We start from the raw sequence: 144,179 nt of genomic DNA on the forward strand, positions 1-144,179 counted from the left end.
AGAGGGAAATATTGTTTTATTACACTACATATATACGTATAGCTTTACAGCTATTAGTTGCTACTTTCAATTTAAAATGTTCATCCAAAACATACTGTATGATCATCCTAGAAAATATGACACAAATATGATATATAACCTCCCAACAGTTTATAAAACAGTGCTTTGCGTCAACTAGCTGTAACATTATCATGCATCATATATATGAATGCATCATTGATAATAATCCAATAATATAATATATAAGATAAGATAAGATAAGATGAACCTTTGTTTATCCCCGGGGGGAAATTCAGGTGTCAACGCAGCAAAGGGCAGATACAGAGGTACAGGTGTACAAAAAGATTATAAAACAATAAATAGAAATACAGAATATACATAGTGAATGAACATAGTGAATGGACATGGCGTGTACTGTCCGTCAATAAAAAAATGTAGTGTACAATAAATAGATCTAATATGTGCAGTATCATGCATCATATATATGAATGCATCATTGATAATAATCCAATAATATAATATATATCACATTATATAACACTCTGAAAAATAGGCCAATTCTGTCTAAAGAGCACTTTAATAAAATTAATATACTTTGTGTTTTTTATTATTTTATTATTTATATATTTTTTATTTATATATTTTTTATTATTTATATATTTTGTGTTTTTTTTATATATATATATTTTTAAATATATTTAAATATATATTTTTTTATTTATGTAAATATTCCACATTAAATGCTTCTTCCACCACTACAGCCTGGACCAAGTGACAGCATCATCTGCACACTTCAACCTAACTATATGTTCTGCCATTCATGGGAAAACCCCAGAGTAGGGTGGGACCCTAGTTTTACAAACACACTGAACAGCCAATCAGCGCTCGAATACGAAACCGACTGACCAATCATCTACCAAGATCGTGCGTGACGTCATACATTAAGTTTGGTGAGGTCGTCTTCTCCTGTAAATAATATATATATATCTCATAGCTGTAGCGTGTATTTATTATTATTTCACGTATCTCCCCACATGGAGAGCAGGTTTATCTAAATGCTGAGGAGCTGGCAGTCCTCTGCTGTCGCTCAGCTCAGCTAGTTTAACTTTAACGTGATAACTTAGCTGGTTTTTGGATGTTAGCATTAGCTAGCCCAGTGAGCTAATCAGAGGTTATTACGAGGAGCTTGTTTCCAGAGGCCTGGATCTAATAACTGGAGATGGATATTTGACATGGCAGTCGTCTGTAGCTTCTAAGTGAACTGACGGGTATCAAAGGTAAGGTTGTTATTGAACCTACATTACTATAATGGTGTTGTTTAGCTGAGCTAAGCTAGCTACTTCCCTCTCTTAAAGGGCCTCTATGACTGACAGCTTTTTGCCTGGTGATGGTTGTCAAGGAAAAATGTCCATTGATAAATGTTCCTGATGTTGCTGTCAGTGATGGTGACACTGGAATAAACAACATCTGTAATCTAACTTTGTAGTTGTCAGCTCAATGAACTAAATACATGTCAAACCACACACAGGTCAGGGCTAGCTCACATCAGGTTTACTTTCATTTTTGCTACCTGATGTTGAGCCCTGTAGAGGCCATACCAATAGTGCTTTAATGTTTATTTACATTTATTTGGATACAATCAGGGAATGACATTAGCAACCTGCCACCTGCCATATAACAGGGTAAATGTTGGCTTCTTAATATAAGGGAAAACCTGTCTGCCATGGTTGGCAGGTGACCTGAAATTTTCCCCTGCCAACCATGGCAGACAGGTTTTTCCCTATATTAAGAGCAATTCCTAAATTAAATATATTATAACACTTCATCTTACAGGTCCTGCAAATTTCATGGTAATTAGGTGATAATTAGCAAGTTAACCTATTTGAAATTTCTTTGGAATTACCACCCCAATATTAACCTAAAATGTATTGAAAATGACTTTGCTATAAACATTATTTGATCATTATATTCCACTATTTCTCAATAATTAATTTAATACATTTGTCAAGAAAAATGTACATGATGTTGCGGTCAGTGATGCAGACACTGGAATAAACAACAACTGTAATCTAACTTTGTGGTTGTCACCTCAATGAACTAAATAAATAAATGTCAAACCACACACAGGTCAGTGCTAGCTCATAGTCAGGTTTACTTTCATTTTTGCTATCTGTGTTGAGCCCTGAATGTAGAGGCCATAACAATATTGCTTTAATGTTTATTTACATTTATTTGGATACAATCAGGGAATGAAATTAGCACCTGCCACCTGCCAAATAACAGGGTAAATGTTGGCTGTGGCAGGTGAAAATTTCAGGTCACCTGCCACCAGGCTTTACTTATATTAAGAAATACTATTTTTAAAAAGCAATTCCTAAATTAAATATATTATAACACTTCATCTTACAGGTCTACAAATTTCATGGTAATTATTAGGTGATAATTAGCAAGTTAACCTATTTGAAATTTCTTTGGAATTACTACTCCAATATTAACCTCAACATTTATTGAAAATTACTTTGTTATAAACAGTGGTTTGACATTTATTTAGCCTGTTCATTGAGGTGCCAACCACAAAGTTAGATTACGGTTTTGTTTATTTCAGTGTTGGCATCACTGACAGCAATATCATGACTCCTTTTCCATAAACATTTTTCCTTGACAACCATCACCAGGCAAAAGCTGTCCTGGAAATGTATTCAATTAATTATTGAGAAATAGTGGAATATAATGATCAAATAATGTTTATAACAAATTAATTTTTTTAATACATTTTAAGGTAAATATTGGGGTAATTTGGCAGTAATTGCAAAGAAATTTCAAATATGTTACTTGCTAATTATCTGCTAATTACCATGAAATTTGCGGACCTGTAAAATGAGGCGTTACCAAATATAGTCATGGATTAAGGTTACATGATATATTCCATAATTCTACGGTCTGGTACCACTGACTCAGTGTTTACACTTTTAAAGCGTTCAACTTAGATTTCAGAAGTGGCAGACAAACAAAAATGAGTGGCTGGTAGAAATGTTCAGTGACCTGCCACAGCGGCAGGTGAGGAAAAAAGGTTAATTTCAGACCCTGGACACAACAATATAATAATAACCAAGTTAGTAATGCTGTCATGCTTGAAACAAATCACGGATGTATAGTGTGCTCTTGACTATGTTGGGTGGTTGATCATTATATCAGAGGTGTCATCAGGGGAAATCCAGTTGTCTGGTATCTGAGTCTTTGCTCTGGCTGTCAGAATAAGTCAACTGTCTGCTCACCGTCTATTTTTAGATTATTCAAATCAGTAGATATGACTAATGTCACACGAGGTCCTGCTAAAAAACAAGGGGTACTGCACAGGGATGACTAGGCAGTAGAGAGGGAGAGTAAACAGCCGAGAGTACCATCATGAGCTAACACAACAAACCACAGCCTGGATCAGATATCTGTTAATTATAGAGCAGTGTAGAGCAGTCATCAGCTAATTAAGATGTAAAGTTACCTTGCAGATATATATCTTTACTGAGGTCACCATTCATCATTATTCAGAACATATTTCCCCTCACCTTAATACAATTAAGTCACTGTCACCAAATGTTCGATCACTGTTAGTTTGTTATTTACAACTGATTAATGAATGAGTTGTTTATGCCAAAGTCTGTGGAATATTGTATTTTAATAAGGGCTGTCAATCGATTAAAAATATTGAATCGCGATTGTCCATGATTAAATTTTTTATCTGTTTAAAATTTACCTTAAAAAGAGATTTCTCAAGTATTTAATACTCTTTTTTTAAATTAATGCAAATACGCTTGATTTATGCAAATGTATGTATATATTTATTATTGGAAATCAATTAACAACACAAAACAATGACAAATATTGTCCAGAAACCCTCACAGGTACTGCATTTAGCATAAAAAAATATATGTTCAAGTCATAACAGGGCAAACTCAAGCCCAACAGGCAACAACAGCTGTCAGTTTGTCAGTGTGTTGACTTGACTATGACTTGCCCCAAACTGTATGTGATTATCATAAAGTGGGTATGTCTGTAAAGGGGAGACTCGTGGGTACCCATAGAACCCATTTTCATTCACATATCTTGAGGTCAGAGGTCAAGGGACCCCTTTGAAAATGGCCATGCCAGTTTTTCCTTGCCAAAATTTAGCTTAAATTTCTAGCATTATTTACCCTCTTTCGCGACAAGCTAATATGACATGGTTGGTATCAATGGAATCCTTAGTTTTTTTGTTTCATTTGATACCAGTATCTTTACTCTAGCCTTAAGCTTTAGCTGAGCCCGCTACAACCTCTGAAAAAGTGTTATAAAATCATGTTATTATCACGTCAACTTTGACAGCCCTAATTTAAATTGATCAAATAAAGTAATTAAAACAAGCTGTCACTCATAATTTTAATTGTATGTGTCTTGTTGTCCTTGATTTTTTTTTTTTTTAAGTGGTCATTTGTTATTTCTTCCTACAGACCACAGGTCAAGCTTGCCTTGATGTTGGACCTCATGCAGCCATGAGCTCTGCCCTATGGAGCCAGGAGAAGCCCAGTGGGGGCTTCAGGGAGGACTGGCGCTTCTACATGGTCATAAAGGAGTGTACGGTGGAGAAGCCTCCCCAGAAGACCCTGAGGATCCCCCGTGGCAGCCTCGGTCAGGCCTGCCAGGAGCGCAACAGCCTGGGCCGAACGCTGCCCCCGTGCAAGGGCAAAAAAAGTCTCCGCATCCTGGACCAGACCAATGTGGTGCTGAGCCTGGACGAGCGGGACGTCCTGGAGCTGGATGAGAAGCTGGCTGAGCTGCTGTTCCCCATCACCAACTGTGAGGAGCGGTACGCCCTGCTCTGCAACAAGTCGCGGCTAGAGCGCGTCCGTGATATTGACTGTGGTTCGAAGGTGCGTGTCCAGCTGCGTTCAGGGGATGAACCGCTGCCTGGTGTGGTCCGATTCAAGGGCTCGCTGCTCCCTGACAGAGCCCTCTCTGGAATCTGGTTTGGAGTGGAGCTGCTGGTGAGAACTTGTGTGTCTTTTGTTTCTCTTGAGGGTGAGGTGTTTATTTTGAGTTGATCATTGTGCCAGAGAGCTCTACTACCGTAGAAATATTAATTTCAGTGTTAGAGACATTTTTTAAGTTGCACAGTACAACTGAGACAAAAGTTCAAAGCTGTCAAAAATGAACATGTGTCCTTACTATTCACCTTTAAACCAATTTAAACAGTGCAAATTTCTTTCAGTCTTACCTGCTACAAAAGAAGCAGCCAGTAACTGGTTCCTGTGAGCATTCTGAAACCAGGTGGTTTTGTTTGACTCAAGTAACATTTTATAAATTATGTCTAATGCTTAAAGCTGCATCAGACCCGTAGTTCAGCAAATGAAAACCCACACTCCTTTGCTGTCTTTATTTATTAGGAGAAGTCCAACTATTTCCGCTACCCATGGCCTCATTAGTGAAAGTGCTCAAGGCAATTGCAATGCAATGAAGTGTTTGTACTCTTGTTCCTCATAAATAAGATGGACAGTAGTATGCGATTTTGTGAGCAACGCTGTTCATTTGCTGGGGTGTGAGTCTGCTATTTTAAGCTCAATGGACTTTATTATCTACATACATAACAGAAGGGAAAAAATGCAAAGAGCACAGCTAGATTTATTCATCCAGATAGTGCACACAATAAGTGTCTTTCATGTGCGCCTTGTCAGCTTGCACTTGTATGGCAACTCGTATCACATTTGGAGATAACAAAATGGACCCCTGAAACAAATCATATTTTGTGCTGACTGTTGCAGAGCTATTTTGGGGACTGTTTATACAGAGCACAAGGCAGAATGAAAAGCAAAATATTCACACTTGTGTGACATTTGCTATGAGAATGTCACAGCTCGGCACCTTTTGCATATCATCATATTTGTTTTGACTCCCTGAAAATGCAGGATGAAATGATGTACATGTTGGACTTTCAGACTTAGTTGTTAGTTGCAAATCTACATTTTTTTGTCAATTTCTTCTCTTTCTTAAGCTTTAAAGATGGAGACTGATTACAAATGTGTTTTAGAATAGACTAAAAAAAAAGCAGCAGTCTTTTGACTGACACGAGGTTGAGCAGATAATGATAACATTTTACTTTTTGTTACTATTCCTTTAATCTCAACACTAAATCTGATTATTTCATGTCACGCCATTCATCCTGCACTGTATGTATAGAAAGTAGCAAAATACAAAGGGTTGCTTATTGCAGCACAAAGTAGTTTTTATTCAACTGAGTCCAGCTGGCGTCTGCTTGAGTGGGCTGATGGAGCTCAAACATTCAGACTGCAGCTCAGGCCATCAGAGTTTGCACATATGCTTCAGATCCAATTCTGATTTTATGACACTACCAAATAGAGATGACTGTAATTCACATCTAAAGCCTGCATGTGATAAAAGAAGCACAACACAGTATGTTACAGTATGCTTTGTGAGAACATCCAGTATCTGTGCTACAGCTTTTTGAATGCATTTATCATCTCAGTAAGTCAAGTCATATTCCTGCTGCAGTAATCGATCATATGCTCTCACAGCTCTATGATGTTGACTTCCCCTCACTGAAGAATGCTGAGCAAGCAGCCTTGCTACCTGCCCTACTTTTTATGACAATAAGTTGCTCATCCCTCTTGCTCCTGTTCTGTCTCACCCTCTACGCTTGTCTCATCATCCTTCCTTTGCTTCCGTCTCCCAGGAGGAGGGCCGGGGCCAGGGCTTCACGGAGGGCTCCTACCAGGGCCGCCAGCTTTTCCGCTGTGAGGATGAATGCGGCGTGTTCGTGGCTCTGGACAAACTTGAACTCTGGGAGGATGATGATGACGAAGCCTTGGGCGAGCTGGAGGTGGACGACGGCAATCTGGTGGAAGTGGACCAGGACTTCCCTCCTCTGGAGATCAACTCCAGGGTCCTGGTGCAGACCAGGGACGGGCCAGAGAGAGGCACCATCATTTTTTGTGACCTGCTACCGGGCAATGAGAGCCTGGGTTACTATGTGGGAGTTGACATGGTAAGTAAGGCTCTCTCTAAATAGTTATTGTATCCACAGCTGTGTGTCCAAAAATAATCAACAGGTTACTTGATGAAGAAAATAATAGACAAATGCACAAAATCTAAGACTCCTGTTGTTGTCAGTTAAAGGAAATAAAAGAAAATGAAGTTCTAAAGCATTTTTTCTCCCTGACAATATGACTTGTTTCCCTCAAAGGAAAAGTTCAACATTTTGGGGAAAACGCTTATTCGCTTTCCTGCTGAGAGTTAGACAAGAAGATTGATACCACTTTTCATGTTTGTATGCAAAATATGAAGCTATGGCCAGCAGCCGGCTTATTTATCTTAATACAAAGACTATCTTGTTTGTTTAATCCGTGTTAAAATGACAAATTGTTGTTTTACCGGGGTTATGTTTCGCACTATTTCCCGGTAGGAATCAGTTACTTCGTGGAGTCTGCGTTGCTTGTCTAGCAACTTGTCCCGACCAAGAAATAGTCCGGCACATAAACCCTCGTAAAATGATTTGTTATTTCCACTTAGGTTTTTGATACGTGCGGATTTGGGGTTAGCGAGGTAACTTCAGGTTCAACCCTGGGTTTTCAGTTCTACGATGGTGGTTCACTTCTTAACGGGGTAGATCACCGTGGTAACTTATGCTGCACACCTAACCTGCTCCGGTGCAGGTTTTGTTTGAAATAAGAGGTCAACTCTTATGAAAACACCGCCTACTGACCAATCAGATCGGTGCACGGATTGTAAAATAATATGAAACCAAGACGAAGAAGTTAAAGTCACAATCCAGGCTAAAAGCAACACAGTTTAAACTTACAAATGCAGAAAGCACAGCTGGCAAGAAATCGCTGAAGGTGTGAAACCAACTTGGAAGCAAATGAAAAAATTAATAAATAGCCTACGTCAGAGTCGTGTGTTTACAGTCACGCAGACTGTATGCATTGCCTTGAGTTACTTTGCTACCGGTACATTTATGTATGCTGTAGGTGATTATAAGACATGAAAGTAAGCCTGCTTTTCGCTTTGAATTATGTTCTTATATTTATTTTTTATTTGCTCCCAAGTCTGTTTCATACCGCCGGAGTCGGGGACGCAGCTGAAAGAAGGATAAAAGTGTTGTACATGCCACAGTTTCCCTAAAGGGAATAATGAAGTATCTCCCAGTCTGCCATTCTGTTCTATAAGCAGCATATTAATTATACACAAAGTAATTATAGTGAGATCTCCTTAAACCAGACAGCGAGAATATACCCTGGGTATGTTGAACTCGCTTCGTAGTACAGGCCTCTGGTCACAGTGTCACATTGAGGTAGCTGTCTATAATGAAGTGAGATGATGTTTCATTCAATCATGACTTAGGATGCTCTGCCATCTTCGTTGTAGTTGAACTGTCCTCGCCTCAGTAGTGGTGCAGAAAGTTACACATGTCAGCTTTAAATTATCAGTCAGTCAAGTGATGAGAGTTAATGTCTTCTGTCATGTGTGCCTGTGTTGTTGTTTTTGTTTTTTTTAATGACAGTGTGTCTGTATGTTGAGGGAACATGTCTTGTTGCCTTGTAGCTGGTATCTATGACTACTGTTGTCAGGCGGGAGAGGTATTGTAGTCATAGAGAGATTGAAACACATAACTGAGGCATTTGACTGCTGATCGTTAGCAGCAGCACCAACAGCAGCAGCAGCAGCAGCAGCCCACTCAGTGCATCTGAGCCACCCACACAAAGGCAAGGCAGTCACGCGGGGAGTGAGGTAAAGACTTAGTGCTGTATGACCCAACAGCATGGCAAGGGGCCAGCAGGCAGCTGAGGAGAGCCCACTGCTCTGCCTCACTCTGCGTCCAGCCTCGCCCTGCCTTCTCTAGCTAGTGGCACTGGCCTCACGCTTGTCTTACATTATCCCGCCGGAGCAGAGTCCTGGATCCCAAACCAAAGAAGAAGAATGGCGTGGTTGTGCTTGCAGAGGAAGTAGTGCTTTCAGCAGGTGGAATGATTTGAGGAGGAAGAGCTGTTGTTTTGGTGGAGAAGATGAGATGAGCAGTTTGGATCATAACAATACAGAGGATCAAGCTTAAGCATCATTTTTAGAGCGATAAGACAAAAGCCATCATCAAGAATCGCGATTGATTTATTCATCAAGAAGAAGCACGTGTGGCACCTGATCAGTTTTACAGAGATGAAGAAGAACGCTTGGCAGGGTTATAAGGTTCTTATGTCTCCAACTCTTGCAGGACAATCCTATCGGGGACTGGGATGGTGTGTTTGATGGGAAGTTGCTGTGTAGTTTTGCCAGTTTGGAGCACACTCGACTCGTCCCCATCTGTGACGTAATGCCAGGTGAGTCACCCAGTATTTGTTCCTGTGTTTGGACCATGTGCATGTCATGAAACCTCAACGTTTTCTGAACACATTCAGCCGTCCCTCTCTTGGACCAGCTCTGAGCTGCCTCCGAGCGTTCTGAGTTTGTGTTTTGCTTGCAGCGGGAACAGAGAGCCTTTTGTGTTGATGTCTCACTTGTTTTTGAAAGTCAAGTGAGATACTCAGGCTCTTTGTTCCCCACATTGGCATATTGATTTGTTTATGTGCGCTACTGACGCCTCTCTGACTATTCAGACTCGCATCTAGGAAATCTTTAAGATTCTTTATTTTGCACATTCGTCGTTTCGCTTTGAAACACTTCTGCACTCTCTAGACAGGCTACTTAAAGCAAAACAGAATTTGTTAATCATTTGTTCCGAATTTGTCATGATTGTTATACTAGACAGTGAAAATCATCCTTTGTCACTGTCAGCCTGTCTGCAAACTTGAGAGGCAAGAAAACTCATGGTCAAAGTTATGGTCAATACATACAAAACATCTTTAGTCTAGAACATTTTGTAAGCAACACATCTGCTGTCATTGGCTAAATGTTGAAGGCCAGGTTAGTGTCATACAAGAAAGCTAAGGTTGGTAATCTTCTTCTTCAAAAACATGTTTTGTTATATTTGTTGGAATTCTCTTTACATCCTGACAGCAATCAATAAATCAAATAGTGTACTGTATAATACTGTAGCAGGACTGTAATAAACCCGTCCAATCATTTCAATCGGCACAAATGGAATGATTGGACTGGGCTGCCTTCCTGTCAACCTGTCTACTTACCTACCTGTCTACCTGCGCGCACTCTGCCCGTGCACTAATTGTCTCCGCAGTCTTCCACAAGCTGCTAGCTTGACAGCTGTGAGTACTAACAATAGCCATGTTCGCCATTCACGTTCATAATGATCATTTTGGGGGAGTGGCTTTAGAGGGAAGCCTGAAGCGACGGACTGTCAGTTTTGCCGACTTGGCGACTTTCTTTCATTGGAAAAGAGTTGAATGGTAAATGGTAAATGGACTTGCATTTATATAGCACTTTTTCTACTCCTCCGACCACTCAATGGCAACATTGGGCTGGTTTGGATCATTTTTAAAATCTAGCGTACTCTTGCCAGTATCTTAAGATTACAACCAATGCGTTAAAAGTATGTTTTATATAGCTAAGGAAGCTAAAATAGAATCTTAAAAGCTGTTATTGGATATTTAAATGTGTTTAAATATCCAATAACATATTGGACTGTATCAAACTTGTGTTTATCAAACTGCAGTGACAAATTGAAAACCATCAAGGGAAATGGTAGAGGGTCAATGTGAACTTACATACATGGCAAGTAGGCTGTGGTAGACATTTGTTGAATGGTAGTTTGACGTAGGCTGATAGGGGTGTTGTGCCTCTAATGTGAATGTATTTCTGGGCTGTACAGAATATTCCATGCAGGACCAAAGGCTGCAAAAGCACAGTTTTGCCCCCAGAGGCACCAACAGTGACAAGTCGTCCTCTGGCCAAAGCAAACCAAAGAGCAAAGGTACTGCACCGCTGTTACGATACAAACCTAACTGATGTATCAACCACTTAGTGTGATGACAACTCTCAAAGGGGCATTCCATCAAAACAAATTTAGATTTGTGGTTTCTAATGATCCCTCTGAGGCTAATTCCTGATAGAGGAAGTCTTTCGTTTGTTTTAGAGAACTCTTACACTGAAACAAACTGGTCAAACTTGAACTATTGTAGGCAAGCAAAGCTAAGAATAGCAACAGTTTTGGCGGAAAGTCCCTTTAAAAAGATATTAATACAGCAGCTGCATTGATTTGATGTGAATGGAATGTGTTACTACCTGATTGCTTTTGTTTTCTCTTTTTGTGTTTCTGTTACGGAGACAACTGACGACAGTCGCTGATTAATTGACCTTTTTTTTTCTATGATTTTCTACCCTTTTATTTCTCACTTGGTCAAAACAGGGGACAAAACAATCTCACACACGCATACACAGACACATTTTGCTTATCTCTGTGTGTTTTTGTTCATGTACTTGTGTTATTTACAGGATTAGGTCATCAGTGTGGCAGTAGAAGCAAGTCTGAATTTTACTATACTTTAAATGGCAGCACTGTTGATCCCCCCGCCCAGTCCAAATCCAAAAGCACATGGTACATTGATGAAGGTAAAACACGGGTACTCATGGGATGTCAACCATCTTACCGGCAAGCTCCTGTTTACAACAAGCTACATCCTAATCCCTTTCAATAAGGCACACTTTTTATCGGGGCTGTATAGTTTTATTTTACTAACATTGGTATTCCCGTTGGGCCACCCCTGTACTAAAATACATATATATATATTCTGGTACTGTGGGTTGCTCTAAATACAAATATCATACAAAAGTAGCATTCAATAGTGTGTAGATAATTTTAACAATTGGTAAAGTTGTGTATGGAAGCATATTTCTCCCACCTGCTAAAAACATGTGGCATATAATAATATCACATATATCAATATAATTTATATTAATACTCGTGCTGTATTGTATTTCTAATCTAGTATATGGTATAATTATGAGGAACAGTATCTCATAATCTTAACATACTTTAGTGTCATATGAGATATCCACTGCATATTATTTGTCCAGTGGTTGAATTAGGAAGTGAGCTTTCAGCAGCAACTAAACAGCTGTGGTGCTGAAACAGGCGGCGGTAGTCAGCCGTCTTCACCACGCTGGCTAATATAAGAAATACCACCGACACAGCTGATCTGATCCGTGAACAGAAATAGTTTTCCAGTACACGTAGCTTACAGAAGAGGTACGTTTTAGATGTATACGGGAGAATATTTCTACCATCTTAAACATAGACTATAGATGTGGTTGATATGAAACTCACGACATATGCAAAGTAGGAGATTTGTGTGCTTTGGCTGTCTGCTTCTCACGGTGTGTAATACAAAATAAATTAAAATCTGAGGGGTTGCACATTGATACGCATCTCGCAGAGTTGTTGCGTAGTGACACATTTGTTGTTATTCTATAAGACGGATGACTAAAATACTTCAGAGTGTCAGAGTAGATCTGCCTGAAGTATCTCAGGATTGTGACATTGCACCTCCATAGTATTAAGAAACCTTAAGTCATAATAAATCAGGAAAAAATGATCTAACTTTTTTAACACGTGGGAGAAATGGAGTTCCATACAAAATATATTTACTGTATGTATATGTAGGTTATGTATTGTAATTGCTGTATTCTGGAATAAAATAAAGTGTATGCCCAAAATACAGTTTACAGAAAAACAACAATGAGTAGTTTGTTGCAGTAGCTTGCTATAAAGTCCTTTCCACTAGTCTTGTCCTTCATCACCATTATGATATCCCACCTGCATGGAGTAATTGGTGTCGCCCCTAAGGCTTTTAATAATGCTCAGTGCTGCAAATTACTTCTTAACTGGCTGTTGTCTTTAAGATTAACATTTCTGTGTAATACTATTTGCAGGCCAAAGCGTTAGTAAAAGCCTTTATTGCTTGTGTCAGGACTGAGTCATTCAGTGTCACTGTTGTGGTATTTTCATTTTCGGAAGTTTGATTTTTTTTCACATTGAAATGTCACATTGCTCATGTCATCACCAATACGTGTCAGTTGTGAAGAATCTGAGAGTTTTATAAAAATGAAATGTCTCCTGTAGTCAAGATGGTGGAGGCTGATTATCACTGAGTGTATATAAATGTACACAGGATTCTGGATATTAACTTTATTCTGTTTATGGTCACATTCTGGATTCTGATTCATGTACTAATCATGAATAAATTCATAACCTTAAATTTTCAATACAAATCAACCAAAAAATAACAGGATGCACAAGAGGTTATGTACTTCAGTATCATTGCAAATAATGTGCAAGCTCTGAAATTTAGATGATTGATTGTGAATGATTGTGGTGTTGCCTCCTCCCAAAGCAAAACAGAGTACTTGAGTGCCTGTAAAAGTATTTAACGCAGAAAGTAAGAGAGGTCTGTCATAAATGGCTGATGTGCTGATTTCACAACTGCTTACTCATCCTCTGAATGTGTAATCATTTTCATCTTCCTCAGGGTCACTTTCCACAATTTGGGGTTATTTTTCTTTGTGATCGTGGTGCTTTCATGTCTGTCAACGTAGTCATCAGACTGGACTACAAACTCCTGTGGTTCTCTTAAGTGGTGGAATATGGGATGTACAAGCTCAAAGACGAATGCCACTTTTTTCAAGAATTCATGTTATCCGTCATGACAGTTCTGTTTATACTTAGGATCTTGCATCACTCTTTCTGAAAGTTCAAATTCAGAGAGTAAACTACGACATTGTGATGCCAGTGGTTTACAAAATCAGCTGCTACTGGGAGACGATAAATGTTGTGATGACTTTCTTGCTGCCATGAGATGCTGGATTGCTAACAATCATGAATCACAATATAAAGATGTATCTGTGATGGATGTTTTAATTAACATCTGTGTTAAAACATTCCACAACTATCACATAATGTAGATGAGGTTGTTGTGTAGCATCTGTTCGAGGTGACAGTTCTAGTAAAGAGCTACCGAACTGTAACCAACATCTGTAATTTCACATATGGATTTCAGAGAACAGCAGAGAGCTAGAATCTGGTTACATTGTGATGACTACCAGGACATCATTTCAGTGAGCTCTCACTTCTGCAAACTGTGATGTGTAAAGTTCTAGTTACCTGCTTTTACATCTTCAAGGACTTGAAATAATAATAAAAAAAATGGTCAAAAAGCTGTTATTTTTAGAGCAGTGGCAGATATTGACTCCCAGCGACATCACAAAATTCTCTAGTTTTTAGCTTTTGTAAAGAGTGTGCATATATTGTCTCAACTGTCATGGTAGGTACACAAGAAATTCTTCTTTTGTGAATTCTTAGATAGAGTGGCACTCCCCTTCACAAACACATAGTTTTGAAAGGTGTGATTTGTGCACAACCTGCCTTTACTAAATTATCAAAGAAGGCTGACATCTCTGAAAATGTCAATTTGATACTGCACATAAATTGAATGAAGTCTTCATTTAGGCATGTACTCTTAAAAGCAAAGTGAAGCACATTTCAGAACACCATCACATGGGAAGAGGAGTCTGCACACCAGATGTCATGTCTCAACAAAGGGCATTTTCACTCTTAAAAACTCAAAAACTTGGGTCTGGACAGTGGCTTGTTCCTTCAGGAATTAAGGAGGTTCATCATCAACAGTTTTTATACAAAAGAATCTCTCCGAGCTGTGGATTAATTCTTTCAGCACTATACACTCAAGTGTACCTGTCTGTGCTGCACCTGATTCGACTGTTATCAGGCCATTAAATGGGTGTTATCGGTCGCTATAAGCGCCATAGATGTGGGTCAGTATGGGGCCTACTACACCTACTACGTTGTAACAGTGAAAGTGAAACTTAAAAGCAACATTTTCTAACATGTAAAACTGAAGGAAACGTTACGTTTTGAACACAAACAAAAAGGTTTCTTTAGATTTAGGAAACAAAACTATAACTTCTTTAGGTTTAGGCAACAAAAACACTTCATGTTGCTCATGTTCATGAAAAACATCACGTTTTGGATTAAAATAACTACGTTTCTAAAGTGAAAATTAAACTTAAGGCTTGTGAACACAAAGACAACTACACAACAACTCTGGTCTCCTACAGTTGCTAGAGTTGGCTATTGTGTTCTTTTATACCTTCTTTCAGTGCTCTACCATTTGAATAGATGATAAAACCTACTACTGGGTGTATAGGCCCCTATTAACCCACATCTATGGGGCTTATAGCAACCGATAATGCCTATTTGATAGCCTGACAACAGGGGGATATACCCTCATATTGACTAAAAAACTATCTATTTGACCCAAGTTTGAAAATGTCCTAAGATGCTGAGATTGCTTAGGTAGAAATAAAAGATGAAAGAGCTTCACTCTTACATTTTATGAAAACTATGATCTGTCTCTATTTGAATTTAGTAGCTCTTTAAAGCCAAATGCATCCAGTTGCCAGTGTGCAGGTTCTTTTCTTCCTTCAGTTATTAAACCGTGACTCAGCACCATCTGAAAGTCTTGTTTTTGCTGACCTCCGGTGGTTGAGTTCTCTTATTGTCAGTAAAATAGAGATTTTCAGCTTGGTGTGAAGTTACTCTTTAAAGACTGACATCTCTACAGTAGTGAAGACAGACTGATATGATATGGTGTGTTTTTACTATAAAAATGGACACTGAGTTTTGGTTTCTGGTTTCTCTCCTGCAGTTGGGGAGGACCCCGCCAAGTCACTTACTGACACGCCCCCTGACTTCAACCAGTCCTCCCCGCCCTCCAGAGCCCCGCCCCCCGCCTCGTTGTCCAGTGACAACAAGTTCCACTCTCTGCCCTTCAGCCTGAACCGGAAGACCGGGCCCATTGACAGCATGAGCCATGGGCCTCTCTCCCTCTCTGTCCAGTCGGTGATGGGAGAGCAGCCCGAGCCCACGTCGCCCGCTGCCCCTCCCTCACCGCGGCCTTCGACCCCTCCCCGGGGACAGCCAGGTCTGGAGGTGGGCTCTCTGGTGGAGGTGAAGGAGAACCCCCCTCTGTGTGGTGTTATCCGCTGGGTGGGCCTTCCTCCTGGCTTGCTGGAGCCTTTGGCTGGGCTAGAGCTGGTGAGGCAACACAGCAATGTAAACTTGGATGTTTGATTTAGTTTTCTATACATTTTGTGTAGAGTGATTATTTCCTGTTGTTGCCATTTTCAACATTAGATACATATTGACAAGTTACATAAACACATTTCTGGAGCTCTTAATCAGGTAGGAACATGAAGTGCCACTCAGATCAGCTGATTATCATCTGATCTGATCTATCTTATTAGCAACATTCACCACTCTAGCCTTGATTTATATGTGGTGAAGTTAAAGCTATTTATGTCAGTAACCGCTGCTGTTGTTGGTTGCTGTTCACTGGCCAGTGATTGCAAAGCATTGCAACCTGACATGCAACACCCACCACACTAGCCTTCCCTCAGTTTCTACTGCTCAAAGCTTGCTGTTGGTAACTGCTGGTGCTACTACTAACCCTGATTGACTGATGACTGGGGTTGCAAAGGGTGGGAAAATTTCTGGTAAATTTCTGGAATATGTCCAATCTCAGGAATTTGGGGAATTTTTGAACATTTTTCACAATTTCAATTCATTTAATTGAATTGTAACCATTCACTACATTCAGCTGCATCCTACTCCCATCACATGTGCAGCCCACCCCCTTAAATTCCTGTTAATTCCCATTAAAATAAATGGAAAGTTTCCACCTTGAATATTCCCAGAAGTTTGCAACCCTACTGATGACCACAAAAATATCAAACATATCAGTTTCTTGCTTAACTTGAGCTTGTTTTGATCAACCACATATTTGTTGCATCTCCTTGGTTGATGAGCTGGCTAGGAAATTAGTGGACTTATATGGCAGTATGTTGCTCCCAGTAACATGTCATAACTGGTCAGGTAAAAACTAATTTATCACCACATTGCTTGATTCATTTATAGAACATTTTGTTAAGGAAATAGTTTGACAGTTTGGGAAATATACTCTTTCGCTTTCTAGCAGAGAGTTAACTGAAAATATCAATATAATATAATCAATATATACACCAGATCAGGTGTTGCGGCGAATCGCCGCAGGGTTGTGCGGCGGTGTGGGAGAGTCACTTTAATGGTCCATAACAATTAACATCTTTTGTTCCCTCATGGCAGAGTTGTACAGCTCTGGATTGCCGGTTACGTGATTGGCCACCGCAGCATGACATTGGGTTGCTTTTCCAAAAGTTGATTCTGTTTCTCAGCACCCCCTGCGGCTGCCGCAGCCGCAGCCGCAAACACACTAAAAAATGACCCAAATTAATGGGAAGAGTTGCGTTTTCGCCGCATCGCTTAATCTGGTGTGAATGCAGCCTAAGGCTACAGCCAGCAGCTGGGTAGCTTAGCTTAGCATAGAGACTGGAAACAGGGAAACTGCTAGCCTGGCTGTATTCAAAGGTAACTAAATCAGCCTGCTAGCACTTCTAAAGCTCACTAAATAAAACTTTATATCTCATTTGTGTAATCCATACAAAAACCACAGTGTAAAAATGACAAAAAACGGTTTTACGTGGGGGTTTGTGCCGGACTATTTCTTGGCCAGTAAAGACAATATGCAGCATATTCAACACTAAACAGCCAATCACTGTTGACAAAATTAGTAAACAAAGTCAGTTACAAAATATCTGAAGAGGCAGTTCCAAGTACGACATAAGGCATTTAGAAAAGGACAAAATAAATGAAAGCCCATTCTTTTTTACTGCACATTCATGGAGTACCTGACAGTAATTGATCGGATTACGTGATCTTGACCTTCTCTTCTAGGAGGAAGAGTGCCCTGGTTGCACTGACGGCACCTTCAAAGGTACGCGGTACTTCACCTGCCCACCCAAAAAAGCCCTGTTTGTTAAGCTCAAGTGCTGCCGGCCTGACTCCCGTTTCCCGTCCCTGCATCACTCTTCTAACCCCATAGAGCGATGCAACTCCATCGGTGAGTCAGTAGCAGGAATTGGGATGATTAAAGGCACCAAATTGACTGTTATCTCCAAAAGCTTTGTGTTCACACTTGTACTGTCTCTTTTTATGCAGCATTTGGGGGGTATCTAAGCGAGGTAGTACACGAGAACACGCCTCCCCGCACAGAGAATGATGGTCTGGATGTCATGGTGGGAAAAAAGAAAGGCATCCAGGGCCACTACAACTCCTGCTACCTGGATTCAACCCTCTTCTGGTCAGTACTCTTTTAGTCTAACAGTAAATGCTCTATCAGCTACAGTGTATGTCATGATATACTAACGTCTGGACGGTCAGTCATATTGATCGACTATATGGTGATTCCTCAGCCTGCAGTGCTGTGTTTGCCCAGAGGCAGAAGCTTGTTAGTAAACTGTTTTGACTTTGCCCACTGGCTCTAACAGGAGGGTGTATTCCTGCTGTGAGCAGGCCGGTGGATAGTAGTACATCTGTTGTTTCTGCCAACACTGCCAAAGGGAACATTGAATAAAGCAGTCAACCCAAACTTCTTCCCCAAACTACAGGAGATCCCACACTCTGAAGATGCTTCGACCAGTTTGGAGTTTTGAATTTTAGCTTTTAACTTGACCATAAATAATAAAAAAACCCACTTCCAAATAAAAATAGAAAGTATGTTTAATCAACTACACAATAAATACAAATGTAATCGAACAAACAGCATAATTTAAAGTTTCACAACATTAATATTTTTGGATGATCTGTTTTTTAATGTCAGCCAAAGATCATGGTAAATCATCATTTATCTTCTATAGATTAGACAAAAGAAACATGAATATTAATAATTATTTTAATCCCTTGGTTGTATATTCTGCTCTGCAGTCTTTTCTCCTTCAGCTCTGTACTGGACACGGTTCTGCTGAGACCACGCTCAAAGACCGACGTGGAGTATTACAGGGAGACCCAAGAGCTGCTACGCACAGAGATAGTCAACCCCCTGCGCATGTAAGTCAGAGTGTTTTTTTGCATACATACTCATGACTCATGACTCATGACTCATAACTCACATTGTAGGTTTTGACTCAGTGTTCTCATCACCTGTTATAATGGTAATGGTAAATGGTATAATTCTTACTGGAAGCTAAAAGCCGTTCAAGACTAGAATGCTAAAGTTTCTCCCAGACTTTTAAATAAGAGCTTGTACATGATTTAAATTCAGATGAATAAAACAAAACACATCAGGAATATTATAGGTGCCATTATTTACTCCATCATCAAACCCTGAATGTAACATCTGATGCAAAATTTCTCTAGCAGAGCTAATGTCACTAAACCAAATGTGACTATTTAGCCAGTTTGTAAATTACTCGTTCTTTGTCCTGCAGACACGGGTATGTTTGTGCCACTAAAGTGATGAAGCTAAGGAGGATCCTGGAGAAAGTAGAAGCTGCATCTGGGTTTACGTCTGAAGAAAAAGGTAGGAGAATGAGACGGCTAAATAGTGCTCCTGGGATGACGCATTTTTGTAGGCCAACCTGGAAGTTAGCATTGCCCTGGGTTCCCTCGACAAAAAGCCAATGGGATTCTTCCATTGGGTTTTGGATTATTGTGAAAAATAAGTTCTGTGGCGAACACACGTTTATGATACTTACACAATTTGTTCAGCAAGATAATGAACACCACTATTATGATTTTTGAAGCGTAAATGCAATCGCCAGAAGTAAAAAGCTCACATTAGGCTATAAACCAACTACATCACAGTTGCATGAGCGTGAGTATAAACAACGAGGCTGTAAAGGTTGACGTGTCGGCGTGATGACGTTTAGTACTGTAGTCTCATTTAACCACTTGTTAGCTACCGCCTTTTTAAAGACACATAAAGGCTTCAAGATTCATGAGTGGGGTATTTATTGACGTATTTTATATTGTAACTAAACGTTAAGTTCTCTTAAGCTTGTGTTAAACACAGACCTTATTTCAGGCTTCTAACTAAAACCCCATTGACTACCAGACGAGGGAACTGGAAGTGCTAAAATGCTAATTAATTTTTGGGTTTAAGGACTCATTCCTGCAGCACTCTGTTGTTTATTGTTCTTTGAACAATATATCATACTTTTTCATTGTGCTCATTGTCACGAGTTTGACCTGTATCATGATGATTGTTTCAACTTCTTTGTACTAGTGTTGAGAATCAGTTGAATAAGCTGCTATACTGATTAAATAAAATAACTTTTTGAGGATAAAACCAACTCTTTAGAAACTGTGATAATGTATAATATGATGCTGCAAGTCACAAGAAACACAATGAATCAGCTATTTTAAGATAGCCTACACATTCATGCAATCGACTATACAGTTTTCACAATGTCTGCATTGGATTGCAACATTTACACAGGAACATTACCTCACATCTCATTCAAGCACATCTTGTACCACTGCAGATCCTGAGGAGTTCCTCAATATCCTTTTCCATCACATACTGAGGGTGGACCCGTTGCTCAAGCTAAGGTAAGGGCCTGTTGCCTTTTGAAAAAATGCAAAACCTCTTTGGCTACTTCTAGTGGGTAAAGGCACAAAAGAGATATCTGTAAGCACAATGTTGAATTTTTACAGAGCAAGAGACGTGGATGAAATAGTTTAGTGATGCAGTTATTACTTTTCACACACAAACTATGTGTATGACATGGCCTAATGCTGCCTACCAGATGCTGCAAATACAGTTCCAAACACATCACTGCTGCTAAACCACAGAACTAAACCAGACCTTGTTTAATTCTGCAGTATGTAGATTTGCACAGTCACACAAAGTTTCACTTCTGCTGCAGCAATCACGCTGGAGATTGAATGGCAGACAGTGTGGGCAAAGTGGTTTAACTGTAGGAGTCTCGTTATGAAAACTCCCTTTATTGTCATGTTTAATGACCTTTGCAGTTCAGATGAGCAGTTTTCGGTCTACTGTACGATAGGGTTAGTAGTATTTCCATAGTAATTCTTTGATACCAAAGCCGAGCAGTGACAGACTCAAAGAGCTGTAAAGCCACGTCATATAACAGGAGTAATCTGAAACATGTACCAGGCTTAGAAATCAGTGCTTCAGCAGTGTTAAATCTGTCTTTACAGTTTATCAGGGACAGGATACAGATGGTACAGAAAATGTGTTTATCATATCTCAAGCAGTTAAATGTCAAGTTAAACTGCCTGTTTTGATCATCAGGTAGTTTGATTTGACATTTAGCTGCTTTCAAAGAAGAAATACAAATTCCCAATTGTCGCAGTAAACTACAAGTTATTATTTTTAAGTCTTGAAAGTCTATTCAATTTTAGAAAATCCATCAAGTTATTTATAAATATACTTTTTGAAAAATAGTGTAGATCCTTACCTAACAGGTTTAATCAATATCTGCTACGTAAGGTACTCTTTGGTATGAAATTGTTATAACTACATACAGATCAGCCTGAAGTGTTAAAGTTTTTAGAAAAGAATTACAAAATCTTGATTTTGTGTATCAGTGAGATAAATATCACTTGTGGGTGCTACAGGAAGTGCTTTTAATGTCTGCAGAGATTACAGTTAGCTTGTCCCCTGAGAAAGGAGGATGTAAATAAAACTTGTTTTCCAGGTCAGCAGGACAGAAGGTCCAGGACTGTTACTTTTACCAGATCTTCATGGACAAGAAGGACAAGGTGGGAGTTCCCACCATCCAGCAGCTCCTGGAGTGGTCCTTCATCAACAGCGACCTGAAGTTTGCAGAGGTGAATTTCATTTGGTTTTGAACTTTTTTTAAAAACCAGATTAGCTTGAGTTGAGTAGAAAGATTGTTGTCTGATTAATGTTAGTTTAGTACCGTCATTCCCAGCTCCTAGATTACCACATCACATGGGTATTTAGATCAAACTGAGCATACACAGTGCTACCCAAAATTTAGACCCCACCCAAATTCTTTTTTTTACAATTTGTTGCGCTACAAAATTACATCATGGTGATGAAATTATTAAAAATGTTTATACCTGATGTTTAAGCAGACAACTGACCTGAGAATGTAAATGGTGTTTGAGGTGTTGGATAGATTCAAATTCAGAAAAAAATAGCACAATGTATAATGTACTATTCACTTCTGGATGGCTTTGGGGTCTAAGTCTTTTTAAACAAAAGATAAATAAATAGTACATCCCTTAATTCATCTGAAGATACAGAGGTACTTTAAGCGTCTCCAGTCTGTGACAAAGAAACGGCTCCCCCCTGTGTTAACAGTTTGTAATTAAAAATAAAATACATTTGTAGTTTTTATCAGGGTACATACAGTAGGTGTATTAGTTCAGTTCTCTTCATCTTTATTGTCCCTTGAGGGGAAATTTTGTTTATAGTAGACAGAGCAAAAAGACAAAGGCAACATACAAGAGGACATGGGACAACAATCACAACAGTTACAGCAAACAACCAAGTAAAAAAAGATGTATCTGTTCGTTAAAAGTGTCAAACCGTTGTGAAGGTAGCCATAATAAAGTGCTACTGAGCAGTGCAGTCACGTCAAGTTTCAATGCAAATTAAATACATTTATTGCACTTGGAACAAAGGAAAGTTATTGTTCCCTTTCTAAATCATAGTTCATTAAATCGGACTCATCTTTTGGTTGTTTCCAATGTTGATGAGGAGAACTAAATGCTTTCCTTAAGAAAGAAATAGTTCATATGTGATGTCGTAATGTCACCTGTCGTGGCCTATGAGAGTAGCGAGAATGCTGTTGAGTGGAAAAGGTTTCACACAGCTCGTCTTTTTCCATGTCCTGTCTTCATGCCAGCCTGCCAGTGGTACTGACCACACAGCTCCAGAAATGAGGGGCTACATTACATGACTGTGTGTCCTAAACTAACAGCAATCCTAAAAATGACACTTCCTACAGCAGATCAAAAGCAGCTTCCAGTAGACAATTAATTCAAACAAGAAACTTAGAACATAGATCACACATATTACAGTCACATGTTTAATTACCCTAGATAAAATAACATCTCTATTCACTTTTACAGGCTTAATAGTTAAGGTCTGTAATGTGTTAGATATCAAGTACATTGTGTAGACTCTATTCTGGTTTCAGTTCCTGTCTGCACTGAGCTTTGCAGATCTTTGTTGATGACCACATACGTTTTCTCTTTCTCTGTTTTTCCTGACCCCCAGGCTCCCTCCTGCCTTATCATCCAGATGCCCCGCTTTGGCAAGGACTTCAAAATGTTCAACAAGATTTTCCCCTCGCTAGAGTTAGACATCACAGACCTTCTTGAAGACAGTGAGTTGTAGCTAATAATTTTTTCCAGTGTGTCAGTGTGATGTGTTCTTCTTGCCGATCGATGGCGTTTCAGAGCTGTGTGGCATTTGGTAATGAAATCCCGCTGAGTTGTCACTGCTACTCAGCTGAGATGAAGGAACCTTTTTTTTTTTTTTTCTTGTTTCCGAACCTGCTAAAGAACTTTTGTGCAGCGTGTCAGCCAGAATAAATGTATGTGTTTTTATTCTCCAGCTCCGAGGGAATGTCGGATCTGTGGAGGCCTGGCGCTCTACGAGTGTCGAGACTGTTATGAGGACGGGGATATCACGGCTGGCAAGATTAAACAGTTCTGTGAAAAGTGCAATACACAGGTACAACAACAGAGGGCATTATTGCAGCACTGTTCAACAAGAACTAAGTTGTAAAGTGTGGGTCAGGATCGTCCATTTGGTGGCGCCAAATCCAAAGGAATCACGCTGTCTCAGTGCAGAAGTTATGTTGCAGAAGAGTGGCTTCTACAGTAGATTGTAACACATGGTCCGTTCATTTCACTTGCCAACACTTACTGAAATACTGTAGGATTTATATCTAAATTGCCCATCTGGCATTATGAATCCTCAAATCAAAGCTTTTATTTCTGTGATCCTTAATCCATATGTTATATGAAGCATAATAAATCTGTTTTTATTCAACTTGAATAGTCCTCAGTAACAAACAGTCTGTGTGTAACTGCTTGTACTGATGTAGGTTCACCTCCACCCGAGGAGGAAAGCCCATCGGCACGGCAAACTGTCTGTCCCCAAGGAGCTGCAAGACGGTACGGGACGGCAGGGCAGTTTCCCCCGCCAGAGGATGGAGCTGTTCGCCGTGCTGTGCATCGAAACCAGTCACTACGTGGCCTTCGTCAAGTACGGCAACGCAGATTCCGCCTGGCTCTTCTTCGACAGCATGGCCGACCGTGACGGTAGGTGTCACGGCCTTTCGATGCTGCGCTTGTTATGACATCAAACTGATCCTTGAAATGAGATCTGGGATATGTACGGGAAATTGTTTTTGTAACACTGGTGGGAGGATTTCACTGTGTCCAGTGACACAGATGGTATTATAGGGCCTCAGAAACCCAGTGAAGGAGACACTAATCTAATTAATCACTACACAGAAAACATTCATGCCCTCGTGCAATTACTGTTTACATTTTTAACCAAAGTTATGGGTTGCCGTATTGTATTGCATTGTAGGACTTTGAGATATTTATTCTTCCTGTGATATCAGACATGACTGCCACAGCACCTCTAATAAGTGCCCTTGTACATTTAGCTCCAATCAGACTCGGGTAAAATTGCAAATAGGGCTGCTAATATAGATTTGTTTCATTTTAAGTTAATTTGTACATTTTTTTACAATTAATAGATTAATTGTTTGATCGGTGAAATGTCAGAAAATAAACATGACAAAGTTTTTCTGTCATGTTAAGACAGAGAAAAGGGCAAATACTCACTTTTGGAACTACTGGAGGTAGAATTTGGCATTTTTGCATAGAAAATGAAATTAGTCGATTATCAAAATTGTTGCTTATAAATTTATTTGTGGACCGACAAAATGATTAATCGGCTAATAGTTTTACTTCTGATTGCTGTTTTATTTTATTATGGCCAAAGCATTTAAGTGCTTACTTATCATATAAAACAACATAATAAATGCTGGAAAGAAGTTTAATTTAAAAAAAAAAAAAGTACTTAGTTCTTTCATATCTGCCACTGGCAACTTCTGGGTCATTGTTTGATTTGACCGGATGCATTAAATCCTAGACATCTAGTACCGTGGTTCCCAAACTTTTTCACATCAAGGACCCTTAAACTTACACAAATTAGACCGCGGAAGCCCATTTGATAAGATTTTGTCCCAGGGTCCCCCATCTGATAGGAATTTTGCTTTTAGATGTTTTATTACAGAATGTGTATGAAACCCATGACCAAAATAGTCATACATTCTGTCATCGTGCTACTTATAGATGAAAATATAGTGAAAATGAATTATTCCCCTTTTTGCTGGGGATCCCTTATTACACCTTCAAGGACCCCTGGAGGTCCCCGGACCCCACTTTGGGAACCACTGATCTAGTATTCCAAACACTAAGAATATAATGTGACAATGGCTTTGCTGTTACAAACGATCATATCTTTTCTAAACATGGTGCATGTGGCTTTTGCAGGAGGGCAGAATGGTTTCAACATCCCCCAGGTGTCTCCCTGTCCGGAGGTGGAGACCTACCTGAAAATGACCCCAGAGGAGCTGCACACCCTGGACCCCAAAAGCATCCAGGGCCAGGCCCGACGCCTGCTGTGCGACGCCTACATGTGCATGTACCAGAGCCCGACCATGAGCCTGTACAAGTAGAATCCTCTCCCTCAACCCCCCTCCACCCTTGCCCCTCAGCCACACCACCTCCCCCCTCCCCAAGGGCAGGAGATTCCCAGAAAGACCAAAAATGAAAAACAAACTAAAAAGAAGAAAGGCTGCCTGCCAGCAGGGGTGCTGTCCGGAGTTAACCCTCTCCACCCCACCTCTCCTCGATGCCTGCCTATCTCCGGAGGTTGGAGAGATGGAGGAGAAGGGGAGAAGCCTATTTGCACTGTGCATTAGTTGAAGTGTTGTGTTCTTCATGTAGTCCTATGTAGCTTCCCTGTGTCTCACAGCTGAGCGTTGATGGTGGATGATGAAGCAATGGTAGGCCTTATGAAGATTCACTCCCTGTTCAAGGAGGACGTGGGGAGAAGATGGGCGGGAGGCCACGCTCGCGTCGCCGCGGCTGACAAAACATGTGCAGCAAAAACAAGATGAGCTAGTGGGAGGAACCTCGGCCACCTCATTTACCTTAAGAAAAGAGGAGTCCTGCTATTCTTAATCACTGTAAAAGACGGGAGCTTTCCATAACGCCACATTAAGGAAGCAATGCAGTGCGCAAATCCTCATCCAACCCGTGTGTACTGTTCTAAAAACTCGTGTAAAATCTCTTCGTAGCATAGATTTCTCCAGGTAGTAACATCAACAGTATAGACGTCAACCTACTGTGCAGTCGCATTAAGACCAGAGCATTCTGCTCTCTGTGAACCGGTTTTCGTATTTCCCCCCATCACGCCGTGTAAATGTCTTTACAGTACATGTTTTGCAGAAACAGATGTAGCCATTGTAAAAGTCTCACGTTTTACTGCATACTTGCTCCACCAATGCTGCACTTTTGCTCCATCCCCAAGTGGACCTATCAGGAAACATTTAGGTTTTTGCTCTTTTTTTTTTTCCTTCCATTGGAAGTCACAGTGAGTGCTAATTTGTTGGTTGGGAGACATCAGAGTTTTGTGTTACGGAATACAAATGTGCTTCTCCTCTGTAGCTGTAAAGAGCGCTCTGCATTGCTAATGCAGAGTAGATGCCAGATAAATGCATGAAGGGAGACTTGTACAATGGCTCCTGTTGTAAAGCTGGTCGGTGGAGCACTCTCTGCATTCGTAGGGTCAATGAGGTGAAATACTGGAAAAGTCTGGGTGTTTTCTTTAAAGTAAGATGTGAAGACTTTCACATGCAGTGTTTTTTTTTTTAAGTCTCTGACTTATTGTGTTGATGACTAAGTCTAAATTATATTTTATGTTTACGAAGCCTTTTCTCTGCCCGCCATGGCAGGTGTTGACTCTCGCTGCCTTCCATGAAGATGTGACATGTAATGTTTCCAGCCATGCACCAGATAACAAAACAATTGTGATCAAATATTATTTATTATATTCTAATCATATTACAAACTTATATGTCGTCCCTTTTTAAGAAAATGAAACAGGGTTGATGATACTGGTTTGGGTACTCTTTGTCCTCTTTCACAGTATATTGAAGTGAGTTATCGTAGTTTACGCCGTCTCTTAGCAACTACTGAATGTTAATAGTGACACGTTGAACAGTGTAGAGTTAACAAAGGATGGGTGATGAATGAGGCGCAAGGCTGGTAACCTTGGGGCACCATATATATGTATTTAAAGACAAACATTTTAAAAATTCCATTGTATTCCAATTTTAAAGAGTACTTAAAGCATACCAGTCATACCATGGATTGAGATATAAACTAGTTGCTTTTTATACAGTATATCACACAAAATTGGATGAAATCGAGAAACTGCACATGTTGGCATCAGCATTATATATATATTTTCCTAAATCACAACTTAATCATGGATTTAGTTGTGAGTATGAAATAAGGGCGTTTTTATAAATTAGGTTCCAGCTGACAACTTCCATTAAGCTCTGTGGTCGTTTCCACTGACTGTCCCAGGGATCCTGACAGGGGACCTTCCTGTGTGAACTCTTTCTGCACTGCTGAAGCTTGTCACTGACTGGAGCCTTGTTCTCTATGAGAGAAGTCTCACAACAGAGGATGGGATTTTGATTTTTGTTTTTTTTCTGTTGCATCTGTACAGTATAGACATATGTAACGGGTGGAAAATTAATGTCAGTGATGTTCCTGTAAATGTTAACAAAATAAAGCCCATTTTGAAGGGTACGCGGCATGTTCTGTGTGGTGTGATGACGCATTTTGTGTGGCCGGTGTAGGTGAGCATCAAGGATTGAGGGTAAGTCTCTTTGCAGATGCTTTGGGTTGGGGGTAGGAGGGGAGTTTTCAAGGAGATTGCCGTTTCCTTGTCTCAAATGTTTAATGGCATAATATGCAGAAATTTTTCTAAAAACAATGTATATACCTCTCAATCACTTCCGACCAACTAAAAGTGTGGTGGTGCCTGTATTTTCTCTTTTCTTTTTATTTAGCGGTGTTCGGAATGTTTCTGGGCTTCGGCAATTACATTTTATTTGTCTGATTCACTGCTTTGTTCTCATTAACGCCGCTCCCTCTCTTCATTCACTCTATAGCTCGCTGAACCATCGCTGCTCTCTCTCTCTCTCTTCCTTGTTGAGCTGAGGAGGAGAGGCCAACTTTGAATGCCGTGTGTTTACAAATAGCAACCGACAACTATCACAAATTATACCTTTAATCACAAAAAAAAATTTTTGAGAGAAATTGAGAAATGTATTTTACATACACAGTACTGAGACACTAGTGAGGATGGAAAGCCACCATGGAGAGTAGGTAACTTACAGTAGAAACTGATTATTTTTGTGTGATGCTATAATGCTCAATCTACATGCAATGTATTACTTTTACATTAACTTACTATTTCCCTTCAGCAAGAATGGTAACTGAGGGATACAATCAGCAGCACATAAAAGGAAAGACTCCTCCAATTAGAAATGAATGGGGGCATTCACTAACATTTCCCTTTTTTAAAGGTGCAGTGTGTGGGAACTGGCGGGATCTAATGTTGAGGTTGCAGATTGCAACCAACTAAAGCTTCTCCAGTGAGCCAAGGGTGTAGGAGAACAACGGTGGCCAACGAGAGAACGCAAATGGCCCCATTTAGAGCCAGTGTTTGGTTTGTACGTTCCGGGCTACTGGAGAAACATGGTGGCACATGAAAACACAACAATTCTTATTTTCAGGTGGTTATACACTTAAGAAAACATACTTATTAATATTATGTTTTATTTCTGCCAATAGATCCTCCTAAATGTTACACACTGTCCCTTTAAATATTAATTTAACACCAGCTAAACGTGGTGTAGAGCTGAACTCCAGGGTGTGTCAGTACATCGTGACATCACTTGTTATGTGAGGTCAGAGGTGACACAGACTTTAAACATTCAACCTGAGATTTCAGCATTTTATTAAGTTAAATTTAAAAACATTCTACACCTACGCATACATCTAGCGAACTATATACTATGAGACAATACAAATAGCTGTTTTCACATACTAAGCCAGCTTTGGCCTTTAAATGCTTTTTAGTGAATTGGGAAATTTTGAACTTTATGTTAATGTACAGTTTTTGCCATGCTGTTATTACTGTAAATGCATTGTGTGGGCCTACAGTATAGACAGGGAGTTGTAGCTGCTTCACTGACACTGAATTGCTCACAATGGTGGCTACTGAAAGACACTTGTTATTGAGCTATTTTTGCTCAAGTTTATATACAGAATGCTTTTTTTCTGGATTCTGTTATTGGTGCAGCTAAAACAGGGTGCTTTAAACTTACCTTTAAACTGTAAGAAGCAGCAATGCATACAGAAACAGTCTTTCTGTGATGTCAAATGTTCTGTATATGGCCATGAGTTTATGTTGGTAGCTTATGGTTGGTGGTTAGTTTAGCACAAACCTGTCAAGTATCATGTCTTACTGCGAGACTCGCATTTTAGTGTCTTTACTGGCCTTGAATTGAAAATCTCACACATTATTACACAATTAGGGAAAATAAAAACTGCTGTAATCTTAGTTTGGTGATAATATGACAACACTTAATGGAGTTATATGACTGGCCATGTAAGCGCTCTACTGGGAGCAGCATGAGGAAGCAGTGGCTGTACGTTTTCAATGAGATGTCCCCTTGATTGCTTATTATCATTATTATTAATTTTATTATTCATACGATTTATTATAATATTATTAATTCTTCCAGGGAGTTTGTGGAGGCTATAGCAGTAAATCCTTGTAAATCCTGGCTTTTTGGTGTATTTGTACGTGTAAGACGTGTGTGTTATCCACTCCAACAAAGATCCGATCCTTTGCTGATAGGATTAACATGATCAAGCCCAATTTAGGCTTCTGACACGGTGATCATCCACCGACTTGTAAACATACAACAACAATAAGATCACAGCTTGTCATGTTTGCGGGAAGATGAGAAAGATTACAATAAGTATAGTCTGTTTTGACCACTTGGTTGGCTTTAGTCTTCTATCTGGCCTATATGTTCAGATTAAGTCTACATTCAGTGACCCAATTCCCCAGACAATCTCTGACAAAACGATACCCCGAGATAAATCGGCATGTATTATACATGCATCTCCCCCACTGGAACCCTATTCCACACCTTACCTCGTTTATTTTTTAGTCAAACTTGAAACCAGCTTAGCAAGCTGACTTCAGAAGTGCCAGATAAGTATTTGTCAACAGAACAGCTGGCACACAATGCCCTCTTGTAGCTTTATGCCACAGCATATGCCAGCCGCTCGTAGCGTGTGGTAATTTAGCCGGGGCTGGTTCTACAGGAACAGATGGGCTCAAGTATTGTTATTCTCGCTCCAGCTCAGGGCCCCTGGGGGGAATCACTAAATAAAATCAAAGCAGATGGACCTCTCTGGGCTAGGCTGTGTTTATGATAAACAGCCAGCACAACCAGTGTCCATCTAACACCTTAACCCCACCCTCCCAACAAACTAGCAGGATTACAGTAGTTTAACCTCACCTGCACTGCGGGCTGCAGCTCTCCGTTCACCCAAACATTAGGCAAACCCAAACAAACAGAAGACAGGGAGTACATTAACCTATGCTGTGGAGAATTTCCAATAATTGCTATCCACCACAACAAGTCCTTTTTACCCCCTTGACCTTAAACTGGAAAATTCTCTCAAAACAGATATACTTCTCCGTCAGACTTCCCTGTTCTTTCCCACTAACAGAGGACTGTTTTGTTCTTTTATAACCTTGTCAAGATTTCATTGCTGTGGTTCTCACATCCATGCCATACACACAGGCCTTGGTTGCAGTATGGTCATAGTAAACACCGTCCCATAGGGTAATATGGTGTTCCCCCCTGTTGTGACACAGTACATGAGAATGCAGGACAGTTCTCACTTAGCACCGAACTCCAAATCGACTTTCATTCCCATGGGAAAAGACAGCAATAAACAAAGGAATCCTATCAGTGCAGGAGGAAGGTAAATGTCTAAGGCCATTAAGACAACAGGAAAGCAGTGATTTCCAGCACTAAAGATGAAAAAGAATGGAGGGTGAACGGTTTTAAACCAATCAGTCCTAACTCAATATACCACTTAGGTGTTGTTTTAACTCCATCATGATAACCAGTTTTATTTACTGTCTTCAAAGGTCAGTTTCTGATGAAGTCAAAGTAGTGTAATCAACCTAAATGTTTATAGCCATAAGTATTAACTCAGCAGTTACTCAGTCACTGAGCTATCTTAAAATCTTTGTTTTTAGTTTTTCTTCAGGCTTCACGAGACAGTTGTTTTTCATCATTACCCAGATCGGTTTTCTTTCCGTGGACACATGCCCCTCCAAAATTACACTCAGCCAGACATTTAGCCGATCTATCTACTCAATTCATCAGTAGAGAGACACAAGTGCCTCTGGCTTGAATGTTGTCAGGACACAAAATCAGCATTTCTATCACTTGTCATTGTTGTCTCTTACTTTTCCAAATCAGTGAGTGCAGGCATCTAAAACAGCATTTACACAATATACCATTGTGTTTTAAATAAATTCATATTTAATCAACTAATAATAATTTTCAATAGTACACAATATTCATATATTAGTTACAGTAAGACGATTCCATTCTTTCATATTATCCTGAAAATGTAGAGAAATTAATCTAAATTAGTTTTTTTTTAAATAATAATAAATATAAAATAATATATAATAATATAAAGAAATAATAAAATTCCAAATTTGGATTCTTCCAGATGTCTCTGGCTGCTGTTAAGTGAATAAAAAGTTGTTGACGTTTTTGTTTCACCGGTAGGTATCAATGCTACTAAACTGCATTGTAATCTTTACATTTGTACTCATCTAAGTAACACATCAGTCCTTCTCCCGCATTTTCAGAAAGGACCCTGGTCGCTTGGATGAAGAATTAATTGCCTCTAAAGCAACAGCTACCAGATGTTGTTGCTCCTAACAGCCAGGTGTGGATAAATTGCATATGCAGAATGTGTGTAAAATATTTAAAGTCGTATCTTTCACTTAAGGTGTGAAGTGTTTTTATTGCCCATCACTGCTTTGAGTATGGCGAGAGGAAAGGCCGGCGGCCCCCCTGGGCCTGCCGCGCTGGAGCTCAGCACCTGTGGTGTTAAGACTGCGGATGGAGAGGCTGACAGTGAGACTTGGCGTGGCAGTGTGTCGTTGTGGGGGTGGGGGGTCCATCCACCTGTTCGCCCTCTAATTCTCTCCTGGCTGCCACCTTTAACACTGCATTATTTACAGGTGCTCTCTGGATGGAGACACAAGCTGCTGTCTGCTTTAAATATGGATGGTTGTGTGTGTGTATGTGTGTGTGTGTGTGCAGGTTGTTCTCCCATCCACACTGAGACATTTTCCACCAACAAAAACTCTAAAGTGGATAAATTTCAAACTGCTGAGTTTGTGTGTTTGAGGGAGCTGCAGACCACCCCCCTCACTAAGATGGAAAAAGACACACACACACGTGAATTGACTGTGTTAAGTTCAAGAAAACGGACTAATACAGGAAGTTCAGGTTTATATGTTGTGCTTTTATTTTGGGGAACTCCTCTAGGAACTCTCTCTTTGAGGCCTTCTTCCGGGGGAAGTGTTTTCAGGGAGCACACCTGAAACTTCAGTCACAGGTCTCCAGCTGATTTCAATTAGCTTGTTAGGCTGAACCAAGTGCCAGGAAAGAGAGAGGGGAGTGGGGTAGAGGTGTTTGTTTGTTTGTTTGTTAAGTTGGCTTTTGTTTGATATTTCTTCCATTTATCATGCATATTATTTAATTTGTAATATGTAATATTCATTTGTATGTTTTATATGTAAATATTAAGGTTATATTGTACGCTAAGTTAAATTGATTGTAGGAGTGGGTATATGCCTTTCATTGTTGGTATGGACCACAGGTATATATGTCAGGTTGGAGAAGCAGTGTTGGGTGTGTGAAAGAGGGAGAATCAGGTTGAGTGTCACCTTAATCCTGGAATCAGCTACATGTGTTTCCCAGTTTTGTTGTCCATCTGTCTGCTAACCACTGGTGAGAGTTTTGTGATTTTTTTGTAACTTGTCTGTAGTCACAAGTAAAAAAGTGAGCTCTGGAAAAATCCTGGCTGGTCTGTTGCTGCTCACTTTTCCACCACGCTCGCTGTACGCCTCAATCCTCCTGTTTTTTTTCGTCCGGGTTGTAAAGGTCCACCACCTCCAAACCTTACAGCGTGGTTGTGTCAACAGAACATTGAATTAAACATGGTTGATGTATTTCCAAGCAGCAGTTTCTAATGTATCTATGATCACTTGTTTTGTGATTCAGTATTGCCAATCACACAGAACAGGTGTGACGGACAGGGTCCACAAGTGCATAGCAACATATTTCATTACTGTATATGCTCTTCAGAACAATTTCATAAAATGTAGCTTTTGTAGTGGATGACATGGTAGCTTTTATAGGAGTTATAATCAATGTTTTTATAATAAAAATGTATCAAATAACAATGTGAAAGGTGTCGCTCCTAGTGATGAACCTACAGAGAATTATCACCTGAGTCTGCAGCTCTTCTCAGCTTTATGTAGCTTTGTCAGCTCCTAGATTTAGCAGTCCGACCCACAACTTTAGTGTTTTGGTTCATTCTCACCACTCTCATAGCATAATTTTCAGCTGCAGGAGGCAGCTTTTTTCAGCTAAAAACCTCTAAAACCCCACTGTTCACTACCTGCTCAGCACCAAACCGCAAACAGACACAGTTAAAGACTAGCTGGTGATACAGTTAGAGACTATAACTGGTGAACATAGTGGAGCAATTAGCAGCTAAAGAGACAGATATTTCCCTCAGCAGTTGGTAGAGAACCAAAAACGGAGGTAGAAGAGAGAGAATACTGGACTTGTATTTGTCAGGTGGACACAACTTGTTTCCGCTGCCCTCAATGCGCCAAAAGCATATTTAAATAAATTACACTTTAGTTCTATTGGCATGTCATTGCTGTCCAGTGAAATGAGTTATGGGTTGAATAAATTCTCAAACTTCTTCTTGAGCTATATAAACCCTTTAAAAGGCATTGGATGAAAAAAATGCATTATCACAAAGCTGAAAACAGACTAACTTAAAAGTTTTGGAGATCGATTGTTTTCACAGGACACTGACGATGTGTTTGTGTCTGCTGTGCTATCTGCAGGTTGTACACTGCACATGAGGAACAGCGGGAAGTGGATCTGTGACCATCTACCAGTGGGACCGTCAGCCACTCTGATGACCTCAGTGCTGTAAGACTCTTGAACCCTGAGTTAACTTCCAGTACTTACTATACATACTGTAATTTCCACTATATTTAAAGTAAAATTATGCACAGAAATACCAGATATAATCATTACAGTATGTGCTATTATGAGGACAACACATATAGAGACTGGCCTTAGTGGAAATGATACTATCATCCGCTGTAATGAGTACAAAATGACTGTGTATGGCTAAGTTAAGTATGTCCTGTTCAATGACCTTTTATAATCTCCTCACAATTTCCTCTCACAAACTTACCGCAATGGTCAGATTAAAGACAGATATGTTCAAAGAGACTTGCAGTTATCTGAAGCACATAATCATGTGAGTAATTAAATGATTAGTCTGAGGGGAACTTATTATTCTGAATTTTGTTTTTAGTTTACTTTTTAAAACGGAATACATTCACTCTTTATAGATAGAAAAGCAGATGGAACATGAGTTTGCAAAAACTCACACATTAGGCTTTTAGTTTGTCAGCCTGGGAACATTATTTATTAAAGGTGCAGTGTGTAACATCTGGTGGCATCTAGCGGTGAGGTTGCAGATTGCAACCAGCTGAAACTTTTCCCATGTGCCAAAGCGTGTAGGAGAACTACTGTGGCCGACTCGTAAACGTGAAAACGCGAACGGCCCTATCTAGATTCAATGTTTGGTTTGTCTGTTTTGGGCTACTGTAGAAACATGGCAGCTTGCTCCGTGAAGAAAACCTGCACAGTATTTAAGTGATAATGCACAGCGAGCTGGTTTTGGATTGCTCTGAAGAGGTTCATTTCACAAAAATGACCCGCTAGCTGTACATTGTCTTGCTTATTACACAGATACTTGCATAAGAAATCAATAATTTGACACAAAAATGGTTCGCCAAAATCCGACATCAGAACTGCGCCCATAGCAACGGTCTGTTATACATAGCAACGGTCTGCTATAAAAAAATAACATACCGTAGAAAGCCGTGATTGACCAATCAGATTCGAGTATTCAACAAAGCCGTGTAATAAGTAGATATCAACGGCTCATTCTAAGGGAACGAAAACACAACGATTCTTATTTTCAGGTGATTATACACTAATGAAAACATACTTAATAATATTATATTCAATTTCTGTCTATATAATAATCCTACACACTGTTCCTTTAACATTATATTGTATTAATATCATAAACTTGAATGTATGTAATTTGTCATTAAATACAATGGTTAAACATTTTAAAACATATCTGGAAATTAGTTAATAAAAACAAATTAAAGAAAACCTATTCCTATATGACCATGTCATTACATAACTGAATATATTTACCAGGAGTACCACTTGGTGCAGAATCTCTCTCTTCATAAATGACTCTCCGCTGCCTGCTGGATGGGCGAGGTGCACCCTGTACAGATAAATGCATAAACACTCCTTGTACCCAAACAAAGGCATCAAGCAGGCATTTCATTAGACCATTGTGTGATATGGCAGGCCGCTGCTGTGAATGTATTTATTAGTTTGCGATACATGCCTTTTCCTGTTGTTCCCGGGGCAGTGGATAATGCTGGTTTTGTTCACGGCACAGTGTGAACGGCGCCTCGGTTGCCAGCTGTCAGGGCTGATACCGTCTCATTTGGATTCCCAGCCTGCTTGCTGAATGGCTAATTAGATTTGCCATTTTCAATCCACTGATTGCTATACATAGCAGGACAAAGGAGCTGACAGCATGTAGCATTCAAATCCGACTGTAACAATTAATAACTATGGTAATTAACATGTGTGTTGTGCACCATTGATTATGACATTACCTGCAGAATGGATGGCCTGGCTCCTGCCATTTCATTAAGGAGCACAGATATAGACTGTTATTAATAAACTGCTCTCTGCAGCTGAGAGGGGGGTTATTAATTACACAAACTAGCGGGTGCATAGGGTAATCGAGTTAAAGCGGTTTCGTTCACAATAATTGATCTAATTTTTACTGACCATTCCTGTTGGATCGTGTCACACGGCCCCGTGTGAAGAGAAATCACCTCATTAACAAAAGTTTAATCCTAATCATAGTTCTTGGTGTGCCTGGCTTTAAGGTCATATCTGAATGTCAGAACCATTCGAAATTGATTGGTGGTAAATTGAATCAATGTCATGTTTAGAGAAAACAATAACAACTAATGGATGGGGCAAGCCAACCCCAAAACAAATAGGTTTATTGGGAGGTGCGGGAAGGTGTGCATGTGAATGTGTGTGTTTACGTGTGTGTGCAGAGGGAGGTCGGGCTTAGTCTGACACTTTCATAATTCATTATGTCCATAGTAAGAGAAATGTCAGGATCTGGGCAATTAGCAGCAGCTGCAGGGACTTGTTGGATAGTGGTGGAGGAGGAGGAGGTGTGTGTGTGGGGGGGGTTGCTTACTGGAGAATAGACAGAGACGGAGCAGAAACAACTACAGTGATACTGACCGAACTCTGGCAATGAATGGAGAACTTACAGTTTTACTTTTTTTAGTTTTACAGTTAAACAACAGTGATACCTCTATTTCAAAAATGGTGTAAACAATAAGAGTACTGCGTGACACCCCAGTTGCATAGTGACAGCAGTGCATGAGACAGGTGATCTGGAAAAAAAACACATGTGCCTCTGTGTCCTCCGGTGCTCCTGGTGGCATCTTTTCACAGACCGGAGGAAAACAACCAATCAGAGCCGAGCTGGAGCCTTGCCGTCTCTGAGCAGCTGTCAATCACTCGCAAACTGCGATCAAACGTTCAAACTAGGCAGCGCTGATCAAATATGAATCAATATTCTGTTACTGTAATGCCTATTTCTCACCTCAAATGTTCAAAAAGTAAAATGAAAAAGTTTGTGACCCCGGCAGCCATGTTGATATAAGTTGAGGAAATACCAAGCACTGCCCACCAGCCAGAGCAAACTTTTTCCTTTCACAGCTAAACAGTACACTACAAGATGTTTCTGAAAACATTTGAGGCGAGAAATAGGCATTACAACAACAGAATATTAATTGATATTTGATCAGCGCTGCCTAGTTTGATCGGAGTTCGTGATTGACTGCTGCCTCCGTTGAATGAACAGCCAATAGGAGGCCAAAGTCTGCCGTCACGGGCTAGATTTTTTGCCCAGTGATGCCAAAATCATTCTGCCTACTGAAGCTTTAATACAGAGGATGATATGTTTCCATTGTATGTGTATCGTACAAGGCACGTATTCATAAAGAAGCCGAATGCAGATGTCAACAGAATGATTTACTTATTGCACAATGGTAGCTCCATAAGCCATCATACAGTAAATCTACAGAGCTCTGTGACAGGCAGAAACATTCACCAACAGTTTACAGCAAGATTATAAAAAAAGCTAAGTTTCTGAAACACCTGTCAGAGCTATGCATGTGACATTTCTCTAATTGACTTTGACCCAACTCAAGTAGCAGATTTGACATTTGGCATCAGTTGTGGTCGACTAGGCCACAACACAACCCAGAAGTCCCTTTTCCTTTAGTTGGCTTTTCTCTTTCAGGTGACGGGCAAGCTGCCAGCAGAAACAAATCCTCTTGATCCGTACAAAGCTGCAAAACATGAAGGGAAATGGTCAGTCTCAGTTTTTTTTCTGATAGGCCCACAGTGTAGTTTATAATAAAACCTGCATCTTCCAAACCCGCAACACATCGCCTCTACCTTTTCGCATGTCACACATCCGATTTTTATTTCCCCTCCACCTGGCAAAACAGCAGCCATTTTCATCATCCGGAGCGTGTGAAATTTCACACTCATTTTTCACAACACATCTTTTGATATGCACTGCTTCTTTTTTTTTTTTTTTTTCTTCCTCTCCCCTCCCGCATATGAAATCCTTCCATTCTTGGCTGCTAAAAGATGCAGCCAATCATCTCCAAGCGATGGCAGTTACAATTTTCTGTGAACAATTTGGTCCCTTAAGAGGAAAATTGCTTTCAATATAAGCTCCCTTTGACAGACAACAACAATAAAAAGATACAACTGTAATGCCGTTGCCTCTGTCAGCACTTGGCTGGGACAGCTTCAGCAGGAACGTATGACTGGGGGATGAGGTGCTTACAAGTCAGCCTTGTAATATCAGCATCTGTGTGAGACAGTCCTGGCAAATGAATCCCACTTTGAACATAACAGCTTGGCATCACATGAAAATTACTGCCATGAGCAGTAGTTGTCAGATATGCTCTTGCCATTGTGATGGTGAATTGTCATTTATTATATGTTGTGCCTGCCTCTGTCAGCTCCTGTTGACTGCGTGTATTGATTTGCAAGAGCCGAGGGGTGCAGAGGTCACTTTGATCAACACTCTGCGACACGCGGGAATCACGCCAAGCTGACATTCCATTACCTGAGACAAAAAGGGCTCAAAACAAAGAATATGTTAAGGAACGCTGGACTTCAATATACAGCAATATGACTATAATTAACAGAGAAATGGATGGCGTATGTTGAAATGGCTAGAGGCTGTTTGCTCCCGGAAGGCTATTGTGCACTGGAGACAAGTGCGCTGTCTCCTTGATATTACATGCTTGACCTTTTGGGTCTACCACTCTCTTAGTGGCCTTGTTGTATTTCCTGAGCTTCTTCAAATCAAAATATGGTGCTTTAAAATCACAAAGGCAGACAAAGCAAGGCAACGATTGGACCCATATTGGTACAAACTAAAAACACTGTTTTCATTTAGGCTACTTGTAAATATTTCGACAGTCAGAAACTCTGGTTTGTGCCGTAGTTGTTGGCTTCCCCGTAGCACCACAGTGTACAAGGTGAATGACAAATGGAGGGGAAAGTCCAAATAATAAAGAGTTACATAGTGAGTTACAGTATATGTATCATAGTCTAAAGCCAAGCAATATCTATTCATCAGTAAAAAACAATTTCTCTACACAGAAAGGTTTTTGTCTGACCTCTGATTGGGTGGTCCTGATACTATTGCAGTGTGATTGTTGCTGCAACACTGCAGATTTTCACTTTCCTTAGTTTGAATGTGTCCAAGATCAATTATATAGTACATTTAAGAACCTATGTTATTTCTCAAATGCACAGGGAAGACAAAACACGCATCATTTTTGTTACTCCTGAATAGTTTTCAATTCAATATGAAATGAATTATTAATTCAATTCGACACATAATAAATAAAATGTCCCTAAAAGAAATAAGATAAATCCTTTACTGACATGTTACTCTAAAATTATGTATATGTTGTACAGATAATGTCCCATTTATATTGCGAAACGCTGGCATTTTTTAGGACCCCCCAACATTTTTTTAGAAAACCCCCCCAGAATGAACCATTGTTTTTACTTGAGCTATAGATTTTCAGGTTTCTAAACATTAAGAACAAAATTCATAACCCTTAAGTCCTCAATAAAGCCATTCAAACCCTATTATACTATCTAGAAATGCATGTGTGTTCATCTCAAATCCCCCCCAAAAGGCGTGTGCTACTGATCTGACAGCAGCAATATGCCTTTATTTATTAACAAGCTGTTGGCAATAATTAGGAGCATGACTGTGAGCGTAGGTGTTTACTTTGACTGCATTGTTGCAGATGAAACGCGTGTCTCAGTGCTGTGCTTTGAGCAAGAGCCTGGTTGACTGGCGTTATTGCGTGGGCCAGCCCTGCTGCTGTCTGTCGTTCCTGTCAAAGTCATGAGAGGATCACTTTATCATCGTTTGTCTGCCGTGTCTGACGCTATTGAGTAGGAGGGAGCCCTTAGGGAAATGGGGGCAGGCTGCTGTATTTGCTGTATGCTCCGTTTTTACTTAGTTGCTAGCTTGGCTTTATCAGGATTGTTGTTCCAGCCTGTCAAATTGCTTGGTAAGGTTTCTCCGAAAAACCAGCAGCCTGGCCTCATGTGGTATTAGTCAGTATGATGGCTTGTCAAGGCTGCTCTGTAAGGCCTGGCTGCGTTTACACACAATCAGAAAACAGGATCATAGAGCACTTTGATTGGCCAACGATGCAGTGCAACTGTGTGTATGATTTCTATTGGTTTACACTAGGGCTGTCAATTGATTAAAATATTTAATCACGATTGTCCATATTTAATCATGTTAATCGCAAACTAACTTCGTAGCGTTATTTAGCCTCCTTCGCGGCTAGCTTTAAAACTGATCCCGCTACAACCTAAAAATTACAAGTTGCGTTAATACGTTAAAGAAATCAGTGGCGTTAAAACAAATTTACATTAACACGTTACTATCACGTTAACTTTAACAGCCCAAATCTATATATACTGTATATTATTATATATTTTTTTTACAGAAAATAATATTATTACCATATTTTAATCTTTGCAGTCTCAACAGAATGACCCAAAACTGACTCAGATATTTCCTTGCTAAGCCAGCCATGATGAGAGAAGCTCAGTGCATACGGTACGAGCAGATGGACAAACACAACTTGAATCCATCTCAGTTTCTAAAGCTCTGTAACAAGGCCCATCACCAGCAGATGATATTAGCAGTGCCCACCATATGAAAACATGACACTACATTGGGAGCTCATTAGAGCAACATTATGATGCCGAGAAGCAAATTACATGGGCTATGAGCCTGAGCACAGGAAATCACAGTATTATTCCAACGCATTACACTCAAGTGAAACTGATGTAGCTTCCTGTGAAAGTGAATAGCCATGCTGTGGCCCAGTGGAGTGAGGTTAATGAGTTCTGACTGGTATTAACATTAACAGACCGTGTCGGCTGAAACAGACCAGTTTGCATGACTCAGATAAACTTCAGCTTGTTTATGAAAGATTATCATGAGTGGCTCAGTAGGTATTATGAACTAAATAGGCAGTGCCAGTCTCGGTTAGACGATATGGATGATTCAGTGTCCGTTAACACATGTGCCACTGCCAGTAAGCCAATATGCCAGCTGGCTCCGCAGATTCGTTACAATCATCCATCAGAAAGACCATATCTACAACTTTATTTCCTAGTATATTTCCAAAGCAAGCAAGAAAAATAAGTTATCCTCTAGGATACCAGCATAATCGTTGGATATGGATGCATCTAGGTGGGATAAAGGGAATTAGCATGTAAGAAACAACTGCTTTGTCTGTAAATACAGATATAAAAAAGGCCCCAGGGCATGTGTGCACCTAATATGATAAAGCTTAGTGATACAGAGTCCTCAGCCTCTCCACAGTTATCATCAGTAAGTTTGAGCAGAGAGGCGTCTGCATACATCCATCTCGCCAAAGACACCGCATGTATTACACACTGCTCCGGGGCAATCCACAATGCAAAATTGATTAATATTTGCTTTCAAAATGACACGGCTTGATGCATGGGGGCTCTCCACATGTAAATGAACACTTTAAAGGAGATGAATAGCCTCAAAGGAGGATTGTAAAGTTCAAGCAGCAGATTTGCATATTTATATTACGAGTTACTGATAATAAGCAGGGCGGGAAGAAGTAAATGCAATCCGTTTGTCAATGTACAATTCCTACATTACAAAACTAGGTCTTATTAGCTGCTGTGAACTGATATGTTCAATTACTTGCCGTGATAGCTGTGCTGAAGATGTATTGTACTGCGTTTTGACTTTATAATACAATTTAGATAAAGACAGAGACATGAGACAATTGATGATTCATTTAGCCATACCGAACATGGCGAAAAAAAACTAAAACATCTCAGCAACATTATGTTATTTCGCACTAAAGATGTCTATAAAAACACAAATTCACAATCTACCAATATTTAGAAAATAATCATAGAGTGTTTTAACCTATTTCTTTGTTGTGTGCTGGTAGACAACTTGCAAAATCTGTTCAACCTGACCTGCTATGACAGTATTTATGTTAAAAGGGTTTTCTCTGCAGTCATCACTTTCTTTTGGAGAGCCACAGCATGCCTTCAGCATGGATTTCCTGTTCCTGAGGACAGATACAAAGACTGGACACCACCATAGAGACAAACTCTCATTATGTTTTGTGAGAGGAAAAAACAGGAAGCTTGTGGTGTCCAGTGGTGTTCAGGATGATGTCACTTTTCTCCCTTCAGCAACGCATTATGCCAGTGTTTCCAGTGCTCTGTTGTCTCTGCTGTTGCTTCATTGCGCTGTGACAGAGAGAGATGTGGGTTGCAGCCAAGAACGTTACTGGTTTTAAATGTCAGTTGGATTGGTTAAGATTCAGACAACTAATATTAATCAAAATGAATGGCTGTGAACTGCGGTATGTCTACTTTGTTTCACGACATATTATACTATGACTTATTATGACATACTATAAAGTGACTTTCTCAAGGATGAACTGATTTGTTTTTGGTAGTCAAAGGTCAAAGGTCAAGGTTACTGTGACCTCACGTCTGTCCCATTCTCGTGAACGCAATATCTCATAAACACCTTGAGGGAATTTCTTAAAATCTGGCACAAACATCCACTTGGTGTCAAGGACGAACTGATTAGATTTTGGTGCTCAAAAGTGAAAGGTCAAGATCACTGTGACCTCACAAAACATGTTTTGGCCACAACTCAAGAATTCATGTGCTAATTATGACAACCACGACATCGTAATTTTAGATAATTACTTTTTTCCACATACTATGACTTTTTGTTTTTATAACATTTTAATGACACTGTTACGGCTGCATGTGTTTTCTGTGCTGCTGTCCCTTTTACCCTCTCCAGTAGCTCTGTGCTGCATTTGCTCAGTGAGGTTGGGAAGAAAGTGCTTAAAAGCTCCTGTGCCAGCAGCAGAAGGAAGAGGCTTCTGGTGTGAGGACTGCTGGTTTTGCTGCCTCTTAGCTTAGGACTTGATATTGTCTTTTTCATATTTCCTTGTTAATAAATCCTATGGATATGAGAGTCTTAAAGGTGTCTTCTGTGTTTGGTTTGGGTCAGAGGTAGAGTGTTGTTCGCCTCAATAGGTCTGCCCAAGAGAGGGGTGTAACACTATTTTACAACATTTTTATGACATACTGTACTATGACTTTTTACGATTTTTTTTTTTTAGATACAATGCTAAGACTTTTTAGACATACTACACTATGACTTTTATTTTTAGCTTTTTTCAACATAGGCTCACTATACTATGATGACTTATTTTTTTTACTTACTGTACTGAATTTTTAGACGTATTTCGTATTTTAGGACTATTTAGGGACTACAGTGCATCAAAATAGTTATAGTAAAGTATGTCGAAAAAAAGTCATAGTATAGTATGTCGAACAAAGTAATAAAAAAGTCATAGTATAGTATGTCGAAAAAGTGATAGAAACGTAATAGTTAAAGTATGTCGAAAAAAGTGATAAAAGTCATAGTATAGTGTATTGAAAAAAGTCATAGTATGGTATGTCAAAAAAAGTCATAGTATAGTATGTCGCAAAAAAAGTGATAAAAAAATCATAGCATAGTATGTCGGAAACAGTGAAAAAAAGGTCATAGCATAGTATGCTGAAAAAAGTCATAGTATAGTATGCCAAAAACAGTAAAAAAAAGTCATAGTATAGTATTTCGAAAAAAGTGTTAAAAAATCATAGTATATTATGTCGAAAAAAGTGATAAAAAGTAATAGTACAGTATGTCGAAAAAGTCATAGTATAGTATAGCAAAAACTGTGATAAAGTGTCGAAAAAAGTCATAATATAGTATATTGAAAAAAAACGATAAAAAAATCATAGTATTGTATGTCAAAAAAAGTGATATAAAAGTCATAGTACTGTATGTCATAAAACTTCATAGTATAGTATGTCAAAAAAGTAATAAAAAAGTAATAGTATAGTATGTAAAAAATGTCATAGTATAGTATGTTGAAAAAAGTCATAGTATGTCAAAAAAAGTGAAAGTCATAGTAGAGTATGTCAAAAAAAGTGATAAAAAAATCATAGTATAGTGTGTCCAAAAAAGTAAAACAGTCTTAGTATCGCTAAGACTTTTTACGACGTACTACACAATGATTTTTATTTTTACATTTTTTGGTAACATTTTTAGACATACTATACTTTGACTTTTTTTGTTGAAAATGTTCAACTTACTATTCTATGACTTTTTTTCATGACATGTTCAACACACTATACTATGACTTTTTTTGGTGAAATTTTTTGACATGCTATACAATGATTTTTTTTTCATTACATCTTTCAACATAGTATACTATGACTTTGTTCGAATAGTATATTATGACTTTTTAATGACTTTTTTTGCGAACTACACTACGAATTTTTTGTCACTTTTTTCAAAATACTATACTATGACTTTTTTATGACTTTTTTCAACATACTATACTATGACTTTTTTCGACATACTTAACTATGACTTTTTTTCACATACTATACAAATACTTTTTTTCACATACTATAGTATGACGTTTTTCGACATACCATAGTATGGCGTTTTTCTATATACCATAGTATGTTTTTCGACATACCATAGTATGACTTTTTTCGACATGCTATAGTATGACTTTTTTATCACTTTTTTTCACATACTATACAAATACTTTTTTTGACATACTATAGTATGATTTCTTTTCAACAGACTATACTGACTTTTTTTTTTACTTTTTTTCGACATACTATACTATGACTTTTTTATCACTTTTTTTGACATACTATACTATGACTTTTTTTTCGACATGCTATACCATGACTTTTTTATAAATTTTTTTCGACATACTATACTATCATTTTTTGTCACTTTTTTTGACATACTATAATATGACGTTTTCTGACATACTATACTATGACAATTTTCGACATACTATACTATGACATTTTTTGACATACTATACTATGACTTTTTTGTCAACAGACAATCTTATGACTTTTTTTCAACATACTATAGAATGACTTTTTATCACTTTTATCGACATACTATACTATGACTTTTTTATCACTTTTTTGACATACTATACTATGACTTTTTCCAACTTGCTATACTATGACTTTTTTATCACTTTTTTGACATACTATACTATGACTTTTTCCAACTTGCTATACTAAGACTTTTTTATAACTTTTTTCGACATACTATAGTATGACTTTTTTTGACATGCTATACTATGACTTTTTTATAACTTTTTTTCGACATAATATACTATGACTTTTAAAAAAAAAAATTGACATAATATACTAGACTTTTTTATCACTCTTTTTGACATACTATACTATGACTTTTTTTTGAACAGACTATACTATGACTTTTTTTTAACAGACTATGACTTTTTTTTCCCCTTTTTCGATATACTATACTATGACTTTTTTTTTTTATCTTTTTTTACTTTACATACTATACTATGATTTTTTTACGACATGCTATACTATGACTTTTTTTTTTAACAGACTATACTATGACTTCTTTTTTAACAGACTATACTATGACTTCTTTTTTCACAGACTATACCATGACTTCTTTTTTAACAGACTATACCATGACTTTTTTTTCACTTTTTCGACATACCATTGTATGACTTTTTTCAACATGCTATACTATGACTTTTTTACTATGAAAATTTCCAAGTATAGTATGTCAAAAAAAGTATTTGTATAGTATGTTAAAAAGTGATTAAAAAAGTGATATTTAAGTATGTCAAAAAAGTGATTGTAAAGTATGTTGAAAACCGTCATAGTATAGTATGTCGAAAAAAGTGAAAAAAAAGTCATACTATAGCATGTCGAAAAAAGTGATTAAAAAGTCATAGTATGTCAAAAAAAAGTGATTAAAAAGTCATAGTATAGTATGTTGAAAAAAATGATAAAAAAATCATAGTATATTAGGTCCAAAAAAGTGATAGTATAGAATGTCGGAAAAAGTGAAAAAGTCATAGTATAGTAAGTCGAAAAAAAATCGAAAAAAGTCATAGTAGATTATGTCGAAAAATTCAAAAAAGTCATAATATAGTTTGTCAAAAAAAAAGTCATATAAAAGAAATATTATAGTATGTCAAAAAAAATTATTGTATAGTATGTTGAAAAAAGTCCTTAAAAACGTCATAGTATAGTATGGCAAAAAAAGGCAAAAGTCACACGATAATAAGTCGATTGAAAGTCTTAAAAAAGTAGGGTATGTAGAAAAAAAGTCATAAAAGTAATATAGTATGTTTAAAAAAGTCATAGTATAGTATGTTGACAAACATATAAAAAGTCATAGTATAGTATGTTGACAAACATATAAAAAGTCATAGTATAGTATGTCGAAAACACTCATTGTATGCATGTACAGTAGATGAATGTGTTGGCAGCTAATCCCCATGTTCATAACAAGTTCACAATCAACTTTTAATAGAAATACAAAACACCTGTTAGTTACTCAGAGCTTAGTGGTCCTTTATGCAGATATTAAGTACTACAGTAGCTGGTATCAGATACCAGATAGACTTCAATAGCTGGTGTGTTATGAGGAATAGAAGAGAACATATGTTGCATGAAGCCATTGGATGAGAAAGATGATACCTGCCACAACAAAACACAATATATGAGTAATCTAATATGTGCCATATGTTGACCATACATATAGGACCTCCTCTCTTTGCTGAAGTGAAAAATGAAATCAAATATCACAAACGAGGAGAGGCCATTAAATTAAGATGATAGAGACTAACCGTAGTGTAATACACACCATCCTTTGAATGGGACATTTTTGTGTTTGGCTGACACTCAATATCTCAAGTTGTTTCCCCTCCCCTCTCTTTTTCATCAGGTGAATTGCCTCTATTGAGCTCTTTAACAAGTCATTATAGTGTGGTGCTTGGAAAGGGCCTAGCCAGGACTCCAGGTGTTAAAACACACTTGGCTCAGCTATCAGGCCAGACCAGCAGGAGAGTCAGCCAGCCAGACTGCTCCTTCCCACCTCCTCCACTTCTTCACGCTGTTAGAGGGAACTCCATGTCTACTTGCTGCCTCATAGAGACACTAATTCACCCGCATTCACACATACTCTGCACACATTCATGTACAAAATGACACGCATTTGATTTACTTTACTATACCATCAAGTGTGGATATTAATTTAGCACATCAATTCCCTAAACACTAACCATCTCTACCACATGCCTACTCTTAATATTAACCCTAAACACTAAAAACTAAACCAGCACATTAGAAAAGTGAGGAAGTCCTGAAGTAAAAATACAAAAAGACACAAACATACGTCCATAAGTGGGAGGCCAACACTTGTTGGAAGTGCTTATTACGATATCAAACATGTTTCTACTAAAACACTCAGCAGGCATTTAGTCAAGTGCTCCACTGTGCAATACATCCACTCTCATTATCTAATGAGTATGTTAGTTTTGCTAATGAATTGGACATAAAAATCATCTGGAGACAGATGCAGATTTAATTTAATTTGGTGTAATTGCTGTGACTGTTAGAGAACGAAACATTTTGTTGGTGTATTTATGAAGCTGATGTTGGTAAGGACAGGCAAGCGGTTGAGACCTTGTGCTACGGCCGAGCCATAAATCTCCATCATTTTAACAAGAAGAGACAGGAACCAATTTGTGAGATTTATGTTTTTTTTTTCTCTCTAATATGAATCAAGAACAGACATATCTGTGAAGCAATGATGATAACATTAAATCTAATCAGAGTGGAAAATGAATTTTAACTGGCTTGTCGTTACAATTTAAGTCTCATAAGGCGCTACCCTTTCTGTCACGTTAATTCAATTCCCGATCACGATGATCTCCACAGAACGCAGAAACTTCTGAACCACAAAAGGGGGGCTTTAAGGGCAAGCAGTGCATGTTTGAGGGGGAGAGACATGTCCTGTAATTGAATAATAAACAATGTCTAAATTGCATTATAGTCATCCGGAGTAATTGGATTAGAGGAAAAATGCAAGTAAACCACATAATAATAACATATAAAGAAATGGATTGAGAGCAGTATGCTGGTCATTGATGGGACAGGAAGGGTCTGTGCTGGGCGCTGCAGTAGCTCTCTGAATGTGCCACTTTGGGCCTGCATGTCTACAATAGAGGTTTCATAGTCTGCCGAATGAGCATGGACAGGCTCGCTCACACTTTAACTGTGAGCAAAAACATACAAAATGAAATGTCAACTTCAGGTTCTGCATGCGAAAGACTTCCTTCACAGCCTCTGACTCCAGTTTAAACTAATATTATTAGAGCAGAATCCTTAATATATTTATTATGGTGAGAAAGTAGCATGAGGAAATGATATTACAGATGAAAGAATCTGACCTCGTTATTTGAATACATCTCTCATTTCCTAAAGAAAAACCACAAAGCCATAAAACAATGTTAATGTATTGAGGTGGAAGAAAATGTTAAGTGCTAAATCCAATCATTACACTTGGGAAGTTCATATAAATGTGGTGGAAATAAATCAATGAGGGAATGCACCAACTTAGATTTCAGCAAACCTATTCAATTACTGTGAGGATATTTTCACACCTTCTGCAGCAGAGTCGACATTATCGCCATGCCACCTTCAGACCAGGTGGAAACTCTAATATGCCTGAGTACATAGCAGTAGTAACACAAATCTTTTGCTTCATAGATATGAGGATATTGGATATTCAAGGACCTCCATCATTAAGTTTAAAAGCTGATAAAGGTTATATTTCAGAGCTTTATTTCGCTCATCGGGACCTCTATGTGCACTCATTACATATTAGGGTCGTCAAAGTTAACGCTATAATAATGCTTTTCTGTATTAACACAATGTTTTAGGTGGTAGCGGGCTCAGTTTAAAAGCTAGAGTGATGATACTGGCATCATATGAAACTAGAAAACCTAAGGAATTGATTGGTCTCAACCATGTCATACTAGCTTGTCGCGAAGGAGCTTAAATAACGCTCCAAACTTACGCTAAATTTTGGTGAAGAAAAACTGGCATGGCCATTTTCAAAGGGGTCCCTTGACCTCTGACCTCATGATATGTGAATGAAAATGGGTTGTATGATTACCCACAAGTCTCCCCTTTACAGACATGCCCACTTTATGATAATCACATGCAGTTTTGGGACAAGTCATAGTCAAGTCAGCACACTGACACACTGACAGCTGTTGTTGCCTGTTGTACTTGAGTTTGTCATGTTATGATTTGAGCATATTGTTTATGCTAAATGCAGTACCTGTGAGGGTTTCTGGACAATATTTTTCATTGTTTTGTGTTTTAAATGATTTTCAATAATAATTATACATACATTTGCATAAAGCAAGCATATTTGCCCACTCGCATGTTGATAAGAGTATTAAAAATTGACAAATCTCCCTTTAAGGTACATTTGAACAGATAAAAAATGTGAGATTAATTTGCGATTAATTTAATTAATAATTTGCGTATTTAACTATCGACAATAATGCGATTGATCACGGTTAAATATTTTAATTTGATTAGCCCTAATATATACTATATATATATATATATATATATATATATATATATATATAGTACACAGCCACATGCACCTTCACCTCTTTACTACAGGCACACCATTTTTTCCCACGGGAGGAATTAAGTGAGACAACTCCAAAGAGTGAATACCTCAGCTCGGCTCACCCGGCATGCCTTGTCGTGCATGGCGTAATCTGATAATATCAATCATAATTGTGTTAGATGTAATCCATCTGACTTTCAGTTTGTCGGGGTCAGGGTAGGAAGCAAGGCCCCACTTGCCATCAATTATCAGACATAAGAGAGTAGTGGATGGAGCTCTCCTCTATAAATAATATGGTGGGGCCTCGGCGCTGCCGATCGATGCCGTACAGTTCCACTGTCATGGCTTTAATGGCAGCTGGCTTTCTTGGCTGTGCGGATCAATAGCGTGTCTCCTCAGGGCTCAGTCTGGGTCCAGGTCACGCCTGGTGACGGGGACGTAAATGACACCTCTGTTGTGATTGGAAAAATGCAAGCCTTTTGGGTTATTTAGTCCCGTTTCTGGGTGCCCGGCCTTTTTCGTAGCGCCTAGAGGGAACACCTGTTGAGATGATTCGGATCTTGTCTGTTTATCTGCTGATACTTTCTTTATCAAAACATTTTTTTTCCCTTTCAAAATAAAATTCCTACACTTGTTTTCCACTACCATAGAGCACCGTCAATCATTGCTTAATTCACCTGTATTACAATCTCTTTGACTCTGTGTCTTCCCATACACACATGCATTCAAACATCTCAGGTACAAGGTCACAAAAAGAAGAGTATGAATATATATCCATATTTTTACAGAAAAAAAAAAATCCTCACACTGCGGATTTTTATTCCCTGTGTTGCCAGGGTGTGTAAACAAGGAAAGTGAGCCCTTTAAATTCCAAACAGGGTGGTTTGAAGTGATGTCTAATTGAAAAACATGAAGAGGCACAGCTGCTCAGTCTGAATGTCAATGGAAGCAAGAATGACAGACAGCACAGCAGGCACCCAGGCCAAGATTGCTTGGCCAAGACTTACAAGACACATAAACAAACACACACAAACCGAGTTAGCATGGAGACACAGACACAAAGCCAAAGTAGGTGGTATCAACTACACAAAAAAAAGGAGCAACAGACAAATAAAACCAAGAAGATGGGGGAGATGGCTAAAGTATTCTGCCTTCAAAGGGACACGAGAGGTTAAAAAACCTGACCCTTGAAAACCGAGATGTTTATCATACGGACATAATGTTGGTTGCATGTAAAGTACTGAAACAATTAATCATGTTCCGCTGCGCACGAACACACTTAAGTGTTTCTCCTTTGAAGAGAAACAGGAATAAATTATCAACATCATGGCTAAAAGAGATGCAGCGAAAATATGATATTTAGCAGGAAGAAAACATGTTCTCAGATGTCAGTGTCACATGTAAAATACTGCAACAACATCTCCGCGGGTAAACAGATAGATGTGAGATAAGATTTGTCGGTGTCATGGAGAAGCCACGGAGTTGACACAAATCTGTGTCCTTGTCCATTTTTACGGGGGAAGTGGTCTCACTGTAAAGGCCGGGGGTGTGAGAGATAAACTACATTTGTAATTAACGGAGATATGGGTCAGTGGGCAACCGGGGCCTCGTTTGCCAATTGTCCCTTTCTCTTTTTCTTTCAGAGGGTGAAATGAGAAGTAAGTCTCATCTTCTAAAAATACAGACATTTCTGTTTCATTCTGATGTGAATGAATCAAGCTCTGGTGAAGCACTCAGGGTGGGGAGGAGCTCCTGAGAGCATGTCTGACTTTGATGTTAACACAATCCTTCTCTATAAAAAAGTGCGCCGGACAACTTTTGTTCTCCAGCAGTTCAAATGCTCAGACAAAATAATATTATAGAGCTGCGTCGCACTTAATACGTTTATACCGATACTGGATCAGCTTCATTATACAGGTGTTGCCCTGTAGAAGACAGGACAAAGTCATCAGATACGTTCAGCTTCCACTCACTGTTGTGTGTATATGACATGTGGTAAGACTTCCTCGACTGATTGCTTTTTCAGTGATACAGTACTTGGAACAAAGTACAAGCGTGACACTGTTCACAGTCAGCGGCCTGCATCAAAGAGAAACATGCAGTAAATAGCTTTCAGGGCCTTGGCCAGTAGGAGCAAGACTCAGGTACAATTCCAATGAACTTTTTTTTTCCCAAAAAGCTTATTTCATTGAGAACAAGTAGAAACTTGTGTAAAGTATAAATCAGTGCTCCAGACAGAGGCTGTGTTCATTGTCCACCTCTTTCCCAGAGAAGTAATTGAGTGTGGAGGGTCGCTGATGCTGGAAGCGAGGGAGAGAGTGTGTTTCTGCTCTGCTGCTGCCATCGGCCACTCAGGGCCCGGGCCGTCCCTGGAACTAATGGAGCTTCCTCTGGGCCGCTTTTCCCCTCAGATGGGCACAGCTGGGGGAGATCCGCCACCCAGAGCTGGGGTTACACACCCCCCCTCCACACCCAGCTGCCGCCTCCCCCCCCCCTCCTGCCTCCCAGTCCTGCTGTGCCACTGCTGGGCCTTGAGCCTTCAGTCTGCTGCACTCCTAGCAGAAGGGGAGGTGAGCGTGGGAGTTCCAGACGTGGGTGGACCACCGGGATGAGAACCGTCAGGCTCGTATCTTCCCTCAGAGAAAGGCAGGTTGCGTTGCCGTGCCTATTTCTACATAGCAGGTCCCCCCGCAGAGGCCAAGAGACAGGCATGCTTAAATAACACGGCCATCTAACGAGGGCAATGAAGCCGGCTATTTGTGCTGGACCAGGGGGTGGTCGGCCTTTTGATATGCCTCTGTGGAGCCCTCCACCTCTCTGACATTTTACACGGCCAAGGAGAGAAGGCCGGGTAAAAAGAACCTGTGTCATAAAAACGTTACAACAGGGCTGTGAAGCAAGCGCACGGGACTGTTTGATGTGTTCACCCTGCATTCTTTGCCAACCAAAAAAACATGTCCACTTGACTCTGTACTACGTCTTCTATTACTTTACTCAACTTTACCAACTTCTAAAATTAGTGCTCTATTATAAGCAAATTATACTTCCGTGCAAATGCAAATAATATTCATAGACATATACGTCACTTTATTTTAAAACCAAAGGCAAAGTTTGTCACGTATCGTACGTCTGCAGCGATGATCTTTCGCTAACAATACCAGGGAGTGAGGACTCCCCTCCCACATTGTGTGTGACGGATGGTGCGTGTGTGCGAGCAGGTTATAAAAAAGTGTTCTTCCACACCGTGGAACTTGTAAAACATAGCGAGGGCTACACCCTCTGCAGCCACACAGCAGGATCCAATTAGGACTCTTATCTACTAATTATGTCCCTTACACATCTGCATTCCAGAATTAAAAAAAAAAAAAGCCTGCTGTCCTCTCTCCGTAACAAGCTCTCGAATTAATGAGATTGCTCTGTAATTGAACCTCTTCATGGGTCCCTTGGCAGGGAAAATACGCTAAGTTAAATTTGTATTAACAGAGCATCAATCATAGCTGATCAAACGATAAACAGTGTTGATGATCACAGGCGTAAAGGGGTTGCACCTTTATGTAAATGTGCTGTCCACCTTGGAGTAGAAGCACACATGCAGCCAGGAGGACGGACAGAGGTGCCGGGGCAGCTGGGAGAGAGGAGAGCACTGTTTCAGGCTGGGCCACTGTGGGGCGCTGTGCTCCAGATCACAAACTGTAATCAGACAGAGCTCACATGAATACACAAACACATCCAGTATGTGCATGTTTTTGTGTGGTAATGACATACACACACACACTCACACATACATACACCACATATAGCTATTGTCATAAGTTGAACCAGGTCAGTTCTTTGGCTATGGTGCTTCCAGACTTCATATTGTTATCAGAAGGCTTAGTGGTGTTATGTCTTTCTTTTTGTTTATGCCTTAATTAGTATATCAGACCACATGTCAAACATAAAAACTTGCTACGTATGTGCAAGGGGGATAATATAGAGCCAAAACTTTTTGGTAACCTGTAGATCAGTGGTTCCCAACCTGGGGTCCGGGCCTCCTTTATGGGGGCGTCAAAGATCACAGGTGGTGTGCCAGGATTTGACTGCTCTGAAGTTGTCAAAATTAGATTTGTTCATGTATGACTAAATAATAATAATAATATATAACACACTTACTGGATAATTTATACATTTCTAAGTCTGTATATAAATCTATTTTTTAAACATATTTTTTGCTAATGAATCTAATGAAATATTCTGATTCAATCCATATTTGTTGGCGTTTAGTCTTTCAAAAACAACATCAAAGGGTCAAAGGTTTTATTGCTTTCTAGCAGCAATCTAACAGTACCATGAATGACATTTATTTAACCACAAAAAAAAAACTATTTTGGCACTAATGCTATTATAGTAAATTAATTAAGTCATTATAAAAAAAAGGATCATATTATGTATCTGCTTTCGCTTGGAAAATCCATCAAGACGTCATCACTTTATTTAAGTTGACGAAACTGATGAGTTTTATTTATTAAAGAGAGTTGATTTAATAAAAAAGACTAACTTATTTTACAGACTGACTCACTATATTTAAATTGAGGATTTTGTTCAAGGTTTTGTAATTTTTATTTTAGGGTAATGACACCGGGGATGCTCAGCTTTTCTTAGATACAAGTAGGGGAGGGGGGATTCAAGGAAAATAGGTTGGGAACCACTGGAGTAGATCAATTTCAGTACACTTTTAAAAGTTTAGATTTAGATTTTTCAGTCATTTTGCTAAACTCCTCATTGCATCAAGAAAGTTGTTTTTTCACATGTGATTATATATTAGGATATAATGATTACATGAAATCTATTTGTTCTATCTGAAGTTATAACAAGGTTTAAGGTTCACACGCTAATGCATGCACTGTGCCTTATAACATGAATTTGATCTGCGGTTAAACAAAGTCACAAGTTCCAGTATGACGAAAATGAGTAGAGGTTATTCAGTTTCCATGAAGATTTATTCCATGAATGTAGATTAAATCAAACAGGCCTTGTGTAACTTGACCTCTATGTGCAGATTAGCCTGCACTATGCACATGTAAACTAGATACAAAACAACATGAGGTTACATAAGACTTGTAATTTTTCATTGAATACTACAATGAAAAATATACTAAAAAAAAACTTTATAAGATGGAACTGAATATCTTCACAAATTATGAATTGACCAATATGTTTTATTTTATATGGAAAAATGTTATTATCTTACATAACTTTACAGTTACTTTTACACTAATATACTATGTGTAATGTGCATCCACAATGTTTTTCAATGAGTGTAACAGCAGAACAAGCTTTAATTTCTTGATTTCCATTACTAACATTACCATTTCTGGCATTTTCAGTTTCACTACTATATTGATGCAAACAAAGAGGCTGTGATTTCCCAGGCGAACTGACTGTTTCTGGATTTTTTTTGAGAACACAGTCATGCAGTCAAGTGTTCTCACAGTTTAACACGTGCTTGAGACTTAAGAGGGGGAGACAGTGTGGAGGTTAGCACAGGTATGCAGAGTGGTTAGCACTGGAAAAACACCACGACAAGCAGATGGAACATATTCATCACTTTGCAAGACTTTTGCAAGAATGCTTTTCATCAAACTCTGTGCAATTATATTGTTACTTTGCTTCTTGTTATATTAAAATTGGTATAGAATAATCAGGTTGGTGAAAAAAATGCTAATTATGTAATACACTTTTGTAGTAAACATGTTCTATGGGTATTGTAGAACATCATCAGGAACGTTTATATTCACAGTTAGTTTTATATTTGCATCCCTCTAATTCGAAAAGTGGCTTTTGTCATTGTTTTTTTCTCAATTGCTGCTATTTTGCTGGAACCTGGCCATTAATAATTGTTAATAGATGTGATCCCTGACCTGGACCTTGTGTCACTGATAGTCAGCCATGTCTCACATATGACTGGACAAGGAAGACAACCGATCTGGAGGTGAATGGAGGAGGCAGATGCTTTCTTGCGAGGCTGAGCTCACTTTATTAGCATTGATTCCCTTTTTTATGTATTTTGTCGCAGCTAATGCTATTGATCAGAGCTCCCACTAGCCATGCCCCCTTTAAAACTTTAACAAATTTGTTTTTGTGTGTGCCATTTAGCCTCAAAAGTGTCTGATGTCCTTTTAGAGGCATTAATCATCCTGGGAGAGAGATTGTGCTCCTGTTACAAACAGACCGTGGTGGGAGTTTCGAGAATGTTTTGATGGGCTAAATCTTCTTTGTGTATTTAGAAAATATAACGTTTTGTGAATGTTTAAATTATGAGATGTCCTAAGCAAAGACATTTTGTATATTTTGATCACAATTTACAGATTCTGACTTTGTGACTTCTCCTGTTAAACTTTCACACTAACCGTAAAAGATCAGTACATAAAGTCATTACAGACTTGTATTTATTTTAAAATATCATATTGCATGTTTGTGATATTATCATTGGTGGTTATTTCAGCACACGGCGATGGATAACCAGCTCTCAATGTAGCGGCTAAGATAACACGCTCTTTCTGTGGAAAGAGGAGAAATGAAAGGAGTTGGGTTTAAAGATCTGCGGCTGGTGTTGGTGTCAGCTCCCCGTGGCCGGGCATGTTGACAGTGAAGCAGCTAGGGATCGAGCGCAGTTCACATGTCCCCTCCATCTCAAACAGAATCCCCACTGAGGGGAAGAATAGCAATTAGCATGCTAAAGGTAGCACTAATGCGAGACCATCTTTGAACCCCCTCTGAACCAATCTGCCTATTACTAGCCCTGGTAATAGGCGGATTGGCTCAGTGTTTGCACAGGATAATCAAGCATGTGCGGTTTAGTGAGCAGATTTTGGAGGCTAACTTGTGTTAAACTGAGGGTCAGAGAGTCAGTCAGAAATGGGACATCACATGAAGCCGCTCAAAGAAGACCATATTAAATGCACCATTATAGACACGATGCAGTAGATATTATACTGAATTGCAGACAAGTTGTGTTCATGAGCTTTTCCTTAAAGAAAATATTATGATTGTGAATTAATGATTTAAAAAATGTAGCGGGTCTAAAATGAATATTTTGTTTATCTCTGTAGAACATATCTGATGTTTGGTTCCCACTTCTAACAAGGCTTGTGAGCCAATAGTAAAACGACGTTGGTATAATGTGGTATCTCTGGGTTGACAGTAAGTGTGGAAAAAACAGATAAAAAGCTGAGATTGACGGTAAGTGCCTGGCAACGACTTGTTGTGAAGTAAATGCAATGGAACGGGGGAGGGAGTATGTGACATCTAATGCCTCAATGTTATCAATGTTATCAATAGCACCTTTAAATACATTATGATTTTAAATGCATTTTAAGTGGTACATTTTCTGAGGTGCAAATTTTGATGCATTTAAAAATAGTAGTAAATTTTAAAAAATTGTGCTTACTGTATGTATGTACAGATTCATTCACACAACTGTTTTAGATGGTTCTCTAAAACTTTAGCGTTCACAGTGAACTATTACACTGTAGGAGGCGAAAACTGTTATTCTTCATCTTCATCCCCTTGTTTGGTTTAATAGCAGTTGGCAAATAGATCAATACTGTCATCATCCAGTGAGGAGTTGGGTTGAAAAGCTGGACCGTTTTTACAAAAATGTCTGGATGCATTTGATAATATTTTCATTACTGATTAATCTGTTGATTCTCTCATTGATTCATTGATTAATCACAAATAGTGAAAAATATCCATCTCAGTTTCACAGAGATATTCAAATGCATCAGCATGGGAAAGGGGGGTGATGTGGGGGCTGCTGGCATAATCTTATTTCCACTCAAGTTTTTTGACTTAGAAAATTTGATACCACACGAAAGCGAGCACGTGCATGCATCCAGTGCAATAACCCTCCCCTACTGAAAATACATTCCTGTGTGCATGTTCAAATGTCTTGTTTTATTCAAACCGACAGTCCAAAACCCAAAGATATCCAGTTTGAAATGATATAAAACAGTGGGATGCAGCAAATACTCACATTGGAGAAGTTAAAACCAGAAAATGGTTGCCAGTCTCTGCTTGAAAAAATGACTAAAATGATTAATTGATTATCCAAATAGTTATCGACTAATTTTCTGTCAAGCAAGTAATCGATCAATCAACACTAGTCTCAGCGGGTTTGTTCTGTTGCCTCAGATTCTCTCTGTGATTACTTACTTTATGTTTTGTTAGAGCCAAATATACATGTTATTTATATTGACCTAGCTTTCTGTGTCTGCTGTCAATCGACCATGAAATTAAAAAAAAATAAGATGTGTATTTGATCAAGAATACTTACTGCTAAACAAAGCTGAGTAAGTTATGTGCAGCTGTATTGGTCAAATTAGAATTTATACTGTTGTAGTTGTCTGACAGCATTAGCATGCAGCTATGGCAATAACAAAACCTACACACAAAACAAGTGATCATACTTGTAGTATAAAAACTTCAGGTACTACAAAATGATGCCAATGTTTCAAAAATTCATCTATTATTTCCTGTGGTGAGAAATGCTCGCTTAGAGTGAACATCAGCCTAAAAGGCAGTAAAAAAAGATGGGTTTTGAGATTCATGTGCTTTGGAGGTGACATGGTCTGAGTCTCCCGTGTGACATCAGAGCTGCAGATCAGAGCGTGTGAGCTGAGACGGGCTCGAGCGGTCCTCATCAGCTTATGGTAATGTTGTGAACAGTGTGACTGCTCCAATAGAAAGCCAGCTGACAGCCAGTGACATGGCCTGCCCGTCACCTGACACCTGCCAATAGAGGGGGAGGGCCACACGCACACACACACTCACACATATAAACACTCACACACATGCACACACCTGATAATCATTGAATTATACACAGCGCGCCTCTTTCACTAACCTCTCCTCTCCCGGGACCCAGCTGTTCATGAAATACCTCCCAGTAAGACAGTGGGGATGGAGGAGAGGGGCAGCTGGGGGAGGCTGGAGGGAGGAGGTGGAGAAAAGGCATAAAAAAAACACCCCATCACGCCTCACTGGCTCCCAATACCATGCACATTTTTAAGAGAGCCAAAGTGAAAAGATACAATTTCACTCAATGAGGCGGGCTGCAAAGGCAGGCACAAAGGAGACAAGATAGTGCAATCTAGAGGTCACTGACACTGCCTCTGCTGTAATTACTACACTTCCTTTAATACTTCTGCAATGCAACTGTTTCCCCACCCCCAGAACACACACCTCTTCCAGACGAACATGAACATATCAGTAAGAGGACAAGCGTTCACTGTTACAGCTGTATTGTGAGAGCCCGTCTTCATTTCCTAAGGATTGAGCTTTTTAATGTGCTGATCATGTTGATGTTAGATGACAAAGAGCAGGTTTGTGACCTTTAACCCTCTGGATCATGCAAGAGACATATTCCCTATCCTCATTTCTCACTCCGCTGACTGTCAATGGGTGAATAAGATGCATAATAATAGCAGCTCTTTGGTTTCTGGTGACACGACTGTGGCATTAAACTTCAGGTCACAGTGTCGATCAAGAGTATCACAGCTGAAATAGGTAAACCAAACCTGAACACACACCAGCTCAAATGGACATAAAAGCTATTGCAGACCTATGGGTTTAGTCTGGTCTCCACTGCAACTTTAATGTCTATTATTTGGCATTATTCTGTGTTTGTTCAAAGTATAGGTTTACTGAAATTTTCCCTTAAAGTACAGGGTTACTGCCAGATTAATCTGGAAACAGTTTTCAGTCGCGATTCAGGTTCAAATTTTCAATTTTCAAATGGGAAAGTAATAGCAAAGTCCAAAAGGGATTCAAAGTGCATCTTCTGTTTGTACACTACTTGAGAATTTATCATTTTTCAAACCAAAGTTCTGTCCCACAAGAGAAATTCAAGGGGCGAGCGGGAATGGATCACATCAAAAAGCGGTATATTTGTCTTGGGTTAAGTTTTGATGTGTGTGCTTGTGTTGCTGTTTTAAAGGATTGCATGCTGGGTGAAGGAAAAGGCTGCAGTCAACAAAAGGCATTATATACCGTGCCCAGCCAACCACTTAAGATATCTTTGAAGATGAATCAATCACTATATTATAGTGAAAGTCCACAAGGTGCCTGGCTCATGATCGAACACTGCGTCTGCACTTCATAGCAGTCTACAGGGCATTGATGCTCTGATTGATCGCAGAATGGAAGTGACTGGAAAGAAGAAAAGGATTACGCTTGTCAAACGCAGTCAATACGCCAGGCCGGTGGTCAAATGTTTGCAGTAAATCTCAAATAGTGTCTGCAAAGCTAAAAAACAATCGAAAAGAAAAAAATTCATTTGCTCGGAGGACCATCCTCTTGCATTCCCACTCAAACTGACAGGCCTGCAAATATGCAGTGGGATGAGTAGCCTAAGGCTTTAGGAGATTAGCAATGCTTTAAACATCAAAACAGCCCTTTCTATTATCTCAAGAGGGATCTGCCATCTAAAAGTGAACAGATTCAGCTCAGACCAAAGAATATACTGCTTCATACACAATCAATGTGCATTATTGTTTCACTTCTGCCAGATTGTGATTCCAAACTTTGTTTCTATCATAGTTCTCTGCCTCCCACCATAGGTTCAGTGCGTGTCTCTTGACAGTACTGGTATTAAGAGCTGCCCCCATTTGAAGAAATTATACGCACAAGTCAAAGCATCAAATCCCTGCGTTGGCATGAGGATATTGGAAACAGGTAACAATGATATCTGCGCATCAAACAAAGCTCAGCAGGGCTGCTATTGGGCTTAGTGTATTCAATGCGCCAATCGCTTGAGTGTTATTTACAGAGGGTTTTTCTTTTATGGAAAAATCAAGACGTGATTGATTCAGGTTAATGTGACTGCAAGCCAGCACCAAGCAGCATTTCAGTGCTCAGGTTAACAGAAAACACTAACTTCCATAAAGTGCTATGGAGATAAATCACTGTTATCCTGACAGCACTGACAGCAGTTTAAGCAGCGGCAATCATCAGAAGCACCTCGGGAGCCCCTGCGCTGCATTTTGCAAAATGTCATGGGGGGTTGATGGAAGGGGAGGAGACGGGTGGGCTGGCAGAGATCTCGGGTGGTGGGGGGGGGGCACTGGGAGAGATGGTCATATCAACCACCCATCAGTACGCAGGTGCTTTACATAAACATCCCAGAGCAGTAAGCAAATTCTGTTGACGAATAAAGGTAATAAAGCAGAGAGAGGGGTTGGAGGGGCGACCTGTCCCCGGTGTATTCCCCTCGCTCTGCGCTCTCACTCACTCACCAGCTCACCCGAGTGAGATTATGGTGTTTGCTTTTATCTGTCAGAGATCAATATTTCAAACGTCCGATAAAAGAGGAAATTGAACTGGGAATAGACTGAAGTGCTGTAAAAGTACAAAGCACAATTATCAAAAAGCACTTAAACTGCCTAATAGGATACACATATTAAAAATGCTCAAATGGATGTCTCACAGCCATAATGAGAGCTGATAGTGGCCTCCCATCTCCACTAGCCCCGCTGCTGTCTTTTGATCACAACACAGTGCCCTTCTGGATGCAGTCACAGTGGTCAATGCACTCTGGGTAGTATATGGACCCCTGGAGGCCACGCTCGCCATGTTTTAACACGCCGCCATTAGGTGTGAATGACTCTTTCGGCCTTTATGGGAAGTGCATTACGGATTTAAACTTTGTGTGAGAGTGCTAACTGTGGGGATACAAGGACATGTGAGAATAGGCCCTTAGAAACAAACAGAAAAAGAGGTGAGTCCATAACCCTGTTTTGTTACAGGAACGTCACTCACTTCCCCCAGTGTAACAGTCACTCTACTTCATCACAGCACAACATTAGGCTGTTATGGTGTATTGGCACATAACCCTGGGTTAGGTTTAATTCCTCTTGTGATCACCTTGGCAAAAACGATATAACTATATCCAATCTTGCCCTCTATTTAGCTTCTAACCCTAACCTGGAGGTGTGTCATAGCATACATAAATATAAGGAATATTTTAATATCTGTTGGTATTTTAATTGCTAATGTTGCTGTTGTAAGAATGTAACATTTGGTGCTTTGGATCTTACATGCTTTGGTAAATGAAGTGAATTCCTTCATCAAGTCTTAATCTATTTATCCATTTAGTATGGTGGCCCGGAGGTGTAAAACGTTTCAGAAAATTATTTGTCAAAAAACACAACAGAATTTCAGAAAGTCTTTTTCTAAAATATTGTTTTGCTGAAATGTTGTTTTGTGAAATGTAATTTTATTTTTTGTTAATTTGTCTTCTAAATTGTAATCTTTGCATCTTTATCCATATTTAGAGTAAGACATATGTTGAAAATTAAATTAAATAGTTAATAAAAACACGAGTAAAACATTAGTCACATTAAAAACGTTAAATGAAATAATACACAGAAGCATTCATGGACGTCACTGGGCCAATACTAAGATCGATACATGCCAAGTCCTCCAAATTAAACAACAAAATACGTTGTTTGTCCATATACTCTATAACAACACATAAGCATACTGTATTCTGATTTGATGCCTCTATCGGCACAATGACTTCATTTGTCTGCGTCTTCCAAAACTGTTAAAAATCACTTTTCACAAAATCAGTTTTATTATGTGACAACTCTATGGTTAATGAATTAGTTATGTTGAAGTATAAAAACAACTAGGTTAAGTATAGGGAAACATCATGGTTTGTGTTGAAATAAGTACTTAAGGAAGGTTAGAAAAACAGTGTGGTTTGGATTACAATGAAGACTTTGTCAAGGTTAGGAGACCTTCGTTGTCATGGTTACGATAATAAACATGTGGTTAAGGTTAGGGAACAATCATGATCATGTTTTAAACAATGCAATGTTGTCTGTGGGTTTTAAAACGGGAAACGGACTGCGGTCTCCAGTGTTAAAGTCTGAAGTTTTGTTGACCCATCCATCCTTCCTGACCTCCTCCTGATGGTCTTTAACAACGTCACCTGAATTCCCCTTTTGCTCCTGTCATACTGCGGCAGCTGCAGGGCTTTGAACGTGACCGTATGTTGTTGTGGGGCACTTGCTCAGGAGACTGTTCTTGCCGTTTTCCATCGGAGGACAGTCTCATAAATGCACACATTTTATGACACCATTGCTGAGGCTAACTTGCTCTGCTCAGGGTTCATGAGGAGTAGCCAAACTGCTGACTTTTGACCCCAATAACTATCTCACTGAAATGACCAACTTTCTACAAGTTGCAGACACTCTCTGCAAAGCCTGGAATGCCAACTCCAAATGTGGTAGCCATCTCAAACCAGCAAAAGGTATCTGTAAAATCATATCAAATGTACATTGCTGAGTACGTCCCAGACATATAGATATATTATCAAAAATTAGAGCAAAATAAGCCACCTGCTAACCAGATGCCAACCACACTTGCATGAAGGTTTGCCCACCGACAGGCTTGGTCACTGGACAGATCTGTGACTGAGCATAGCCAGTGAATGGCCTTCAGTCCAGGCCTGCACTACAGGTACAGTATGACACCATAAGCGGCTCATTAAGGCAGCATGTGTTAAGTGGCACAAGTAGTTTAGGAATTTCTACAGACTTTTTTGTACTGCCTTTCTGTTGTTAAACATACAGTACCAATCACATCACTGTGTCAAGATATACAGTAGCTACCACAAATGTCAGCCGAGGCTGTTGTGTAGCGGGTTAACTGAGGCTTTCACACTGAGATGTGAGGTACATACGATACGTTAATATTCACTGTCAGTGTGGTAAATGTCTAAATGATGCTGGTGACAGTGACTAGCATGGCTAGCTAACATTAGCTTGAGTGTGAGGCTGCTGCAGTAATACAGTCATACATTAACGTTATAGCAGCATCAGACTGCTGTCTGGATAAGCAATATCCAGCCACTGAGTTGGACGGGGGAAAACTGAAGGGGCATGGCGGCGATCAACCTTCATTTATTAAGGTATCGCGAATGGCTCAGGTTCAGGCAAGATCGCATTTATTATCATTATTATTATTATTATTATTATCATTATTATTATCGATATTATTATTATTAATAATAATAATACTTATTATTATTATTATTATCATTATTATTAGTCATGTGTATAAAACGTTTGTATGACAAGAGATGAATGCGTACAAACTTTGGTGTGATATCGGGTTTGCATTCCTGGCTGTGAGCAAAAATGTTCTCTAGCATGTAGAGATAATCAGGAAAAATAGAAAAAAGCAACATGTATTGTCAACCATACTGATTCAGAGTCTTCTAATATGATCATTTAGTAATGCAAAATAAAAAAGAAGAGTAAACTACTATTGATTTCTAGATCAAATGAAACCTTAGCACAGAAAAAACTGAGGGACTTTCCAATTATTCAGCAACCATGCTACAGAGAAGATGGGAAATATCAAGGGCATGACGCAGAAAATATTTCCACCGTGTATTATATATCTGGAATATCCCTTTAAGCAGAGAACATTAGATAATGAGACAGCGGAGCAGGTTTCCATTATGAAGATATAGAAGGCTTTGCTTTTACTGATATCCGGGAATCTTCAGATAAAGACTTCCTATTACTCCTTGACATGATATGATACGCCGGCCTATTCTTCTCCACCCTATCTAAATGATCCTTCATTAGAAACCTGATCAATAGGCTCTCTTGATTAAGTGGGATGAGAGACTCTCATTTCATTTTCAAGCATTTTTACGAATCGATGGCAACATTATCTTCCAACAAATGAGAGGGATGAAAGGAGGGCATTCTGAATGCAGGCCAATAAAATCATCTCTCACCTTCTTGTTTTTCACTAACACCCCACCAAACTCACACATTTGCAAGTGCATTCTCACATAATGAGTCCCCAATTAAACGCATAACTTGCATGAATAGGCACATGCGAAAAACACATAAATACAAACAGATGAACACGCTCACTACACAGTTGCAGAGTAAATCATGGAACTTGGTAATCACTGGCCTAATATAATTGCAGACAGAGCTTTTAATCTGGAACGGTAAGACATTAAGTAAATTAGTTTTTAAAGATTTAAGATGTTTAAAGATTTCATTTGCAGATACCTCGGATTCAATGTAGCAAGGGGAATCACTGTTGATTGAAACTGATAGATGGGGGAGCTCAGCTCTGTAAAATGTGTCGACACTGCAAAGCCAGGCTTCATTATGGAACAGTATCTACCTCGCATTTTCCCTGTGTATGTTTTTAACCTTTATTACAACATCAGTCCAGTTTACTATGACATGAGCTGATTATTCAAAGTTATATTATTAATAAAATACCATTATGTAATGAACAAATATTACATAATTGGGTGAAAAGTTATAAGGTATCTTTATAAATCAGCTTCCAGACCAACAAGTAAAAAATCAGCTTGTTCATTATTTGTTTGTGACGAACGCAAATAATGTTACTAACTTGATAACCTGCATCATTGTACTGATAAGTTAAACATCAGTGCTCTTGAAATGTTTCACCATATAACATCCAGCTGCTGCTGCAACACAAAGACAACTTTAGTAGAGCTAGTTGAGCTAGTGTCCCGTAGGTAACTTTGAGCCAAAGATCATCTTTTTAATCTGATATTTGTGGAGTTGTCAGGCCACCTCCTCAAAAATGTAGAGATGTGTTTACATCCAGGCCAGTCGCACAGCAGCTTGTGAAATCGTCACGAAGTTTAATGTATTAATTCATGTACACACAAATTTTACATTTCTTTCGTGATGGTCAGCAAAAAATCTATTTGTATGTAAGTCACGTAATTGTGAACCGGCAAGTATAGAGAGCAGCGAACGCCATGTAGGGAGGAGATCTGGGTGGATGGATGGGTCAAAAAACACTGGACTTTTGTCCAGTAGACCGGTGTTCATGTCCCGTGTGAAACCACAAGTCAAAGTTGATTTGTCATGTAACTTTTCCTAAACCTAACCAACTAGTTTTGTTGCCTAAGCCTAACCAAGTTGATCTTTTCCTAAACCTGACTAAGTAGTTTTATTTTGAAAAGACTGCAGCGGAAATTGACATGCACGTCACAAGTTGCTGGAAATTCATAGGAAAACGCACAAAAAATATGTTGTTGGAAGTCGTGCTGAGCATCATGAAAAAAAAGTGTCTGTTTACACAAATCAAATAGTTTTCTAAACAATACAAATGTGTCTCAGTTTATTTCCTGTTGCAGTGTATGTGAAAGACATTAGTTGACTGGAAGTAAACATGGACTCAAGCTGTTGCCTAGCAATGCAATTCCGTTGAAATGGTCTCTAGCTCCAAAACTGGAAATGGAACAAACAATAAAAAAGGAGCTGGCTGCAAAAGGTCAATAACACTAATTGTGGGGAAACCTCACGGGGATGACACGACTGCACCCGACTGTTGCTTGTGAAAAATTAGTAACAGCATGAAGTTCCCCCTAAAACCACAAATTGTCGGTTTTATATTTCTGTTTGTGAATGGATTAAACAAATGAGATACAACGTGTTGGCAAGCTTTAGAGGTGCTGGTAGACTACTTTTTAACTTTGGACAGAGGCAGGGTATCTGTGAGCTAGGCTAATTGCGTTCCAGCTCATTTAAGTCTCAGAAAGAAAGGAAACAAGCACAATAACTAAATGGTTAAAATATTATGTCCAGGTCAAGTTTCACCATGACTTTCCCAGGCTACCCAGGTATTTAGCCGTTCTCACAAGCCTCTCCTCTAACCTTTAAGTGAGCACCATCCACTTGGCCTTAGTACAGAGATACTTGTGGTTAAAGCAAAAAAAAAAAAAAAAATCACAGGAAACAAGGCACAGCCATATTATTATCAGCCTAACCCTGTTCAAGATGTTTCTTTTGTTATTCAAGTTCGGAAGTGAAGTGTTTTCAAGTCCGGCCACATCCGAGTCCTCCTCTCAAGGACGGGAACGATGAGAAAAAAGGCCCATAAGAGGATACATTTTTTCCCATTGCGGTTCAGAAATCCAACATTTTATGGGTTGGCCCATTAAAGAGAGGGCACTTGAGTCACTCGAGGGACTTCAATTAACCCCTGGGGCAGTTTGGTCTGCCGCTCAGTGACTCTGGGCACAGCCTCTCCAGGGTTTGCCTCGCAGTGCAGCCATCTGACAGTGAGCTAAACAGACTCAATCGATGCCTGTAAAAGAGAGGCGAGCGAGCTGGTGTGTTGTCAGCCGCCGCGCTACACTGTTCCTCCTTCTGGCGCCCTTCAGCTTTAATTTTTTCCCGGATTCAAATCACATTTTTGATATTTGCTTTATATGATAGAAAACTGAAGGGAAAAATCTTCAGGGAAGAATTAGAGCCTTTGTGCTGGCCTCAAGGGCACTGATCTGAGGCTCAACCTAATTTGGAAAAATAGAAAGGTCTTGCTGTGTTATTATCATTTGTGCTGGTGCATTTGATACTGGGCTGCCTCTGGGGGTTGAGCAAACAGACGCCAATGGCGAGAGGCGACATCTTAAAGTGATATTTCACTTTTGTGGACTGTTTTCACTTAACAGAAGTTCAGGAGCATACAATCTCCAACATTAGCTGCCCAGGGGATCCACTGACTCCAGCCTCCTCCAACACACACACTGACACACACACACACACACTTTAAAGCCTTGATTTGATCACAGAAACTGTTGGAGATATCTAGCAACTGGTATAGCGAGGCCACTGTGAACATTACACCATTCAGTCGACTTTCAAGTTCAATGATATTTCTGACTTACAAAGATTACAAAGACTTTCACATTGTCATCTTGATTACAGAGAAAGGGGACTGGGTATAATCTTGAACTGGGTCAGATCAGTGTGGGAAAATTCAGCCCACAGTTCAATAAATTCAAACAGCTCCATGTTATGAGACGTGGGATAGTGCAGCTTGCACATACTGTCTTGGCCCCTGTGAGGATAATTCATTAACTTCCCTAATCCTCTCATGTGGTGTTGCAGCAGAAAAAAAAAAGATGAAAAGCTCACTGAATATCAAAAACAACGATTTCTGAGCTCCCCGCCATCGCCTTCGCACTCTTTCACAAGTGTCTCTGCAAAGGGATGCTACATGTTCCAAGCATGCACGTCCTGTGTTAATGAGCTTCGAAATACATTTTCGGCAGCTTATGGCTGCCGCGCACCGCTGTGGGATGAGAACAGCTCAATAAAATATACACAGGAGGTCGAAACGGTAGGGAAATAAAAACCCCTTTTTGACAATGTTAAGCCTCGCAGCTGCTTTGAGGCAACTGAAGGGTTTTTATCAGCTCTTCAGATGTTGGATCATAGGGCGCCGAAAGCTTTCCAAGGGTAAGCAAAGTCAGAGGAGTCAGTACTGTACCAGCACATGCCTCTACCCACACGATTACTTCACATGTCATAGGGTTTCTCTTGCACTATCTGTCTGCACTATATGTGAGGTCCTGCTGTCTTTGTTCTTGTATGTTTGTGTCAGTATACCTTTTCAATGTCATCGTGCAAAATTCACATGTATTAAGTAGTTCTGTCAAAGTTAATGCGATAATAACGCAAATTTGTTTTAACGCTACTAATTTACGCATTAACGCAACCGATCTTTCGGAGGTTGTAGCGGGCTCAGTTTTAAAGCTAGAGGGAAGATACTGGCATCATATGAAACTAGAAAAACCTAAGGAATCCATTGGCACATGTCATGATAAACGCTATATTTTAGCGAGGAAAAACTGTCATGGCCATTTTCAAAGGGGTCCCTTAACTTGAAAATGGGTTCTATGGGTACCCACGACTCTCCCCTTTACAGACATGCCTACTTTATGATAATCACAAGCAGTTTTGGGCAAGTCATAGTCAAGTCAGCACACTGACACACTGACAGCTGTTGTTGCCTGTTGGACTTGAGTTTGCCATGTTATGATTTGAGCATATTTTTTATGCTAAATGCAGTACCTGTGAGGATTTCTGGACAATATTTGACAGCCCTAGTGTTAAGTGATCACAATTTGTTCTGATTCTGACTTTTTCCAAAGTAATTCAACTTGATGATCTTTCAAGCAATGTTCCTCTTCAGATTTAAATGTAATTTCACAAATAGGAGCAGACCTAAACAGTCTTCTCTTATTGGCCGTTACACAACACTGCGGTGGGGTAGAACTAACTCAAAATCTGTCTGCGTATATTATAAAACACAACTGCCTTATAAAGTTAGCTGGTCACTCAAGTGAGGCGGCAGAGTCACTGCTCATGAAAGGAACCAGATTGTGCCGGCAAAACTTGTTCGGGAAAAAATACAGTAGATCAGGGAAAAACTGTGGGAGGCCTAAACTGTAGGAGCTAGTGTGACTGTAGCGGGCTAAGAACAACATTCCACAAGTTATACAGGTATATTTTATTGGCGTTACACTTTGCTAATATCCTGCCCCTCTCTTTGTCTGGCTGGACATTAGAAAATCTTGTGGATTGTGTTTGAATCAATTTGTATTCATTAAGTTAGTTTGAACCATAGACTATAAAGATGGACAACATAAAAGCTCCCCAAAAGTGAGGCCAAAACATAGAGACGCGTCGTCCATCTATATATTATACATATATAGATATATATATAGTCTATAGTTTGAATTTGTAAGAACTGGATTTTTTGAAAAAGTGCCAACTTTTGTATACTTTTACATGACTGAAAACTTACCTACAACTCTCACCTACTGCAAATCCCAACTTGCTACTCCAAGCGGGCTGCAGCAAAGAATTATTTCCATATGATATATTTCCTGCCTCATACCGTATTCTCCTAAGAGATGAACTCTTGAAGACAGTGTGGAATCAGCTTTGACATGAAAAAGGCTGTAGATATCAAAGCCGACTGCACTTCAGGAAATAAATCTTGAGGAAGTCTTGACGAAAAAAAGAGTCTCTATAATTCAGTTAACTATTAAAGAGGTGTGATACTGAACTGAGGTGGGTTATAGTTGAAAAATACATCCCTTGACCCTTCGTAGCTGCCCAGGGGAGGAGGAAATGAGTTTATCGATGCATGCTTCTGTCTGTGCAGATAGTGTTATAAAGGAGAGGGTCAAGTAACAAAAGCCGCTCTCAGACAAACGTTGTAGGAGCGTTCTATAATGACCTTGCTCTCAAAACCACGGCGTAGGTTAATGACTCTGCACCTGGCCTGGGCTCCTAGCAATGATTTTTCAGGGCCGGTCGTGTGATGTATGATGCGGTGATTGTTTGAGGTGTGTATAAATTAAAAGAATGCCGTCTCGTTGACATTCTGGATGATGAAATAAGAGGCACTTTAGGTAATTCCTCTGATAAAGCAGCCCGACCCCATGGCGGATGATAGAATCAAAAGCACTTGCGCGGGTCGCTGTCAGGATCATCTGTCTAGTCAGTCCATTAAGGCTGAGCACGGGGGCTTCGACTCCCTGCCAAGAAAGCATGAAGCTCCAACGTCCTAAGTGGGAACATCCTACATGAAGACAAGGGGGCACAGAAACACGAGGAGTTGACGGTATACAGTTCAGGTACACAGTCTTAACGAGAGCACCTTACAATGATGGAGCAGGTAGGGAGTCAGTCTTTTACTTGTAGGCTTATGTGGGACATCCAGCTGATGGACACATATTGTGACCTGTTGGTTATGTGATTACCCTTCAAACCACAAGGCTGCCTGCCCTGCCTTGAGTTCTGATGTCTCCACGCCAGATACAATCTGATGAAACAACATCTCACCTTACTGGAAACAAAAACTAGAAGTCACCCAATTTGACACAGTATCACGTTTGTTTATCAAGACGCAGTAGCAGAATCTGAGGCTGCCTTCTCAAATGTAAATTCATGTCGACTTACCAAGGGCAATATCCTGTCTGTATCCATATCCTGTCCTCTGAAGAAGGAGTCTGTGTTTGTTGGGAGTGGAGGGTGTTTAACATTAAAAATGATGATATTGCATCAAGGCGATAAATAAGTGAGTAAATATGTGGACAGGAAGCAGGATGACTGATAGCAGCTCCCGCTGCAGCCCATTAGTTGTTGACAGCTTCTGCAAGGGAAGCAGGCCGGAATCGGAGGCCTGTAATTCTGTCTCATTACCACGCCAGTCGGCACTTCCTCCCCCGGACCTTTAATTCATCTCTTATAGTTTGCCTGTCGCTGGTCTTTGTTTTATTGCTAAGTAACTTGCGTGCTATGATGCCTGATTTATGGCAGTAATTGAGCGCCTACAAATCAGAGAATATTTTCATTGATTACCTCAAATTGTCTAATCTTTTCTATGTTCTTGGCCACTGATTGGGTGGTATTTACTGATTGCCTCTTCCTAACTTAAAAATCAATCAGTGGCCACGGCCAGAGTGGCTGGATGAATCCAGGCCAAGGCAGCTGCTCCTTCTCCATCAAATAATCTCTGAGGCATCACGTGAATCTTGATGATGTTTATATAAGCAGTCCAATACAACAGACTAGAATTTATTGAATGTATTGGGTCTTTATTTTGAAATTAGCTGTACTCAAATCGATTCAATCCATACAGCGCAGTAAATGTCAAAATGTATGCCTCCCACCGGGGGACATTGTTTTTTTACAGTCCCAGGACATCTGACTGAGCTCTTTATCAAAAAATGGATTCCCACATTCACAGATGCAGATTTTTCCACCAGCAAGTTCCAAGCACAATCACATGTATTAATAGTGTAACTGTACTCAGCCGACTGTATATTGTGCATTGCTTCATGAAGAACAGAGTTATATCAAATCAGTTTTTAACAGTGACCTCTGGAGGTCGCACCAAAACGGGACATGCACACTTAAATTTGTCTGTCGTACGGGCTTCAATAGACGCAAAGTCGTATGAATGACACGATAATGCGCAAGGCAATAACAATGCCTTTCTTGCTTTTGGCGTGTCATTTGTACACCATGTAGTTAGTAGCGTACTGACTGCAATGTAAACACATCCGTGTAAATATGCTAGGCTTATTGCGGGCGGATGGGGAGGTTGATGGGTTCAACAAACACAGGACTTTTAACCAGGAGACCGGTGTTCAAGACTTGTGTTTTGTTTTGTAAGTTACACTAGTGACATTTGTCACGTTTTTTAGTGAGGTTTGTGACATGATTTTTGTACTAGGTTATGTTGTTTATGTAAAGATTGTACTTAGTTTTCGTACGTAAACCTAACTTTGTTGTTTGTTTTTGGCAACAAAGTGGTTTTGTTGCCTAAACCTAACTGCAGACGTTACCATAGTTTTGTTGTGTGGCATACAAATGACTCGCGAATATTTGTTGCCCGGAAGTGTAATGTTACCATTCCTTAATGTGATGTTAGCGTCTCATCTTTGAAGGGCATCACAAGTGATGTCAGAATCAGAATCACTTACAAAATGACGTAGTGAATTCCAGACATACATTTACCGTGAAAATTCAACATTCGGTAGCTGAAGTGAAGCTACTGTTGCAGTCAGACTGCATGTTTCCGGTAATGCTATCTAAATCTTATTTCACTCCTCTGCGGCTGCTTTGGCTCTTGTCACCATCAGGCTCATTTTCCTGACAGTTTTCACTTGCACTTTTGACATGAGCTGACTTCCTGTTACAAGGTGTGGCGGATAATTATAGAATGCATTCAGGGCAGCAGAGGTGTGCTGCTGTCCGGGGCTGAATCTAATGCAGTCACATCTGTTTAACTTCACCATGCGGGAGCACCTACAGGTCTGGGAGGGAGAAAACAAAGCGACACAGAGAGGGAGACACTGGACAGGTTTAATTCTCTGGCCACTGGCGTCTCGGACGGTATCGAAACAACAAGGCGGAATCTGCACGTTTGTGGAGGGGACGGGGGATCGGTGCGTGTGATATGAGCCTGTGATGACAAGTGCTGATTTATATTGAGGTGGACGTGGATGTACAGAGCCCTGAGGGCGACTCACCTACTCACACATTACCGTCACTGTCAGGAGGGGACAATGAGAGGGAGTGGGAGGGAGGGAGTTTTCCTCATCCAGGGTAACCACAGGGATCAAGACTCTCAGCACCTGACAGAAGAACACAAGACATAAATCAGAATCAGAAATACTTTATTGTACTTCCTTGTGATACATTTTCATGATAATATCCACCATTTTCATTAGTAATGTAAATATGTGAAAAAAATTAATATGTTTTACAGCCTGTTTGAGATATTGAATGAGAAACTGAATCAAAAGAGTCAATCAACAAACTTTCAAAGAAGAGAGATTGAAGATTATTGGCAATGAATACATTTTCCAATCAGAAATGTTTATTTCTCCACCAAATGCAACTGATAGGGTACTTTTTATCCATAGAGAAGTGAGCTTTTTGCAAAATGTGATATAACAGAATGCAAAAAATATGAAGTAAATGTATGAGGTGTGTGTGAGCATGCTGTAAGTGTGTGTGTGAGAGAGAGACAGAGAAAGAGAGAAGCATGGCGTGAGAGCAGCTACCCTCGGTAATTTCATCTGCTGACATACACACTGTAGGATCATTTTAAAACTGCAGGTCTGAAATGGGGATTTTTAAGCTCAGCCATTAAAATCTAAGAATTCAAATAACTTTCTTCATTGAGAATTTTATAGATTCCACATTACACATGACCTTCAAAAGAAACGGGGGGGGAAAAGTCGCTAATGAAAAAGTGCTTACCGGGATAGAGTTACAGAGGAGGTTAAAATGGTTGATAAAGGTACAAAGCTGGCTGTATTCACTGACGGCACCAGTTTGTACGTTAGACAACATTATTAGATGAAATGTGCTTGCTTGGGAATCAGACTCATCACATGGCAGGGACAATGCTGTGGTTACGCAGGACTGCAATTATATCAATCAAAAGATCATGTTTTTCAGACGAATTACATTATTACAAATTTTCTTTGATGATATCGCAGCCTGTGATCTTTCAAAGGAAGAAAACATTATGAAACAAAACTGTTCCGTTACAATCAACCCCTGATGAGTAAGCCATCTTTGACTGATTAAAAACTCCCAACAAAATTTTTTTGAAGCACTTCCTGTTTGGTCTGTCTCACATCCCTGCTTACAAACAGCACCCTGCGTGATGAGTGTTTTTCTCTCTGCTACAGTAAAGTCCTCTCAAATATTTAAGGAACTCCTTTTAATAACTGCATTTCCCTCACCAGTTTTTTTCTGTCTCCAGTTTGATTTTGCGGAGAGATTACAGTGATAAGAAAATCTAAACATCCGCCAGGTTTATCCCTCATAGGCTGCGTTTTCATTGTCTCTGACAATTAGCCCTGAGAAATGGAGTCCTCGGTCGCAGGCCTCGCCTTTATTGTATGCTGACAGACAATTCCCTCTGGGGTCGCAACTCTGCAGCCACGCAGAGACAATAGAAAGACAATAGAAAAGACCAACCACAGAAATGAGCTATGAGAAACAGCATGGCTTTTGACTCCTTTGGGGGAGTAACACTGCCGACAAGTAAAGGCAGGTAACATCAAGCTCATCCACTGTCCACCTCGCTCGAGTGGCTATCTACTGTTTTCTCCTCATATCACCTCAGCAGCACCCCCCCTCGCTGCCTCCTCCTCCTCCTCCTCTCCCACCAACTCAACCCCCGCCTTCGGACACCCACCCCCGTCAATAAATCCATCTGGGAGATCAATGCCGCAGCGAATCACTAAAAGTTATCAGCTGAAGCCCTGCCAAATCAGCAAACACAATCACTATGTAAATCCATCTTTTCCCCTCCACAAAGACACGCTTGCTTTGAGTGCTTTGAGTATGAGCGAAGCTGCTTTCTCTGAGAACTAAATGTGTGATAGAAATGGACAATATTGGCAACTCTAAACCTCGGCACATTTAAAGTATATGGTTCAGTTCTCAGCACAGTGCAGAGGGTTTCCTCTGAGGAGCTACATATTCTCACCAGAATCAACAAACTCCCACACTGGCAGCACAAAACAGCTCAATAATAGACAGGAAGCATGGTTGATTCTTAATGCACGGCGTCACCTAATGGGTATCTGCCAGATGTTTATTCTGTCTGTATGATATCAACCATAACAACAGCTACTTTGTATGTTTTCATGTTTACTATAAAGTTGCCACGGGCTGGTCATTGATATGCTTAGATTGAGCTCTGATGGTGACATCTGTGCTGTCAGTCAGGATGCAGCCGTGGCCCCCACCTTCCCCATTGCCGTGGGCAAACCCCCCTCTACTGCTCCTCTCTCTCTCTCTCTCTCTCTCTCTCTCTCTGTTTCAGTCTCTCCGTCTCTCTCCCCCGCACTCTCTCCCCTTAGACAGCTTGGTCACCCAGGCCTGCAGGAGAGGGTCTCACCGTGATGAAATAGAGGTAGGCAGTTGTTCCTTCAGCCCCAGGGTCATTATTTAAAAAGTGACAGAGACTCCAGTGAGTGAACGTGAGAGAGGTGAGGAAGGAGGGAGGCGGTAGAGGAGAGAGAGGGAGAACAGCACTCAGGAAAGGAGGGAAGGGAAGAGGAGAGGCAGGAGGTGGGGGCTCAGTTGTGCAGGTGTATTGTCCAGCGGAGGGAGAGGGTGCTGGGAGACAAATGAATCCAGCAGGCATTTGGTACACACCGGAGATTGCTTATCGATCCAGATCGCAGTATTCAGGCCGGCCTGAGAGAGGGCTGAGAATTTTCTGAGGGAGTTAATAACCTGGCAGCTCAGCTGTCTTGTCCAATTCACCAAAGGCAGAGGCCTAATCAGGGCTGGATTCCTTTTTCTGTCTGAGGAGGGGGCCCTAGCCCTCCACCCTTCTCTTTCAGCTTTGGCTTCTCTCCATCTCCATGTCGCCCTCCCCTCATCCCTCCCTCCGTCCACAGCCCCTCACTTCCACTCCATCGAAGCTCTGAAAGTGATTGAAATGACAGCCTATAGAAAGAGGCTAATCAAATTGTTTATTATCAGTCTGAATCAATATGTATGGATTGTTAAAACATCAAAGTCAGCCCCTGGAAAAGTAATAGTCAACGGCCGGCAGCAGCTGCTCGGCTAAGGCTGGGTCCCTGGGAGCCTCGCTCCATTTAAAGCGACTTTCACTCTTACTTAAGTCCTGATGACCCGACGAGGTCAGTTGGCTGAAGGCGATGTACATGGTTGTGCTACAGCGCCGCTGCCGAGTAAAACCCCTCTAAACTTCCCTCCAGCTACTCACACGCACGTCTGTTCGGGCTGACTGATAAACAATCCATCAACTAAATAAATGAGCCACAACGGTACCGAGATAAAGACCATCGCTCACCTACTGTGCTCCGAGCAATATTTTGGACGACTGGTTGTTGGTTCCCTAAAATTCAATATTTCGCACTCATCCTCTCCGTTGAATCCAACTCTCCTCTCTTTAGGAAACCGGTCTGGATTGCAAATGAGGTCATGCTGATGAATGAGTCAACTGAGGGGATCAAATTGCTTTGAGATGGACATTGTAGTTGGTTTCAGGCCGCGAGACAAGCTGGCATGGAAGATTGATGGATAGCCATTGTCCATTCATTGGCGCTGAGTGTGACACCTGATGTTGGCCGGGGTCTCCCTCCACCTCCGACGCCCCACAAACACAAGGCAACGTCGTGGCTTGATAGAATGATTAGACACTGAATGATATCTCCTTCTGCAGCTCTCCATCTTGACCACTTTACCGCTCCCAAACATTAAGATGGATCACAGCGTCTACAGCCACCAGGTCAAATGTGAGAGGATTTGGGCCGCCATATATCGCACAAATTATGTAATTTGTAGTTTTAATTTTCTCACTGAGAAAGGCATGCATTTCACCAGAATGTCAGGTCAGCTAAAATCAGGTCACGTTTCAGTGTAGGACAAATTAAAAGTGACGGACTCATACTCACTCATCCAATTGCCCTCATTTTGCTCCCAATTTTTCTGTCACTCATTTCAGTGGCGTCAAATTGCCAATTCAATGGTCACCGTTTCAAACAACACGCTAATCCATATCGCTATAGGAGAAGCTTCCTAATTGGAAGTCCACTCGACTCCTTATCGTCAGCTCCATTACATGAGCCACATAAAGGCACCGTCATCCATCATACACCAAATTTGTTCCGTCATTTTTCTTTTGGATGGAAGATAAGGGCCAGGGGGCGTATTGATTTTATAAAAAACATGAAGCTGAGACTCCAGAAAAGGAATATTTGCCTCTTATCGATAATTGCTCTAATAACCATGACTGACAGAAAGAAAAGAAACACATCTGGGCCTGACACCCTCAGAGGGAGAGATATCTGAGAAATGGCTTCGTGGAACATTTTTGTTTTAATATTTTTATCTTCCCTCCTTCATTTTCTCAGTTTATCACTGTTGTGTTTAATATTGTTCAAAGAAAGAAGACAAGAATACATAATGAACAAACATGATACTCACTCTGATGAACAGTACTTGTCTACTCCACAGGCTTTCAGAGGGAAATACTACTTTTTCTTTTTTTTTTTTTTACTTAGCTACATTTATCCATACTTCCAAGTTATATGCATGCAGAATCAACTGTCTCAGATTTGCTACCAAACAGTATGGAGTTGGACCAGCACTAGCCATCTGGGCCAACAACAACAACAATTGAATGCTTTTTAATAGTGAATGCATCATTAATGAATGCACTGTATTTACTTTTAATTGCATTATATAAGAAATAATTTTACCAATATACTAATACGTTTACTATTACCCTATCTGCTCCCCTGGCACCTGACAATGGGCAGCTCCATCACTCTAATATCTCTCCAACTACATGATAGTTTGTGTATTTCAGGCATATGTATGTAATTAACATGGAGTGAACATTTTTTTTATTCATTTGGATTCATGAAGTAATTCTTCTTCTTCTTTACTTGTACTTTTACTCAAAATACTTTTAATGGATGACTTGCTGTTCTTTTAATGGTAGTGTTACGTAGCAGTATTGCCAGCTTTAATGGAAGGGGTAAAGGGATAGGGAAGGGTGTGATTTTGGGGGGATTTTACAATTTTTCCGTCATGAGGAGTCAGAGAAGTCCGAAAAATAAAGAGATGACTTTTTCATGTCAGTGCTAGTTTGAAAGTAAAAGATATTACACTGTAAAATTAGATTTACTCTTACTAAATTTTCTGGTGAGTTTAATACTATATATATTGTATATACTAACCAGTTTAGTCATAGTCTTAGAATTGAGGCTGTTTCACACCACTTCTAATTTCCTTAATTAGACTACTCTTTTTCCCAATGTCTAGTTGATCTGACCCAATAGCGCCCCCAATTGCCTTCTATGCCTTCAACCTTCTATGCTATGGAATCACTCGGGTGAGTTCATGTTGCTCATGTCACAAGAGATACAGTATATTTAGGCTGTAAACTGTTACTCAGGCTTGCAGAGAGATAAAAATGCAGTTTCATCATCAAACAAATCTTGTCTACAGTTTTGTACAACAAATTCCAGCCTCGCCAATAAATAATTAAGCCCCAAACTAGCCCTAGCAAGAAAATATGTGTACACTCTGTCTGTCCTTCCTTCCTTTCCTCTCTCTCTCCCCTCTCTCTCTCTCTCTCCCTCCGCCCACCTCGTTCTCTCTACCAGGCAGAGCCAGCTATGAGCGGTAGCTGATGGCACGGTTACAGTAGGGTTCTTGCCAAAGTAGTGCTGGGCACGTTGCTGCATAGTAAACACCCAGAGCTCCTGCTCTTGACATGACGGGGGTCTCTAATTAAAGAGTGCAACGAGACACCCCTAGCCAAGGCTCTCCCTATCAGCCCTACACCCACAATTAAGTCCTCCATGGGATCCAAGGCGCTGCATTATTGATGGAGCAGAACGTTTGATTAGAAACTCTTAACACAGCTCCGGAACAGACCAGCCAGTCCACTGTCATTAAACACCACTTAAACCAAGTCAAAACATACCAGTTGGACATGCTTCTTAAACATCCGGGTTATGATGGAGATGGGGGGCGGAGGGGTGGGATTGAATATCAATGCTTTGTGCAATACCTTCCGCTAGCATACGCTGAAGGGTTTTAGCCACACAGGACAACAAGGTAAACAATATACCTGCAGGCGTTTTCTTGATGACTTGCAGGGAAGAGGAAAAACAGTGGATTTCGCGTCCAGGAAACACATGTAAGAGATAAAAAATAGCAAGTGAACCGCAACAATGTCAGCCCTCCATATGATGAGTCAGTGAATGTTTGAAATTATAACAGCCCCTTCACCAGGAAATATGTACTTACATCAAAGCCAGGCTGCACTAAGTGGGGCTAAACAGTATTACCGGCCCACAGTCAATCAACTGTTGCCTGGTGCGTAGATAATGCATCACTTCATATCAAAAGCCCTGCTAATGAGAACAGGATGATGTATACAATACCTAAACATGCATGCAGATGTGTGGATGTAACATGTAGATGGGGATGTAATGGGGTGTCAAATTAAAGAGTGCAACAACATGCTGGAACATGTAGACGGAGGTGTAGCTTGACTTTAAACATGTTTTCCTCTTTCAAATAAACTGCATTGTTACACAGCACAGGAGGTTTGTGTTTGCGTGGGACTGAATTTCTGCAAGAGGCTATTAGATGCACTTTTTTTTGCGTGTGTGTGCGCATGTGCGTGTGCAGGAGAGTATAGGGAATACTGCAAATTCGTCCGCTTCGCCTCTGCAATAGGCCTAATTAATACACACTCAAGGGTTGATAACATTGTGGCTGAAAGTAGATCTCCTTAAGAGATACTTAATCCAGCTAAAGATTGCACTGCTCCCTTCTCTTCCATGGCATCACAATCAAAGGTATTGGGTGGGTCTCTGGTGGACTCATTAGCAGACTGCTCAGCGGTGGGGGTCTCCCTCCTCCTGCATCCCCCCCTAACCCCCAAATGCACACACATAAACCTCACCCTCCCTACGCATACACACACACACACCACTCGCTGACCCGCGCAATCAGAGATGCTCGTATTATTACGACATTCATTAAGCATCACTGATGGAAACCCTACACACTCTCATCAGCACTGTGATTAATCACCACCTTATCGGCAAGCCACAAACCTCCCACTGTCTGTGTGTGTGTGTATGTGGGTGTGTGTGGTTGAAGTCTCTTCTTACTAGGGCAGGGGTCAGATATCAGGGACAGGAGTGATCAGTAGCTACTCAGTGAACATCATCCAGGCTAATGAATGTTCTGGCATCGCGTTTACGCAAGCGTTGCCACCTAAATGCATCTCAGAGCAACGAGTAAGAACACCCGATCTGACCAATAGGTATTTTAAGATGTGACATGTATGCTGTGTTGTTTTTGTGCTACTTGAAATACAATTAATCTGCAGTAAATAAAAAATGAATGAAAAAGAATTCAATTAAAATAGTTGACTACACATTGGGAGGAGCAGTTTTTATATCCAATGACCATAAAGATAAATCATACAAGCATTCTACCTCTTTCTAAAAGTCATGACCCCTGTATGGAAAGCCACTGTGGTCTTTTTATCAGGAATAATCTGTATATCTATCCTTGTACCTGATCTGAATTCATAATACTGCAGGTTAGTAAGTGGGATCAGGTTAAAGAGTGCTGAGCCATGTTAAACCACCGCGACACAGGAGCATGCATCATGTCCGCGCATTAATAAAAGGCAACTATGCTATCATTATAAGCACCATACGTGCCCGGGCTCCACTTCCTGGCTGCTCTAATAGCTAACTGGTCAAGGGTGATTTATCTGATAAACTGCTTTTGTGTTCCACAAGCCTGAGAGATGGTTTAGTTTAGCCCGGTCTGCCATAATGTGCTTTATAAATACAAAAACAAATGGTTGCCTGGGGAGGAGGAAAGATGTAGCTTGTATATTTGTGTTGGGTGGGGTGGGTGTAGGTCAAATTGTATCCTCTTGTGCCTTCGGGGGGAGACAGGAAAAGCCTGAGTTATAACTCTTCCATCACCTGCCTCACATGCATTACTCAGGATATAGCGCAAATTGCAGCCGGCATCCATTAGTTCTTTTCAGGGTTAATATTGATGTAGATATCATTCCTATCTGCTGTGTCATTTATTTGAAATACTATGTGCGAGGAGTAGCTCCGGCAGTGAATCAAATCAATTGATAGAGCAGTTAGCCTTGCAGCCCGGGCTGCCTGGGAGCTGCCGAGCGAGCATGAAATATTATGGAGATTGTTCTTTAAAGTGATCTCTTCATCATCATTTGTCTGCAGCCCAGGCGATCCTATCCCCTACTGCTGCGTTCCTCTTGGGCACCAGCTGTCATAACTAAATCAGCCGGATAATGCAGTCGTGCGCACAGTTCTACCGCATGCCCCCCCCGCCATAACACCCGCCTTCACCACCTCCCCCCACCCCTACACCCACTGCCTCCCTCCTCTTCTCCCCTTTCACCCCCTCGCTGCTGCAGCCACACATGTCAAGGAGCATCCAGAGAGTCGCTCATCATCGCCACTGATGGCCCTCCTCTCTGGGGCCTGCTTGTTTATGTCACTTCCTATGTGCGGGGCTGCTAGTTCATGTCACCCTGTGTAGCAGGGGAGGGCACGCCTGCTGTTTTACTTCATGTTTGGCTGCTTGTGATGGGCAGCGAGGCACCGCGGAGCGCGGTGACAGTCCTCCTGGATGTTATGATAGCCAGTTGAGCTGCCAGTCTGCACTATGCTGTAAGTGAATATGACAGAGACAGTTTTTATGGCGCTCTTCACAGTCTGTTAGCATGCGGCTGGATGTCTATTTTTACTGCCCATAAATGGAGCGCCGTGCATATTTTCTGAGTCATTAGGAGGACAGTCAGGAGACATACTCAGAGGGAGATGCACGCCACTTAGGCCAGGCCGTTTGCCATTGTAAAAACCTCATCAACGAGCCTCTCCGAGTGATGTAAACTCTTACTTGGGGAACATTTCCATGTGTCAGTGAGAGATGAGATGAGAGGGCATCTTCAATGACAGGGCCCCAAAGGATACAGGGCCCCAGAGGAAAAAGCTGCATTATTCAGTGCCAGGACACCCAGATCCGGGAGCCAGCCGTACCATCCTGATCAGTGCTTCATAGCCTACTGATATTACAGTCAACGGACTCTGGGTATGGTAACAGTAAAGACGGTGCCATGATTGACTCTGCAACTTTCCAAATGAATGCGGAGGGGATGCCAACTAAATGCATGCGTGCAGTTGCTTTTGGATTGTTTGGGGGGCTGTAAATCTGCATCTAAAATAGAATCAAGCAAGGACATATTCTTGAGATCTTTTATTCTAAAGGGGTCCTATTATGCTTTTGTGATTTTTCCCTTTCCTTTATATAGTTTTTGGTGCATGTAAAAGGTCAGCAAAGTTACAAAGTCCAAAGTCCACGCTAAAGGGAGTTACTCTCGCCACGGAAACACTGCTCCTGAACGGCCTGAAACACCTTGCTTGAAGTCCCGCCTTTTCTTCCGTAACGTGTATGATGTCACCAAGTAACACATTTTGCCTAGCGGTTAGTTTGGCATGCCCTCACACAAAGCTAGTTCAAGCGGAGCTGGAGCGGAGTCAGAAGAGTTTTCGTTCAGTTGACCAGTCATAACAGTAGGCCAGCTGACCAATCAGAGCAGACTGGGTTTTTTGGAAGGGCGGGGTCAGGAGCTCAAACGGAGCATTTCAGACAGAGGGGGAAAAGAGGAGCTGCAACACAGCCGGTATGAGAAAAGTAAAGCATTTTTTGAACATTAAAGAATGTAAACATGTTCTAGTAGAAACCCCAAATACAAATATGCACCTGAAAATAAGCATAATAGGTCCTCTTTAAAGAAAATGCTTACAGTTTATTTCATGAGACCTGATCTAGACCCACTGCAAAAAAAAACACATACACAATTACACAATTACACCACCACCCCAGACACAGCCTGGATATTATTCTCAGGCAAAATCGTATCAAGTCATACATTTATACCCATTATGTGCTGACAAAATAGGCATCTATATTGTTGAGACAATGATGTCAGACTACAGCCCGTTACATTTATATTTTCTAAACAAGTCACTCTGGGCAGCCTGGCCGAGGCGGTGACATCTGCATGACTCTCAGTCAGAGGAACAATGAGGGCTCTTAGCGGAGAACAGTACCGCTATTTGTCACTGTACGCTGATAAAATTCATACAGGGGCATTGTATGGGTCTGAAAATGGATGTTAAATCCATTCATCAAAGCCAGATGGATTATGTGCTCTATGGGTTATGTGCCATTGCTTACTCTAGGAGACACAGAGGTTTGAAAGGCCACGGCGTGTGTGTGTGCATGTGAGCCAGCACGTACGTACACATGCACTTGTGTGTGTCAGTTCCCAATGAGTGATGATGACCACTGGCTCACCATATTGATCAAGAGGAGGGGTGTGAGATAGATAGCCACACACCAACAACAATAACAGCACAAGCATCTCTCCGCGGGGTAAAACACGGCTAGGGTGACAAAGTTCATGTGTAGCTCAGTGCATGTGAAAGGTATAATTTAAGCCTTGTTATTATTTTTGACATATTAAAGCGATTAAAAGAAAAAAAGAAGGTATGCAAGTGAGTTAAACAACAAGATGCTTAAAAAACAGAAATTAAGGAGGAAAAAGGGGATCAAGCAGGGTGAAAAGAATGCCAGGGTTAATAAAAATAATGACTTAAAATACCACTAAGACCACCCATCCTAAAAATGTAAGCTATGCACTCACGCCACCGTAAAATACCGTTGGCAGATGCTATGCAGATGTAACCATTTCCGAAGACCTGCATTGTGAGGCTAAAGCTGAAGTTTGGCTCCATCTCAGAGAGAAGCTGTGTGTTTACAGGAATCAGAAGGTGCAAAAAAAATGCCTGCCAGCTTCCTGCTTGGTTGAAAGATTGGTGTTAATATATAGAGGAAGTCGAATGCAGGATATGTGAAAAGTACCGTATATGTGTGATGCATAGTTATCCGTTTTCACATCCTTTTTGAATGGAACTTTTAATTTCTACCAAATTCTTGAGCTTGCTTGAAATAAAGGTGTGTATATATGTAATAATAGAGAACAAGTATATTGGACAACCACCAGATTTGTGTTGGGATTGTGACTCACACCCCAACACCAGCTGGATGCCATCCCTGCCCAGCTTCCTGGCTCTGATTGGACAGGTAGACGCAAAGAGCGTGTTGCTTCTTTCTGCAATTTTCCACAGATTCAGCAGAAAGTATTTTATAGTGCAATTTTTTTTTTTGTCTCACCAATCCAAACAATGTGTGTGCGCTCCATACCGTCATACACATGGCTCTGGTTTGGCTTGGCAAAGTGTATTTCTCTCTTTCTTTCTTCCTGTGGTTATTAATTATACAGATATTGTTCTGGCACCGAGTGCAAGAGGGCTGCTAGATAGCTTTGGAGGTTCATCTAAAGTCAGACTCTGAAGTTTAATTTCAGCGTCGGACTTTAATATCCCTTTGCGTGGTCCAAGTGGTGCTCTGTTCTGTCTCTGTCGGCTGTGCAGTGCTGGGACACGCAGGGCTCTGGCAGCGGGGGAACAGCCGATGTAGGACAGCCTCTCATGGCTCCCTGGGGGCAGATCTGTGCAAACTACACTACAAATTACACAGTGGGTTGCTGTGCACCCTGAGCCAGTGTAAACAACAACACCATTTCCCCTCTTCCACTATGAATCAAACTGAACTTATATGACCCATGTCTGAGTCCACACCCATACTTTGTACGCCCCCCCCCCAAACCCTTTTAATGACACACCTACGTAGTAGTGCTCAGCCCCGAGCTAGCTTCCTCTCTCCTCCTCCTCCTCCCACTGGCTTCATTCATGAAAACTCCTCCTCCCTCCCTACGCCCCACCGCTCTCACTGTGTCACACTCTGCAGCTGTTTCATTTTAGGAACCGGGGACTCCAGAAGTTTTGCCTCGCAGCCACCAGACTGCTCTCAGAGCCAATTGGAAACCACAGCTGATACTTGTCCGAAGCGCTCTGGCAAAGTTAAATATAGAGCCCCCTCAGTTGTTGTAAGAGATTTAATAAATTCCTCCTTCAAAGTTTGCATAATGCTCTCTGGTTTAAAAGGCCGAAGTCCCCCTCGCTTGTTATTTCCCAGGCCTATTTTGTTGATCTCTCATTGCTGGAATATAGCATTTCAGTAATGGTCTGCTGCAAACCAGCTGATGTGTTTAATAAACTTTACTGTGCCTCAGTCTGGGAGCTACCTCCCACTTAGTTACACACATGGAGGAAGGCAGTGGGCCATAGCAGTGGAGAATGATTCATTAGCACTGGGAATTCAGCAATTAAACACATACTATATATAACTTAAAACCTATAATCAATAATCTATTACTCATTGCTTGGTATATTTATTGTCATTGTCATAAAAAAGTCAGGTCCTGAAATGTTGATGCATTTTCTTATATTATAAGTACATTATAAGTTGAAAGAATATTTTTTATATTAGAATAAATGCTCTTTAATCATAATCATATGGGAAAAGCGTACATTACAAAGTATTATGGAATACATTTTAATAATGAACTAAGTTACAAAATGTGCTATTATCTATAGAGCTGCCCTATTCTATAAGAATACACCCTAGACTTTTTAAAATTAATTTTGGTAATTTTATATTCCAGTAATGTTATATAATATAGTGAACAATATTCAGATTATAGCCTTTAATAACTCATAATGTGCTAATAATTTGTCCGTGCCGTCTTGTAATGCCTCACATATTTTACGAGGACTGTTTTTCAACAAAGTACTCTGATTAAACCAAGAGGTCTGATTGGTCCAAGATGTGTTGTGCAGTTATGTATCGGTTGCCATGCCAACCTGTGTGATAAACAGGAAAATGTAGCACTCATCACCCATTGTGTTTTTTTTTACCAAAAAAGCAAACAATTGATGAAAACATTTCTGGTTTCTGACCAAAAATACTGTTATGGAATTTTCCTACTGACAGTCAAAATGTATCTGCACAATATTTACATTTTGTTTTGTAATCTAAATTAAACTAATTTAAAAAAATGAAGGTCACAGTATTCCTACCACATTACTGCACCTACCACCCATCCTGATCTGAGTCCGTCCACTTTTCACTGCTTATCTAAAAGCATTTATCAGCGATTTCAGAACCTCTTGAAACCTGCAACCAGGGTGGCACGTACATGCACATCCTCAGATAATAGCAGTCAGACTGGCAGAGTCCTTCACCAATATGCGAACCAGCTGCGGGCCTGGGCCTGGCAGTGTGCTCTGCTTCAGACAGAGGGGGCTCTGTGGTGAAGGTCTGTGTCACGCCATCAGAATGTGTGGCAGTGTGCTGTGGGTCCTGAGAAAAAGAGCCCGGAGCTCCGCATTATCAGCTGGGTTGATAACAGCATGGAAAAACTGAGGCCAACAGGAAAGACATGCAGGGATCCTTCCCAGACCTGGCCACTGTTCTCCTTTCACTGCCAACAAGCCGTGACGTGGCTGGTGTTTAGCGCCAGGATGTTAGCTCAGAAAATGGTCTGTGAATGCAGGTTAAATATTGCATATTACAATGAGATGAACCTACAAAAAATGATCACCTGAATCTGCAGCTCCCCTCAGTTTATGTAGCTTTATAGCGAGTTTCTGCTCATCATTTAGCTGTCCAGCCGCAACTGTATTGTTTTGGTTCACTCTCACCGCTTTCTTAGTTTTGTTTTCAGCCGCAGCAGGCAGATGTTTAAAGCAAAAAACCTCTAAAAACCCACAGTACACTACCTGTTCAGCACCAAACGGCAGACAGACACAGTTAGAGAGACTTGCTGGTGAGTATAGTGGAGCATTTAGCCACTAAAGAGCCGGATATTTCCCTCGGGAGTCGGTAGACCAAAAACAAAGCTAAAAGAGAGTGAATACTGGACTAGGTGGCTAAAACGCGACTCCAAATGAATGATAACGTTGCTCCATAACTGCTGATGTATAGACATACGTCCAAATATATAACAACAAAGAAGTAATATGGCAAATCCATCTTGAAAGACAAAAGCAGAAATTTAGTAGTGCTGTTTTAAATTGATACTTGAAAATTATATGCACTCGTAATTTATCATTTTAAATAAATGTACAATTATAACCCATTCAATGACACAAATATGAATTTAGATTTTTATGTAGCCTATTTTCAATTACATGTATATAATTTTTTTTAAATAATATAAATGTTTTCAAATAGCAGAGATCTGTTTGTGGAAAGAAAACTCCTCTTCTCACATCCGCCCTTTTCCCTGATAAAGAACTTGACTTAGATTTATCTCAGTGGGGGTCAAGCAGCTTGATGTGACCGTCAGTGAATTAATAGGATGCGTTCACTCGCCACGTGGAAAAACACCTCCGTCCCGCTGACCCCCCTTCATGTTGTGCGCACATGATGTTACTTCCATACATAAACACATAGCGGGAGCGGCCATGTGAACACAAGGCTGTAATTAATACCATGTACAATTTCCCCTATCCCCCCCTCACTTACACATCCCCCAGCCCCACATTAACTAGGGGAGAGGAGCCGAACAAAACGCCCCTCTGCTCGTCTCCCCTCCCATCTCTTCCTCCTCAGAGGGGAAGAGTGCAGATGTGAGGAGGGTCAAATAAATAGCCGTGATTCAGCCGCAATTCCACTTTGACATCCACTTAGCCTCAGGTTGCCTCTGCCAGCAGCCACCTGTTGCTCTTCTTTAAACACTGCCTGCTGAGGAGGAAGTCCTCTCATGTGGAACTGAGCCCCTCCACCCCCGCCCCTCCACCTCCCGTCCCTCCGATACGCTCCCAGGAACTGTAATGGCTTAAATAAAATTGTACGGGGCCTCTGCAATGTCATTCAGGCCTTTTACATGCTTCAGAATTATGCAGACAGAAATGGAGAGGAAAAAGGGGAGAAAGGAAAGGGGGGGAGGGCGAGAGAGATATGGAGAGATTCAGCCATGTGGCCAGATGCTAAGGCCATCAGGTCTGTGTGTGAGCAGAGAGACAAGAGGGATCTACTGTACAGGGCTGGATATAAAGTAGCAGAATCCAGACATCTGGTGTGATTTTTCATTGCGAGGCTTAAAGTCAAATATGAAAGAGGAAATGCACACCCTGTTTACTTTGAAAAAATCTGAACCAAAATGCACATTTTCACTGATTTTAAATATGATAATCTTGAATGAGCAGCTTGTTGTATTTTGCATTAAGGCACTCTGTGTGAATATGAATATTTTGTTAGATATTAGGGGCAAAGTTAACGCGATAATAAAATGTTAACGCAAATTTGTTTTAACGCCACTAATTTCTTTAATGCATTATCACAACTTGTGATTTTTAGCTTGTAGCGTGCTCAGTTTTAAAGCTAAAGTGAAGATACTGGAATCAAGTGAAAATGGAAAACCTAAAGAATCCATTGGTACTGATGCCATATGGAAAAGCTGTCATGGCCATTTTCAAAGGGGTCCCTTTGACCTCTGACCTCAAGATATGTGTATGAAAATGGGTTCTATGGGTACCCACGAGTCTCCCCTTTACAGACATGGTCACTTTATGATAATCACATGCAGTATAAGGCAAGTCATAGTCAAGTCAGCACACTGACACACTGACAGCTGTTATGATTTGAGTATATTTTTTATGCTAAATGCAGTACCTGTGAGGATTTCTGGATAATATTTGTCACTGTTTGTGTTATTATTGATTTCCAATAGTAATTATATTCATACATTTGCATAAAGCAAGCATAATTGCCCACTCCCATGTTGATAAGAGTATTAAATACTTGACAAAACTCCTTTTAAGGTGCATTTTAAAAATATAAAAAATGTGTGATTAATTTCCGATTAATCGCAATTAACTATGGATAATCATGCGATTAATTGTGATTAAATATTTTAATCTATTAGATTAGATATACATAAATACACTGGCTAAGATAAAACCTGTGACGCCTCAGTTTGGCGACAGCCTCTCAAGCCACTCTGGCTCCTTGCAGCAAAATGCAATACGCCGAGGTGGTTTAAGGTTATTTTTCATGTCAAGGTTTTTATAGATGTGCACTGACTTTGGGGAACTTTGCACCGGTAACTTCAGATTACTTGCAATGGTCTTTTGATCAAACCTAATTAAACACAGGCAATTACCAAAGTGAAATTAGCAACATTTAAATGCATCCATTTACTTGATTAAAGCTAGATGATGAGAGTGAGATAAGTGAAGACCAATACTGGAGGAGATGAAAGCAATAGGTCTAGATATTGGGTGTCAGGTGAAGTGCACACAGACTCAAAGTGGGACTGTGACAAAAAAAAAAAAAAGAAAAGAAAAAAAAAAAGGACCCACAGGTAAATAAATGAAGAGCGATGACCGTGTCACATCCTCCCGGTCGAGCTCGACTGGGTATCGTGTAAAGCTCAAAGCTTCGCCTCGGAGTGTCGTATGCTCCCACATAGGCCACGCCGCAGATGCGCGGGGCCTCTGGTTACAATGCAGAGAAATCCTGCCCGCTCAGACCCGGCTCTATTACTGGGGCCGGAACAAAGATTGAAGGGTAAGCTGCCTGCCTGAAGTAAATGTAGAAGCGTCCAGATTTATGAAGCTCAAATGTGTCAGAGAGGAGATCTCTTATGTATGATGCAGAGCTGACAGGGCTAATTATGATCCCATTAGCGGTGTCGCTACGTCTTCGTGACCCTGGTGAACCAGCTATTTTACCAAGTGCCCGCATGTTAACCACTAGCTGGACAGAACAAGCACCCAGCAGGGAGAAAGCAGTCAGACTGAGCCTATTATGTTACTCCGCCGCAGAGCCTGGCCTGTGGATCTACGTGTGGGCTGCTGCTACCGCTAGAACAGCAAAGCATCTGTCACCCCTTTTAAATCCCCAAAGGAAAGAATCCAGAGTTTCACCGGCCATACTCTCAGCAGATGTCATAAAAACGTCCCAGGACATTCATCCAATCAGAAGCATTTAGCGCAGCAACTCTGGCTAACCAATAATTAGCTCAAATTGACCTGTTTCTTCCTTTCTCTCTTTGCCCCCTTCCCTCCTTTTCAGGCACTGATATGAATAATGAGGCAAGGGGTTAACGGCGGGTCACACAGAGCTCCCTATCTGCCATGTTATTTATTCAGTGGAATGAGAAATTGATCACATTATTGTGTTAAGAGGGACCTGATTCGTTATAATCAGCCCGGTATTGGCAGGCCGGGCCCGCGGGCCTCACTATTGCATTAGGAATGCTCAGGCAGCCATAGGTCACCCTCACTCGGGCCATTTTACAACTTCACGTGACCTCCTTGACCTTTTGATGACCACTGACAGAGACAAAAGAAAAGCAGTATATGACAGCGTGATATTAGCCGCTGGTTGAACACAATGCATGTTCACGGCAGGAGGCAACGCATCCCACAACTATTCACGTGTGTTTGCAGACAACTAAAAACAAACAGTGTGTGTGTGTGCTGCTACACAGAACACTCGTAGGCCATGACCTAGAAGCTATATTTCTGTCAAAACGATTGACATTTATTGGGAGGGCAGTGCCAGGATTAGCAGAAACTCAATCATTCAGCTATTTAAAGAATTTACAATTCCGAGTCGTGGCTGGTTTGAAACGGTTGCTTTGACCGTTTGCTCCCTCAACGCAGCGTTTTTCCAAATGAATGAAAAACTGTGTAAACGACCAGGTGCACTAACCTATTTCCCCCCGTGGTTACATCACGCCAGCTCATTAATCAAATGAGCCTGCTGCTCTGTTTGCACTAGGCCAGGACGTATTGGTTAGTGCTTGTTGATTTAACCATAACACCTCAGCACATAAAAATGGCTCTGGATCCGAGTTTAATCTTCAACAAGACTGCGTCATTTTTCATTTCATCAGCAGCCACCCAACCTGTTTATCAGCTACTGTTCTTGACGTGTATCTATAAAGTTTTTATTATTAATAAAGGATATTGCATAAAACGTTGCAGTTATCACATTTTGGATGCTCTCTACAACAGCGAAAGCCAATAAAGCTTATTTAAAAACAGATCTAGTGCATTCAAATTAATGAATAGTCGTATTTCCATGCATCAGTATCAATAACCACAATCAGTATTAATGTTCAAAACATCTCATAGATCATATTATCAATTATTTCAATCACAAAGTTTGATTGATAAATTTACTTTTTTTCTGTGATAACTGGTGTTGAAAACCAAAAGACGACTTTTACTTGCTTGAGTAACGTTTTTAACTAATTACTTTTGTTTGTATAAGGACTGTCCATGTCAATGCGATAATAACGCGTTAACGCAAATTCATTTTAATGCCACTAATTTCTTTAACGCATTAACACAATCAATCTTTCGGAGGTTGTAGCGGGCTTAGTTTTAAAGCTACAGTGACGATACTGCAGGCTTGTCGCGAAGGAGGTTAAATAACGCTCTAAACTTGCGATAATTTTGGTGAGGAAAAACTGGTATGGTCATTTTCAAAGGGGTTCTTTGACCTCTGAACTCAAGATATGTGAATAAAAATTGGTTCTATGGGTACCCACGAGTCTCCCCTTTACAGACATGCCCACTTTATGATAATCACATGCAGTTTGGGGCAAGTCAGTCAAGTCAGCACACTGACAGCTGTTGTTGCCTGTTGGGCTTGAGTTTGCCATGTTATGATTTGAGCATATTGTTATGCTTAATGCAGTACTTGATTAGGGACAATATTTGTTATAGTTTTGTGTAATTAATTGATTTCCAATGATAAATATATGCATTAATTGCATAAAGCAAGCATATTTGCCCACTCTCATGTTGATAAGAGTATTAAATACTTGACAAATATCCCTTTAAGGTACATTTTAATCAGATAAAAAAATGTGTGATTAATCGCGATTAATCATGAACAATCATGCGATTAATCGCAATTAAATATTTTAATCGATTGAAATCCTAGTTTATATAACTTTTAGATCAGTATTAAAGTAATGAATCCAGTGGGCAAAACACTGTCGTCTTCAGCCTTGTTGGTAAAAGCCATCCACAAGCCTTGTGTGAGTCGCCATATTATTTTGCAGGGATCGCAATGCAACTTAGTATTGTGTTGGGTTTAATGTTAACCTGCAGTGTTCTTAAGTTATTTTCTAAGTTCTTAACTAAAATACTTATTTTTTTCCTGGAGCCACCTCCGGACAAACTGCCTTCCTTTGTTTTAATTAGAATTTAAATGAAGCAACACCAGAGCCAAATATTTCAGTCCGCTCACCACCTCTAACACTCCTTACTCTCCCTGACGCCCGCTTTCATCCTCAGACTCCCCCCAGATCGCCACGGCTGTTTACAGTGAAAAACATCTGCATTGAAATTATTCCACTTCCCGAGGCTTGAATAAAATCAAGTCTCCACAAAACAACAACAGGAAGAGGGCCATTTTTACAATAGCTGTGCTTAAATATGTGCAAGAATCCGGTGATGCCTGTGAGCAGATAGCTATATGGTGTCAGCAGGGACTGGTGCAAAATAACACCCTATTTACACATCAGCAGACACCGGGAGAAAAATCTATATAATATTAACCCTAAAACATCTGTGTTTTTTCCCACACAAGCCGAGGCGTGTGTTTCATTTTCAACATTTATCTCCCTCTTAACTTAAAAATCACACAGATATAATTTATTGTATTTTAATTCTGCATAATAACTACCTGTACTCCACATCTTGAAGTATTCACTGCACTACATTTTTGACACTTAATCTTGTACTGAAGACATTTTCATCTAACACACTCCTACAACACCCAAACGTTTGACATTTAGCAGTACATTTTGTCCATTTTCTTTTTCTGGCTTCTCTCTCCTGCATGTCTGTGAGTCGACTTCCCATGCGGACATGGAAAGAGCACCAACTGGTCAATAATTAGCCAATAGCAGCCTCTGCCTTACCTTAGTCACCTAAACACATACTCGGATTTGCTCCCCTTTATGCACACTGAACCGTGGAGGAAAAAGAAAACAACTACAAATACTGTATTTTTCACCTTTGCACTGCCTTCTCTCTTTCACAAAGGTGATGCATTAAATATGAGCAGCTAAGAAATCATAAAAAGGAAGTTTTGATGAAAACGTGTTTTATAATTTCTGTTTCTGAAAGTGACTTACAGAAGAGGTACAGAAGAAGAAGAAAGTTATTTATTGGCTGCAGGATAACATATTAGTTGTACTACTTATCGAAGGCATGTCCAAGGTGGCAAAACAAAAACTTTCAATCAACCTCTCAGCCGTTCATAACAGGAAATGGTGTTAAAAAAAGACACATTTTTTCCTTCTGTACTTTATTTTGTCCTCCCCTCAATTTCCTTTTTTTGAACCTAGTTAGCCTCAGGACGTTCAGCTTCAGAGACGAGGCCGCGACGTCGAACAAGCTGCAGGTATACGGGTGTAAACAACCCCCGTCACTCTTCACGCTGCTTGAAACTTGTTTAAAAATGTCTCAGCGTCACCCTGAAACGTTTACACAAGCAATTGTGCACGCAGAATTAATCTTACGGGCTTACAATTAAGACATTGAGGAATTTCCCTCGACATGAGACGAGGCTGGCAACCTCATTCTCTCCCCTAACGGTAGCCTTGAGAGCGTGTGTGTACATAAACCTCCTGTGGTTACTCAAATGTTGTAAACTGTATAACTAAAGCTTAGGCCTCATTCATAAGCTGTTTATCTTGTCGATAAATCACGGCGTCCCTCAAGCGACAAGTAGCGACAGGAGGCTTAGCTGCAACCGGAGACCTGGATACTTTAAGTCAGGGACAACAAATAGAAATTATCTGCTCAAATAATTACATTAAAACCCAGACTGGTGTTCGGGCACAGAGGAAAGGGCTGCGAAGTGTTGGGCATAAAGATAGGTAGAACTGCCACCCTTCTGGCTGTAGTCTACGATATGTGATTGCAGCAGAGTGCATGGGCCCGTGTCAATCTTAAAGGGAACCACGCCCATTTTCAAAATTCATAAATATTATTTCTATGGTCTAAGACAGTCCAAAAAATATTAATAAACATGATCAACTCTCTCCCAAATCCAAAACCTAGAGTGATGAAACTCAAACTTGTGATGTCATAGGGTATAAAGTGTGGAGCTGCTCCACAGACAATGAATAGGGAGATGTTAGATGACACAGAGAGCACCCAGAGGAATGATCTGATTATATAGGAACATTTTCTGTTTCACATCTGACAAAAACTACAATAGAATAAAGCTCATTTGGGTATAAAAATGAAAACAAACATTCTGTAGGTCCACAAAATCAGTCTCCCATTTATTGTCTATGGAGCAGCTCCAGACTTTATACCCTATGACATCACAAGTTTGAGATTTACTTCTCTGGTTCCTGGTTGTGAGAGAGAGTAGCTCGTGTTCACAAATATTGATTGAACTTTACTAGGCCATGTAAATAACATATTGGAATTTTTAATTTAGGTGGTATAAGTCATACATGTAGGTGAAACAATAGAACAAAAAAGTTGAAAGTGTTTGAAGCTTTAAAAAGTATTAATGTGCTGAAATGTTGCATAGTGTGACATATCTAAGTTCAATCAATTTGTAAATTTTAGAAATGTATTTCTTGCCTGTAAACAACACGGGATATACAGTAGGAAATTTTACTGTCTTATTTTATATGACTTATTTATGAATAATATAAAAAAGCACACCAATACATGTTGAAGTGAGAACACTTCATTCCAACATGGTCCCGAGGTGTTAAAAGACAGATGTAAAACATGTAACACGAAATCGAATGACGGCATCTTAAAACCAAAACTGCATCAGTGCAAACTAAACAAACAAACCAACCAAGAAATAACCACATAAATACACCCAAATACAACAAATACAGATTCATATAGCTCAAGTAAGATTTCATTAATAATCTGTCACCTTACTCCACAAACCTGGCTTGTTTTTTTCAACTTCATATTTAATGTCAGTTATTCCACAGCATCTGGCTACACACACACACACACACACACACACACACACACACACACACACACTTATTCAGAAGCATGCCCATAGATGATATTGTACTGTACATACAATGCTGTTTCTGTTATCAGGTTATCACAACAGTTTATGTGAATGGTAAATTCACAAAGTAAAGTATATCATGTAAAATATAGTAAAATATATCACGTGTTTCACTGTATAAGACTGTTTTGTGTTTTCCCTGTTAACAACAGAAGCACCTTCCTGTTTATCCTGCAGCTTTTATTGCAGCATCACTGCAGCGTTACTCACTCACTAATGGCTCTGTTTCTGCTCACTGCATCTCAGCCTCTTGTCACTGTTTTAGGCCAACACAAAACGTTTGCTGTTATTATTTTCCATTATTGCAACTTAGAAAGCGATTTCAATCAGGTAGTGTAGTTGGAGTGGTGTAGTCCCAGACAGATTGAGATGTGTTTACAAGCTGGTGAAAGGACCTAACAGGTTCCTCAAAGAGGGGAACTAGAGAACAGATTATACTCCGGCACATTCCTGGAGACGCTGCAGTCTGCTGGACACCACAGCGCCACATTCCTCATAGTTGCAAGTAAGTGTTCACTTGATACCCTCTTCAAAAAGATATAACAGCAGACCTGCGCCACGCGTCACGCATTGAGGTGATGGATGATCTCAAACATTTCAACTGGGTTTCATATCCTGACAAAGAGAGCTATTAATTTTCTCAAGCAGAATCTGATCTACAGTATATCTTTTGCCGTGATTGGCGAGTGGCATGATTCACTTTGAGACGCTGAATTAAGTGCATTATGTGACACAAACACACCCGTGTCAAGTTATTGACGCACAACAGTATCATATCTCTGCGTATCCTCACGCCGTGGCTCAATTTACACCTCTGAGGAGAAGCACCTGCTGTGACAGAAGCCACTGGGGTCGCGACACTGAATTTCTCAGCTACAGGGGGGCGTCCAGGGTCAATTTGTTTCTCCGAGCGTTTCCTCGGTCACCTTCGCTAACCCCACCTTTGATCAATGATGCTTGACCCAACTCCACTCAAAGTCAGTCAAGTACGCAGTGAGAAAGCAACAAGCACGTAACCATTTGGTAAAAAGGAAGTCATTGCAGCTCTTAGGTGAAAAACCTGTGAGAAAAAAAAAATCTGCTTTGCTTTTAGCTCGCTTTTTCTGATTGGTTTTGAAAAGATACGAGTTAAAGGTTTATATAATAGAAATAGACACACACACACACACACACACACGCACACACACACGCACACACACACGCACACACACACGCACACACACTGAAACATCTGTGCCCTTTTACAGTAATTGGATGAAAAGCTGATCCAAAGTTGTGTATGCCGAATACAGAACTCTACATACAATACTATTTTTTTTAAACTTAATTTAATATGTTTACTTTCAACTTTAACAAACACTGTGCCCTACGTTTCATTACAGAAGATAAATATCATACAACTCATCACCGTGCACTATATGAAACAGTAGGTTGGTCCTCATTAGCAACAACAAGAGACCGTTCCACTATCTATTTTGTTTATGAATGTCTCATAAAGCTTCCTCAGTATATCACATCTCTTCTCAAATTGTAAACTGCTGTTCATTAAAACATCCATCCAAGGACTGTCTAAACCTCAATACCCAATGAGTAAATACTGAATTAAGGAAGACATGCCTTCCAGTATTTGAACCAAACAAGTAGAAAGGACTTAAACATTTCATAAAATCTGTTGAATTTAAACTTTTAATGAACATTTTTATAGATATGTGTATGTGTGTGTGTGTGTGTGTGTGTGTGTGTGTGTGTGTGTTTCTGATGCTTTCTGCCTGTAAACTTGTGTGTGACTGTCTGCATTTTGTTGTGTGTCTTAACGCTGTTCTTATTTCTTCTGCTGCACTCTGTTTCTCAAGTTATAATAACGACTGTTGAATAAAGGATATATAATATAATACATAATAATGATAAAAAAAAAATGTAAATCTTGAAAAGAGAGAAGATCCTCCTCAACTCAATTATTAATAGAAAAAGTCAACACTGATGATGATGATGATGATGATGACGTTATCACTCACTGAAAATAAGCTTGGCAGGATTTACTCACAATAACAGCGCCAACAACAATAATACTTTTTTTTTCAATTTCAATTTTATATTAATCTAAAGACAGTTATACAGTCATAATAATAACAGCAAAATACAAGTAATGGTAATTAAATGTTGCTTTTTTAATTCATGTATCTGGTCCAGTGGGGCAGTACAGCCAAACAGGGCAAAGGGGCAGTAGCCACTATATATTTGCATATAAAGTACTAAAACTTTATATAGTGCACCATACCTATATGCGCTCATTATCAGTATTATATTTGTCACCTGATATGTGTAAAATATGATGTAAAAACAGCTGCTACTATTGACTTAAAACTCCTGATGTAATGAACAAGTCGTTCTGGAAAGCTGCCCTCCAGACTTCAGAAGTTAACAACAGAAACCACCGTGCAGCCGGCCTGCTGCTGTGTGTATCTTACACCAGCAGTAAGACTGTTTTCACCTGGTGCGTAGCCCACACCGAGTCTGGCAGGGCCGAGGCAGCGTCTGAGAAAAAAGATACCCTGCCCCATTTACGACAGGCCAGCCCAGTAAAGCTGGAGTCAGTCTGCCAGTGAAGGGTGGAATAAAGGAGTTTCTCAGGTTTAGAGGACTGAGGCCCCGTCCCACTGAGAGCTCTGTAAATTACACTCACTCTGCTCAATTAATCTATAAACTATCTGATAACACACAGCCGCTCCATCTGCACTGGAAATGCATAATGCAACTCTTGTCATAAAGCACTTGATTTAAAGTGGAAGATCACACTTTGGGATAGAAAAAAACATTTCAGGAATAAATAAATGTGATCAAAATAACAACTTTAACTCAAACAATCTACACAAACAAGTTGAATTCCAGGAAGTGTTTTCCCCTAAATAGCTGTTATTGCAACATATGGGATTACGGGAATTACTTAACAAGCAAAAGTGCTTACGAACACTCTTTCATTATGTATGATATCACCGAGAAAGTATGTAAGTGGAAACGACTAGTTTTACATTTTTGGTCATGGACCTCTGCGGCGGCACATGGCCCCTTTGTCAGAGCGGGATTATCAGGAGCGAGCGCTTACAAAAGGAAATGCTTGTGGAGCTACAGTAACAGAAGGATAAAATCAGCCGTGTGATGATTGGGGTGACACATTTGTTTGGCTGTAATGAAAATAAGCCCATTGATGGCGCATTCAGTCGTAGGCCCGAGCCCCCCCACCCCACATCCTGTCTCTTTATCCTTCATACAAGTGGCAGACAGATAGCGGCTCGGGGGATATCGCAGCAGCCAGTGGGTGAGAGGGGCTCAGTGTGTGTGTGTGTGTGTGTGTGTGCAGACCTGTCAGCCTGTCACTTTGCATATACTGCTGATGTGTATGACGGAGCTGTCTCTGCCGCTGCCCACCAGCTAATCAATTTATGTTAATCTGCTGGCTTTAAGTACTTTAAAATGCCACGCTGAATGACAAGAGTGACATAAGTTAATACAGCTCTTTTAAACTTTATTATACTTTAACAGAAGTTAAAGGTCTTATTGATGACATTTTTATGGAAACAAATCCTTTTTTTTTTTTTTAATAATACATCTACAGAGCCTTTAGAAAGGTGCCAAATAAAAGTGTGGCTTTTCCTGAAAAAAATATATTATAATTGTGAATTAATCATTTAAAAATTTTTGGCAGATCCAAAATAAATGTTTTGTTTATCTGTGATGTTTGGTTCCCACTTCTTACAAGGATTGTGAGCCAATATAAAACTACGTTGGTATCACGTTGTATCTCTGGGTCGTCAGTTAGTGTCGAAAAAACGGATAAATGGCTGAGATTGACGGTAAGTGCCTGGCAACGACTTGTTGTGAAGTAAATGCAATGGAATGGGGGAGGGAGAATGTGACATCTAGTGGCTGAATGTTATCAATGTTATCAATAGTACCTTTAAAAAAAACAACTAAATACACATTACCCATTGTAATGATTGAGCCACTCTGAATGACATAAATAGTAAATGTGAATTATTGAGAATTACAGATTTTCATTTTCTGATTTAGTAATTTCCTATTAGCATCTTTTGTTGATGAGACTGTAATCCCACCAGATCATATCATATAATCTATGCTTTGAATTACAGTATTATGCTGTGAATTAACTTCAAAACCAAATTCAATACAGACCTGTTTGAATATAAGATTAAAAAGAAGGGCAGGGAACACAGCCATATAAACTCTTAGGCACAACTCTACCATGTGAGACATCACAATGAAGTAAAAGTTTAAGTGACTCAGCGATATAGAGGTTTTGGGGCCTTCTCAACGTATCGCTGAGACATGGCGGAGGACCACAGTGCTGATAAAACATCAGGCCTGATGGTAAACCCAGAGCACTTGAAGTGTTTGATCCTGGGATAGCGGCTATGACTCACCCCTCTGTGTGTGTTTCAGCCACTGGGCATATGATCACACACACACACCCAACACACACATGGCGAGACGAACATCCCTGGCGGAAACCTGCCCTCAGAGTACCACAGGGCGACCGGATGACTTCAGACTCACTGTATCCATCAGAAATCTGCTCCCCACCCGCGTCTGCTCCGCCAAAGCCCAGGGCTCAGACGTGCCACACATAGGATTCAGATCAGTGTTCAACATGCACATGTACACGCCGCCAAATGCCTCGGTAGCTGTATGCAGCTGTCGTATTAGAGCTACTGAAGATGATAAAGAGAGCAGCAGGCCTTCATAAACTGGTCTGGTGACGTGTCGTTGAGCAAGACATTGTTGTAAACACTTATTAATATTATCACAGCATATGTTATTGTCTGCCCTGAAGCTAAAAGCTGGACCCCTTCCACTCATTCAGATAATGTGTGCCTGAATCCCACTTCCTTTCCCCTCTCACTCATAAACAGCTGTCCCACAGTTGGTGCAGCAGTGATAGTCTTAGAAAAACGTCTTTACTTTGATCATCACATTGGATTGGATATCTATTAATAAGGCACTGTGTGTTGAATAATCTGCGATGTATTCTCCACCTTTAAGTCACTCTGAAATATTCAAAATTAAAATATTGTAGTTTTTAGTTTTAAAGGATTTTGATACATGGGTACTTTTTGCACGCTGAACCTGTGGCTGTAGCCCCACCCAGATAACAGCATTGATTGATGACCTACATAATACTGGCATTTCTGACAGGTAACCTCTTGCAGTTGTGCGAATTATGACCTCTCCTCTCCAAAACCTCGACAGAAAGTATTGTTGATGAAGAAAGTGTCTTTGACACAGAGAGACCACAATTTGCATCCTGTCTCCCACCAATAAGCCCAGCCCTGTCTCCTAAAAATGACGTTCCCATACAACAAAACTGTATTGGGAATAAAATTCCGAGGGAAACGTAATTGGCCACGGATTCTGTTTGTTTTGGACGTATCACAAATACGTTTGTAATGACAGTCCACTGGAGACACATAGAGAGGAGGTTGGAGTGGTGGATGGATCAAACAAACACAGGACTCTCACGCAAGAGATCGCTGTTCGTGGTCCGTGTGAAACCAAAAGTCAATTTTCACTTATTTTAATTTATGTCCGTAGCTTAATAAACCAAGTCATTTTGTCGCCTAAACCTAACCTAATAGGTTTGTTCCATTTTTGCTGTGTTTTGTTTCAGATTTGTAGTCATTTTAAGCCAAACCATGGAATTTTTTTTACTAAACCTAGCCAAGTAGTTTAGTTGCCTAAACCTAACAATGTTTTTTTTTTTAAATTTTTGTTTTGTTTTGTTTTAATTTACAATGTTAAACCATGTGTTTAAAACTGTTTAAAACTGCCACCCTAATCCGGCAGAGATTACGTTTCCCTCAAAACATAACTGAAAATTCAGTTTAGTTGTATAAGAGCGTAATTTTGTAGGAGACGGGGTTGAATAGTCAAAGTTGGTTTCTATTTACCACGAGGGTGATCTTTCCCTAACCAGTAGTTTAGTTGCCTAAACCTAATCCAATAAATGTATTGCAATTTTTGCTTGTTTTTTCAATTTCGTAGTCTTTTTAAGCCAAACCATGATGCTTTTTTACTAAACCTAAGTAGTTTTATCGCCTAAACCTAAGAAAGTATTTTTTTTGCTTTTTTTTGTTTTGTTTTCTTTCAATTTATAACTTCAACCACAGGTTTAAAACTGTTTAAAACTGTGACTGTAATAAATATGTTTCCCTTGAAACATAGTTGAGAATTCAATTTAGTTATATGGGAACGTAATTTTGTAGGAGACAGAGTTGAATAGTCAATGTTGGCTTCTATTAACCTCGAGGGTGATCTTTGATGACATTTAACCATTTGCATTTATTGCATAAATAGAAGAAATACTGCATAGTTAGCATTAGTATGAATCACCATCATACAGTAAATGACAGTTAAAGTAAATAGTCCAATAATGACTTAGCAGTATAGAGACTAGTAAAATAAAACAAAACACCATCTCCCAAATATTTATCTTCTCTTTTCAGATGCTCAAATGGCTTCTTTGTGCATCTCGGGCATCTCCAAACCACCAGCCCCCACCTCTCCACCCCCAAAATGTCTGCGAGCGCTCTGACATGGTGTTGGTGGTATTAGGTGTTACACAGGGGTCCATTTCCCTCTCAGTTGTCTGAGTGGAACACACCCGCTGCGGCAGGGCTCCCCCTCAGCTCCATGTGTGACAGTAATTTTACACAGCCGGGGCCCTCGGTCCCGGAGGTGGGCCATTAAAGTTCAGGTGAGGTTAATTACAGAGAATTGTTAAGCCTGCCGCTGCGCGCTGGACGGGTGGGAGGGCTTTGACGCCTCCAATGCTGATTTCTGCGCGACACGGCCACGCCGGCTCCACGGGTGTTCGGCAGCAGATTTACACACAACACCTACAAGCGCCAATCATTCACTGAAACAGCTCGAAATTAAACCCCACAACACAGCCACATGAAAATACCACAGCTTGTTATTACGCTCGACGTATAAATTACCACACACAACGTGCAATTCTCCACATGAAATACACAGAAATTGAGTGTATCTTCTTTTAAATAAACAGCCAAATTTAGGGAACTTATTTTGCATCCACAGAAAGCCATCTCTAATTTCCACCAAGAGGTTATATTAACCCTGAGACGAGCCAAAAGCAGGAGCTGGAAAACAAGCAGGAAAAGAGTGACTGAAAGATGCAGTTGGCTCTGTTTGAGTAAGGATGAGATTATATTGGATTAAAGGGGATTTTTGCAATGCAAATGAATGCACCTCAAATCAATAAGGCCTGTTCTACTCAATATACAAACTAATTAAGAGGTAATACAATCAAACCAGAATAAAATAGATTGTGCAGCTTCCTTAGAAAGAAATCCAATCAAACCTTTTTATGTGAAAAGATAAAATCTAAAGCGATCTTTCTTTGTACGAATAATGACCTCGGCTTTGTGTCCATTTAATAAGGAAAACTTGTCTTAAGAGGTTACGCTCAATGTGCATATTCTAATCAATATGAATTACATAGGGTTTTATCTATGTTATCTGCTCCAGACTGCTAAGCTAATTAATGTTTTATCGAGTGTTTTAACTCAATTATTTCGCAAAGTCAAAGAGGTTCAACGCAATTTTCTATGAGTGGCCGGAGCATTTTCAGTGGAGTGGCTGCAGCCTTTAAAAGAGTCACAACCAACCACGAGACACGTACTAATGTATTCACTTCAAATATTTGAATTAAACAAGGAAAAGTGCAGTGAAAGTATCAGTGTAGAGGACTATTTTGCTTGTTTCTGACACGGTGTTACATTTTGCCTTGTATCTGCCGGGTGTCATTACTAAAGTTTGGAGAGTCCCCCCCCTCCTCTCGCGCTTCATTCCAGCTGATTGCTCATTTTCTAATGCTAATGGTGCTAGGCCGGGGCTAGGGTTTCTCCCCTGTCAGCTGGCCACTGGGGCTGTGGGACGGATCTAATGGGCTCTGACAGGAGGGAACTGATCTCATTCAAAGGGGATTTGATATGTGGCATGAATGTGGTGACCCTCAATGGACATATTAATGACCGTTATCATTCACAGACTTTGTGCCATTCATAAAGCCCCCTTTTTTTGTTGGATGAACCGGTGCTGCTGCTGCTGCTGCTGTGCCAAATGCCATGACTTATGGATGAGCTGGCCATATATTGTTTTCACTGCCTTTTAGGTAACACGTCAAAGTGACTCAGAGCTCAGCTCCGGTGGCAGAGGTGGCGGCCGGTCGAATGGTTTGAGCAGCATAGCGCAGTAAATAATAACATGGTGGGTGTTGTTTACAATTCAATTACGACTACACGCTGGCGGTGAAAAAAGACAAAAGCCTACAGTCACAGGAGACATCAGGATGGAGTCACACAGTCAATATTTAGCTTCGCCCCCGCTGCTATTTATGACCGAGGCTTCTCTTCATGCATTCAAAGTATTGTTTGTGCTCATTTCTCATTATTACTGCCTCTAAGGTAAGCAAGGGTAAGAAAAGTAGAAAAACAGTGAGAGGATCAAGGGGAGGTTTGGTAAAATACTGAAACATATGGTGGTGAAATGTTTTTTGATTAATTACATAATATTTTGCAGCAAATGCTTAAAAAAAAAATGCTCGCCAAAATGATCAACACATGTAAAGTCTTAATGATTGATTAGAGTTTATGGAATAAATGATTATAATATAAATAATACAGTATATGAATTATATCAACTAGAATACTTATGCTTTCCCATCATTCAACAAGGTTCATGAAACTCTGAAAAATGTGACTAGGCCACAGGAAGGAGAAAAAAAAAATAAGGTTACAATCAACATGTGGACGCTTTTGAATAAACAAGTCCTAAAAAGGCACGGCACTGCCTGTGCACAAAATGGAGCAGCCACAATTAAATGTCTCGGGCAGGATGTTCATCAGAGTGTGGTTTTCCTCAAAAAAAAGAAAATCCCAAACAAATCTAGCCTGTCTATAAATGGCAGAACCAGCCAGAAAAGTCATATTCAGCCAATACGTGCATCCGGTAAGAAGTGAAGAGGAGCGATTCTTCATTACACGAGGGCGCCCGCTGCGAACACATGTGGCTGCAACTTGAGCTATTCCTCCTGGTACCTGGCTAAGATATCTGTCAGAGACCCACGAAGCCTTCCAAAGAACAACAAACACGTGATGCAATATCCAAAGGTTCATGCATCCTGTATTAATCAACAATCGGAGAAAATGTATTCATCATCGTGTCACACGAACATATTTTTATGTTTTTTTTTTGTTTAAGCAAAAGGAAACAAACGAAATCAAAGTCCGCTTTGTAATCAAAGAGATGTGTGTGTGCTCTGAAATAATAACCATACAAGTGGTTACTATTACAAATTTATCATCAACCTCTGATTTTTACAGTTACTATGATTAATTATGAGGATATTCCAAGTGTTTTCCATTCCCCCCTGTGTTCCCTGCATGCTCTATTAGCAGAGTTGAGGTGCAGCAGCAGCAGCTTGGGAGGTGCTGGGAAGTGTTTCTTGACAGCTGCACAGGAAGTTACATCCCTCCACACGTCGAGGTGTCAACCAGCAGTATTTTAACATTTCCAATTTTAATCTCAAATTCCTGCCATGTGTCAACTTCAAAATGAAGTTCCGCTCCTTTACGCTCGCTGCCTCTTAATAACAATCTGTGTACTGCCACGACAAGACGCCACAAACACGCCTGGCCCCGCTCACTTTCTTTGTTCTGCTGCTCATTTCATCCTTACAAAGGTCACGTTTCAAAGTAAGATGCAATGTTTAATTTACATAAAATGATTTAAAGCAACGGCTATAAAACACATGGCTTGGCACTTGATCATATGCTTACTATTATTAATGAATAAAATGTATTTGATATAATAATAATAATAGGAATTGTTCTTCTCTGCTACAATTCAGAGGAAAACCCCAATTACTCCAAATCTAAAACACATGATCATCTTATGAAATGATGATGCATTGATATGGATTAAATTACCCAGAAAAGTAGTCAGAATTAGCTCCATCATAACCCACTACAGTATTCAAATGTAATTTGCCCATTCATGTATCAATAACAGGCTAATAATCTGATAATATACTATTGATAATAATATAGCTAATATGCTAACACAGTACCTTTTTTTTACTTTTTGCTTAATACTTCTTTACTTACAAGTAAAATTTTGAATGTGAGACTTTTACTCGAGTATTTTTACATTGTGATATTTCAACTTTTCACAAGGATTTGAGTATTTTGAGGGGATTTTTCAAGCAAAACAGAAGAAAATAGGCCAACCAAAGTGCATCTGATGTGCAGGTGTATTGTGTTTCGCACCAAGCATTCAATGAACAACAATCACTGATTAAACATCCCAAAGCAGACGTAACAAAAGAGCAAAGCGAGCACCAACAACATTACCAAAGTGCTGTTCTTCGCTCCGAGGCCGAGGCAGCAGGACATTTTTGCCTGGCTTCCTCCACAGCCTGGAAAATCCTCCCCACATTACCACCATTGTGAGAGCTACTTTGCTTTCACAGTCCAAAGATCAAAACAGCAGCCATGTTTCCAAGGAACAAATGTCTTACCAGCTGGGCTGGTGTGAACACAGATATAATGCTGACAGGAAGCCGAGGCAGTCACTTGTAGAGCCAATTATGGGCAGAGCCGTGGGGGGAAGGTTTACAAACACCGCTTTTCTTGTGTCGCGCTACTCTGAGGTATATGATTAACTTCCTCGCCAAAAGTACCCAGTCTGCCCTCTTTGTAGGTGGCAAAGCTGGTGAGTCGTGGCACAGCCCAGCCGACACCAGAGCAAAACAAAAAAAGTGGGCTGCGACCAAAAGGGTTCATTTTGTTGTTTTTATCACCGACTGTACTTCCACATTCTTCGGCTTTTAATGGTTCTTCTTTAAGACACATTTAACCGTTTGGTTAAGTTTTACAGTGTTGCTATCACTGGGAGTACGCAGGTTATAGGCCTCTCCTGAAGCCACAGAAGCTTAGCGTTCTCCATTGGAGTCAGGAGGAATTCAAATTGACCCATCTGAAGAAAATACCTTTGCTTTCGGAAGACTAATTACAGGCCTTTCTCCGTGAATGGAGGTTGAAGGAGCAACTTAATTAAGCACTCTCTAGATTACCCTGCATTATTCCGCTGCTGCATTCCCAACCAACCAAAATAATTTTCTGGAGGATTTTTACTCAACAGTTAAAAATAAAATTGAAAAAAAAAAAAAAAAGTAATTCCCTGGTGTTCAATCTTGTTTGAATCAAAATAAGGAGCGTCCACAGTGAGTGCCTCCTCCCATGTGGCATTGTCATGGTGGCAGAGCAGGGTTGCCGGCAAACAACAGTCTTTTAACTACCCGTGGTCTAGCAGCCCTCCTTCACTGTCGAATTTAAAAAGTTCCTTTCACCACATCTGCCCTATTTGCGCGGCCTTTTCTTCACCTGACCAGCTCAAGAGATTCCCTTTATCTTAAAAGGTCAGTTCATTCAACTGGGCAACAAACAGAAGTGAATATAACTGTCCCCAATCTTTCCCTCGCAGAATTCATGCTTGAGTTGCCTCAAATAAAGAAGGTCCCTGGCAGCGAGAAGAAGGAGCTCACAATCAGCTCTATAGGGGCAGCTCTATAGAAAAGACTCCCTGTATCATACAGTCCCCCTTTACAACTCTACATTTCCATTTAATGACACCCTACATATTAACCCTGGTCAGCATCCAATTACACAGAATAAGTGAATTATCTGTGCCAGCATGCAATTTGAAAATGTTTTTCATGCAATGCGGGAACAAGGGGGGTAGCGAGGGGCTCCTTTTTTTCATCAACCCAGCGTTCATTAAAGTGCGAGCTTGTGAGTTATTTCGAATCCATTAACTCTAAATACAGGTGATTCCCAGCCCCTTTCTTACACAGGACCACCGAGATTCCCTGTCATGGAGTGTTATAGGGGTGTAGAGTGACACCAACACAACTGATTTGATGAGCTTTCCTCCCCAGGCCAGCACTCAACCAAACAAACTGGCCGGGCAACCAACAGCGCTCCATTCATATTTAATTACAGCCTGCTAACATCGCTCGCGGATAACATTACACCCGGCAGAAATGGAGGGAAGAACTGCCATGAAATATAAAAAAATATAGGGAGGATATTATTTATGAGTGGTTGACAATGTTTAAGAGGATTTTTAATTTTATCCAAATCAGATAAATGAGAGTCAGCGAGGGCAGCACCCATCTCTCCTTTAATGGCATGTAAATAACACCAGGTGGTGAATATTAAGTATCAAACGTGGGACACAGCAGTCTGTGTCACATGACCCACCTCTGTGGGTGTAAAGTCACTGCTGGCCTCTCAGGCGACAAGCTTGTGTGTGTGTGTGTGTGTGTGTGTGTGTGTGTGTGTGGAGCGAGGGGGGTTTAAGTTAGCAGAGATGACCAGATGAGAGGTGGCTGAGTCCAGCCAAGCCATGTCAAGTTACCGAGTGCCGCTCTGAGAGCACAAACCGGCTCTCTGCGACTCATGGCTGAGCTGTAGATACACACCGTGTTTTTGCTTAGAGGGCACACCTACAGTTTACTGCTCTACGTATCCTCGTACAACAGCTAGTATGATTCCTTATGAAAAGTTATTCCTCCAGTCAAAGTAAAACCACTTAGTTATGTTTAGGAAAAGATTGACTTGGTTAGGTTTAGACAACAAAACTATTTAGTTAGGTTTAGGCAATAAAACTACTTAGTTAGGCTTCGGAAAAGATCAACTTAGTTAGGTTTAGGCAACAAACCTACTTGGTTACATTTAGGAAGAGATTGACTTGGTTAGGTTTAGGCAACAAAACTACTTAGTTAGGTTTAGGAAAAGATCGACTTGGTTAGATTTAGGCAACAAAACTACTTGGTTAAGTTTAGGCAACAAAACTACTTCGTTAGGTTTAGGTAACAAAACTACTTAGTTAGATTTAGGAAAAGATTGACTTGGTTAGGTTGAGGCAATAAAACTACTTCATTAGGTTTAGGCAACAAAACTACTTAGTTAGGTTTAGGAAAAGATTGACTTGGTTAGGTTGAGGCAATAAAACTACTTCATTAGGTTTAGGCAACAAAACTACTTAGTTAGATTTAGGAAAAGATTGACTTGGTTAGGTTTAGGCAACAAAACTACTTGGTTAGGTTTAGGCAACAAAACTACTTAGTTAGGTTTAGGAAAAGATTGTAAATTGGGTTAAAATAACTTTTGACCCCCTCATCTACCCCGGCTTCCCCCCTAAACTGTGTTTGTCACTCTTTATACTTCCTGGTTCACAATTACGTGAATTGAATACGAAATGATTTTGTGGGATATATACGAATTAGAGTGCATTATTTTTTCATAGGTATATCTACGAACAGTGTATGAGAACAGCCTGACCTGCTGCATGCTAGTAGCGTCTTTGTATGCATTTTGGCCTCAGGAAGTAATAACAAAAAATACAACTGAAAAAATATTAAACAAACACTGAAAAAGCAAACATGAAAACTGTAAAACAAAGTGCTGTTTGGTGGTATGTTTTTCATATTTTTGCATGGATAAGTAGTTAAATTTAGACCAGTGCAGTTATAGAGTGAACCTGCAGTCCGTCTGTGCTGTAAATTCAAAACATCAACAGTAAATATCAGGTTTTGGTGTCGATATGATCGGTGCAATCTGCCATTTGCACTGATGTTTTGCAATCACACAGGTGGAGTCCATCATAAAAAGAAAACAGATACAAATACCCTGATTGTCAAGCTCCCCCCCACTCACACTTCTCTTTGTGGTGACAGATTTTCTCCCATATTTTGATCAAATTTTAAATCTGTTTATTTCACGAAAGACTCCTACATTCTAATGTATTAGAATATAGATGCAGCAGGACAAAACACACACATATAATAAAAAAAAACTAATAGCAGTATTTGATCAAAAATAATCCCTGGAATACATCATGGAGTGATGATAACAATTGAAGAGTATCTGATGGTCCCCTTTTATTTCTTGCTGTTTTTCTCGCATGAGGCAGCTGGTTGGTTTGCCAGAGATCCATAGAGTGATCAAAGAGTGTGCCTCTTTCTTTTCTGTATAGCGTTAAATTATCAATACTCTTTGTAACAGACCGCCAGCCAGGATACATGACTAACTGATACATCACCAGTCTTATGCTTGCATTCGTGCTCCTCCATGTGTGCAGGATAGACTGTCATTAAGAGTCAATATCTTTGCCATGGAAATGAGACACTCACACACACTACTCCACCTTGTGCTTCATAGTGTATATACAGTAGGACAGGTTCATTTTCAGCTGAGAGCTATGACATAGATAAGAAACTAATGATATGGGATAGACACGTATACACACACAACACACGTCACACTCACACACCATCGTCTCTTGGCGCGCTGGCGCCTGTCACTCAGCGGGGTCCTGGAATATGCACCGGGGCCATCGACAGGCGTCTGTGTCAATGCCTGACAAACCTCAAGGCACCAGGCTGTAATTGGAACGACTGGTCTAATCCTCAGATCAAGACAGACTCATTGACAACCTAAGCGGGCAGCAATCCCAGCAGCGCCTTATTAGTGGAGCTGGCCTCTTCGCTGGGAGCACTGATGTCACCGCTGCCAGCCAAAAGACGCTGCCCTGGCCAGTCTGGGCATTTTCACAAAAAACGCACAATAACGGTGGGGTTTTGTATCGGGGACATGTTACACCTGGAAACTACAGTTTTAACAGTATAGCTGCTTTGGTTCAGGCTGATCTCATACACCGTTCGTAGCTGCAAAAAAAGAAATGCACTGTATTCGTATATATCGCACAAATTCAATTCCTATCCACGTAATTGTGAACAAGGAAGTATAAAGAGCGACAAACGCTATGTATAGGGAGGAGGTCGGGGTAGATGGGTGGGTCAAATAACAGCGGACTTTCGTCCAGGAGACCGGTGTTTGTATCCTGTGTGAAACCAGAAGTCAACGTTGTTTTATTTGTAACTTCCATACCTATGTTACGTCACTTCCTGAGTTATTTTATCCCAAACTACAATCTTTTCCTAAACCTAACTAAGTGGTTTTGTTGCCTAAACCTAACCAAGTTGTTTCCTGTGAAGACATAACTTTATTTTGAAAAGACTGTATGCATGTATCGAGTTGATATTGACACGTGTTGCTGGACATTCGTAGTAAAACACACAAAAAATGAGGGATACATTTTCGTCAGATATCATACAAACCATTATATGAGGATACCTTGTTTGGTTGGATCATTAATTAATTGATAAGCACTGAGAAACACTTTATTTGACACCTTAACTAACCGTTGTAAATTCCTGCATAGTATTGTGAATACTGCCTCATCCTCCTCATCAACATGGCTGATGCTCACTTTCCCAAATGTCTTTCATATCAACAGTGACTCTCTGTGTATTATTTCAACTTTTGAAATGTTATTGACGGTACCATGTCTAACCAATGTGTTAAGTGCAAAAAAACACAAGCATAGAAAAATGAAACATCAGCTATGGAAGATTAACCCAGGCAAGCCTCCTGCCTGTAGACAGCGCAGTACATGTAAGGAATCACTCAGACTAACACAGCCCGCATCGCTCGGAGCAGACAGCAAGCAGATAGGCTCTTGCACCCCTTCAGTCTCTGTTGAAATAGGCACAGTGCTCTCTTGAAATTGCCCTGTGTCCCTCTCGCTCACCTCCCAGACTGGTAATCTGCTCTCTGATGGAGGGGAGCGTGTAGCACCGGTCGACTCTGACACCTTCTTGGCAGAGCCACAGAGAGCCTGGCTCCCAATCCCATTCTCAAAAGCCAAGATGCCCAAAAAACCCCGACAGTGTGTTCGTTGTGGGCCTGAGATCTCCTGTCAATGAGCATATCAGAGGGTTTGACAGGAACAGAGACGTACAGTATGTACGCTCATGATATATCATGTTTTAGACTGAATATCTTGCAGATAAGGTGTCACATCGCAGCCCTAACAGACCAGCATAAGGAAAAGAGATTATTTACCTTCATGCACTTATTATGTATCAAATCATAATAAACTGCCGAGGCTGAAACGGTCATACGATATCGCATTAGTTACTACAACTTATTTCACAAAGTGTACTTTTCTTTCAATGTGCTAAGTACTTCTTGGCAAAACTTGAGAGCCATCAACCTCAGGCCGAGCATGGCATGAGTGTTTCTGTGAATGTATGGGTTTGTATATGTGTGTGTGTTTTTTTGTAGTTCCTGGCTTTTGTAAAGGCACCGGGAAGCTCGTAGCCGTCCAGCCAGGCATGCCTGTGCAGTGTAACCAAGGCTGACTGGCTGACCTCAGACTGTGTGGGCCCTTTAGCAGAAGATGAAGGAGCTTTTTCATTGACACAGGAACAGGAGGTATCGCCTTCCCTTTGCAGCAGCACTCATTCATGCCAGACACAATGCGTTATTATTGGTTTTGAATTGAAATGTTAATTTCGGGGAACTGGGCAACTGGTGCCTGAGAGCTTGCCCTGCTCATTTCTCATTTTTCACTTGGCTGAGGTGGTCTGTTTCTGATGGGGAGAGTTAACCCTCAACTCTCCTTGAGTTACAACAAAGCTAGGTAAAGACTGAGGGCCTGCGGGCTAGGCCATGAACGCAACATGCCAGAGCGTTCAAAATCTGAACATAAGGCTCTCGTGCACCAAGCCGACGGTCGGCTGTCGGACAGTTTGGGGCCGTCGGTGGGCATCCCTCGGCCTAGTGTTTTCGGTGTGTCCCGCACCGTTGGCTCTAGTCTGCCCGTGTCAGAGTTTTTTCGGCCGATTGAGCATGTTGAATCGGCAGCGGCGCCCGTTAGTGAGAGAAATCACTCTGATTGGCGGTTCAGTTTAAATGAATCAGTGCACGATAAGAGATACGGAAGTGAGGAAAGCAAGCCAACAAGTAAAGTCAAGAGGAAAAACACAGACGGCTCTTCTCATTTTTCATCTTCATCTCATCTGATCATTCCAGGTTTTTTTCAAAACGACATGGCCATCTGGAATGAAGCTAAGTGGTGAGTGAGAGTGGTGTGAAAATGGTCAGCAAACGCTGCTTTGTTTCATGTACGTATCACAACAACGGCTTGAATACAAACTACCGCTACCTGTTGGTGTGGAGAGTTATTTCATCTCACGCAGGCGTTGAACGTACGTGGTAGTTGGCTGTCGGCTGTGGTCTTTGTGATGTGTTCAAGTACAACTTTTTGACCAAGAGAAAGTCAATGTGAGTCGACGCAACAGGCGGCCTTCGTCGCCGCTAGTTCTTTGATGTCGGGTTGGTGTGTCTGGGCCCTTACACTGGACGTTGGACATTGCTTCGTCATACAAGAGCTGAAAGGTTAGCGGTAAGAGGTGAAGACACTGGCCCATACCCAGGGAGCAGTCACTATTGATCCAGAGGCCGTGGAGGAAAAAGCAGCACTTTCAGGGACGGTGGTGTGAGGCAGGCAGGTCAGCACTCTGCCGTCCAGCCTCACAGAAATGAGTGCATCAGCAGGCCCGGCAGATCTATATGACGGGAATTAAACAGCATAATCAAATTGTTTGCGCAACCATTTAGCATCTCATTCCCTCACTGCCCTGGGCCAGACTGACCACTGGAGACCGGCCATCCACAGCAGTAACAAAGTAGGGCAATAACTAACAGCGATTAAAGGAATATTGATGGCCTGTGACACACAGCATCCTGAAAAATGCTATTTGGTCAAATAGCTGCAATAATTAAGTATATGAGGGTCAGTCAATTTTATCTGCTGCTTTTATTTGGATCGATTATTTAGTAAACTGGCCAAGCCTCAGAGAGCATTATTGCTGAGTGGGGTGTTGATTTCATAGCGCCAGGGCTGCAGCCAAGTCACACAGAAGCAGCTCGCAGCGGAAAGGAAACACGCAGTGGAAGTGTTACAGATATTACTAATGAAAGAAACAAAATATCACCACTATCGCTGTAAAACATTTTTTGATATGAGCTGGAATTTTACACCGTCACTTACTGTACACGTTGACCTTGCTCTGTGATATTTTAGCCCTTGAAATCACTTCATTCTGTCCTTTCATTTCACAACATTATGTTCTTGATAAAGCTTTCTCACTTTTCCCCAGATAGAAAAAGACCTGGTGTAAAATATTCTCACCACGGATTGATAAACATTAGCTGAAAGCAAAAATAATGAGTTTTGGCTGCGTTAAAAACCTGTGCGTTTAATGTGATGCAGTGGTTAAAAATAAACTAGGCCATTTAGAGGCTTCTCTCCCAGTTGATTGATTAAACATTAACCTGCTGGATCTGGGATATCTCTTATTAATCACAGGTGGCACAGACTTAACTGAGCATGAGGAAGGCATGTGCAAAAAAAGGCACCGGCGGCTGCTCGCTATAAAACACACACACTTGCACGTGCATGAAATCATGTAATCATAACATATGGCATTTAGTGGATGCTTTAATCCGATGAGTGATGCAGGTTTAGTGGGAGTCAAACATCTAACTCTGGTGGTGCAACTGAGTTATTTACGCAGACACACAGACACACACGTCTCCATATCAAACAGCACATTGTGGGAATTGCCATGACCTAATGCATTTCTTATCTTACATTTGATTACACATTTCACAGAGGAAACCATTTTCCTCTCGCCTACAACAAGAAGTTCAACCTTGACTAAAGAAGCGAGTAGTGTTTAAAGGAGTGGGTGGCAGATCTGTGATCTTGACCTGTTAGATACACTGTACAGCAGCCCCAAAAATCCCATAAAAAACAGTCGAACAGCAAAATCTCTATCAGACCGTCCTCGTTTTCCCACAGTCGGTGACCACAATCCACAATCGCACTCCAATAACGTCAGTGAATATTCAGCCACTGTAGCAGGCCGTTGCTTTGATCTACAGCACTGATGTGGGTGGCCGGTATCCACAACTACAACGGTCTTCAATTTGAGTCTGACAGAGCGCCGAACCTGCCTCCCAAATAGCTACGTTTTTCTTGCTGTAACCACGGGTGACTTTTTTGTGCCCAAGGAGGCTTTTATGAGAAAATTGACAAAGTAAATATCCTTTCAGCTGTTTCCCTGATGAATAATGTACGCGGAGTCTGACGGACTGCTTTCAAAAAAAAAAAAATCCAACAGCTTCAGGGTTGTCCCTGCACATCAGCTGTCATCGTGTGATGTGGGTGGCGGTCCTGGCGCGGGGGGCTCACGGCGGCACACAGGTGCCCTTTTCACTCCCAGGCCGAAAATGACAAATTCAATAAACTCAAGACATCTCTTTCCGGAGCACCTATGGAATCAAACACACCTGACAAGCGGCTGAAGGGCTTCTTCCTAGTCGCCCTGACACCCCCATCTCGACGCTCGATATCAATACCTCCGCGGCCGCGGAATATCTTTCCATCTCACTAGCATGCTTTGACACTGTGAGAAAGAATAAGAATATGTGTCAGAGGTTGTGGGACTCGAGGTAAGATCGCGACGAGGAAATTGAATCTGTGAGATGACATTAACAGAGAGTGTCCCCAACTGTGTGTGTGTGCGTCTCAGCCCCGGAGCAGACGGGCCTGGCTAAGGTTACCAACCGTAATTCTGATGGTGAAAGGGCCACAATCAGCCTACTTAATCTCGAAGCTGTTCTTTAAAACCAAAGAAAGACGATCTGTCTCCATTCTACTGTACAAAACAAGGAAACATCTTAAAATGGAAATGCACATTAAATTAAATTTGCCTTCGGGGGCATCGAGGACAACCCCCCGACTGCAGGTTTTTTCCGTGATTACAAAAAAGGTGCTTGTACTCTGTCAAAAGACCCCGTCTCATAAACCTACCCCGACCCGAAAGAACAAACCCTAGACATCAAATTTTAAAGAATTAGCATCACAATGGGCTAAATGTCCCCCTTGTAGTAAAAGCCCAGTAAAGCGGGCTTGCAATTTCAGTGGTGATGATAAACTGGGGGACGCAGATAGCGGGAGCACTGTGCGTGAGACAAACCCTCACTGTACGTTCATTAGCATCCCTGAAGGCTCCTGTCTGACGACGAGGGAAACAGAGCACTGTGGCCGCTCTGCAAGCATGAGTGCCTTATTAAAGAATGGGCCTCAAGTTTGGTGAGTCTGGTCCATGAGGAGCTCACATTTAGGGCTCCCACCTGTTTGTCTGGGTACTCATTTGACACAATAGGTCATGAAACGCAATATGGGTCTGCGCCTCTCTTTCTCACCGCACAAAGCCAAGGAGCGGATGAACTGCAAGATAAATGACCTTGACATTTGGATAGTCTCCAGATTGCCTTGCCATAAAAAATAAACCATGCAAAGACAATCTTATAAGACCAAAGCACAACTTCAATGGAGAGCAAACAGGAGCAGAGTAAAAAAAAGTGTCTGGTTTTCAGCGGGATGGATATTGCCTAGAAGACTTTGATTGCTCGTCTGTGATAACTGTGAGAGTGTACAGGCTTGAAAAAAATCTCCTGCTCCGTGTTTGTACTTACAATCTGGAGGTCTTGTCTTCCAACCAGCTGTGTACACGCTGCAGACGGGCTCCGTTTTCCACAGGAAGCACGACGAGAACCACAGGAAGATAAAACCAGCATGAAACGGCTGGAGGAAAATGACAACGCTAGTTAGGGTGAGGCTTATAAAAATATGAAAATCACTTTTTTATACAATAAAATACAACTACAGGTCATCTTAAGGGAATTAAAGGCAGCCATGTCACAAATAAAAAAACTAATTATGAGTTAGAAGCATATGACATATTCATACTTTAGAGCTATGATTTAGACTGATATATATATAGAGATTTTCAACATAAAAGCACCAGAGAAGTCTTAGGCCTCTGAGCAGGCCCATCACCTGAGTGTGATTGACAGCGTGGGCAGGTGTGGCGTGTGGTGCATCCGGGGAAAGTGAACCGCGGCCGGCTAAATGAGGCTCACCATTGTTCTCGGCGGGTCTTTGATCTCCCAGCGGTGGGCCAGAACCTCAGTGGGGAGTCCAGGCCGGGCCCCAGGCTACGGTTTGTATCGACTCAGGAGGGCTGACAGCACAAGGCAGAAGACGTGGGAGGAGGGGGCTCCGGCTTCCCAAGATCGTCGCCGTGCAGCTTCGTCTCAACTTGACCTGCAACACCGAAGATCTGTGGAGGGAAGAGACAAGAGATGAGAAATTAATGAAATGAAATGGCTCCGATGCTGCTGTTGATGAGTCAAGAAGCAGTTTACTTGTTTGTTTCCTTTCATTTTTACTTTTCTTTAGTTTTGCTTTTTCTCCTGACAGACTAGTGAACACACACACACACACACCCACGCACACGCACACACACACACACACACACACACACACACACACACACACACACACACACACACACACACACATACAAACCACATGACCTATTTCAACTTGCTAGCAGTTGTAGAGCTCATAATTGTTTCTAATTAAGTTTAGAGTAACAAAATATTATATTATTCCATGGCCAGTCTTTTCTTACATGGATGTCATGTGCTGTAATTTTGTATTATTTTTTTCAAATCTCAAATTTAAATTTCCATGAAGCCTTTTATTTTCATTCACAGTCGTAAAACCATTTAGACAAAACATAGCAGAGGGAAGTGGATCACCTCAACTAGTATTGTAACAAAATAATTCCCAACACAAGTTCACCGGAAACAAATGATGTTATTTTTGCAGTGTGGCAGCTGTGCATACAGCCCTTACTTAAGGCCAAGCCTTTAATGAACCTTCAAGTGTACAGTAAGTGGACAGGAGTGGCTTACAGCTAAAGAGAGTAATGTTTCTTTGCTGATGGTTCCCATCCTCTCCAGACACTGCAGCAAAAAGGCCATCAAGCTGTTTAGCTCAGACGGCGGAAAAAAGAAACACTAAATTAAAAATTAGATAAAATGTTAAGAATAAATCAAACTATGCAGGAGAGTGTTTGTGTGAAGCTGGGAGGACGCAGCGTGTGTGTGCTTCTCTCTTATGAGTGTGTTTATAATATAAAGTGTACGTAATCCTCTGCACCCTGAGAGCACATTGTCAGAGTAGCAGCAGAGCAGTGGATGAGACTCACAGCAGCACTGCAATAAATAGTGACAGTGAACAGGGCAGACTGGGACAGCCCCTCTTAGTCTGGAGCGATTGTGTTTCAGTGTGTTCGCCCGGCTCTTCCTGTGGCGCTCTGTGTTGTGGAGCAAAAAGCCACTGCTGGGAGCCACAGTGGAAGAGATCAATTGTACACATTCCTGCCACCTGAGATTCAAGTGTTTCTGTAATACTGCACAGCTCAATCGATACTTAAAGCGAGGAGCCGAGAGGGGAGAGCCCAGTCCGTGTTTAGTGGTGGGACTACTCACACAGAGATAAACGCGTGTATTTACTGCTGTATATTTCTGTTTACCACCTGGTAATAGCCCACAGCTTTTATCTAAACAACAATATACATTTGAACGGATAAAAAAAAAACGTGCGATTAATTTGCGATTAATCACGATTAACTACGGACAATCATGCGATTAATCACGATTAGATATTTTAAACGATATATAAATATATATATATCGATTAAAATATTTAAAATGTTTAATCGGGATTAATATTGCATGATCGTAAAGTATATATATATATATATATATATATAGGCACATTTATTACATTGAGACAAGGCTTGAAGTATTCCTGCAACACATCTGTAATTATTAGCAATTTCATGAATCTTCAGTATGTTGGAATTTTATTTTTTCTCTTGTTATTCCAAATATTACTTTTATTTATAATTGATTAATAATAAAGATGATAATTAACGACTTGGAAATAATAAAAAAAAACAACAGCAGCAATAATATCCTAATAATAATGATAATGATAATGATAAATTAAATAATAAAAGATAAAGCAGATGAAATGTGGCCTTTAATAAATAAGTTAAAGTTGTAAATATGAACGAAGTGTATTTGTCATAATTAGCAGAGCAGTAAAAAAAAAAATTGGAGCACTTTTTCTTTTTCTTTTTCTTTGAAGGAATCTCTCAGGAAGCCGATGAGCTGCACAAACAGAGCTCAGGGGAACAGATGTGACCGATAAAAGGAATACAGGCACTGTGGGCAAGGATCATTTAGCTTCCACGTCCTGAAATATAAAACGTAAATATTGGGGGATTTCAGTCTGCGCAGAGGAGGAAGAGGAGGAGGAGGAGGAAGAGGAGGAGGAGGGAGAGCGCCGAGGATGCTGGACAAGAAATGAACAGATCCTGTATTGCAGGATGTGCAACGATGTGTTAAATTAAATGCAGCTGTTGAAATACAAAAGGGGGAAATTTTTCGGTTTGAATAAAAAAAAAAAAAAAAAAAAAAAGCAGCTTTCAAAGCCGTCAAAGGCTTTTATCCGGATAACCGTGTGATCGTTTTGACAACTTCTTTTTGAGGCTTTTGTGGCAAATAATTAGATCGTCGTATTCTCAATGAAACGGATTTTATTAAAGGAAAAAAAAACACATATATAATACCGACGACACTTTAATTGTGTCTGCTGACAAAATAACATGTTTTCCCTGCTGACACTTTTTTTTATTTTATTTTTTTTTTATTATCATTATAATGTGGTGATCGTGCGTAAATAAATGGCTTTTTTCCTTTCTGCGTAAAAAAAAGCCTCGGATCTACTTGATTCCGCGGATTAGCGATTAATTGGCGATTTCAAGGATTGGCAGCGGAAATTATGAGGTTAAAAAATACGATCATTTGAAATTAAAGAGCAGAGAAGCTCACACCATTAAAAGAGCCTCGTTTTCTGCTTCTGCTGCTCGTCTGTGAAACTGAAAAAAGAGTTTACACAAGCTGCACGATGGGATAGCACACATTATTCAAAGACAAATTATTTATTTCTGCTCTTCTTTCAAATGATTGTCAATGTGTGAAAAAACAATTGTCAGTATATATTTTCCAATAATAAATAAAGGAGGGAATAAAAAGCACACACACACACGCACAATGTTTCTTTTGGAAAACTGATGTATTTGATTATTAGAGTAAAGAATTACAGTATCTTAGTTGTTAGTAGGTATTAAAGTGTAGAGAAACTGGACCCATAAAGATCTTCCAACTTTCCAAGAAAGTGCATGTAACAGTCCGAAGGTTGTCAAACCCAATATATATTTATATTTATAAAAACACTATCATTTTTGTCCCCCTGGCCGTGATGGACTTCTCTTGTGTGAGCTCTATGTACAGTTTTTCTTACGAGGGAGTTTGTAATTTTTCCACGTCTGAACGTATTTACAGAAGCTTCAACACACAACTTTTTGCACTTGATGTCAGTGAGGATGCTGGGACATAGCAGCAACGTGGAAATCCAGCTGAGAAACTGAAGGAGAATCCTGCTCATTTGATTGGCTGTCTCAGTTCCGAAAGCCAGGAAATAGGCCAGACCGAATGTTCCCTTCTGTCTCGCTTTCAAACAACACCAAAAAATACGAGCAACGAAAAAAAAGAGATTGAGAAGAGGGAAAAAAAAAAATATGGAAGTAAATAAAAAGTAGAAAGTACAATACACAGAAACAACAAAACAAGTTAACACTAAAGAAACCCTTGAAATGTAGCAAACTTCAACGTTTTGTCTTCCTTAAATAAAATAAAGGTAAATATCAATTGGAAAGAAAAGGAACTACCACATCAGTTAGTCCCTTGCCTGAATTTCAATGTTTTGCTTTGATGAAGGGAGGGTGGGGGGGCATGAACACACGGATGTTAGACCATCTACAGAAGATCAGTGTACATTATTTACAGCAAGTCTGTTTGCTTATTACAGGGCTAATGCATCACATGAACATCGACAGTTCGGTTATAGCTACTACAGACAGAAAATAACTTAATGCCAAGGTTATCTACCCAGATATTCTAAGTTTCAAAAGCACATTTTTTTTTTAAAGCACCCATACATACCCATTCTGGCTTTAAAACAAACAAAAACCTAACTGTTAATGCTTCCACTTGGTTTCAAGCAAGGTTATAACCACTAATAAATAAGCTCCTTAAAACTATAACATGTACATTGTACAAAAAAAGCAACTCGTCTTCACACTCGTGTTCGTAAAGATTCGATGGCGAGCAAAGCAGTTCAGTTGATTTTGTCCCTGTCTTGTTCTCTTTCTTCTTCTTCTGTGTGTCTATATGTGTACAGTATGCCTTCAGGCATCTTCACGTGTCTGTGCGCGGCCGAGGACATACGCTCTAACTGGTGACAATTTCTTTATTGTCCTCCATGAAGCGTGTGAACCGGAAGTGGGCGTTCTCCGTGTTGGCCATTTTCTCCAAACCGGCGAGAGCTGCGTTGGGCTCCATGCTGTGCAGCTTGTCTAGGCTGCCGGTCAGGCCACCAATGGGAGAGCTACCGCCGTTTCCCATACCACCTGACATGGGTGGGAGGCCTCCATTCTGGATGACAGAGATTTCATTTGTCTTCATCGCCAGGCCGTTGGAGAACGCCGCGGCGTACTGGTTCCAGAAACTAGCCGGGTCCCCGTTGCTAACCTTTGATGCCATGTCCTTCTGGAAGATCTCAGGAAACTTGACTGGGTTGGCACCCAGGAAGGCCATTGGCCCATCCACGGAGAGCCTGCGGCCACGTCTGGCGGGAGCGCTGTTCCACATGTGTGTGCCCATGTGGACCTACACGGAGAGAGAGAGGGAGGGAGGAGGGGAATAAAAGGGAGGGAGGAGAGAGAGACAGAGGGATGACAATTAGTGATGTTTACAAACTTGGCCACAAGAGCTGCACATGAGATGATGCAATGGAAAAAATAATAATAATGCTCGACTCCAAATTAAAATAGCTTCACACCCCGTGTGCAGCGGACCAGTTAGTTGCTTAAGCTCGGAGAGGTACCAGCCTGGTGTAAACATCTTATTTTGGCAAGACTGATACACGCTGTTTACTCTAAACTTTAATTTGCTCATCTCACAAAGGGACCACAGGGCTAGGGGTAAAATTGCACTGTCCAGTTTCATTGCTTTGGCCAGTATTGCATGTGACATTTCACCTCTGCCGACCCTACCCTAGCCTTTACATGATAAAGACAATGCATTTTTTTTTCCTGCTTCATAATCTCATAATCCTTGAAAGATACATTCAAATAATTATGTTTAAGGTTTTTTTTTTTATGTACAACCTACTACAAAAAAGTTTAGAGACTTTTCTGTGCAACTTGAACTAAAAAAATGCAGATAAAAAACAGCTTCAACTAAAAGCCGGAGCTTTAAAAATTAACAATTAACATGCATCCCAAATTCCTTTCAAGGATTACGGATTGACGCACTGAAAAAATAATTATCCCAAGTTTCACATAATTAAGTTCACATAATTCTCCCAAGTTTCTGTAGATCATTGAGCTGGATCTCTTTCTGAATGATTTAGGCCACAGAATCCGTTATGGAAAACTACAGACTGACCTAGCACACAATGATTGCCTCTGATAATTAATTCAGTGCTCTGAATCATTCTTAGCTGATTACATCTGGAATTCCTACCCAATAATCATATTAGTGGCATGATTCAGCTTTTCCACTATAAGGTAACTTTTTTTTTCTCAGAAAGCTGTTTATTTCAATAATTATACAACATTATCACCTCTTGATACCTAATGCACTGACACTGTATAAAACTAAATAGGAGCTCTGAGACTCATTTTTCACAAACATTCTCACGCACAAACTTTTTGGGAGGCCAACGGTTTTTCTGGGTGTTTCGACATTTACCTTGAGGTTTCCTTTGGTGGTGAAAGCCCGACCACAGATACTGCAGGCGAACGGTTTCTCTCCCGTGTGGGTCCTCTCGTGGATCTGCAGAGCGCTGGAGGAGGAGAAACACTTCCCACAGGCGTTGCAGTAGTGTTGCTTGGGCGTCCTGCGTGGTGGAGCGGAGGAAAGCACTGGGGAGGTGGAGGCAGATGATGGGACCAAGCCAGAGGGCATTTCCTTGATTTCTTGGTGGAGGCTATGGAAGAAGCCGTTGACCTCTGGTTTGTTAAGAGAGCCTACAGAGAGGAGGGAAGGGGTCGGGCTGGAGGACAGGGACAGGGACAGGCTGGTATTTGACGGCTCAAAGAGCTGTGAGGGCAGGTCTCTCATTTGATGGGTTAGCATGTGCTGCTTGAGGTTGCCCTTGGTGGAGAAACCCCTGTTACAGGCCGTGCAAATAAATGGTCGTTCTTTGGTATGGCTTCGATAGTGAATGTCCAAGGCACTCTGACAAGCGAAGGTCTTCCCACAGATGTCACAGGATGTGTTCCTGATGATGCTACGCTCACGGAAGGGGAATAACATGCCCAAGGGATCTTTTGGGGGATTGACAGATGTCAGGTCCAGAGCTCCGATGTTGGAGGGGTGAGAGTGCAAGAGGCTTGCAGTGGTGTGCTCCAAGGATAAGGCCCGCTGGTGCCTTTCTTCCAGGCTAGGGGATTTGCGTGGTTGCGGCTGCATGCTAGAGGGGGATGGCGCCTGCATGGAGGAGGTAGATTCTGACACAGCTGGACTCCCGGCGCTTTGGCTTTCAACATCCCCTCCCATAGACGAGGAGTCATATGTGAAGCAATCCCTCTCAGCTAAGCCATTCGCCATAGCCTTCATTTGGGCGATATGTAGCTCCTCTGTTTCAAAATTGTGGGCATGCTCTCGGCCATTTCTCTCTTGCCCCTCCTGGTTAGCCATTTCAAGGGGGGCTGGGGAGTTACATAGACTGTCGTGGGAAGCATCAGCTGATCTGGGTGTGTCTGGCACGCTGCTGTCCGGGCCGTCTTCCATTCCTTCCATGTTGTCATCAGAGAAATTGTCCAGATCGTCCAAGTTTCTCTCGTCAAATGAGCCAGTGTCAGAGACCATGGACTCTGGGTAACTCTCTGGCAGAGGGGTGTTGGGGATGTGCCCACCCATGTGCATGCGAATATGTTGCTGTAGAACCACAGCATTTGTGAACTTCTTCTGACAAATGGGGCAGGAGTGTTGGACTCTAAGAGGAGGCATGGCCCTATGGACGCTGTAGTGGGTCTTAAGATTTCCCTTGGTGGTAAACGCCCTGCCACAGACTTTACACTTAAAGGGCCTTTCCCCGGTGTGAGTGCGATAGTGCATTTTCAGAGCACTTTGGCAGCTCAGAATCCGGTGGCAGATGACACATTCGTTTGGGTCTGCCACCTTCCTGTCAATGTTCTCCACAAGCTGTTGTAGCTTGGAGGTCTCTGACCCATGGAGAGGATCCAAGATGCCTCCAAAGGGGAACTTAGCCTTGAACTGATCAGACATAAGAGGCATGAGTGGGTTAGTCATCATGGGCGGGCTGTTAGATGTTGCGTAGTCGGCGTTGCTCTCTGAGGCCGAGCTCACATTTGTCATGAAGCCTGAGGAGTGGCTGCCTTCTTCAGTTCTCCCATTTGAGGTAGGCAGAGTTGCACCTTCACCCTCTTCAGACACTCCATCATTACTTTTAGCTGAAAGCTCAGCAGCGCCTGAGACATACTTTGCAACAGACGGGCTAGTTATGGCTATTGAATGATCTTCCTTTTTGATGAAATGTGGTAGGCTCGGCATGGTTGGTGGCAGCAGCATGCCGACTGAGGAAGTCAGCGTGGGCAAAACTGGTTTGCTGTCCAGCCAGCTGGTGACAGGCTTCTCAGGGGGCATAGACATGCCGTACGGAATGCCGGTGGTTGTTGGTATGTTGTCTAAATGCTCGGGAACAGGGTAGGGGTTCATCTGGATGTGTGGGTATTTTTCCTTGTGACGCTGGAAATGTACCTTTAGGTTACCGCGGGTGGAGAAGCGGTTGCCACAGATGTTACACTTGTATGGTCTCTCGCCAGTGTGAGAGCGCAGGTGGATTTGCAAGGCACTGTCACTTCCAAACACCTTGCCGCAAAACCTGCACTTATGCTTGAAGAAAGCCTCGTCAGAGCTGCTCTTGTGTTCAAATGAAGTGACATTTGGCGGCTTGCCTTTCCGCTGGGCCAAAGCTGCTAAAGAGTTGAGGTCCTCTACGGTGGTGCCAACACTGGGCAGAGAGCTGGAGAACATGGGGTTTCCAGGTGGGGGCTGAGGTAGAAGGGGATTCACTGCAGAGCTTAACAAGCTACCCATTCCAAATGCTGGCGTGGATGACTTAGTTAGTGAGGAGTTGCTGAGCTGAGAGTGCAGGCTACTCATTTGACTCGGCCTCTTGTCAGAGGACTGGGTACTGACTGTTGATGGTCCCAGTGTGCTAATGCTCTGAGATGTCTCACTGCTGCTTGGGTTGGACTGAGGTAGCTGTGCCGCTGCAGCCAGCTGCTTTAGGCTGCTAATACTGGCTGACTGACTCGCCAGGTTCTGCGCTAGGCCTGCGGCTGCAGCCAGCTGTTGGGAGAGATGTGAGCTGAGTGTGGTCAGTGGGCTGGCAGCAGGCCCCATTGTGCCTGGAGCAGAAGTTGGGGGCACCTGCAGTTCTGGGGCCTGGGAGGCTAGTAGCAGTATCTGATGGCGAATCTGCTCGATAAGCTGCAGCTGGTGGATCTGTTGCTGTTGTAGGGCTAGGAGCTGCTCCATAAGGGCTGGCACTGCCACCCTGGGGCCCCCTGTGTTACGGTTCTCTTGCGAGAACTGGGCCACAGCCACTTTGGTGCTCTGCAGATTTTCAATTATGACATTGCTGTTGATCATAGAGAAGCTTCCCAGTTCAGTCAGGTTTCTGAGCTGAGGTAGAGGGGCAGAGATAGCTGAAGTACCTAGTGCAGGGCCAGATGTGCCCCTGCCACCGTGGCTGCTGACTGTGTTGATGGGGCTCCTGCTCTCTGTGTGACTGCCCTCCTCTTCGTGACCACTGCTCATTCCGGAAACGTCCACGTCCATGGCTTCGTCTTTTTCAAGAGTGTTAGGCTCCAAAAGGTCACTGCACTCTGTTTGATCAGTGTTATTAGCGGTGTCATTCATCTGGTCATCGGGATTATGGGGAGGAGACCCAGGCGAGAAAGATCCGGCGGGGGAGGCGTGGTTTTCATTCACTATCAGAACTAACTGATTCTTAGTGCAATTCTTCTGGTGCTCCTCAAGATCTGATAGTTCAAAGAACTCGGCGCAACATCTGCTACAGACGTGGGCGTCTGACTCCTTGCAGGGGGGGTCCTCCGAGCAAAGTTCTGTGTCCCCTGAAAAAGAGGAAACAGAGGATTAGTGATTAGAAATGTTTTGCAGCTGAAGAAGCAGCTTTATCTCCTCAAATTCCATTGTTGTTAATCTTAAGTTAATCAGTTTTACACTTATCCCCTTGATGCGTTCACAAAAACAACGATCGAAAGGCAACAATAAGCCAACAGAAATGAGAAAACGGCCTCATTCAATGCAGCGGCCTCTGAAAACACGATAAGAGGGGCTACAAAATCAATGGGAACTACTCAAATATTGCTTAAAAGTGATCTTTGAAGATGTACATCTGGGTTTCATCAGCCCAACCAAAGGTAATCATTTTCTCCAGATAATCCATCAAAATATAGAATAGAGTGAAGTGAGGACATTGGGTCTTAATGAAATTTCATAGAAAAGCATTGATTTCCTATATTCCATGCCCTTCAAAGTCTACTTGTCCACTCAGCGCAAATCAAGCATTTGAAGGACTTATTAGACTTTCAATTTGCTGTCAACTTTGCTCATTTTCAGCCAACTATGGGCATCTTGGACAGGTTATCTATGTCACTAAACTAATTTGTATCCACTCAGGCAGCAGTCACAGTGAGACATGAACAACAGAGCCTGGGGCGTCTAGGCTGTTACGTGCACACACTAAACACAACAAGCAAAACAAAAGAGGAAAAAAATGAAAGCGAAAGTAAAAAGTAACTTATTCTATACGTATGATATGAAATTATTTGCCATTGCTAAAATGTCTGCAATCTAATGAAAAGATAAAAAAAATACACTGAATTTTTAAAAGTCGCCAGACTTTTGTTCCAGCTAAAAAAACAATAGAACAAACACTCAGCGGTAAGTTATTCTGGGAAAAAAAACAACATTTGTTTAAATAAATGACTTAGTCAAAACTTCAGAGTAGGGCGGAACATCAGAATGCATGCATCACAAAACTCCCCAAAACTGAGAAACTGGACGCACCAGTTCACAGATCTTGTATTACAGACGCAGCAACTTCTGTTGTCGTTGAGATGAAAAATTCAAAAGTAATGGCCGCCTTTCAAATGCGCACAGAAACGTGTTTTTGAATTTTCCATTTTAATAAACAGCACGAGTCAGGGAGTGAAAAGGCGAGACGACACCCTGCCCCCAGAGCCACTGCCGTGCTCCAGACTTTCCTGATTCTTTTCCCCTTTGTCACACTAAAATCTCGCTGTTTAACATACAAGTTGATTTACAAATTGCATTTCTCTATGAATCCCTTTCATTGTGGCTCCGGCCCCTCAACACTTTCATCAGGGCCAAGAATTCATTTGCAAATGAAACCCAGAGAAGTGCAGCCCTGCCCCACAGAGAGACAGGATGCCTTCCCATTGTTCGCGCAGCATGGGAGCGGCGGGGATCGTCGGCACAGCCTGGCCCTGCTCATCTCGGTCGACTCAAAGCAGATCCTGTTTAATTCAGGGATTATCTCCCTCAATGTTTCTCTGCTCAGAGACATCAGATAACGCAAAGTTGCCATGACAGTAAACCCTGGCCCTCACACCACCAAACCATGCAAACAGGGAAGATTCAACTTTAATGATAACTTTTCATGTTAAATCCCCCCTTCCACCCACCCGTCTACCTACACCCCGAGCGCTAATTTTGAAAAAATGTGTTTGATTCATAGTGTGAGAAATGTGAGGATTAAATAAACACCCTTTTTCTCTTGTTCTCAAAGCTGACTGTACACAAATTAGTGTGAAGAAAATCCAATTCTATGACACAGAGTGGGATGAAAATAGGAGCCATAGAAAAAAGAATAAAACAAAGTTTTATCTAACAAACTTCTGGAAAATGTAGAATAAATAAAAAATAAATAAAATATATGTGCGTGTGCAAAAGTCAAACAGAGCATAAGAAAAAAAATACACGATGCATATACTATATGAGAAACAATGGTGCACACTGAAATGTAACTAATTCACCATTTGACTCATACACATACTTTAGAAAGAGCTTAAGTGTGTTTCTTAGATTAAAATAATTTTCAGAAAAAGATGCCAATATGTTGTGCGCATTTTCCTACAAATCCAAAGATTCTCAATAATCAAATTTTTAACATGCAAATGAAAAAAATTATAATTATAAAACTATGATTAGAATATATAATTACAGAAAATTACAAATGATATTAATGCACATAAATAATTTGCATTTCTATTTTACCAATTAAGGAACTGGAGCAAAACATTTTCATAAAGATTGTGCAGTGCAGCATTGGACAGTCTCCTCCTCACCAACTCTATCTTAAATTTGGAACGTGAGAGAAGAAAATAATAATAATAATGTCCTTACAGCTGCAAAACATTAGAATCATATTTCATCAACTTCATCGCTTACACGCCTACAGATTTGCTCTCTTAACTGTGCAATACTATGTTTTACTTTACTTGACGACAAAAAAAAGCATCAAAACTAAATCAATGCATGAGTACAAATCCACTGTCCACATAAGATAGCAAACAACGCAGATGCTAGCATTAGGCTTAATTCCCAAAATAGCAAGGATTAACTTCCAATTAAAATTAAGATAAAGTCAAGCTGGTGTAAAGATGGAGTCTGTAAAACTTCCATAGAATCTCTATCAAAAGCACAATGTAAGCAGTGCGCAGGGCTAAAGGGCGTCAGGAGAGACAAAGAGCAGAGGACAGAGCCTCAAAGAGACTGACCAAAGTCTGAATATGAGAGACAAGAAAGCGAGGATTAGTCGGAAAAAAGTTGACGGAGAGCTTTGAGAGATCCTACATTATTTTTTCGCAGGGGGGCCTCTGTGAGCCTCTTGACACTTGTAACTTCAGGAGGGTTTCTGCTCTCACCGTCTCCAGCCCTCAGGACTCATCCCACTGAACACTAGATGGGGTTCCACTAAAAGCTGCCGTGGTCCAGGACAAGACTCGATTCTAAGAAGCTCTGCCCCGGTGACATGCTTAAAGCTCAAGGGGAGGGAAAAAAAAAGGCAAAGCGAGTCCTTCAGGCTACACCTAGACTCACACCACATAAACACTGGCAAAATGACAAGCGACTGCACACTGTGTTCGCAGGGAACAACAGTGCAAAGTGGGCTGCCCTGCCAATCTCCCCTCTAGGGGGGCCACTCTGATAGGGCAAAAGGGGGATGGCCACAACATTGATAAGGCCTCACACACACACACTTAAATGAAAAAGCTGAGGCCTTGCCGGGCCGCCTGCAGCTCCGATCAGCAGGGTCAGTGGCGAGGTAGAGGGGAACACACTGGGCCCTGAACTCCCATCACCTCCACACAGAGGGACACTGGCAAAGGTTAAAACAGCTCAACATCCCACCCTCTGTGGCTCTCGCTCCGACCTCCCAGTAACTACGGCCCTCAGCATCACTGATATTCAGCTACAAACACAATGACTTTCTGTTTTCACTTCCGACTAACACAACTCTCCAGAAGACACACAGCACTCAGCTAAATACCCCCAAAACCCCTAAAGACAACATGTCCATACCCTTATAATCACACACACAAGACACAATGTTAACATGTGGCATGGAATGGGACATAATTAAGATATTTTCTGCAGTTCAGGGTTTGTGACAAAAGTAACTCTTCACTAAGTTTATTAGATTTAAACGAAGATGCAGAAAAAAACAGCTCTCATGAAATTACCTAGGTTTTGCATTTATCATCAAGTTCCTAAAAAATCACGTGAAATGGGCTGCAAATACCTTTTTCTACATGACTTGTTTATTCCAAATTACCTGCACATGCTTTGCAGTCAGCACTAAACACAATGTGGCTTTGAGTATATTTACAATGCATATATTCAATTTATAGGCCTTATCCAACAGGTCTGGCCAATGCCAAAAATAGTGTATCATTTTATACGTTTTATTTATGGCACATCATATTTATTGTTGCAAATTAAAATAATAAAAATATGAATGTTGTGCAGTAAAATTCGATCACACTGCATGGCAGACCAAAAGATAAACCTCAATTTAAATTAAGAGCATTTATTAAAAATGTAGAAAAATAAATAACTATTCATTTCCTGTTAATAAGTAATTTGATAGAGAAGGTAAAAAAGTCGGTCAACAAAAATAAGCGTTACAACGCAACGTCCTGTTACGAAATCCGACTGTTATTAACCTTTATCCTACAACCTCATCACAGCTTGAACTTTTTTTTCTTCTAGTTTTATATTCTCTCTTTTCAACAAAAAAATGGAACAATTTACAATTAATTACAACTTGACTGGATGTTGCTGGCCTCTGAAACTCTGAGCTCCAGCACACAGAGCTGGATTTACAGTTTTGAATGCCACTAGACTGGTTTCACTACAACAGCACCGTTAAAAGAGACTATTTCAATTTGCGAACACATAATTACAGAGTTTTATTTTTTCAAAGCAGGCCAAAGATAATCTTTACGCGTGAGCTCCACTAAAGGCATTAAAGTAAAAAAAAAAAAAAAAATAACAAGCCTATTTATTAATTTTAGTTGAGAAAACTATAAATTATTTTGCAATAAAAACAGAAACCCAGTTTGAGTGTGTCAGAGTGAGTAAGACTTCACTGCAGCTGTTTGAATAAAGAGAGTAACCGATGAGTAAACCGGAGGATATTTCCAGGATCAGTGGAGGATGTGTGTTCGTTCATCTTAACACCAGTTTGTCCTCCTTTCATCCAACTTTTAGCCACAAAGCACGCTGGTGTGCAAACATGCATTTACTGACACTGATTTTAAGTAAAAAAAGGTTTAAAAGAACAGTGTAAGACTTCACAGAAACACGCGGATGGAGGGATTTGTGTGTCTCGAACTCGAAAAGTTGTAGCCCCGGCAGGAGCGACAGGGTGGTCCATGTCGAGGCACCGAGAGAGACCGCTGAACGCAGAGAAGAAGCCTCCAAACTAAAGCCGGCTACTCATTACAGGAGAGTTTCTACTTTAGTTTAAAAACACATTTAAAGCTTAAGTGGAGACTAAAAAGTTTGGAAACTTTTATCACTCACACACACACACTTCGTAAACCTGTACTTCTCTTTAACTTAACGCTTTAATATTTATGGTAAATAAGTTGTTGCTTGTTCTGTTTTTGTATTTTGACATAATATGCTATATGGTCCAACCACTAATGAATCATATTTACCTCTGTGCTCTGTGAAAAGTATTAACTTGGACCTACTGGGTGCTGTGTTGTGTGTTTTCTTGAATATTGTTGTGTTTTGTTGCTTTTTGATGTTATGGTCATTGTATGGTAAAGATTGTAATGTGATTATGTATTGAAATGTAGCCTAAAACAGTTCAAAGTGATTTAAGTGGACTCCAGGAAGAATAGCTGGGCTTCAGTCACAAGCTAATGGAGATCCGAATAAAAGATAAAAGACAAAGATAAACTTGTGTTTATCTTTTATTTCTAAAATACTAAGTCTTTGGGTGTGGGGAAATTCTAAATTCTAAATTCTAAATTCTAAATTCTAAATTCCTGTTTGATGTGGAATAAAGTGAATTTAAGGAAAGCATTACTTTTTGTTCTGGAAAAAAAAAAGTGCCTTACAGACTTTCATCACCAAGACGATGGAATTTGCAAAGAGAAACAAACAAAAACCAATAGTATAAAGTCCAATTCAAAGTATTTAACTTTACGCGTCAGATATAAAAACAGCCCCAAACAGTGAGATATTCACGGTGCTCTGATAAGAAGCAGCGATAGGTTATAACGTTGGACTCACCATTGTGCTCCGATAAAGGCAGATGAGGGTCGGATTGGAAGTGTTGCGGCTTCGCTTGTTTCCTCCGCGACATGCTGGCTGGCACATCAGCAGGCAAAGAATAAAAAAATGACTAGAAAACCCGTCTCAAAAAAAAAAAATTACGTAAAATCGGAGCCCATCCACCGCGCATGTGCCTCGTTTATGATTATCAATAATGCTCTGCGATTAATCATACAGGGGGGGTGGAGGGGGGGATTCTTTGAAAGGCGATTGGCACCTCGCCAGCAGCCTCCCTCCTATTCAAATGAAGTCTCTTTAATCAATTAGCTCCTGATTTGCTGGGGACTCTTGTCTCTCTCTCAGCTCCCACCCAATGAGTTGATCCGTGTGGAGGAAAGAAAGGCTGGGTTTCTCCAAAAACTCCCTTTAGATACGGTTTAACCCCTTCTGTTAGCCAAGTCAAAGCTTATCTTGACTACTATACGAGGGAATGTCAGCGTCTCGAGTCAATGCATGCGACAGTATCTTTCAATCTTTCACATTGATCAAGCAGAGATCACAGTTTGTTCTTGTCTTTTTCTTCTCTTCCTCCTGTGTAGATGTGGAACCGGCTGGCTGCTGGACCAACTTTCTTCTCTCCACAACTCCGTAGTCCGTCCTAAGATCGTTGTAATTCAGCTCTTGTTGTGTTGTGTTGCACACCGACACCTACTCTCTGAAGAAGAGTTGCAAACGAGCGTCGCGCCAGCATGTTTCCGTGCGTAAATGGCACCGGTCGGTTACGCGTTCCCAAAACAAAAAGTCCTCCACGGCGTTGTTCTGTTTCCGACGTCCCCAATCAAGTTGCATTTGATTATTATTAGTCGAAAGTGGGGGGTAAACTTACTAACACGTTTTCATCACACACTCCGCATTCCGCGAATAAACAAACTTTGAGGGCCCGTGCAGCGCTGCCAGAGCAAACGAGGAGTCCAACCCATCGACGAGCTGATTGGTCAACAGGATGTTCAGTCATGATGCTGCCATTCACCTCCACCTCCTCCCTCGTTTTCTCTCTCTCTCTCTCTCCCTCTCTCTGTCTCTCCCTCCTCTGTCTCTCCCTCCTTCCTTCTCTCTCTCTCCCTCCTTCCTTCTCTCCTTCTCTCTCTCCCTCCCTCCTTCTCTCTCTCTCTCTCTCTCTCTCTCTCTCTCCCTCCCTCTCTCCCTCTCCTTCTCCCTCTCTCTCTGTGTGTCTCTGATTGCGCACAGCACATCCAGACGCTTTGTGCGCACCGGGATGATCAGTGGTAAAGAGAGGAGAGCGGAGACAAGTCTGTTCATCTGAATAGGGACAAATAAAAGCTTTTCATTTGTTCCCAAAACATTTATTTTTTAGCGACACATGTGGACTCATCTACATTTCACATCATTTAACTATTGTTAATGTTGAAAATTGTTAGAAAAAAATGTCTTTCTATCGTCGCCATCCAGTGGGGTTGTTTGTACAGTCAAACCAGTGATGTCCTTATTATCAAAAGTTGGATGTTTTGAAGACCTTTTGGTGCATTTTAATTTTTACATATGCGAGTTTGTTTTTTTTTTTAAACAAATGAGCACTATAACACTGCCAGTAACTGTAAAGCCAAGAAAACAATGCCTTAATCAAGCCTGTAAATAAGTTATGGAGCACTCACACGCTCCATATTATTATTATTATCGTTATTAGTATTATTATATGATGGCCCTAAATAATGCACTAACAGGAGTGCGCCTTCAGTGGGGATGTTTTAAGAGGGCAACGAGGTCCCACAGGAGTCGAGTAGATTTATTACGTGAAAAAGATAAACGAAGCTCTCAGTCGAGCTGATTTTGAGAAATGAAGATAATAATGTTACTATAGGTGATGCCTCGGATGCCATTATTTTTCACTGAATATTTAAAGAGCGGCTGCGGGCTAGATGGATCTGGTCCTCTCTTGTGTGTCAGCTATCTTTTAGTTTCGACTATAGCCTTACTATTTACTTATTCATGAAAAAAAGGAAAGAGCAAAGGGGGAAAATCAACTACCACTGATGGCTCGAAGTGATCTGCTTTATGGCAAATATTTAAAGAATATATATTTTGAAATGTCACACATATTTGTTGGAGTATTGATAGATGTCTTGAACAATGCAAATCGAAATGTAAACTGTGACTAACAAAAAAAATCACACAATAAATGATCATTAATAGGTGGAAACGTGTGTGTCGTTTAAAAAGCCCCATGCAATTATGTGCACCAAACTTGAAATTGCTGGGAGAGGAAAAAGGAAAAAGGGGTCTGCAATATTGTAATGTCCCAGGCGGGAAAATCAATGGCCAGTTAATTGATGTGAGTGTTGGTGTGAGATTGTAAACAGGGTGATTTGCAGCCCAGCCGAGCGGGAGACATTTTAAATGGGATTCACTCAGGACGGTGAGGATACAGTGTTAACAATCAGGAGCTGAATGACACAGACGGACACAGTTTGGGGACCCAACAGACACATAACTCAATGACAGAGCTGGGAAAAGTTTTCAACTTTGACTTAAAAAAAATATATTTTTTACTTGTTGATTAAAAAATATTATTTATAATACCCAGCACATTACTTGTAAATGTGGCAGAAGAAAAGATGAATATTCTCACTTAGATATTCATAAATTAAATAAAAATAATACAGATTAAAAGACATAATAATGTTTATTTTCATATAAATTAAATTGAATTAATGTAATAAAAATAATATAGATTAAAAGACATAATAATAATAATGTTTCTTTTCATATAAATTAAATTAAATGAATGTAATACAAATAATATAGATTAAAAGACCTAATAATAATGTTTCTTTTCATATAAATTAAATTAAATTAATGTAATAAAAATAATATAGATTAAAAGACATAATAATAATGTTTATTTTCATATAAATTAATTAATGTAATAATAATAATAATAATAATAATAATTAAATAGCCACACATCTACTCCCAGTTTGTCAATATATAAAAGAGTGTTTTTTTCTGCAGAGGAAAATGACAGAAGCCTTTTTGCGCATAAAAGGTGCGCATCTGTGTGTTATGCGCAAATCAATGCGTTGCGCAACAACACATCCAGAGAATATCCATCACTCACTATTATCACTGACATCCCATGATTGATCATATAGCTCAGAAACACTGCGCGTTTGACCGCATAATGTGATAGTTAAGGTGGTGGTGGTGGGACTCGTTAGTGCTCCTCACTCAGACTCAGCTCCTCAGTAGTGGATCTGGATCTGGATCTGGATCTGGGAGCAGAAAAGCCCCCTTTTACTGTGTGACACCGCATTCAACACGTGGTGGGTTTCTATTCACGGTCCTGCTCCACTGCTCGACGCGATGCCTAAAGAATTACAACTAGCTGGATCAGGCCTTCATCTAGGTCAGCTGCACGTGTGTGTGTATGTGTGTGTGTGTGTGTGGGTGTGTGTGATAATGGATGCCCGAGCAGGAAGACTAGAAACTGGGCAAAACTTATAGAGGTTTAGTGTTTATGAGGGTGCACAAGACTGCAGTATGTTAACACAAGTGGAGGACTAATTCACAACTGTTGTACTTGTGTCATTATTGCACATCATAATTATTTGATAGGTGTGATTTACATGTCATTTGTTGAAAATAATATTTAAGATCCTTAAAAAAAACTATACTAATTCAAAGTTATGGCTTTAGAATTGCAAAAGTTATAGAGGTTTAGTGTTCATGAGGGTGCACAAGACTGACACAAGTGGAGGACTAATTCACAATTGTTGTGCTTGTGTCATTATTGCACATCATAATTATTTGATAGGTGTGATTTACATGTCATTTGTTGAAGATAATATTTAAGAACCTTAAAAAAACTATATTAATTCAAAGTCATGGCTTTAGAATTGCAAAATTTATAGAGGTTTAGTGTTTATGAGGGTGCACAAGACTGCAGTATGTTAACACAAGTGGAAGACTAATTCACAACTTGTGTCATTATTGCACATCATAATTATTTGATAAGTGTGATTTACATGTCATTTGTTGAAGATAATATTTAAGACCTTTAAAAAAGCTACTAATTCAAAGTTAGGGCTATAGAATTAAGAAAGGGCTTACTTTTTTAATAAAAAAAAAAACAGTAAAATGATGTCAGCGGACACATACAGAAGTTATTTAATTACATGCAATTTAACAAATACATATAAAATCATATTTATGCCAGACTAAAAGTATATTATTCCTATGTTGAGCTTTATTTTTGATCAACACTAAATGCCGAAGCGTTTGACCCGCATCGTTTCCAACACAAATATCAAGAAGTGCGTGGCCTTATTCATGGCATGCTGACGTCTTGCAAAGGGATTAGGAGCTTGATTAAAGGGATTGTTGTAAGCTGGCCTCATGCTCAAAGAAATAAAGAAATAAGGCCAACATTTTCCTTGTATCAAGTCACTGTGCTGTCACTGTTACATGGCCCCTAATGGCGCCGTGCAGATTTGTCCAAGGTGTCCAACTGCAACAACTTAAATAGAAAATAATCTTTAAATGTATTAAAAATGTCTTAATTTCCACTTTTTTACTTCATATTTACATTATATGTTTTTCATAGGAAACCTTAAGTTTATAAATAAATGTATCAATTGTAACAAAAATGTATATTTCTGGTATGAACTGATCTTAGATGCAGCATTTAGAGTTGTGTTTTGCCACGTTGAAAAATGTCCCGCATTAGAATTCAGTACCTGCAGCAGCAGGGAATCGCCTCCATTAATTAAGAGATCAAACCCTTTCTATTGTCCTCCAGCAGCCCTGCCACCACTTGTCCCGCAGATTGTCTCCCCCCATTGTGCCCCCTGACAACTTCCTGCAGCATCACCCGATATCAATGGGCCGTGTTTGTTTTTACATTATCTCAGCTGCACTTACAGACACCCCCCCCCACACTTTCAGTCCCGTCTTGTTTGAGGGAAAACAAGCAAACATTCAAGGGTGTCACAAAGGTGCTAGAGGTCACTGGACCAACACACACACACACACACAGACAGTACGGACAGAGTTTGCATGTGCCACTGGTAGAGTCATCCATGACACCCACACACACACACACACACACACACACTCTGCTCTGTGTGTGTGTGTGTGTGTGTGTGTATCAGCTGAAGCAGCTCAGGTACAAGTGTACAAGTGTTAGGAGACGTCTGCCAAAGGATCCCTGACTAAGAGTCTCGTCCTCCCAGTTATTAGTGAGAGAGGCAAGGCGGCCAGCGGTGTCCTGTCCTGACTGGTGTAACTGGAAACCAGATACCACAGGCGGTGTGCACTCACACAGAAATCCACATCCGCATCCTGTTGCGTAGTGTGTGTGCTAAAACTGGCACACTTCTGTTTTGGAGAATAAATAATTAAATAATAATGATAATGAAGACGATAGTATAATATAATGTACTCTGTTCATTTAAAATAATGGTATTAATCAGCCATTTGCATGTGTCATAACAAAGTCATAATGTATAACTTAAATCTGAAACTAGACAATTATTTAGAAAATAATTGTTTTTAAAAATATATGTTGCTAATTTGAAATTGTAAAATATAAAATAAACAAACTCAATTTTAGAGTAAATATATCTATATTTTTTTAAGTTTTATTAACAAGACTGTCTGTTTCTCATTACTCTACACTGTCTATTTTTGCTGAATAGATACTCACATTCACAGATTCATTAAATCCTCCAATTGTCCAATTGTCATGATACAAAGTCACTTGATTGTATCTGATTAAACATGCTCGCTTGAGTTGCATTGACGAGAAACACAGCGGCACTGGGCAACCACCAAGCCTCCCATTTTAGCTCCTTTCGTATTCTTGAAAAATAACACATTCTGCTTTCATATGACATTGACAAATGATATTTGGATGATGCTTAGCTCGTTAGATGTTTCGCAGGACGGAGCCGAATTACACTGACACACATCACTAAGACTCGGAGGTTACGGAGGAAGCAAACACTCCAAACATCTTGAAGAAATTACAGACATCACCCCCACCGAAAGCTGAGTGTTTATGTATTTTTAAGAACCTGGAAGCAAAACTAAAAATTACACATTGAATTATCCCTACATTACTTCACGCGCTCGTAAACACAGAACGTAGAGAATATACACATGTGATGTCTGTGTCCCAGCCGCAGAGCAAGCCGGGCGAGTAGTGTAACCACACACAACAAAGCAGCGTGCAGGTAACCGCTGAGCGAGCAGACACGCCACGTAAAACCCAAAAAACACACACACACGTTCTTACAGTAAATACACCCACAAAGTTGCAACATATCAAGCGGTTTATTCGCAGCGACTCTGGGCACAAGATGTTCATCAGCTGCCGCCAGACAGCTGTGTTGGTTGGCCAGCAGTTAACTGTGTCTCAGACAGCCCCTTATTACTATTGATAGTTAGCATCAGTGTCCCGGCTGAGAAATGGGACTGCTGTGGGCAAATGCAAGCTATTGATCTCCAGCTTGTCCCCGACCTGCCTGGAGCTAGAGGGGAAGGAATGGGAGTGGAGGCCGGGTGGAGTCTCCGTGACACCCCCCAGACTCCCTCCCTGTCTGGCACCTGGGAGGGCTACTGGTGGTACTGGTATTCAGCAAGTTATCACTCCTTCAGGTTGTTGCTGCGTATTTAAATTGATAGTCTGTGTCCGTTAATGAAATGGCACCAAAGTGATTCAATTATAGCCAGTTTATGAACATACTTGGAACACAGGAAGCCACATTTTCTCTATTTTCTAACAAAGTAAAGTCTTCCTAGAATAATTTCCGCTCATGTATTGATTGATATGCTGGAATAGAACGATTCACTTTGGCATATCGTGTTTTTCCACAGTGCCATTTTAGTCTGATAGCGTGCAATTCATCAAATGGCTACCTCAGTTTGCCTTCTGCTTTCCTTCATGCCCCCTCCATATTCCATATAAAGAAAACAGCGCTAAATATGACGCCTTCCTATACTTAACCACCGCTCTTTAAAACAAGCACAAACGCACATTAGACTGCGCTGAGGTTTCGGCGGTTAAAATATCCGCAATCTCTTGGAAAGAACAGTGTCGCAAGCTCGATGTGAGGTCCTCTCATGTGTTTGCATGTGTGTTCTTTAGCTCCCTGTGACCACAGAGAGAGAGAGAGAGAGAGAGAGAGAGAGAGAGAGAGAGAGAGAGCTCTAAATGTATGTGTGTGTGTGTGCGTGTCGGACGGAGTCTCCGTGTCTTGTTTTTGTAAAGCGTGTTATTTAGCAACTCAGTGACCACATGATAAAACATGGAGGATAAAAATTTCTGCTCTGCAAAGATTTGGCAGATCTTCCGACAGAGCGACTAGAGGGGAAATGAGACGTTATTTAGTTAAAGCTGTACTGTTGCACACCATGTCTGCACCGGAGAGGAGGAGAGGGGTGAAACCTGCCTGGAGGTGAAGTGGGGGCTTGTCATTCTTTATTTACCCCACTTGTAGAAGTCTAGTCGGATACGGGACGTCAGAGAAGTCAGGTCCCTGATGACTAGCGAAAAGACTACCTCGGGGGGTAAACTCACTGAAGTTACAGCACTGCCACCACTTCCCCAATTTGTTTCTTTCTCTCCATGTGTCTCTCCTGCCTCCTTTTCTCTTCACGACTCACTCCCTCCCCCCTTCTCCTCTTCTTTCGCTCCCTCTCACCTTTTAACCAAATTCAGCTCTTTTATTGCCATATTTGCCAAAGCAGTAAAAGTAAATTGTAGTGACATCAAAGCAGTTATGTATTTTTCCTAATATTAATGTATAACATTTACAGATAATGGAGAATGTCTAACAATCGACCGCATTAAGGTAAGTCGACAAAATCACGCATGCATTATGCAAAATGCTTAAAAGCCAGACACTTCAGTGCCCACTTCTCTGTGTGTGTGTGGTCAAACCAAACAGTCCCTCTTAGCTCATTTAAGCTGCACGTCAGACAGAATGGCAATCAGACTCTCTCATCAAACTCCACTGCCCTTTTACTTTGCCTCCTACCCTCTTGGCTCGTCCTGTCTGGCGAGTTGCTGCTTTTTAAACTCCCATCAAAATGTCTAGCGAGGGGACACGGCACGGATCTCCTTACCTTTTTCACAAGACCCCTGTGATCCACCCACTGTCTTTGATGATGATGTTACAGTATTTCATATTTCTGTCTCTCAGTGATCCAAGCGTCAAAAAGCTATCAAAAACTCTTACTACAGGTAGCTATACATACTCATCATTCAGGCAGACAGCTGCACACAAACACTCGCATGCATGCATATGGACTCACACACACACACACACACACACACACACACAGGACTCTTTTCAAAGAAGTTTGCTTTTTTTATTACTTCCTTTCCCATTCAGCGGCCTCCCCACTTTTCCAGAGTGCCCTGGGTGTGCAGTGAAAGAGCCATGCTTATTATGTGCTCCGGGCTCTCCAAACCCAGCTTTGTTTTGTCCAGATAGCTGGTTTTCTCTCTCTCTCTCTCCTTCTCTGTCTCTCTTTAATATTCACAGTAAGAGTCTTGGCTCTCACAAGACGGCTGTTTTCCCAGTTTTCTCCCCCGCTAACAGCCGAGTGTGGCCCCTGTGAGTGTAAACACGCAGAAGGGAGGGACATCTCCTGACAAACATCTCCAAGGATGTGCCACCCTGCCCCGTGTCATTCATTCTCTACCTGGCACTGAAGCTAAACTGTTAACACCGACGTGCGAGCGCCAAAGCCCTGAAAGGGCTGCCAGCGGCTGCACATGCCTGGTCTACCCTGAATCCACACCACACTCACATCTGCTCTCCACACAAAAAGGGATGCAGTATATGAGCGTGTCATTGAATGTTTGCGTTTCTCAACAAAGCTGTGAATGCACAGTTGTCTGTGGAACTTCCCTTAATGGCTTGTGGTATTATTAAGCCACTTTCCAAGTAAATGCTCTTTTACTTAAGTAAGAAATATCATTTTGAAAGAATTTGGGCCGCATAACTATAATTTGGGACTCCGCATCATCTTCATATATACGTAATCCACTCTTAAGGCCCTGACACACCAAGCAGACGGTTTACTGTCGGACAGTTTGGGGCCGTTGGTGAGCGTCTGTCGGCCTAGATTTTGCGGTGTGACCTGCGCTGTCGGCTCTAGTCTGCCCGTGTCGGAGGCTTGTCGGCCAATTCAGCATGGGAGAAATCACTGATTGGCCGTTCAGCTTAAACGAATCAGTGCACGAGAAGAGAAACGGAAGTGAGGAAAGCAAGCAAACGAGTAAAGTCAAGAGGACAAACACGGAAGGCTCTTCTCATGTTTCATCTTCATCTCATCTGATCATTCCAATACACGGATATTTTCACAACGACATGGCCATCTGGAATGAAGCTGTGGTGAGTGAGAGTGGTGTGAAAATGGTCGGCAAACGCTGCTTTGTTTCATGTACGTATCATACCAACAGCTTGGATATCCGCCGTCCTCGGTCTTCCGGTTTCCCTTTCTGAATGACAAATACAGACTACCGCGACCTGCTGGTAGGGAGAGTTATTTCATCTCACGCAGACGCAGAACGTACGTGGTAGTTGGCCTTCGACTGTAGTCTTTGTGACGTGAGGCGAGGCAACAGGCGGCCTTCATCGCTGCTAGTTCTTTGAGGTCAGGTTGGTGTGTCTGGGTCTTTAAACATGTCTTACATTGTCCCCTTACACTGTGCTGAAGGTCCTGGTGGCCTTGTGCGTCAGCATGTTCTGTCAATGTGAGTTGTGAATACGTCACCATGACAAATTCCTCTACATTCATTGCACTTGGCAGTTAAGGTAATCCTCGTTTGGACTGTAACGTCTTCCAGTGGTCCTTTGTTTAACCAGGTGGCTGACACAAGAGCCCCCTCTCTCTGAGTGACTCGCACCCACTGGAGAAAATTGTCATTACCTTGTAGCCCACTATCTGCCAGTGGCAGCACAGCACTAGCAAACAGCATAAATTAGGAGTGGAGCCTATACTTAAACAGAAGATCACTCCAAACATTGATAAGGCAGCGCACTGCATGGCAGTCAGACCCCTGGTGATGTTAACAGCACTCTGCTATTATCGCAGGTGTGATCGCTCACCAGCCCACAACCACATTTACATCTTAATTACCAGCCTAATCAATGGGGTTGCACTTTGACTTCATTTGTGACATTCATGAAACCTCATTTAAGATGTAAGAATAGGCCATCGTAAGTATTGGTGGTAAGAGAAAAGCACCTATTTTCAATGCGGGATAAAAGGTAACAAAAGAGAAAAAAAAAGGGGCAGACTTTTAAATCCTCGCACGCATGATCACATCACACTGCAGGGTTGACAAAGTGAGCGCTGGGAGATATTTATGATAATTGCATACTCCTCCCAAAATGACAAAGCAAATTGGTGAGACGTGCAGCGTATGACAGAAAACGGATGGCTTGCGGGACTTGAGCCGGGTGATTTAAATGGCAAGTGATTGAACAACAAACTCGCATTAAGAGCGTATTGATGAGTTCAGTGTTTCATTTGGGATCAATAAGACGATTGGTAGAGGCTGAAGCCAATACATGCAGCAGGGAGAGACTGCAGAGAAGAGAGAGAGAGAGAGATGAGAGGGTATTGAACTGCTTCACCACAGAATAGAGAAGGTGCTGGGATTTGTTTATCTAACAGCAGGCCTTGGTGGAAACTCTTGCGAAATACAGGATGGTCTACAACTGCTGGGTTTTATCCAGTGTAGTGGCAGGATATCATCATACTGGGGTAAAACAGATAGCAACATACAGTGATGTTAGATATTATGTAAGTATTACTTTAGCAATCAGTTTCTGTTAATCAACTTGACGTAATCCATGATTACTTCAGACAACATGATCGAGATCTAGACCAGTGACTACCAACCACTCAACTAAACTGTTTTAATGTTTTCAGGGTTTGGGATAATCTTTAGTTTATTTACAATAAAAAGTAGGCTGCCTGCCTGTTATTACCTGAGTTACTATTACCTGAAATGACCACGACCTCTTAAAAGTACACTACGTGGTGGTGGCACGTAATATGTTAAGATGATGTGCCACCACCACGGAAACATTTAGGTTCAGGCAACAAAACTACTTGGTTAGGTTTAGGATAGAAAAGATTATGGTTTGGGTTAAAGTAAGTAAGCTACGTTAGTTACGTAAGTTAGCTTACATAGCCTACATAATATAAAACAAGTCAACATCGACTTTTGGTTTCACATGGGACACGAACACCAGTCCCCTGGGTGAAAGTCCCGTGTTTGACACAACCATCCACCCTGACCTCATCCCTATGCAGAGTTTGATTAAAACATATTTCCGGTGAACCTGAGAATTCGTATATATGTCCACCACGACAAAGGATCCTAATTGATTATCCATCCACTGGCATTGTTTCCGAGGTACAGGCACATCATTTTAACACGTTACGTGCCATGGATAAACTGCTGAAATAATTAGCTAAATAATGGATAAACAGAAAATATTTAGCTAAAGGTAATGGATGAACAGTAAATAGATAAATGTAGTGATAGGTAGTTGAAATAGTTAGCTAAACGTGATGACAAATAGTAAATAGCTTAACGTAATTAATAAACAGTTGAAATAGTTAGCTAAACTTAATGATAAATAGTAAATAGCTAAACGGATAGTGATAAACAGTTGAAATAGTTAGCTTAACGTAATGAATAAATGGGTGAAACATCCATGTTCTCCCACTCCAAGTGGTAGTAGCAGAATGCAAACTTGAGCAAAGCAACCCTTTAAATCATTAATAATTATTAAAATGATATCCAGTTTATAATCCGTTCATTAGAACACATTTTGAACATGACATGTGGAGTCTATGAAGGGGTACATACGCTCATTCGATAGGGCTGTGGGGGTCTAGATCTAGACTACTGAACCTGCTGTCGATTTCCAGTTATAAGCTTTGTCACTGATGCAGAAGAAAAGAGAAGAAGAAAAAATTCATCGTGATTATTAATCCAAACCCAGTTTAGTTGAAGCAGGCCGTACGGGTAAGAGGCCTGGTACTGTAAAGCTCAAGCAAATCGCAGCTGTGTCATCACTCTCCTCCCACAGTGTGACGGATGATGCTAACAATGAACATTTCATCTTCAGCCGCACCACAAGCTCCTATGCGACAGAGATGAAGTACATCGGGCGAGATGAATTACTGCACAGTGATTTATCATGACAGGCCAATAGGAAAAATACAAATGAACAATTAGCAAATTTAGCCTTAATTAACCGCTCCCAGACAATAGATGAGCTTGTAGAGCGCGTGTGAACATGCTTTGAAATAGTCAAAGCACGAGTCTAATCGTCATGCAGTTTGTAGAATATTACAGTGTTAATTAGGGTTAATTGAATAATTTCCCTCGCTGCGTACTGATTATGGATGTCAAACACAGAAGGGGCTATCTTGATTAAGCAGAACGCTCTGAATAGAGGATATACGGCTGATGAGCCAGTGCGCAGCCAAGCTAAAATTCCTATACAGATCAAATGAAAATGGATCTTTTAAAAAGGTCAAAATGTGTGAATAAAGGCATAAAAATATTATTGATCTTTAAAAACAGGAGGTAAATGTACTTAGTTTTTAATGCTGCTCTATATTAATGTGAGGTAGTTATTGTGTTCTGCAACAAATCAATCTGGAATCGCATCTTTCAAACTACAAATCAAGACATTTATGGACTGTGGCGTTTGCTTGGTGTGAACCATAAACCCACATCACATGTGTTCTTCATTCAGCGCTTGATTTGGGAACACGTTGGTTCCCACACCATCTTCTCATGAGAGATAATGCAATTTAGCAGGCAATACAATACCGTGTGAGACCTGGATGACATGCATCCCTCGTCTCAACACGGGCTTAAGAATTAAGACCCACAAGATCTGCTTTGTTACGACGCACATACGCTCACTCATGCGCACATACACACACACACACACACACATACAAAGATGCAGAAAACACAAATTAGGGCGTATCTCATAATTCAATGTCACCAAATCCAATTGCAATCAGGAAAACTCAATTTGTCCCGAGCCCTTGAAATAATGAGTTGATTTGAGTAGAAGTTCTAAAAATATTAAGTGTTGGTAAACAAAGTATTTTTCTGTTTTGACATTGTGTAAATAAGTGTGATTGCAAAGAACTGGGGGAGAGTAGTAATGTGTGCCTCTAACGCTAGAATAAGAATGGCATCTAAATTATAGAGGAAGACTGTTTAATTAGATGGTAACAGGAAGGTAAAGAGTTGTACTATCTGAGAGAAAATTAACTGATGCTGCTCAAACACAGCGGGAAAGTGAATTAATAAGCGCAGAAAAAGAGAGATATTTGGAAATTTTTTCCTTCAATATATGTATGATTTCATTTATCATGGGTGGTTGTACGCCTGTGTGTTTTGTGTGCCACGATTTGTGTGTGTGCGCTACAGAGAAATAGGATGATGCCATCATCCAGGGAGTTGGCAGCAAATATCTGGCTAACAAATGATGATGTGAATACATG

General features: G+C 40.7%; 2 protein-coding genes and 2 long non-coding RNA genes across 9 annotated transcripts; 2 read left to right on the top strand and 2 right to left on the bottom strand.

The window, feature by feature from the left end:
* The first annotated feature begins 930 nt into the window (after positions 1-930).
* Positions 931-27,734, top strand: cylda (cylindromatosis (turban tumor syndrome), a). Of its 3 annotated transcripts, XM_037795227.1 has the most exons (17): positions 931-1,277; positions 4,485-5,018; positions 6,722-7,033; positions 9,254-9,359; positions 10,805-10,906; positions 11,428-11,544; positions 15,654-16,042; positions 17,777-17,942; positions 18,041-18,182; positions 18,806-18,928; positions 19,309-19,400; positions 20,365-20,431; positions 21,544-21,676; positions 23,097-23,205; positions 23,437-23,555; positions 23,932-24,148; positions 25,397-27,734. In XM_037795227.1, the coding sequence occupies exons 2-17, from the start codon at positions 4,527-4,529 to the stop codon at positions 25,579-25,581; spliced, it is 2,871 nt and encodes a 956-aa protein (XP_037651155.1). In that variant the 5' UTR covers positions 931-1,277; positions 4,485-4,526; the 3' UTR covers positions 25,582-27,734. The 3 variants fall into 3 exon arrangements, with proteins under 3 accessions (XP_037651155.1, XP_037651161.1, XP_037651170.1); XM_037795233.1 differs by lacking the exon at positions 11,428-11,544 and having other exon boundaries at positions 932-1,277; XM_037795242.1 differs by lacking the exons at positions 10,805-10,906; positions 11,428-11,544 and having other exon boundaries at positions 932-1,277.
* Positions 27,735-31,352: 3,618 nt separating this feature from the next.
* Positions 31,353-43,211, top strand: LOC119503456. The gene is made up of 3 exons (XR_005210322.1): positions 31,353-33,054; positions 34,188-34,275; positions 42,932-43,211. It is a non-coding gene; the product is annotated as an uncharacterized LOC119503456 (long non-coding RNA).
* LOC119503444 lies at positions 37,407-115,862 on the bottom strand. 3 transcript variants are annotated; one of them, XR_005210317.1, is made up of 4 exons: positions 115,665-115,862; positions 115,218-115,326; positions 72,546-72,650; positions 37,407-37,838 (listed from the first exon to the last, which is right to left on the bottom strand). It is a non-coding gene; the product is annotated as an uncharacterized LOC119503444 (long non-coding RNA). The 3 variants fall into 3 exon arrangements; XR_005210318.1 differs by lacking the exons at positions 115,218-115,326; positions 115,665-115,862 and adding an exon at positions 105,111-105,311; XR_005210321.1 differs by lacking the exons at positions 37,407-37,838; positions 115,218-115,326; positions 115,665-115,862 and adding exons at positions 53,101-53,338; positions 105,111-105,313.
* Positions 115,863-118,718: 2,856 nt separating this feature from the next.
* Positions 118,719-131,670, bottom strand: sall1a (spalt-like transcription factor 1a). 2 transcript variants are annotated; one of them, XM_037753281.1, is made up of 3 exons: positions 130,617-131,670; positions 121,479-124,894; positions 118,719-120,392 (listed from the first exon to the last, which is right to left on the bottom strand). In XM_037753281.1, the coding sequence occupies exons 1-3, from the start codon at positions 130,687-130,689 to the stop codon at positions 119,955-119,957; spliced, it is 3,927 nt and encodes a 1,308-aa protein (XP_037609209.1). In that variant the 5' UTR covers positions 130,690-131,670; the 3' UTR covers positions 118,719-119,954. The 2 variants fall into 2 exon arrangements, with proteins under 2 accessions (XP_037609209.1, XP_037609219.1); XM_037753291.1 differs by lacking the exon at positions 130,617-131,670 and adding an exon at positions 127,662-127,972.
* Between the last annotated feature and the right edge of the window lie 12,509 nt (positions 131,671-144,179).

Source organism: Sebastes umbrosus, chromosome 2 (assembly GCF_015220745.1).
Source record: "Sebastes umbrosus isolate fSebUmb1 chromosome 2, fSebUmb1.pri, whole genome shotgun sequence".
Taxonomy (NCBI): domain Eukaryota; kingdom Metazoa; phylum Chordata; class Actinopteri; order Perciformes; family Sebastidae; genus Sebastes; species Sebastes umbrosus.

Excerpts from the sequence above, each read along its gene's own strand:
- sall1a (XM_037753281.1), bottom strand. The coding sequence starts at position 130,689 with ATGTCGCGGAGGAAACAAGCGAAGCCGCAACACTTCCAATCCGACCCT. Across the intron at positions 124,895-130,616 it reads GCCTTTATCGGAGCACAATG|GGGACACAGAACTTTGCTCG; the intron begins GTGAGTCCAACG and ends CCTCTTTTTCAG. Across the intron at positions 120,393-121,478 it reads CCACCAAAGGAAACCTCAAG|GTCCACATGGGCACACACAT; the intron begins GTAAATGTCGAA and ends CTCTCCGTGTAG.
- cylda (XM_037795227.1), top strand. The coding sequence starts at position 4,527 with ATGAGCTCTGCCCTATGGAGCCAGGAGAAGCCCAGTGGGGGCTTCAGG. Across the intron at positions 5,019-6,721 it reads GGTTTGGAGTGGAGCTGCTG|GAGGAGGGCCGGGGCCAGGG; the intron begins GTGAGAACTTGT and ends TCCGTCTCCCAG. Across the intron at positions 7,034-9,253 it reads ACTATGTGGGAGTTGACATG|GACAATCCTATCGGGGACTG; the intron begins GTAAGTAAGGCT and ends CAACTCTTGCAG.